This window comes from Mya arenaria, chromosome 6 (genome assembly GCF_026914265.1).
Source record: "Mya arenaria isolate MELC-2E11 chromosome 6, ASM2691426v1".
Lineage (NCBI taxonomy): Eukaryota > Metazoa > Mollusca > Bivalvia > Myida > Myidae > Mya > Mya arenaria.
In genome coordinates, this window is record NC_069127.1 from 80,854,975 (window position 1) to 80,982,035 (window position 127,061).

General features: G+C 36.8%; 4 protein-coding genes across 11 annotated transcripts; 1 reads left to right on the forward strand and 3 right to left on the reverse strand.

Annotated features, from left to right (window-relative positions):
* Window positions 1–1,730: 1,730 nt before the first annotated feature.
* On the reverse strand, window positions 1,731–21,104 carry LOC128238872 (DBH-like monooxygenase protein 2 homolog). Its single transcript, XM_052955167.1, has 12 exons — window positions 21,028–21,104; window positions 19,956–20,151; window positions 14,808–14,937; window positions 14,270–14,368; window positions 13,952–14,143; window positions 12,982–13,151; window positions 12,611–12,863; window positions 12,323–12,422; window positions 8,400–8,557; window positions 8,113–8,161; window positions 4,596–4,711; window positions 1,731–2,524 (listed from the first exon to the last, which is right to left on the reverse strand). Coding segments are annotated over exons 1-12 (1,689 nt in total). The 5' UTR covers window positions 21,030–21,104; the 3' UTR covers window positions 1,731–2,300.
* A 7,382-nt stretch (window positions 21,105–28,486) lies between these two features.
* On the reverse strand, window positions 28,487–46,202 carry LOC128238442 (uncharacterized). 2 transcript variants are annotated; one of them, XM_052954363.1, is made up of 17 exons: window positions 46,110–46,202; window positions 45,849–45,895; window positions 43,355–43,485; window positions 42,865–43,004; window positions 42,449–42,565; window positions 41,969–42,159; window positions 41,516–41,707; window positions 39,824–40,039; window positions 39,140–39,291; window positions 37,987–38,196; window positions 37,581–37,665; window positions 37,168–37,274; window positions 36,307–36,419; window positions 34,129–34,464; window positions 32,234–32,360; window positions 31,374–31,587; window positions 28,487–30,722 (listed from the first exon to the last, which is right to left on the reverse strand). In XM_052954363.1, exons 3-17 carry the CDS (start codon window positions 43,444–43,446, stop codon window positions 30,636–30,638), a joined length of 2,379 nt encoding a protein of 792 aa, XP_052810323.1. In that variant the 5' UTR covers window positions 43,447–43,485; window positions 45,849–45,895; window positions 46,110–46,202; the 3' UTR covers window positions 28,487–30,635. The 2 variants fall into 2 exon arrangements, with proteins under 2 accessions (XP_052810323.1, XP_052810324.1); XM_052954364.1 differs by having other exon boundaries at window positions 46,119–46,184.
* Window positions 46,203–49,371: 3,169 nt separating this feature from the next.
* LOC128238661 (calcyphosin-2-like) lies at window positions 49,372–72,318 on the forward strand. The gene is made up of 19 exons (XM_052954792.1): window positions 49,372–49,538; window positions 50,455–50,528; window positions 50,990–51,103; window positions 53,571–53,628; window positions 55,313–55,420; window positions 57,423–57,563; window positions 57,783–57,923; window positions 60,608–60,675; window positions 61,095–61,187; window positions 62,189–62,263; window positions 62,696–62,788; window positions 64,055–64,148; window positions 64,498–64,616; window positions 66,463–66,566; window positions 67,100–67,254; window positions 68,622–68,741; window positions 70,000–70,090; window positions 70,915–70,949; window positions 71,219–72,318. The coding sequence occupies exons 1-19, from the start codon at window positions 49,461–49,463 to the stop codon at window positions 71,360–71,362; spliced, it is 1,905 nt and encodes a 634-aa protein (XP_052810752.1). The 5' UTR covers window positions 49,372–49,460; the 3' UTR covers window positions 71,363–72,318.
* A 3,469-nt stretch (window positions 72,319–75,787) lies between these two features.
* LOC128238535 (trichohyalin-like) lies at window positions 75,788–113,704 on the reverse strand. Of its 7 annotated transcripts, XM_052954557.1 has the most exons (24): window positions 113,374–113,704; window positions 108,913–109,281; window positions 108,205–108,371; window positions 104,028–104,222; window positions 99,499–99,599; window positions 97,127–98,701; window positions 96,489–96,539; window positions 96,158–96,215; window positions 95,453–95,526; window positions 93,052–94,242; window positions 92,217–92,275; window positions 91,562–91,579; window positions 91,203–91,344; window positions 90,409–90,432; window positions 86,183–86,283; window positions 85,402–85,602; window positions 84,989–85,084; window positions 84,289–84,427; window positions 83,975–84,156; window positions 83,352–83,533; window positions 83,024–83,126; window positions 82,401–82,594; window positions 81,249–81,282; window positions 75,788–78,432 (listed from the first exon to the last, which is right to left on the reverse strand). In XM_052954557.1, exons 1-24 carry the CDS (start codon window positions 113,467–113,469, stop codon window positions 78,355–78,357), a joined length of 5,430 nt encoding a protein of 1,809 aa, XP_052810517.1. In that variant the 5' UTR covers window positions 113,470–113,704; the 3' UTR covers window positions 75,788–78,354. The 7 variants fall into 7 exon arrangements, with proteins under 7 accessions (XP_052810517.1, XP_052810522.1, XP_052810521.1 ...); XM_052954562.1 differs by lacking the exon at window positions 81,249–81,282 and having other exon boundaries at window positions 98,525–98,701; XM_052954561.1 differs by lacking the exon at window positions 81,249–81,282 and having other exon boundaries at window positions 98,480–98,701.
* Window positions 113,705–127,061: the final 13,357 nt, after the last annotated feature.

Sequence of the window (127,061 nt, forward strand, 5' to 3'; positions counted from 1 at the left end):
TATAACCTCAAACAATAAGCTGTTTAAAGGGTTGTTATAAAAGTATGCATTTACAAAAGTAAATGCCTATTTGACACAGTTTATGGTAACTTAATATGTACAACCTTTAAGAAATGGTTTAAGTTGTAAGTACGTACTTATAAAAAAATGGTTCGATGCGACGCAGTGCCCTACATAATATTGTGTCAACGCATTGTTGTTTATTTGAGTTTTTCAAGGTCTGCCAGCGCCCATTGGCTGCATTATGGCTTAACACCGCCGTTTCCGAATGGACGCCATCACGACTTAAATTGTGTTTAAATGCCATAGGTGACATGAGATAGAAGTGACAGCAATTCACAGTCAAATCCGGACATTGAAAGACTTAAAGAAACAGAGTGAGTTACAAGAGATCCGGGTGCTATACCCTAACTCTTTGCGAATAGACCTCTTGGTTCTTTAACGTGCTGATGTAAAGCACCAATACACGGGATACAACTTTCCTGGGTTGAACCAGTACTGAGTACACCACTTTTCCAAGCACTAACTTTTAAATGCCGAGCGCCAGGCTACTTGTACCAACTTTTAAAGTCTTTCGGTATGGCGCGGCACGGGATCGAACCCACGACCTCCCGCTCTGTAGGCGGACGCCATAACCACTAGACCACGGAGACGGTTATTGTGTAAACTTCCCACTAACACTGTTTATATTTACCGCTTCACATACCACAGTGACATTTTGTACCCAACAGAAGAAAACATTATCTATTTCGGCGCTTTTTAACTGCGGAAACTGTATCCCACGCACGTAACTATTAATTGAAAAAAGAAACATATATAAAGGCTAATATATTTCTATCCGTACACAAACCGTAAGCTTCTTTGTTATGATCGTAAAAGTTCAAATGAGTTTAAAGCTGCACTCTCACAGATTGACCGTTTTTACAACTTTTTTGTCTTGGAATGACCAAATTTTGAGTAAATATCTGCAAACCAGTGATAAAAGACTGGTGACAAAAGATCAGATCGCATACTTTCATATTTCCATTCGAAATTTAATGTTTTATGGGTTAAACCGTTTCTAACGGTTTAAGAAAAATGCATAAAACATCAATTTTGGAACGGAAATATGAAAATCTGCGATCTGATCTTTTGTCACCAGTCTTTAATCACTGGTTTGCAGATATTTACTAAAAAATTTGCTCGTTCCAAGACAAAACATTAATTATTTAATTAGACTAAACTTCTTTTATTTGGATGAAACTATGTATGTGCCTTTAAGGCCACTTGTAAAACCGTACTTGTTGGAGTAATTAAGGCAATTCTTATTGTATACTATTGTTTTAATTTGTTTTCTTGTCATAGATAGATTTATTATTAGTACATTTATCGTAGGAATAATTTTGTGACACAGGTCTGTGATAAAATATATCTATCTATCTTAATCTTTTGAAGTATTCAGCATCTTTAAAGCGGAAATTACACCTTAGGTTCCATTTAACCACCATTGACATGCTTGATGGTGAACAGTTCGGAAAGTGTGGGGTTGTTTTATAAATATAAAGCGTAGTCGGTGCCTTCTCGTGTTTCCTTTATTGCAATAGTCTGGGCTTTGATGGTTTCAAATCTCGGTGCAACTGATGGGCAATATCGTACTCGAGGTTCATACAGGTGAACCGTGTCGAAATAAAAGCTAGCTGAACACTGCCAGCTTGATGCTTGAAATAGGAAATCATGTTTTGTATCTTTTATTACTTATATAGTTCTATACAATACGAATTGTCACGCGATTTTTTTTATATATTACGAGTAAGTCTGGTACAGTATCCCTGTACATAATTGAAACGTTATGACAATTATATATATCCAATTACAACGTTTGTATGAGTATCTTAATTTGCATTCAGATGCATTAAAACACATAAACATTGACTTGGTCGAATACTAATTACTTGTAAAAATGCACGGCCGAATTCGAGGTTTACACCCTCTTCATTTTTTTCTTAATAATGTAAAATGTATTTAACTCTTTTCGACCTAAAGAAACCCCCCAGTTTTAAAACAGTATTGAAAGTAGTATGTGGATAGTATTTAAATATTTCTGCAGCCGATGGGTTTACTATAAAGATATGTGCATTAGGTAAAAATGATGTGTGTTCCTCTTTGGAGAGTATTCACACCTAACAGCTGTTGATAAATCATTGGTTATTAACAATTGTTCGACAAAACATGCCCCGTTCTAGTTCTATATTTTCAATAATGTGCCACAGAAACTAATTTAAAGGTTATTGTAATTTGTTAATTGGACAGTTGAAACAGTTTTAAATGTAGTGCGCAACAACGGCCGTCAGAAAAACCGCTGCAGACGTCACATAAGTAGACATTGCGACGTTGGCGTCAATCTGGCCCCCTCCAAAAGGGCATTTGTTCCTCTCGATCTCTGACCTACAGCTGTCCAACCGCATATAGAACTCCAGGATGGGAGATTTGGTGTTAGCATCTTTCATTGAAGATGCGTACTCTAGTGCGGTCTGCCTTCCAGAACCTGAAATGCAGTAAAGGGGAGATACACATCATAGTTAAACCACTAACATGTCTGTTACAGGTAAACCATGTAGTTAGTGTGTGCTTCACAAATTACTAACATGCCAGTTTTAGATAAACCATGCAGTTAGTGTTCGCTTCACCTATCACTAACATAGTATTTTTCAAATCTAAATCAGGCTGCAACTAATACAAAATGCGAATATCCTCTAAAATATTGTTAGAATGTCATAAAACCAAATAACACATGTTTGTGCTCTAACCGTTTGGAAAATCTAACTTTAAATGAACTGCTAAATGAAGTTCTTATTGCATTTTAGACATTTATTTTGATACCCATATAAGTTTCAAAAAAATGTCAAAAAGCTTACGGAAAAAAATATTTTCAGAAATATACATGACATTAAAGCATAGCAGTTCTTTTGCAGAAACGTTGGGGGGAGAAATTTCGACAAAATGCACATAAAATAAATTGTTTTGTATTTGTAACAAATAATGTTTATGAAAGTGTTCAATTATCAAAAACTTACAGTAAACTCATACCTTAGTCGAATACCACCGGGGAAAAACGTTTTGCGTGTATATTTATTTATTTATATATAAACGGGGGGAAAATCCCCCTCCTGACAGGGGGCAAATTCGCCACCGACGGTGATTTTACCCCCTCTGTAATGGCGTTTATATGGAACTTATTTGTTCCATTCGGTAAAATGGCGATACCGGGTAAATCTCGTCATAAAAATGTGACATAGAGCACCACTATAGTTCTATAACTGACTAGGGCATCCGTGCTTTGAATACGTTAAAAGCCTAGTTTAAGGAATGTTTGGCATGATAATCCCCTGCTGTGCATCTTCTGCTAATTGCACTGCTGTCACAGTAGGGGCCAATTTCCTGTATATTGGTTTAGGGCCATTTAGGGTCCAATATTATACTGAAACCTCCAAAACTGCACAGCAGGATACTCAGATTGGAGATCTGATAAGAAGGCACCAGCAATTAGATTAAGATCAATACACACAGGTTGTGTACTATACACCGATTTGGAGGGGGTCACTTATAGGAGGCTTAAACTAGGCCTTTAAAGACAATTCATATGTTGCTACAAGAGAAAAGATTGCCCTTATGATAAGCTGTATTTTTGCAATCACTGATTTTCATTTAAAAGCCCTATGAGTTGTTTTCCAGAATTCTTTAATTTGTCAATTAATTGGGGCCCCATGAATTGTGCCGTTATGATGATCATTGAACGTATGCATTTAATAGTGAAAACTATGTATACACTGTTTTCAATAGTTACAAAAGAACAACTAATCTCCCACATTGATATTTACAGCAACCATACCTGACAACCAATCTCCCACATTTGCGCAACCAATCTCCAACATTGGCACTACCAGTCTCTAACATTGGCACAACCAGTCTCCCACATTGGCATAACCAGTCTCCCACATTGGCACATACAGCAACCATACCTGACAACCGATCTCCCACATTGGCACAACCTGTCTCCCACATTAGCACAAACAGCAACCATACCTGACAACCGATCTCCCACATTGGCACAACCAGTCTCCCACATTAGCACAAACAGCAACCATACCTGACAAACAGTCTCACACATTCGCACAACCAGTCTCCCACAATGGCACAAACAGCAACCATACCTGACAAACAGTCTCACACATTCGCACAACCAGTCTTCCACACTGGCACAAACAGCAACCATACCTGACAAACAGTCTCCCACATTGGCACAACCAGTCTCCCACATTGGCACAAACAGCAACCATACCTGACAAACAGTCTCCCACATTGGCACAAACAGCAACCATACCTGACAAACAGTCTCCCACATTGGCACAAACAGTCTCCCACATTGGCACAACCAGTCTCACACATTAGCAATAACAGCAACCATACCTGACAAACAGTCTCCCGCATTCGCACAGCCAGTCTCCCACATTGGCACATACAGCAACCATACCTGATAAACAGTCTCACACATTGGCACATACAACAACCAAAACCTCACAACAAGTCTCCAACATTGGCACATACAGCAACCATACCTGAGAAACAGGGGCTTTTGTCCGCCTCCATGGCAACAGTCTTACAAGTCTCCTTGCATTCAGAAAGGCTGCAGGCGTTCCAGACACGCGCACCGAATGCCGTCGATTCCTGCTGGCTGTAAGTTAATGCGTAAATTTTATCAATTTATCACAAATTACTAATTTGAAATTAGTAATAAGCATTATAATTCGGCTGTGCTAACATCAGTAGACTTCTTCAGCCTGGTTAACCTTTTGGTTTGGTTGATTAAATTTTCTGTCTTTATCCAAAAAATGCTATTAACCAATCTAATCATTAAAACAAGCCTTAAGGGCCTTCCACGGTGCAAAAGTCGTTTGAAAGACACAAATTGTTTAAAAAAAGTTTTGAGGTTCAATATTTTGCAGGCAAAATACACATCTCCGTTGCGACATTTGTAGCGGTACTTGTTGATCAGCAACTTTTTCAAAGGAATATTTTATTAGATTACTAATCATTTGCATATTTCTGGAAATGTTTTTTATACCAAATGGATATGTTTGGTGTCAAAATAGTCAGTACTACCAAATGTATTGCAATTGGTAACAATGTATTGGGGATTTGTGGTGATTGCAGCTATTTTAAGAACGATATTTTCCGTTTTGAAACCAGTAAATGAATTGAATCCACTAGTTATTTTATTGAACAAAAATATATTTCTTGTTTGAAAAAAATATCATCAAAAACTCTCAAGACATTGCTAATTTAGTAGTCCAAGTAGGCATATTGATCATAGTAATATTGTTGACAGACTTTTCCGAAAAAAATGCTTATGCTTTTTGGTCTAAAATCTGATAAAATTGTCTTTTCCAATTATTGGTCAACTCCATATTACACCAAAACATGTCACAAAATATGTGTTTTTTACTCCATAAAAAGATTGCATGTTCCTCGGAACGTAATTAAACATAAACTTTTGAAATGTGTTTTTTTTTTGCCTTCCCCACCCGCTTGTGCACTGTGGAAGGCCCATAAACTGTTGATAACCAATTTTTTTTACATATGGATGCAGCTTAACTTCATACAAATACGTAACGAGTACACAAATGATACCTGGATAAGGGTCAGCGATAATGCCCGGAATGGGGGTCAGCGATAATACCCGGATGGGGGTCAGCGATAATGCCCGGAATGGGGGTCAGCGATAATGCCCGGATATGGGTCAGCGATAATACCCGGATGGGGGTCAGCGATAATGCCCGGATATGGGTCAGCGATAATGCCCGGAATGGGGGTCAGCGATAATACCCGGATGAGGGTCAGCGATAATGCCCGGATATGGGTCAGCGATAATACCCGGATGGGGTCAGCGATAATGCCCGGATATGGGTCAGCGATAATGCCCGGATATGGGTCAGCGATAATACCCGGATGGGGGTCAGCGATAATGCTCGGAATGGGGGTCAGCGATAATACCCGGATGGGGGTCAGCGATAATGCCCGGAATGGGGGTCAGCGATAATACCTGGATAGGGGTCAGCGATAATGCCCGGATATGGGTCAGCGATAATACCCGGATGAGGGTCAGCGGTAATGCCCGGATATGGGTCAGCGATAATACCTGTATAGGGGTCAGCGATAATGCCCTGATATGGGTCAGCGATAATGCCCGGATATGGGTCAGCGATAATACCCTGATGGGGGTCAGCGATAATGCTCGGAATGGGGGTTAGCGATAATACCCGGATGGGGGTCAGCGATAATGCCCGGAATGGGGGTCAGCGATAATACCTGGATAGGGGTCAGTGATAATGCCCGGATATGGGTCAGCGATAATACCCGGATGAGGGTCAGCGATAATGCCCTGAATGGGGGTCAGCGATAATACCTGTATAGGGGTCAGCAAAATGCCCTGATATGGGTCAGCGATAATGCCCGGATATGGGTCAGCGATAATACCCGGATAGGGGTCAGCGATAATGCCCGGATATGGGTCAGCGATAATACCCGGATGAGGGTCAGCGATAATGCCCTGAATGGGGGTCAGCGATAATACCTGTATAGGGGTCAGCAAAATGCCCTGATATGGGTCAGCGATAATGCCCGGATATGGGTCAGCGATAATACCCGGATAGGGGTCAGCGATAATGCCCGGATATGGGTCAGCGATAATACCCGGATGGGGGTCAGCGATAATGCCCGGATATGGGTCAGCGATAATGCCCGGATATGGGTCAGCGATAATACCCGGATGGGGGTCAGCGATAATGCTCGGAATGGGGGTCAGCGATAATACCCGGATGGGGGTCAGCGATAATGCCCGGAATGGGGGTCAGCGATAATACCTGGATAGGGGTAAGCGATAATGTCCGGATATGGGTCAGCGATAATACCCGGATGAGGGTCAGCGATAATGCCCGGATAGCGATAATACCTGTATAGGGGTCAGCGATAATGCCCGGATATGGGTCAGCGATAATGCCCGGATATGGGTCAGCGATAATACCCGGATGGGGGTCAGCGATAATGCTCGGAATGGGGGTCAGCGATAATACCCGGATGGGGGTCAGCGATAATGCCCGGAATGGGGGTCAGCGATAATACCTGGATAGGGGTCAGCGATAATGCCCGGATATGGGTCAGCGATAATACCTGTATAGGGGTCAGCGATAATGCCCTGATATGGGTCAGCGATAATGCCCGGATATTGGTCAGCGATAATACCCGGATGGGGGTCAGCGATAATGCTCGGAATGGGGGTCAGCGATAATACCCGGATGGGGGTCAGCGATAATGCCCGGAATGGGGGTCAGCGATAATACCTGGATAGGGGTCAGCGATAATGCCCGGATATGGGTCAGCGATAATACCCGGGTCAGGGTCAGCGATAATGCCCTGAATGGGGGTCAGCGATAATACCTGTATAGGGGTCAGCGATAATGCCCTGATATGGGTCAGCGATAATACCCGTATAGGGGTCAGCGATAATACATGGAAAGGGGTCAGCGATAATACCTGGATAGTGGTGACTTCAAAGGGGTTCTCACATGGGTCACCATTGTCACAACCAATGTAAGCAAGTAAGTGACATTAATCTCTAAATACCTTTTTTGACAGAAAAGATATGAAAATATGTATTCGCTTATAAAGGACTATGTTATTTTTCTGCTTCTAAACGTGTGTTATATTTTAGATTTGCTTTTATTTTAATGATGCAATCATTGGCCAAAATAGCGTTGCATCGTTCTACAAAATTCCCTCAAGTTGAAATTTTGGCCAAGGATTGCATGATTCAAATACAAGCGATCCGAAATAATGAAATTAGCAATATTTTTTATATCTTTCCTGTCAAAAAATATTTTGAAACTAACGTCACTGACTTGTTTGTTCACATCGGTTGTGACCCGTGTGCGGACCCCTTTTTAAGTTACGTGATTCATCACCCTGTTAATGACAGTTAACTCAATGAGTATTTAATATTACGAATACAAACATGCTGCTTATAGGAATAGTATTCTACATAGTTAAATCAAAGGTTTTGAAATAAAATGAAAATACCAGTCAATGGCTACACAGTTGTCATGTTTACCGGTCTGTATACACTGAGCTGCAATTACAAATTAAGGTTACTGGAATTATAAATCATAACATGTATACATGCAGTATGGTATAATCATAGTTCAAGACTGAATCATCCATTGATGTAATCGTAATAATAGAGAGGATGTTTTTGTAGAATCAAGTTGATGCAATAAAATGACGCACTTTTTAACAGCTATTTCGAGAAATTGGAGAACGTAATGACGTAACATGAGTTCATTTTTTACTCAAACAAGCTTATTTACTAGCGGTCAGTGCTTCCTTGGGATAGTACAGCAGGAAACTGTAACACATCTCGTCATTGGTTGATTCTCCGGAATACGTCATTTCCGTTTTAGACATAGTGTTATACGTGCATGTGACGTTTAGCTCGTGACCTCGACGTACCGTCACTGGATCAAATCTGAAACATATGTGTTGCGAAGCATAAACTAACCCTATCATATCTCATGAATTAGATGGCTTAATACTTTAATTAATATCTTTAGTTTGCAATCAAATTCATTAATTGGAATCCAAATTCTATTTGGAAACGTTTTGAAAGGATTTGCCAGATGCAAACCCCTCCTGGATCCGCAGTGGCCAGCAGCATGTGCCGGATGCGCACCCCTACTGATTTCGCCATTGACCAGCAGTATGTGACGGATGTACACCCGTACCGATTTCGCCAGTGGCCAACAGTATTTGCCAGTGGTCAAAAGCATGTGTAAGATGAGCACCCTTATTCGATCCGTTAGTGTTAAGCAGCATGTGCCGGATGCGCACCCCTACCGATTTCGCCAGGGGCCAGCAGTATTTGTCGGATGCGCACCCCTACCAATTTTGCCAGTACCCAGCAGTATTTGCCGGATGTGCACCCTTCCTGTTTTCCAGTGGTCAGAACTATGTGCCGTATGCACATCCCTAATAGTTTCGCCAGTGGTTTTCTGTCGTATGTGTATCCCTCTTGGATTCGCCAGTGGCCAGCAGTATTTGGCGGGTGTAAACCCCTCCTGGTGTCGCTAGTGGTCAGCAGCATGTGTAGGTTGGGCACCCTTCCTGAATTTGCCTGTAACCAGGACCATTTAACCGATGCGCACCCCTACTGGTTTCGCCATCGCTCAGTATCATATGCCGTATGCGCATCCCTACTAGTTTCGTCAGAGGTCATCTGTCTTATGTGCATCCCTCCTGGATTTGTCAGTGGCCAAGGCCATGTGCCGGACACATCCCCCCTCCTAGTTTCACCAGTAGTCAGCAGAAAGCGTTGTATCTCTCTCCTGGATTCGCCATGGGTCAGCAGTTTGTGCCGGATACGCACCCTCCTGGATCAGCGATTGGTCAGAAGCTTGTGATCCGTGAGTGATCAGAAGCATGATGTTCAGATGTGTAACCCTACTGGATCCGCAGTGGCCAACAGCTTGCATACTTGTACATGTTTATAGATTAGTTATTAACGCGGACGTTTACATGTGGAAAAAGAGAGTTTGTAAAATGCCAATGTTCGTGTACGCATGGACTACTTTTTGACCTGGATGCTTCGTTGGCATAGTAAGTGTACGATTTACTATTGTAATGTGCAAAATGTGCGTTCCACGTTACACAGAGTAAACTAGTGGACAGTGTTTATATTGTATCACATTTACCTACGGAAGTGCCGTTATATCGACACGTGTAAAAGGACAACGTTCTTTAACACAGAAGCAGAAGAACACAAGTACATGTACTTTAACCTGCACATAGAAGCAGAAGAATATAGGGTTAGGGTTAAAGAATACACGTTCTTTAACGTGTACACAGAAGCAGAAGAATACACGTTCTTTAACGTGTACACAGAAGCAGAAGAATACACGTTCTTTAACGTGTACACAGAAGCAGAAGAATACACGTTCTTTAACGTGTACACAGAAGCAGAAGAATACACGTTCTTTAACGTGTACACAGAAGCAGAATAATACACGTTCTTTAACGTGTACACAGAAGCAGAATAATACACGTTCTTTAACGTGTACACAGAAGCAGAATAATACACGTTCTTTAACGTGTACACAGAAGCAGAATAATACACGTTCTTTAACGTGTACACAGAAGCAGAATAATACACGTTCTTTAACGTGTACACAGAAGCAGAAGAATACACGTTCTTTAACGTGTACACAGAAGCAGAATAATACACGTTCTTTAACGTGTACACAGAAGCAGAATAATACACGTTCTTTAACTTGTACACAGAAGCAGAATAATACACGTTCTTTAACGTGTACACAGAAGCAGAATAATACACGTTCTTTAACGTGTACACAGAAGCAGAATAATACACGTTCTTTAACGTGTACACAGAAGCAGAAGAATACACGTTCTTTAACGTGTACACAGAAGCAGAAGAATACACGTTCTTTAACGTGTACACAGAAGCAGAATAATACACGTTCTTTAACGTGTACACAGAAGCAGAAGAATACACGTTCTTTAACTTGTACACAGATACAGAAGCAGAATAATACACGTTCTTTAACTTGTACACAGAAGCAGAATAATACACGTTCTTTAACGTGTACACAGAAGCAGAAAAATACACGTTCTTTAACTTGTACACAGAAGCAGAATAATACACGTTCTTTAACTTGTATATAGAAGCAGAAGAATACACGTTCTTTAACGTGTACACAGAAGCAGAAGAATACACGTTCTTTAACGTGTACACAGAAGCAGAAGAATACACGTTCTTTAACGTGTACACAGAAGCAGAAGAATACACGTTCTTTAACGTGTACACAGAAGCAGAAGAATACACGTTCTTTAACGTGTACACAGAAGCAGAAGAATACACGTTCTTTAACGTGTACACAGAAGCAGAATAATACACGTTCTTTAACGTGTACACAGAAGCAGAATAATACACGTTCTTTAACGTGTACACAGAAGCAGAATAATACACGTTCTTTAACGTGTACACAGAAGCAGAAGAATACACGTTCTTTAACGTGTACACAGAAGCAGAAGAATACACGTTCTTTAACGTGTACACAGAAGCAGAATAATACACGTTCTTTAACTTGTACACAGAAGCAGAATAATACACGTTCTTTAACGTGTACACAGAAGCAGAATAATACACGTTCTTTAACGTGTACACAGAAGCAGAATAATACACGTTCTTTAACGTGTACACAGAAGCAGAATAATACACGTTCTTTAACGTGTACACAGAAGCAGAAGAATACACGTTCTTTAACGTGTACACAGAAGCAGAATAATACACGTTCTTTAACGTGTACACAGAAGCAGAAGAATACACGTTCTTTAACGTGTACACAGAAGCAGAAGAATACACGTTCTTTAACTTGTACACAGATACAGAAGCAGAATAATACACGTTCTTTAACTTGTACACAGAAGCAGAATAATACACGTTCTTTAACGTGTACACAGAAGCAGAAAAATACACGTTCTTTAACTTGTACACAGAAGCAGAATAATACACGTTCTTTAACTTGTATATAGAAGCAGAATAATACACGTTCTTTAACGTGTACACAGAAGCAGAAGAATACACGTTCTTTAACGTGTACACAGAAGCAGAAGAATACACGTTCTTTAACTTGTACACAGAAGCAGAAGAATACACGTTCTTTAACTTGTACACAGAAGCAGAACAATACACGTTCTTTAACGTGTACACAGAAGCAGAAGAATACACGTTCTTTAACTTGTACACAGAAGCAGAAGAATACAAGTTCTTTAACTTGTATACAGAAGCAGAATAATACACGTTCTTTGACTTGTACATAGAAGCAGAATAATACACGTTCTTTAACTTGTACACAGAAGTAGAAGAATACACGTTCTTTAACTTGTACACAGAAGCAAAAGAATACAAGTTCTTTAACTTGTACACAGAAGCAGAAGAATACACGTTCTTTTCGCACCCTTTCTAGTGTATTCCATAAATAGAAAAACAAACCTTGCAGCAGTAGTTTTGGTAATTAATACATGAATGATGTCCATTCTTAGTCATTCATTTTAAATAATTATAGTTTGTGTCATTTTGATACAACGTAAAAGTTGAATCGCCAAAAGTATATGTTTTTGTTTAATTTGATCTCCCTTTGTAACAAAATTTTAACGTCATAAACACATTTGGAACGATACTAGAATTGAATAACTGAATCAAAATGTCGGTACGTACATGTAGAAGATCGGCGCGTTGAAGTCGTATGTTGGATCCCGGGCAAGGTCGGTTAGGGTACCGGTCGCCGGGTCATACACCTGCGACAAAATGGCCGCGCCTGCACCCGTAGAAACAATACATTAATGTTTTTGTCCGTACATCCAATGTCGTACTGGATTTGGGCTTCGGCTTGATAGCTCTAACTTGGATTTACTTTAAGTAGGGCATGGTTTGTATTCAAATAAAAAATAATCTCTGTATGACAATTATGTCTTCATTATTTACCAAGTGCTTAACATTTAGTACCTAAGAGATGCATATGGTTAAACGCCCCCGCAATCTTAAATTCATTGTAGTTCTCTTCATAGATCCGTTCTGCGCATGCACCGGAACAATGCCCTGTAGCTGTGTATGCGGGATTTCGGGGCGGAAGTTGGAGGACGTTCTGACCAATCGTGAAGATGCCCGCATTGTTCGGCCGTTTGTTAGGAGTCAGGGACAATATGAACCCGGAATTGTCTACGTAGCTGTCCAATAGCAGCTGGTTGTCCCAGTGAATCTGTAATAAAAAATGAACGTGGAAATATGTTACATGGTACATAGACAGCAAGGCGTTATTCCTGTGTTATGTGAACGATAGGGTACCGACGAAGTGATTTGAAACAGCCATAACTCACCTCAAACAGGACCTGTGTATACCCGCCAATGCCGACAGCGAATCCGATTTCGTCGGGCAGGCAGAGCCCAAGGGAGCCAACAGCCCAGATGGCTATAATGTCCTCACATCCGAGCTGGTCGCCCATGAAGCACTGGTAAGGGGCAGCCTTGTGTTTGTCCGTGGTTCGGGCTGGACATGTGAGATAAAATATTTAATTAAGTAAGAGAACATTCATGATACAGAACGTTTACGGTTACTAGAACTATGTTTTCTATGTAGCCGGTGCCTTCTTCTATCTTCGATCGTACTTAAAACTGATATCTCCTTTGGTATGATACTTCTCTATAGTATTAATAGTAGTCGTAGTCGTAGTAGCAGTAGCAATGACAGCAGCAGCAGTAGTCGTAGTAGAAGTAGTGATAGTAGCAGCAGTAGTCGCAGCAGCAGCAGCAGTCGCAGCATTAGTATTAGCAGCAGCAGTAGTAGTATCAGTAGTAGTAGTATCAGTAGTAGTAGTAGTAGTAGTAGTAGCAGTAGCAGTAGCAGTAGCAGTAGTAGCAGCAGCAGCAGCATCAGCAGTAGTATCAGTAGTAGTAGTAGTAGTAGTAGTAGTAGTAGTAGTAGTAGCGGCAGCGGCAGCGGCAGCGGCAGCGGCAGCGGCAGCGGCAGCGGCAGCGGCAGCAGCAGCAGCAGCAGCAGTAGCAGTAGTCTTAGCAGTAGCAGCAGCAGTGGCGGTGGTGGTGGTGGTGGTAGTAATGATGGTAGTGGTGGTGGTGGTAGTAGTACTAGTAGCAGCAGCAGTATTAGTATTAGTAGAAGTAATAATAGTTGTAACAAAAACAGAAGAAGTAGCAGTAGCAGCAGAAGCAGTTAAGCAGTTGCTGGAGCAGCAGCAAAATCAGAAGTAGAAGAAGGAAAAGCAGTAGCAGAAGCAAAAGCAGAAACAAAATCAGAAGTAGAAGTATAAAATCTTGTGCAATGATACGCACCATCCGGGCTACATCCCCTGATGATCATGTGATGGGCCACAGTCGGGTTGACGATGTTCGGGATGGCCGCTATGAGGTGATTGGCACCAGAGGTCGCCGATTCTGGTAAGTCAAACGCTTGGCACATGTAAGTCGTCTTCTGACCCGGAACATGGGTTCCCGGAGCGAACGCTATGCTAATGTTAAATACATCTGAAATGCAGGGAATATCAATTGTGAAGTTGGTGATTGGATGTACAGAAATAATGAGCAGGCATTCGTTTGCATGTTTCCATTCAAACGTTGTGAAATCCAATTATAGATCATTAAACAAAGCACCTTGTTGTCTGATGGCGTCACACTCGAATCCCTGATGATCACAGTCAAGGAACGCGTTCTTGTCCGCACAGATCGGGCTGTCAAGGGGCTCACAGATGCCTACAATGATCATAGGTTATATGTCAGATGTAATGCTGATAAACGTCATCGAATCAATGTTTTCGATACAAATATGTATATGTAATCTATTTAGTTTGCATATACATGTATATAACAGTCAAAGAAACCTTATTATCTCCAATGGTCAAAAGATTTATCAATGGCTTTACTTCAGAGTTGCCTTTATGTAATATTAATACATGCAACTACATTTGTAATAAGGAGGGCTTTATTTTACGTGTTCGTGAGTGTACTATTTGTTCTCTCTTTCGCCTTCTTGTTGAGGAAACAATCGCGCTCGTTTAACGAAACCGAGAACAGTCATTCATCTCACTTTACTACGTGCACGTTTTCTTGATGACCACGCAGGAAGGAGTGTCGGGCACAGTACAAATGATATAATCATAACCCATATCAACCAAGCGCGACCGGAACTAACCTGGATGCGAGGATGCAGCCTTGGAAGGTTCGGTGCCAATTGTCCACGTGCATTCCGGGTCCCCGAGCTCCTCTCCGTTCGTTCGTCCATCTCCATCCGAGTCCTTGTTGCAGATGGTCTCGTTCCAGACCTGGCAACCGGATGTTAAGTAAGTACAGTGTGTGTGTGTGTGTGCGTGCGTGCGTGCGTGCGTGCGTGCGTGCGTGCGTGCGTGTGTGTTTCGTAGGGGTGGGTAATCTTGACACACAGTACCAAGTCTTGCAGATTGGGTTTTTAAAGTCCCATACAAAATATTATGCACTAGTCAATTGTAACCACGCCCCCCCCCCCCCAGGTTCGGGGGTTTACCGGGGATAGCCGGGGAAATGGGTCGTATTTATACCTTCCAGGTGGCCCCGCAGTGCCGGGTAAATGCGGTGGTTTTGTCTTCGCGCCAAATATAGCGGGGAATGGTCCTTACCTATGGTCCCTGGGGTGCGGGGGGGGGGCAGTTGGCGGGGATTTAACCAGCAGTTCGTCCCCGCAGAGCGGGGTTTTTACCCGGGCTTGGCTGGACCGAAAGTCAAAGTCCCCGCTATTCCCCGGACCTGGGGGAGCCGTGGTTACAATTGACTGGTGCATTACTATGAAAACAACAGTGGCAAACTCAGTAGTCAAAACAGTTACAACTGACCTCGTCTTTAAGCACAAAGTTCAAGCATGGCCCGGATTTACCTCCACTGATACACACACAGAATAAAAAAAACAAACAACAATGACATTTTACATTTTAATTTATTACAAATCAAAATAGCATACAACCCATCGTGAACTGATCGACCCTGGCATATCGTGTGCGACTTTGCGTGATGTATGTCTTGTTCATACCTGCTCAACCCACACCACCAGTACCCTCGGTGCTAACAGTAAATGGAGGTGTGCGTCTTCTGACGATGGAGCGATACGTGAATTTGATATTGCTTGAGGTATGTGTTGTCAGTGTTTATTTCATACATTTTTTCAAGAATGGATACTGTATTGCCAAGATTCTTTGTTCAATGTAAGGTGGAAGTACGAGCTCGTTGTTAATTAAAGCTGCACTCTCACAGATATACCATTTTTACAACTTTTTTTATTTTTTTGTCTTAGAAAGAGCAATTTTTGCGTAAATATCTGCAAACCAATGATATATTATTGCTGACAAAATATTCAGATCGTAGATTTTCATATTTCCGTTCGAAAATTAATGTTTTATGGCTTAAACCGTTACTAACGGTTTAAGAAAAATGCATTAAACATCAATTTTTAACTTAAATATAAAAATCTGCGATCTAATATTTTGTCAGCAGTCTTATATAACTGGTTTCCATTGATTTTCGCAAAAATTGGCTCGTTCTAAGACAAAATAAAAGTTGTCAAAACGTTCAAATTGTGAGAGTGCAGCTTTAAAAGTGAAAGTAGACCGCATTTCATATTATTTCAAGTGAAAGTATACCGCATTTTCATGTTATTTCAAGTGAAAGTAGACCGCATTTCCATGTTATTTCAAGTGAAAGTAGACCGCATTTTCATGTTTTTTTCAAGTGAAAGTAGACCTCATTTTCATGTTATTTCAAGTGAAAGTAGACCTCATTTTCATGTTATTTCAAGTGAAAGTAGACCTCATTTTCAAGTTATTTCAAGTGAAAGTAGACCGCATTTTCATGTTATTTCAAGTGAAAGTAGACCTCATTTTCAAGTTATTTCAAGTGAAAGTAGACCTCATTTTCAAGTTATTTCAAGTGAAAGTAGACCGCATTTTCATGTTATTTCAAGTGAAAGTAGACCTCATTTTCATTTTATTTCAAATCGTCAATGCAAAATCAGTTAAAAATTCCCAAAACAAAGTATGAAGGATTCTACTGTCGTAAATTAACTTTATCTGAACTATCGTAAATTAAGGCTCTTTAAAATTACAAAATTTAATGTGGGTCGGGAAGGCCTTAAATCAAAACTGTGACCATTCATTTGTCCTTGAGTTTTGAGGTTAAATATTTTTCAATATCGTTAGCTATATGGAGTTTAACAATTTATATATATTTCTAATCTTTTATCAGACTTTTTGTTGAAATTCCGTTTGCCTCATTTATATCTATAACGTATTGAGTATAATATTCTGTTGTAATCGGTATAATATAGCGTCGTTCCGAAGACGGTCATCGTCGGATACCCCCGATACCCCGATACACACTACGCTATACATCGTCGGATACCCCCGATACACACTACGCTATACATCGTCGGATACCCCCGATACACACTACGCTTTACATCGTCGGATACCCCCGAAACACACTACGCTTTGCATCCCCGATGCACACTACGCTATACATCGTCGGATACTGCCGATGCACACTACGCTATACATCGTCGGATACCCCCGACGCACACTACGCTATACATCGTCGGATACCCCCGACGCACACTACGCTATACATCGCCGGTTACCCCCGACGCACACTACGCTATACATCGTCGGATATCCCCGACGCACACTACGCTATACATCGTCGGATACCCCCGACGCACACTACGCTATACATCGTCGGATACCCCCGACGCACACTACGCTATACATCGTCGGATACCCCCGACACACACTACGCTACACATCGCCGGATACCCCCGATGCACACTACGCTACACATCGCCGGTTACCCCAGATGCACACTACGCTCCACATCGTCGGATACCCCCGATGCACACTACGCTACACATCGTCGGATACCCCCGATGCACACTACGCTTCACATCGTCGGATACCCCCGATACACACTACGCTTTACATCGTCGGATACCCCCGATGCACACTACGCTATGCTTCGTTGTGTACCGTGGGCATTCGGCTAAGAAAATCTCGTAATCATGAATAATTAATGAGGCAGTTTCATTGGTTCCGCAAAGTACCAGATGCTTAACGGTTGAAAATCTTTCAGGCGATTGCCGGTGTTGAACCGGGTCCGCCTTCTCAGTACAATAATATATGGCAGTTGTCAAGACCACACTGCCACGGAGGCTACTTACACTGTGATGTAATTGAACAATATTTGAGTGTAACTTGCGAATTCATTGGAAGAAGAGTTTTCTCTCCTGCCTCATGCATATTCATTAAAACGAGATTTTGTCAGTCAATTGTCCAACGGTATGTGTATGAAGTGAAACGGATAAAGTACCGTGGTTGCCGAATTGTAACGGAAAAAAGTACCGTGGTTGCCGTGGTTGCCGAAGTGTAACGGGAAAAAGTACCGTGGTTGCCGAAGTGTAACGGGAAAAAGTAACGTGGTTGCCGAAGTGTAACGGGAAAAAGTACCGTGGTTGCCGACGATTGAAGACGGTTTGTATCCGAACAACTCCTTCAACATCATTGACCTGCAAGTGCTAAAACATTCGAGAATATCACAATGCATGAAACATGTATGCTTGTACAAGGTTGAACCACAAGCATACAATAACTTGACTTTTTGAAGATGTTGTGTTTTGGTTCTTCCATCCCACCTTTTGCCTTGTGGTGTTACATTAACGTTCCCATAACCCATTGGGCAACTTGAATACTATAGACTGTAATTGACAGTTTATTAAGGTTTGTACAGTTTTCACCGTCTCCTTGCCGACTTACTTAAAAGACAACTTAAAATTAAGCCTTAAATTTCAATTCGTCGTGGTATAAATCTCCAACGGAAAGTTTTTGATTCGGAGATTACAGCGCAAATCTTAACTTGTCCACCCATAATTTAGCACGAAATGCAGACATTTAAACATGTTTATTTCATTTTTCAACTTTTCATGGGACATTAAAGTGACTCGCTCATGTTTTAGGACCAAAAATTAGATTTCCCGGTAATGCATCTGAAACCACTTATTTTATTATTATTTTACTCTATGATATTGAAATTGCAGAAAAATACAGTTATAGCATAACAAAGTATTTTGGTTTAAGTGGGGTTCGAACCCACGCCGGTAAAGTCAAGAAAAAAAAAGAAAACTGCCGACTAGTCGACACGGCCACCGGGACTTTATGAAATGCGGAAGATATGTTGACCTCTTAACGATACATTGATAATAAGTGATAATGTCAACCAAACAATCACGCAAAACCACAGCCGTAATTAATTTTAAATCACGTTAAAAACGCGAATGAAAATTGTGGTCTTCAAAGACATATTTGAGTAAATATCAACATTTGTTGAAGGGTTCCAGCTTTTGGCTTTTTTGATACTCCTGATTTGCGACACTTTATTTCGTAATAAAAAAGTGCATTTTACAAACCATGAGCGAGTCACTTTAAACGGCGACAAATTGAAATTAAAAGCTCAATTTGAAGTTGTGGCGTTTATGTTATAACGACAAGTATAACAATTCAGCTAAAATTGATACCTGACGCCGAACAATTTATCGTGCAAAATGTCAACTTGTTGGACCTATAATCTGGCGCGAAAAGTTGCAAAAAACTAGTTTTAATTTCTACCTTTCGTGCTAAATCATGGGTCGACAAGTTGACGTTTACGCGAAAATTTATCGAATCAAAAAATCTCTTTAACTTTTGTGGGAAATTCAGATCGCGTGAAGTTGAATTTTAAAGCCCAGTTTGAATTGGTCGTCGATCAGTCGATTTTGACAAAGGGTTCAGTAAGACATAAATTTCCCGATAGCATGACAAGCTTATGCACCAGTCAATCGTAAAAACGCCCCCCCCCCCCCGGTCCGGGGAATAGCGGGGACTTTGACTTTCGGTCCAGCCAACCCCGGGTAAAATCCCCGCTATGCGGGGACGAACTAATGGTAAAATCCCCGCAAAATGTCCCCGCACCCCAGGTCCCCGCTATATTTTGCGCGAAGACAAAACCACCGCATTCACCCGGCACTGCGGGGACACGTGAAAGGTAAAAAGACGGCCCATTTCCCCGGCTATCCCCGGTATACCCCCGGACCTGGGGGGGGGGGGGGCGTGGTTACAATTGACTGGTTCATTATTTGTACAGACCAATGCCATGTGATTTCCACATAAATGTACATGTACTTGAATAGAGTTTTTAGGTTTTACTGACGTCCATTTATTTTGAGTGACAGAACGATGAATAATGCAATATTTTTACGAAAAACTTCTATAAATAAAGTCAAATAAATAATTACGTAGTTATTGCTTTTGAAGTCTAATCCAAATAGGTTCCTTGGTGTGCCTCCTTCCGACGTCTGGTGCCCGACCCCGTCCCAAGTCCTCCTCATGTCACAGGGGTTTGGTACTCCCTTGCCATTAGGGATCCGATCCCGGAAAACCTCATAACTCGTTACTGCACATGCGCAATACGCGAGGATAATACAGCGGAACCTTCATAAACAACAAATGATTTGCATACATCAGTCACAGTCTGAGGCTTCTCAAATGTTACAGGGATATTCCATCCTCAGTCGTTGTAAAACTCTATAATACCATCAAAGTCAATTTTGATTATATATCTTTTGAACCCGATTTTTAGAATTACAATGTTTGCAATAACACTTATATAAGTCGACAAGATAGCTCAGCTTGTAGTCTTTTTATAGCTCATAATCCAGGATCAATGGTTAGAGCCCCACACTCATTCGTAATGCACTAGCTAATTGTAACCACGCCCCCCCCCCCCAGGTCCGGAGGTTTACCGGGGATAGCCGGGGAAATGGGCCTTGTTTTTACCTTTCAGGTGGCCCCGCAGTGCCGGGTGAATGCGGTGGCTTTGTCTTCGCTTTAAATATAGCAGGGAATTGACCTTACCTAGGGTCCCTGGGGTGCGGGGGCATTTGGCGGGGATTTTACCATCTGTTCGTTCCCGCAGGGTGGGGATTTTAGCCGGGGTTGGCTGGACGGGAAGTCAAAGTCCCCGCTATTCCCCGGACCTGGGGGCCGTGGTTACAATTGACTGGTGCATAACAACACAGCACATCTTTATTGTATATGTTAAGATATTTCTTGCAATCATAATTTTTAAATGGAGATATCAAAAGATTTTTTTGAATTCGATTTGTATTGCCTGTGAACAGAATTGTAAACAAATCACCATTCACCATGCACATTCACCATACAGAAGATATGCAAGAGCAAATAAATATCCGTGTGGCACTCTAGGATTAAAAAGATGTAGTTATGCAACATTGTTGTATTGATTGAGTGTGCTTTTTTATATCATTTTCAAGTTATTGTATCTATGAGACAAAAGTATCTACTTACATGTTAATTAATATCCTACGGATGCGCAGTCCAAGATTTTAAGTTTGATCTAGATATAAATACGCCGCACTTCAAGCTCGCTGCGTGTTATATAGACTGTCTATAAGTATTGTCATATATACTGAACCCCGTGATTTAAGTCTTGTGATGCGATCAGTAAATAGCAATGTTAGAAACAGAAAAATTGGGTAAATATATTGCCCTTTAGTGCAATAAGGTGCCATGTAAACTTTTTATGATTCCGAGATAATTGCATTTAGACGTTTAATTACTTTAACTCAATCTAAAACTCAAGCAATGTTTTGCGCACTCTCAAATATTTACATTCGCTCTAGACTTTCCGAACGATAAAAATGCAATTCATAACACAAAAATTACTACGCGAGGTTTTGCATTTTTGTCCTTTAATTGTAACACACATGTTATCGGCTTGTTTTCATTTTCTCTTTGATGTTTTATTAAGATATTTTTTATAAATATGCATTTTGTTTTTGTTCAGAAAAGTGTATGTATGAAATAATAACGGAAAATAAATGTGCGAAGTGAAAATTAATGGCACCTCTATCAGCTGCAATTGACAGCCAAAACAAACCTGGCGTGCATCGCTACAAATTAAGGCGATTTTATTTAATGAATTTGGAATCGGATTCGTTGTTTAAGATTTAGGAAATGCTTTTTGTTGAGGAAAAAATTTCGTCAATATATTTAAACAAATGAAACCATATACTTGAAACATGCACCACCCAAAAGGCGATTCAAAGCAGTTGAAGAGAATAGAATACAGCAGATTACAGGTCAGTATCATATGCTTCATTTTAACAAAGCAAATGGCCATAAGTTTGCATATATCGTCTGGCAGCCTTTCTCTAATGGTGGTCTTTTGCCGCCAATCAAGTACAACAATGTGTACCATATTGTTCGTGCAACAGATGTTTAAATACGTGGAGGTACGGATAATATCCCCCCCCGGATGATTGCCCCCCCAGACATTAGCCCCTAGGACCATAGCCCTCCCGGAAGATAGCCCCCCTTCTTAGTGAAAAAACGGACGATATCCCCCCCAATATTAAAATGCATATTATAACCAGTTAATTTAAGCAAATTTGCAAAACAATGATTTTTATTATAAAATGAAACAACCCAAAGGCATAAATCAATGAAAAAAAATCATGAATAGTGAGAAATAAACGGAAAAAGCATGTGATTTTACAATGAAACATTTATTATTTTAAAAGTTAATTGTTTTCTCTGTTATTTGTTGACTAAGCACTTATTTAATAATCTTTAATCAGTAAGTTCTCACCTTTAATTATCATTTGCATTGACCTTTAATTATTTAATAGGGTGATAATCCTTAATGCGATAATGACATTATATGTTTTATTTCTTTTGAAGATGTTTTAGTGCAATCCAGTGTGCCTTATCAGGGTAGTGTTAGTAGTTTATACTCCGGGTCCCGGCGTGAGCACATTGAAGGGTCCCAGAGTGACAGTTCAACCACCGCACACCTATCCTGGGCGGTGAACCAGTACCAGGTGCCTTCACTACTGCAAGGAACTGCCAGCTTCTGTACATGCCAGGGGCAGTGGTACAGTGCGAATGGTCGTAGAAAGGATTTCATAACCAATCACAACAGAAGTGACCTGGTCCGCCCGGGAATCGAGCCCGGGTTGTCCGATTAACAGTCAAACGCTCTACCGACTGAGCTAACCGGGCGGACTGTATTATCAGGGTATGCACTGTTTGAACTGTAACTATAGGTTTTGTTCGCTGAACACTTGATTCACAAGTCTGTATAGAGAACCAGAAAAGGACCACTAAATGCCATTTTTTTATGTTTTATGAGTTTTATGAATATGCAAATTTAAAAGAGTGTATATATGTTAAGTCATTTATATATATGCAGGGGGGCTATTGTCTGGGGGGCTATTGTCTGGGATGGCTATCATCCGGGGGGGATATGGTCCTAGGGGCTAATGTCTGGGGGGGGGGGCAATCATCCGGGGGGGAATATCATCCTACACTCAAATACATGTTATGGTAACAAATAGAAACACATACTAAATCAAACTCACATCTTCAATTTATTTTAGTAGTTGATCATCATGCAATTATAAGGGATAAATTCCTAACCTTAACCAAGACCAACTATCAAAATAAATTGACGATATATATCCCAGGGCTTCTAAAAACCGGCAATTTGCCGGTCTGGACCGATTTTGACCAAGCCAGACCGATTTCAGTTTCAAAAAGTGTAAAAAAAATCGGTCCGAAATTTTCTAATTTTGTTTGTAATTTCGGTCCAAAACGACTAAGTCAGTAAGAGATGTAGAAATTGTAATACACAAACATTCATGGGTCATTCACACATTCAAAACTACGTCCAATAGGTCATAAAAGTGTCTTGGTTACCATGAGACCGATGCGACCAGCTGCTTTTTCCGCTACGCTGATCACTCTATAGCCTATCTGCAGACACTTGCAATCAGTCCAATCACGTGTTTTGGTATAAGCAGAAGACACTATGTGTAACTATGTGTTAATTATCTGCTTGCAGCTTTCCTGATTAAGTGTTAAAATCGGTCCATATTTTCACATGGCAATATGCTATATCGTCGTCTATCATTACATGATATCCGTTTGTTGATTACAAAACGGTTAAATTTAAATTGTTATAAAGAACCATTGCTGGTTAAGAACGGCTTTAAAGATAAATGCATGTCATTGTTAATCCGTGAAAGCATTAAAATACCGAATTAATTAACGTAATAATATTTAGGATATCAACAGCGATACGCTTGATTAACTACATAGTCTGACAGCTGAGTCCGCCGCTTACGTCATATTTATTCGCATTCGGAACTCCTCGGCCATTTTTTCAAAAACAACCTCGGATGTATATGGACGGTTTACATACTTAAAAAGTGGTACGTTTAAGTCCGCTGCAAATAGATCGCGTAGTAATCTTATTTAGTAGTTAAAATTTATGACTTAACTCTTGGGAATCGTAATTATGTTTGCAATAATACACTTCACTGGCAATCAATTTAAACTGAGAGCAATGAATACAACTCTTAAACACTACATTTAATTAATGCTTTTATTCAAAAAAATACGGACTACTTCAACAGATGTACCGGCATACATCCGAGGTTGTTTTTGAAAAAATGGCCGAGGAGCTCCGAATGATTTATTCGCAGTAATGAAAAAATCGTTGTCGGTATCACACTTTAAGCTTGTTGCCCCGATTATAAATCTAGATTTATACCATTATTCAAGATTATCAGTTGAATGTTGACCGACTAAAGAAGCATTAAGCAAATAAATCATAATACTGTTTCACTTTTTGTCATCTGACCGCCTCCCGACAGCCACAGTTAATTACGATCGCAGTCTTGTTAGATTCGCCGCTGAACTCGATGAGAATCTCATTTGAATTAAACTTGTATCAATGACTATCCGAATCGGCTATGCTGGCTCTAGAGCCCTCTTACGAATTGCCACATCGCAAAAAATATTGACAGAAAAGACGTCGCGAAAATGTATGACATATCTATAAAATCGGACTACAGGTCTTTCTTTTTTTGAGGTGGGGGGATTTTTTTTGGGGGGGGGGGGGGATCGTCGCCGGGTCCGGACCGATTGAGGTTCCAAAGTTTTAGAAGCCCATACTATACTGGGTTAGGGTTAGGTATATATATCGTATTAGCATAAGTAAACAATGCGTAGTTTTGCACAATTCCAAGCGCACTTTTTTTTCATATTATCGTGAAGTTGCAGTTGTAGTATTTGGTAGTCCCATTATGTCTTTATGTATAATCAAATAACTTCTTTTTGATATTTTTAACCCCAGAATGATAAAAAATGAAACCATCGCAGTCCCAAAATGCATCAAAGCCGTATACATAATCTTGTATTTATAAGCGCGCACAACATCATATAACGAAATGTGACTTTCTCTGACGTTTGTACTATGTTGCTATATAAACTAATGATTTCCATCGTTAACTAAGACGTTTTTGGTTTAAATCTTTTCTAAAACAAAATTATCTTATTTACACTGTTATTTTCAGAAAAATATTTCAATGCTTAAAAGCTTAAATATATACAAATGAAAAGGGAGGTAATAAGATAATTAGTATTGACACATTAAATCTATAAGTTTTAATTTTAAAATGCTTGCATCACATTTATTGTAGAACCAGGAGTTTTTTTATAGCTGAAAATGTTCAGTATCTATCTAGTTATTTCTTCACTCTAATCCGGCAACTGCTCAGGTACTGTTTGCAAAGCGCTATGCTCCGCCTACTTATATATATATATACCTTCTTAGCATATAGCGAGTCAGTGGAGGAGTTAGAGATTTTGCTGTTATTTCCCATACATTTCTTCTTTTTTTGTGTGGACCTCGGGGTGTTATCAGACATTATCTGAGACTCTATCATAGTTATATTCTCACTTTTTTTTCTCTAATTATTTAATCCTTAGTGGCACTGGGCCTTAAAACAGACTGACTTTAAAACTTTACATCGAATAAGATCTAAAAGATGCACTCTTACTCCCAAATAAGATTTACCACAATTAATAATATTATTTTAATATTCCAAAAAGGATGAATAAATGTCAAAAACAATTGGTCTAATGAAGGATACCGAGTTGAATTTGAAAGAAGTGAGCATAAAACACGGTATTTCTACCTTATTTAAGGATTCAAATTCGACATGTTGCATTTTATTGGGGTATGGTAAGCAATGAGGCTGTTCAAAATGGGTGGAGTCCGAAGGAAAATGAAATATTAACAATTACAAGAAAACAACAAAAATATTTACAAAGTTCTCATTACATCTCGCGATAATACCCGATAAGTAGCGTTTGTTAAGTCACGATTGGAGAGAAATTCTAGTCAATTTACTTGTTGAGCGTTATTTTGAGAAATCAGTTGGTGTATGAATCATGTTGGAATACGGTGTTGGACAAATCAGCAAGCGCATTGTCATTTCTTTGGAAGTAAACATTCAATTTGGATGAAACGGCTCTGTGGAAACGACAGTGGCGGTGGGTGGGGTAACGTGAACTTTCGCGGAAAGAAGCCAGAGGACGCGAGAAGACTTAGTGTTGAACTGAGCTCTTTCTTCTGGACGTTGCTGGGTGCACTACAATATGTTATTATTTCATTTCCTCGATTTCATGTTTTGTCAGATGCTTTATTTTTACCAAATGTCAATTCCAAATTCCGAAATAAGTCGTCATCATTGTCATTTAATATTTCATCAACTGTTCCATCCACCATGAAATCATCTACATTACAATCATTCAAATTATCGTTGCTTATTTTGTTTAAACTGCTTTACTGCAGATGACAGTTTTGCATGTTGCCAATAATTTTACTATTTTACGTTTTCATTGAAAAAAATAGTTCCGTAGTAAATATGCCCCGCCCCTTAGTATTATTGCGCCCAATGACAGGACAGAAGTATTGAACAAACGCACGCGATTTCGATTGGAAATGCAATTGTACTTTATACAGAAATAATGTGAAATTGATAAACAACAACCATCGTTAAGGAATGAAGTGTTAATGTAAATATAATACTATAGTAGAGAATGTGTGTATACCACGTGATAAATTACGTCATAAATGCTACGTCAGAAGGCAACATTTTACTAAAAATGAAGACTTAAATCAAAGATCACTTTTCTCTTACTACACCATTTTAATTAAAACAAAGGGTAGTCTATGCCGCCCAAAGAGCCCCGCCTTAGTTTTATTACCGAAGTTTGATAAGGTGATTAGTTTCATCCAACACTTCGACAAACCTGTTTCCAAAATAATGTTTTGACAGTGCTCCGTCAGACGGCCGTATTGTGAAAAGGTTAGTCAAAGTGTTTTAAGAAACTAAACTCTCAATCAAACTCTGGTAAAAATTACGAAGGCGGGGCTCCGTAAGTGGCGTAGATTGCGATCTGTCACATTAAAAATGGAGAAGAAATAGTGAAGTTATCCTTGTTAAAAGTCTTCATTCGAAGCAAAATATTGCCTTTTGATGTAGCATTTATGACGCAATTTATCACGTGGTATACACACACTAGTATTATTTAATATGTTTGTTTTTTTCTGCTATTAAATAAACGGTTACAATCTTGTTATCAGTAATTAATATTTTTCATAAATGTATTATTTATAAAGAAGCTAAAGGTTGATCAGTCAAAAATTATGTTTGTTATACATTTATGTATGTATTGATTTTGAATTAGAGTGCCACTTTAATGGTTGTCAACCATAAACTTTTCAATGATTTTTAAAAATGTTTGTGAATCGAAAATAGCTTATTATGGTCTGCTAAAAGAGAGTGCCCAAAAGCACAATGACTGTATTTATTTGAAAATTGTACTTAATTGTGATACACGTATTGCGTTGCTATATACATCTAAGCCGAATAAAGCTAAATTTAGTTATATTGGAAATCATTAAAAGAAGGCAGTTCTCGACAAAAACCCGCTAAACATCTGTATGGAAACTTTTACGCAATACTTTCGGGCAATAAACGACTCTAACGTTAGATTTTTTTCAGCCTGACAATCATGTTATAATACTGTGATATATTTTAATAATTATAATGATATGTTTAAAGAATTGGATATTCCATTTTCATCAGACGAATTGCTTTAGTCCTTGGTTGTCTAAACTAAATACTGGAAATAGTGCAGACTCAAATTTAAAGGACCTGTCACACACTTCCAATGTTGCTCGCCGGGACTAATATTTAGGCGAAAAACTACAGAATATAAACCGAAGCACACTACTAACGATGGCGAGAAAATTGGCGGAGCTCAGTCAAAAAAGCTCTTGAAAAATCAGTTGGCTGTAGCTGTTTTTCTTTTTTCTATACATAGGACTAGGCACACGTATGTAAATATTTAAGATGGTTTATAAGCTTTGTATAGTTTTAGGCAATGCACAGCGTTCTTCAAGTCTACAACCGTCGTCTAGTTTTAGTTTGTTTACAAGCTTTGTATAGTTTTTGGCAAAGCAAAGCCTACTTCAAATTTCGTTACAAGTTTTGTATAGTTTTAGGCAATGTACACCATTTTTAAAGTATGTGTGCTAAAATAGCTTTTATCAAGTTGACGGTACACACATTCTAACTATTCATCATTTCTGAATACAACATTTACATGAAACAAGCCTTTAAATACTGACAACAGTGGATAGCCTAGTGGTTTATGTGCCAGCCTCTCACCAGAGGTCATGGACTCGATCGCTACTAGGAGTTCCTACTCATGACCACTCTTAAAGGAAACCAGTACTGATTTCTTCTCAGTAAACAAACTTGAGATAGTGATTTATGTCAGCGTTTAGCGGTCTTCAATAGAGCTAAATAAAATTAGTAGGAACTAAATATTCAAGTTAATACAGCAAAGGATTACAGAAAAGAAGAGCTGAATTCAACCCCACACATACTTTTCCAAGTTTTATTAAGGTAAAAACTTTTATTTACAAAGTGAGTAGAAAAAAATGAAAAAATAAACCATATACATAACGAAACTGTTTTGTGAATACACAAATAACAAACAACCCGAATAACAACAGAACATTCAGTAGGAAGGTAACAAAATCCCAACATTCAAAACTCTACATCATAGGTCTTTGTGCCACTGCAATAGGATTTCACAAACACACAGGAACTCCATGGTTCTATTCAATCCAACCTTTGATATGTTTGAGCAAAACTGTCATTAAAGTGTAAAATAAATGGTATGAATTCATACATGGGATTATGGTCAAATCGTGTTATATATCTATGGGCAGCTGAGATTAAATACTTCAGACTTTTAATCCAGTGCTCAAATTTTTCATGGTAATTACTTTATTTAAATATATTTTTACAGCTGATATTTCTTTTCATCAGCAACAGGGACATTTTTCCTCAGCAAGTGATAGAATGATTTGAATTTGTTTGGTTGTTACACACGCTAATCTTCACAATGTTTCTTGACAAGGGAAGAAATCAGCAGCTCTGGTTAGAAATTTGGTTTTAACGACTAAAGACCCATGTCATCAATATTACAGTATTTATTTTGTGGACATATGATAAAATAAACTTTTGGACAATATAATTGCACTATTTACAAACATTTAAGAATGTTTATGGAGAAAAATATGAAATTTAAACAATATAAGGTGACCTAATATAATATACAAATACAGACTTCTGTAAAGGTCAATATCACTTGAGAGGTCAGAAAAACTACAAATGGACCGAAACAGAAGTCTGTAATTGGTATACTAGTATTACAAAATTTACTATTAACAATACACAAATTGAAATTAATGATCATAAATCATGAAGCAAATATGAAGCCCTTACATTCCTACACTCTTGGTTTAGTGTTCATTGATTGGCAGCAAAACAACAACATAAAATGGCATATGAGGAGACATGACCTCTTTTCGAGTCACATTTTTGTGTAACCCTTCTCAGCCAATCCAAATTATGTTTACATGTAAGGTATCAAATACATAAATTTAAAATTACACAAGAATTCAAAAGGTGCATATAACTAACAAAGTAATTAATAACTCTATACATAACAGTGATACGGTAACAGGATTATAAGAACATAAGATATCAAAATGATATGAATGGACAGTAAGGCTCAAACAATGGATTACTATGTAAAATATTTGATTATGGTGAAAAAAATAACAATGCAAATTATGTCACTTTTGAGAATTATGGTTATCATATACGGTAGACATTTAGCTTACATATCTATAAACAGGAATATTGTCTGAATCTGTAAAAAACCCTTATAAACATTCCCTGGAAATTTGCTTTCTTTTCAATTCTGACATCAGATCTGGTAAGATGATGTCATAATTTGTTATATGTTCATGATATATTGCCTGTGTAACACATCTTGTACCGGCTGTCTTTAAACATGTTTCTTTATGAAATCAAGAAGAAATATCATGTTAACTAAAAGATAGAAAATGAAATAAATGTTTTTTTTTATTGAAAACAACAACAACTAGAGCTGTCACAGGAGTGACGAATGACCCTGAATACTGGCTGGACACAGGAATGGCAAAGTATATCTTTGAAAAGAGGCCATAACTCTGAGGATATTGTACACTGCATTTGCATGAATCATGGTGCTTGATCCAAGTATGATGCATAATTTAATCTATTGTACACTGCATTTCCATCATGGACCATGAATCTGGTTTAACCATTGTATGATGTTTAACTAAATTCGATCCTGTTCTTTTCAAGTTATGCTCTGGACAAGGAAAATTGCAACCGACCTACCAACCACAGGTTGACTGCAATTTACCCCCATTCAAACATTGTTTGTCTGGGGTATAAATATAGACATATGACTTGTTGGAATGTTGCCAATTAAGCAATTATTTTTTTAATGATTAAATTGTTTACAGGCATTCAGATTGATACAATTTCTGACCATTCGAAATAGAGCAGTCATATTACACAAGTTTAACAAAAAGATGTTTTCACACCATTGTTTGATTTTTCTTCAACATAATTGCATTATATTAAGCTTTTTTTTTTAACTTTTAATGTTTCTTGACTTGTAAGCTATCTTTAGTCGCTGTCGGTAAAGAAACTTTTAGCACTCTTCCCCTTATAGATTATTGCTGCACCATGGTCTTCTGTCGTCTCAGACCGCTTCTGAAACATTACATGAACAGCATGTGTGGTAAAAGTTTATAAACATATAAATGATATGTACAGCAAATGTGTTAAAGCCACAAACATAGAAGATAACGGTTTTAGAGTAAGATAGCAATATATTTTTCCAAATGAGCACCAAAACTTGCATTTCATGAAAAGCTTTGCCAAAAGTGAAACATTTTATTTTCAAATTGGTGATTGAGCTGAGATATATTGCAATCTAACATTGAAACAAGCAATTTTTAAAGAGCATGGCAGAACTTACATCATTGCTCTTCTGTTGTTCTTCATAGACAATAGGGGGCATAACTGGACAGACACTAAGGCAAGAGTTGTGGGTCTTGCTACACACTTACACATAATCACTGGTAATAATTATGTATGTGTATAAAGAATCATGTGAATATCTTGAATGGTTATTGACTTATTCAAACTATCAAGGGCATAACTTGACAATGATTAAAGCCGAAGTTATGGGCCTTGCTATACATGTGCGTATTGGGTCGGGAAAACTGTAACAAGTTTCATTCAAATATATTGAATGTGATTCCAGTTATGGCCAGACATGAAGATTTATCTTAAGCAAATGCATGCCATTTATTGAATGTTTTATCCACTTAGTTTGGTCCATCCTTATCTAGCACAAACCTTCCTAAGCCTGGAGAAGAAAGACTTGGACTTTGCTTTTGGAGCTGCGTTCATCTCCATATCAGGTTCATCCTCTTCCTCGTCACTGTACGTGCGTCCATGTGTTGATCGCTCCGACCGCTGGCGACCCGCCAGGTAATTCTCCATTGATTTGATCTTTCCGAATGCTTTTTTGTACTTTGTATGGCTCTGGACCACTCTACCATCATCATCTCTGTATTAAACATTATGTTTGTACAAAGGTGAATGAGTGAGTAAATGGATGTATACATTTTTTATCCTGTCACTTGCATAGAAATTGACCTGATAACAGAGTGCTTCATAGACTTTGCCATATCAAGTCTGTTCATCATGTGACTTTAACTGTAGACATTATAAGTTTTATGAACTTCTGCAATGATATATGCAATAGTTTTATATATTAAACCAAACAACCTTTCCTTTTATTTTAAATTATGTTTATAGGCTGGTGACATACTTTAAATGACAGTTATAGACTGGATGTTAGCATAAATTAAGAAGTTCGAAGAAAAACAATATTTCAATGCCAAAGCTCATCATACAATGAAAAGTTTATCGTCATCTTCTATGTGTAGCACCAAAGTGTTTAAAGAATTATTATGAAATAAAGACCCTGTGCATTGTCATGACTCATTGGAAGCCGAAAATGGCAACATGAAAGGTGTGTCAGGAACAAGATTTCAAAATTTATATGGTGTGCCAGCTAAACTTTCCCCATCCATGCACTAACCTGTTATTTCCAATAAACAGTAAGTTATAAGTTAGAATGATAGTACTGCTTCAAATTTCAGATATGTAGCATTAAATGATAAATAATGTTTCTCAGCACATCGCCATACCTAGTGTGTCTCCAAGCAACACGCTGGTTCATGAGCGCACGTTCCCTTGACAACGTGTACTTCCCATCCTGTGCCATCTGGGCTGAGGTCTGTGCTGTGTGGGCTGCCAACACGTCCAGCTTCGCCACTGGAAACAAGGCATAAAAACATATTTTTGGTTTTTCAAGCACATTTATTGTTTCTACATAAGTGAAACGTGCTAGCTTTTCTTCAGATTTTGCAAGATTGTGCCTGAGCATTCAAAGTGTTATGAAAGCACAAAGAATAAAATAAATCCTTACATTTTTCTCTGTCTGCTTTAATTGTTTGGGAAAAACAACAGCTAATATTTCAAACGTTGTTTATCATTGTTCAAATGATGTGCTTATACAATCAAAAAGAGGCAATGAAATAAACAATTCCATGACATCAAAGTTTTCTCTGTACACCATGCAATATGAAGGTCAAGTTTTTACTCCATATTCCATGCAATATAAACTTCAAGTTTTACTCTATACTCCATGCAATATGAACGTCAAGCTTGAACTATAATTTTTATTATCCTAAGGTTTTACTATATTACAGTCGCATCATTTAGGTATAACATTTAACTTGCACCGTTGACCACATTTCATTTGCACCAATGACCTTGTACCTAATCACCATGAGTCTACCGGTGTTTCAACAGTGTCATTTCTCTGCTGGTGTCACACGAATAACATGTGAATTCATGCTACCAACAAAACTCGTGCACTTCATGTTGCTTTTGGCAGTTAAATCATAGTATAAAAGGCCTTTCTCAGGCGTTTAGGAACTGGATTTAAAAAGAGAGTTAAAAAGATTTTAAAAGGTTTATAACATCGAACTAGGGTAACATCGGACTATCAATTGTAAATTGGATATGTGGCAAATTGTTGGATTATAATATTTAGAAAGTGTTAACATCTGGAAATAAATTCATTACTTACTGTTCACTATTGGCTTGGAATTACAATGGAATAATATAGTTATAAAACTTTATAAAGAAAGAAAGAAACGGTGAAAAATTGTGTTTGTGGTCTTTTTTATAAAGATTATAAGTATCTTCTATGGCCAAGAGTGTAAGATAGGTTCATCCAGATCGGAGCGTACGGTGTTTTGTGGAAAAGAGAGTTTACTGAGTTTCCGCAAAACACCCTGCGCGAGGGTCGTGATGAACCTATCTTAAACGAGCTGCATATGGTAGATGCTTTTTCTCCCACCTCAGTTAAACAAAATTAAGTTAAAATGTATTGTTTTTGCTGAAACTCTTTTGTGCGTAGTAAAAATAAATGCGTATGGATATGTGATACTTCGTGGTTGTCATGGATATGCGCACAGTGATTCAGATCAGGAGAGTGAAGCATTATTTCTTGAAAGGTGCGTGAAAACCTTTTTGTTGTGACATTTAAAGCGAGAAATAATTAGTAAGCTTTCTAAATATTGCACCAAGACAAGGTTTCTATGATGCTACAGACAACAGTCTTCAACAAGGGAGGTAATTAAAATGTGATGACCATTAAAAAGGAGTTCCATACGGGCATTTTATCTTTGCCCGTGGGCAAGATAAGAATTTCTAGCATGGTTAAATTTTTGGATCTACCTATCTGAGGTGGGAGAAAAGATCTTATGTGACTAAAAATATCACCGCCACATGAATGTTAAGTTTTTACTCTATTGTCCATGCAATATGAATGTTAAGTTTATACTAGTTAAGTTTCTACTCTCTAGTCCATGCAACTTGAATGTTTTTGCTCTATAGAGAAGACTTGGCAAATGTAAATATTTAACATTGTTGCCAGGTTTATATATCTTACAATACTAAATAAAATAATTGTAAGTAATATTTACCCAATGTTTTAGGCTACATAACGTCAATGAATCTCAAATAGACTTACATCTCTCTGCCTTTTTCCTGTCCCTTGTCACAGGTTTTGTCTTGGTGATCACCCTTAAGGCCTTGGCCCCTTCTGTGTCTGTGTAAACGATCTGCAACTGGAAGGGCAGCTCTTTATTATCATCCACCTCCGGCGGCCCTTCAGCCCCTTTTGGTGCCTCAGATGTGGTGTTGTCTTCTTCCTTCATTGGCTCAGCTCCTTCTGTCTGCTCCTCAGCTCCTATGGGGGCCCCCTGAGCCTCAACTTCCATCTGTTCTGCTTGACTTGTTTCAGCCTGATTGGTTCCCTGTTCAGCAATGTTTGTTGATTGGTCAGGTTTTGATTCGCTAGACTTTTCTGTCAAATGGAAATAAAGATAAGCTTTAAAGTTACTTACAGATTTTATATTTGATTTTTTTTTAATTTTGCTGAAATTTAGTTTTTTTTCTTCCTTTTCTGAACAAACAGCAACAGGATGTTACCCTTTTGGACAGAAATTAAAGCCTTCATTAGTTAAATTTTCAATAACCTTACTAATGTTCTCTTGCACAATACAGCATTTTCTAGGATGAGTATCGCATTTTTAAATTATTATTAGCAATAGAGCACTATTTTTCTCAGTGTTCAGGTATAACCCTACAAAACGTAAACTGGTCTCTTTAAAGCCATGTAAAAAATTTAGGTTCACACAGAGAAAGATTCTGTCTATAAAGAGCTTTTATTGCCAAGGTCCACACAGAGGAAGATTCAGTATATATAGAGCTTTTTTAGCCAAAATCCACACAGAGGATGATTCAGTCTATATAGAGCTTTTATTGCCAAGGTCCACACAGAGGAAGATTCAGTCTATATAAAGCTTTTATAGGCAAGGTCCACACAGAGGAAGATTCAGTCTATATAGAGCTTTTATAGCCAAGGTCCACACAGAGGAAGATTCAGTCTATATAGAGCTTTTATAGCCAAGGTCCACACAGAGGATGATTCAGTCTATATAAAGTTTTTATTGCCAAGGTCCACACAGAGGAAGATTCAGTCTATATAAAGCTTTTATAGCCAAGGTCCACACAGAGGAAGATTCAGTCTATATAGAGCTTTTATAGCCAAGGTCCACACAGAGGAAGATTCAGTCTATATAGAGCTTTTATAGCCAAGGTCCACACAGAGGATGATTCAGTCTATATAGAGCTTTTATTGCCAAGGTTCACACAGAGGAAGATTCAGTCTATATAGAGCTTTTATTGCCAAGGTCCACACAGAGGATGATTCAGTCTATATAGAGCTTTTATTGCCAAGGTCCACACAGAGGAAGATTCAGTCTATATAAAGCTTTTATAGCCAAGGTCCACACAGAGGAAGATTCAGTCTATATAAAGCTTTTATAGCCAAGGTCCACACAGAGGAAGATTCAGTCTATATAAAGCTTTTATTGCCAAGGTCCACACAGAGGATGATTCAGTCTATATAGAGCTTTTATTGCCAAGGTCCACACAGAGGATGATTCAGTCTATATAGAGCTTTTATTGCCAAGGTCCACACAGAGGATGATTCAGTCTATATAGAGCTTTTATTGCCAAGGTCCACACAGAGGATGATTCAGTCTATATAGAGCTTTTATTGCCAAGGTCCACACAGAGGATGATTCAGTCTATATAGAGCTTTTATTGCCAAGGTTCACGCAGAGGAAGATTCAGTCTATATAAAGCTTTTATAGCCAAGGTCCACACAGAGGAAGATTCAGTCTATATAGAGCTTTTATAGCCAAGGTCCACACAGAGGAAGATTCAGTCTATATAAAGCTTTTATAGACAAGGTCCACGCAGAGGATGATTCAGTATATATAGAGTTTTTATAGCCAAGGTTCACGCAGAGAATGATTCAGTCTATATAGAGCTTTTATTGCCAAGGTTCACGCAGAGGATGATTCAGTATATATAGAGTTTTTATAGCCAAGGTTCACACAGAGGATGATTCAGTATATATAGAGTTTTTATAGCAAAGGTTCACACAGAGGATGATTCAGTATATATAGAGTTTTTATTGCCAAGCTCCGAACAGAGGAAGATTCAGTCTATGTAGAGCTTTTATTGCCAAGGTCCACACAGAGGAAATTTCAGTCTATATGGAGCTTTTACCATAATTCACCACATACATGTAGGTCCTTTTATGTTTAGATATACAGTATGTTCCCTATGCTCTTACCTTCCTGGGGCTTGGTACGCATGCCATACTCAAATGTGATTTCTGTGCTAGCTGTCACATTGCCAATGTTACGCACAACTTTACTTTCCTCAGTTTCATCATAGAAGAAAAACCTGAAATTGGAAAATATGTGCAAAACTTATAAAATAAACAAAATACGACAACTTTAAAACTTTAAGCAATAACTGATGAAATTGTTTGTGTAGAACTATTTTCTTTCCTAGAACTTAACAACAAATACAATCAACAGAACATGAAACAATAATGACCATAAAAGTACTTTCACTTAATAATATCTCAAAACCATTTTTCTTTTGCTCAGTATATACCAATATTGGCAATAGTTTATATTAAGAACATCACTTTGGACATTTCTAATGTTAACAATCTATTTTATGAACCAAGCTAGGCAGTTCTGTTGTAAAATGATGGGTGTTTTATGGGTTTTTATGCAGAAGGACCACTTGCCTGTTTATTTTTTAAAAACCCAGAGTGAAATAAACATGAACACCATCTGGGTGTTGTATGTTTTCAGTTGAACAAGCATGCATAACTATATGATTATGAAAGTCAGAGTTCTGGGCCTTGATATACATGTGCGTACTGTCTCTGGCAACATGTGTACCAGCTGTCATTTGAATATCTTGATAGGTTTTTGAGTTATAGCCAAGGTTTAAGGTTCAGAGGATCAACACCACTGCTTAAACCAATGCGCAGCCAATACCGCAACTTCTAACAATCATTACTGAATGAGTTCTGGTTCATTCAAAAAGATGATCAGTTTAGATTATGTATATTGAATAGAAAAAGAAGGTTTTGCCAGTTCAAACCAAAATCAAATTATTGTAGGTTTGTACTAACAATTCTTTATGTATAATCATGGTGGCTGTTACATTGGTGGCGATCACCTTGTTGGCCAGGATGGAGCTAAACTCCTGAGTCAACTTCAGTGGGTCAACAATGTTCACCTGAATATATAAAACACTATGTTGAGTTTTAGCTATCTTTTAACTACATGTACATAGTAACTGTGACTTCAATTTAAAGCTTTGATGAGGAAGACTACTGCTTTGAAATGTGTAGGCATCACAAGTTGAATTTTCGCTTGAAAAACACTATAAAGCCAAATTCAGAGCATATTTTTCTTCATCACCACTTCACAAACTTCCTTATATTCACTATAATATGTTTTACTACAAATAACAGACACACTTTTCAATATTTATAAGTCCTGATGTTATTCTTAGAATGTTAATAAAATACATGTACGTGACCTGTCCTCCAGTCTTGTCAGCCATTTTCCCGAGCTCTACAAGTCTGCAGTCCGTCCCCTTGATTGTGATCACAGATATCGAAACACTGGAAATAAATGAAACCAGGCAAGTATAAAACATCATATTAGGAATTCAATATATCACTTAGTCAGCTTTTTTTCCATTTTAAATGACTAACATATTCAAGTGTGATGTCTGGTAACCCCAATACAATATTGGTAAAGAATGACTGGTATGGTCTGTTGATTAAAACCCCCATGAAATCCGAATACCGGGTAACCCTGACCCATGATAAACCAACTTCGATGGTTAAATTCACATTCTAAACACTGGAATGAAAATGAAATCATACAGACTGGTATCCTTCATAATGGCTTCATCTAAATAAAGTACTTCAAGTCAGTACCCATTCTGCACAGCTGTGTCAGAGACATCATCATAGAACTGTGCAGCCTGCTCCACTTCTGCATCAGTATTGACATTATCAAGCTTGCCCATGCCAATGTTTGCGAGCCCGTCTGTACATAGGATCACCTTGGAGCCCCGCACACGCCCTGCCATCGTTGTGGCCACCAGCAATGCTGGGCCCAGAGCCGTAGGACCACCCTCCTCAAGCCTGCATGCAGTTAAGAAATCATTCCAAATTCTGCTTTAGTATATGGGGATAACAATTATTTAAAACAAAAAATAAGGTGCAAATAGAAAATGTACATACATTAAAAATTATAAATTGAGACTTAAAGCTGCACTCTAACAGATTGAATGTTTTGACATCTTTTTTACTTTTTGTCTTGAAACGAATCAATTTTTGCAAAAAAAATCCATGGAAACCCGTTATATAACACTGCTGACAAAAAAATTAGATCACAGAGTTTAATACTTAAGTTAAAAAATAGATGTTTTATGCATTATTCTTAAACAGTTAGTAACGGTTTAAGCCATAAAACATTCATTTTCGAACGGAAATATAAAAATCTGCGATCTGATCTTTTGTCAGCAACCTTTTATCATTGATTTGCAGATATTTACGCAAAAATTTGCTCTTTGTAAGACAAAAAATAAAAATGTTGTAAAAATGGTATATCTGTCAGAGTGCAGCTTTAACATTAAGCTCACTTTCAATAACCTTTTATCAGTCAGAATTGAGATGCATTCAGATACCATTTAAGTTTTAAGTGACATGCTTATTCAAAATCAATACATACACATGTATAACAAAAATTACTAAATAATGCATTTATGGAAAATTTTCGTTACTGATAACAAGATTGTAACCGTGTATTTAATAGCAGAAAGCTAAAAGATTTACTGTGGTCTACTATAGTCTCATAAGTTAGAAATACCATGTCTTATGCTCATTTATTTCAAATTAAACTAAGTATCCTTCATAAGAACCATTGTTTTCGACATTTATTCATCTTTTTTGGAATATTATAACAATATTTTCAATTGTGTTGAATCTTATTTTGGAGTAAGAGTGCATCTTTAAAGGAAACCCAAAAATTTATATCAGATGCCAAAATAATGTTGACCATCTTTATCAGAAAACCTGCACTCACTCAAAGAGTTTTTTACTGAGTTGTTGTCTTGAGTTTTTCACGTTGTCTGGAAAGGGAGTTTCCTGCGAAATCTCAGTGAGGGTTTCCCGTCGTGTCAACTTGTCACCGACAATGGATACAGGCTCACACTTCCCATCACCATACACTGTCACCTGGAGGTGGAACATTTATTTTTATATCAAACCTTTCAACTAGATAGTGAAGACATCCTTCAGCTTATGTTTATTATTTATGCTGACCATAATGGGTCTGAAAATTTAAAAAAGACTGCCGTACAGCAAATACCTAACCTTGTCTGGGTTTGTTTTTTTTGCATACAACCAATTAAGCATAACTTGAAGCTTAAATCAATGGGCATTGCTGTACATGTAAGTATTTTCTCTGGCAACATGTGTACCAAGTTTTAGTTAAACATCTTGAATGGCCCTTGACATAGCCAAGGTTTAAAAAATCTGCATAAAGATAACGCTTACAATGAAATGATACTTGCCCGTATCGATTAATCAAACAATGGGTGCCGTGTACTCTAAGGATTAATCAATAATAAAAATCCAGCTGATTGCCCATCAATTACATTTACATTACACAGTTAATACCTTAAACACTAAACACAGTTAATACCATAAACAGCTATCTGAACACTTTATCATAATTGTTAAGATTTTGTATAATTATTTTCCCCACCTCATTACTGAAGGTGACGAGTGCTACACGTCTGTTTGGAAAGTCACGGGCCATTTCGTTGAGCTGATGGTCGATGGCGGCCTGAACAGACTGGAGGCGGGACACGTATGTCACGTTCCGACTCTGCCTGGGCAGGTACTGGTCAGCGCGCTCACGGTTCATCAATCGAGCCTGACGCAGACTCTCGGCTCCGCGGAGCTCAATATGGCCAGGGACCTAAGGACAAGATTGAAAACAATATAATCTTTATTTGAAGTCAGCATGCTACAGACAGAACAATGTTGAGCTTTTCAACAAATTGTGTCCCAGGTAATTCAAATCCACCCATCCCATTAGATAGTAGATTGTAAAAGAGATTTACCTGCAGGATTTGCACTAATTCGTCCACTTTGTACTGTCAGTTCCTTACTAGTTTTTTCTACTTTTCTTAAACATCAATACAAAAATGTATAAAGTTTAAATTATGAATAAATACTAAATCAAACTCACATCTTCAATTTATTTTAGTAGTTGATCATCATGCAATTATAAGGGATAAATTCCTAACCTTAACCAAGACCAACTATCAAAATAAATTGACGATATATCCCAGGGCTTCTAAAAACCGGCAATTTGCCGGTCTGGACCGATTTTGACCAAGCCAGACCGATTTCAGTTTCAAAAAGTGTAAAAAAAATCGGTCCGAAATTTTCTATTATTTTTTTGTAATTTCGGTCCAAATCGACTAAGTCAGTAAAAGATGTAGAAATTGTAATACACAACCATTCATGGGTCAATCACACATTCAAAACTACATCCATTAGGTCATAAAAGTGTCTTGATTACCATGAGACCGATGCGACCAGCTGCTTTTTCTGCTACGCTGATCACTTTATAGCCTGTTAATTAGCAGACGCTTGCAATCAGTCCAATCACGTGTTTTGGTATAAGCAGAAGACACAATTAAACAAACTATGCGTTTATTATCTGCTTGCAGCTTTCCTGATTGTTAAAATCGGTCCATATTTTCACATGGCAATATATGCTATGTCGTCGTCGATCATTACATGATATCCGTTTTTTGTTTACAAAACGGTTAAATTTAAATTGTTATAAAGAACCATTGCTGGTTAAAAACGGTTTTAAAGATAAATGCATGTCATTGTTAATCCGTGAAAGCATTAAAATACCGAATTAATTAACGTTATAATATATAGGATATCAACAGCGATACGCTTGATTAACTACATAGTCTTGACAGCTGAGTCCGCCGCTTATGTCATGTTTATTCGCATAAATGAAAAAATCTTCTTGTCGATATCACCCTTTAAGCTTGTTGCCTCGATTATAAATCTAGATATATACTATTATTCACAATTATCAGTTGAATGTTGACCCATTAAAGAAGCATTAAGCAAATAAATCATAATACTGTTTCACTTTTTGTCGTCTGACTGCCTCCCGACAGCCACAGTTAATTACGATCGCAGTCTTTCTTGTTAGAAACGCCGCAGAACTCGATGAGAATCTCATTTGAATTAATCTTGTATCAATGACTATACGAATCGGCTATGCTGGCTCTAGAGCCCTCTTACGAATTGCCACATATATTATATACATACATATATTTCCAAGTCTGCTGGTAGTAGATCATAGTTAAGGTCAGTTAATCCCTTTTAGTTGTAAATATATAAACCCAAGTCTGCTACTAACCTCGGTAGTGACACACATGCTGCCTGAGACATCAACACAGAAGACAACAAATGCCTGGTCAAGGCCGGCTGGTCCACTAGCGGTCGTGGCAAGCCCAGGCTCCAACATGTACGTCACGTCCCCAGTCGTGGGCACTTCACCCTCCTCCACGTCCACTGGGTAATCACGCCCGCAAAACTCACACTCCCACACCTGAGAGGACATGACATAACATGATAATCATTTCATTAAGGTAATGTCCTGGGCAACTACATCTAGTCTGGCAAAATGTATTTTTCTTTACCCTTTTTTGGTTTCAAATTGCTGGAAATCTTGATAAATCATCTCTAATGAAGGTGAAATCAATGTGATTTCTAATCAGATCATTGTTTTTTGAGCGTAGAAACACAGCCCTCAAACAAGCTTACATGAACAGCCACACAAATTTAAATTCGATAACAATCACAACTGGACCTTTTCCTCTCCACGTGTCAGCAGTTTACTCATGTGCGACAGGATGGCTCCACAACCGTCACATGCCTGGGGGTCACCTGCGTGCATGTTGCTCGGGGTGATCAACTTGTCAAACTTGACGGACACGATGTTGGTGTCTGCCTGCCGTACACGACGTCCAGGCCTCGGCTGACTCCCGCTGGCGGTACTAGCTACAAGAAATGATGAATTTCATTTTGTCTACTGTTGTATGGATATCCTATATTCATTACCAACTTATGTTATAGCGGATTCATGTATGTTATGAAGATTGTATCTGCACAGCATTTTCATTTACAAAAGCTTAAAAAATAGTAATAAATCCATATATACCTCGTAAGCTAGCCCAAAACAGAAATGCTTACCCTATATTATATCTTAATTAAGTTCTTAGTTCTTTACAATGTATTGCTAAACATTTTCTATCTTTGTTAAGAGTTTGTAAACAACAGGTGTTCTAACCATTGGATTTAGTGTTTGTCCTCCAATGTCCTCGTCCAAACTTCATGGCCCTTTGAGGTACAACTGGGGGAGCAGGAGCAGGTGGCACCGACCTAAGACTGCTGGAAAAACCCACTGCTGGAAAGTTAAACAAATAAAGACTCTAATGAGACCGTCTAACAGCTTGTTCCACTCTTCAGGCATTTTCCTCACAAATTATGGCTGTGATTTTGATGAATTATTACTCACCTGGTTTATTTTTTTACTACTGTATTTACAGTACAATATTTTGCATTAACAGTAATCAGCCAGACTGCTTTGATAAATAACAATAGCAAATATACATCAGTCTTTAAAGACACACAGACTGCAATAATTTTTTATCATACCATAACTTGTGGTATAAAACAAAATAAACTTCATCTTTAGTTACTCACCAGCAGGTGGAGGTGGTGGGGGAGGGACCTGTGGGCCCATGCCAACCATTAGAGGGGGCAGTGGTGAACTTGTGAATGGAGCGGGGTCTCCAAGAACAGAAGGAACTGGGTCAGCCCCCTCATCATCTGAGTCTGAATCACTGAAATATTCAACAAGCCAGTTGGCAGTATGAAAAAAAATGCTGACAGTTGCTACTAGTCTGCGACTAACATGTAGAATTTAAAAGCCTATATTCAGTGTTTGTGATAGGCTTTAAAGTTGGCTTTAAAAGCTCTTTACAGCTTGTGTTCTATATGTTGTAAACCCGACTTTATAAATAAATATTACTTGACCTGACTTGCCTTGATAGGCTTATCACAATAACACAAATGTAGATCTAAGAATAACTTTGTATTAAAAACAAATGTCAACAAAGCCAGCAAAAGATAAACAAACAACATTTATAAAATTGTATAATTATAAAACTGTAGGTGACCAGTCTACACCTACCTGACATTCATTCCAGCCTCATACTCCTCGTCATAAATATACTCAAAGTCTGGCTCATCATAACAATACACATAATCAGATCCAAAATCCATTTTGTAGCTGAATGATCTTGCCCTCTGTTTACGTATTTCCTGGAATTCAAAATAACTAAACAGTTGAAAAGTATGTCACAATGATAACAAGCATAAATTATGTGTAATGATAGGTTGTATAAATATGTATCAAACATTTTTCTTGTACCTTCCAAATTTGGAAAATTTGGAAAAAATCCATACTGATGTCATACTTTTCAGGAAAATGTTGCCAAATAAATAATCTAATAGCAAAATAATAAGAAAATATATGTTTTAACTTTCTTCACATCTACAATGTTCTGTGTTAGAGCTAGTCTTTGCTTTTACAGTGTATGTATATTATTCGCATTTAGTTCACAGGAGATTGTCTCAAAAAAATAGTCTTTATAAATATATATCTAGGGTAAAAAAACACGAGAAACACCTGTGATCTAGGATAGCCCATGAACTATGGAAGTTTTTTTACTTCCAAGGAATCAATTTTGGAAGTTTTAACTCATTGCTAGGGAGTAATGCACTTCCAAATTTCCTTTAACGGAAGCCCTGGACTAACCAGACCTCTTGATTCTTTAACATGCCCTGTGTAAAGCAACTTTCTTGGGTTTAACCATTACTATAAGTTTTCCTTTACTTCCCTCCAAGCTTAGCACCAGGTGAGGAAGCAACTGGTATCTTTTTTATCATCATAATTTGTATGAAGGCATTTTGGACTGAATCTGATCCCATTCTCCATCCTCAGAAGCTGATGTCCTACCACTGAATGATGGGGGCGGTAATATACATAATGTACCACAATTGTAATTGCCCTCAACAAAACTTTGCATTGATATTCTCATTTTCAAATGTTTTCTCATGCAATAAATATAATTAAAACAACTACAACAATAAAGGTTGAAATAAATTGTCAGAAGATTAAAAAATCACAATCTTTATGCTTATAAATCAATTATAATGCTTAAATTTGCCTTTTCCTTATATTTATTTCCTTATATATATTCCAGCCACACCCAGTCTTTTGAAGCAACCTTTCTGTTAGTTTTTCATGAATAATCAAAATCTTTTGAAGAAAAAAGTCACAAAACTTCAACTTTCTCATTTTAAGCAAAATGGAACTAAATTTGGTTCTAAGAACAGTTTCTAAAATAAAAAGGTATTCTTTTCAACTTCATTGAAGCACTCTGTGGGTTATTCAACGTTACAAACAACTACTTATCTTCGATATATATTTTCAAATCATACATTTTTTCTTTATTTGTTATATACTTATACTTGTTAAAACTTAAAGAGCCGATTCCTGTGGGAAGCAGTACAGTACACTCAACGAGTTAGACCCACTTTCCGTTTCCCTCCGCGGATTTTTGCTATCGCGGCCAACACAATGATTTTATCGACTGTCCGCGTTCCTCGGAGTTTGAATTTAAGGCCCTCGAAGGGTGATCAGTCGACCAAAGAATAACGAACTCAGCGTTCCTTGGAGGGGTTAACTCCACGAAACTCGGCGGACACTAGATAAGAATCTACGCTAAAGTTATATTTATTTTATTAAAATTTTTAACCGATTACGACGGCTCCAGTAAATTGCTATAATTCTTTTTCCTCTGCCCGTTTTGCATGAAGTTAGCTTACCACATGAATGCAGTCGTATTTCACTAGTTGCACATGCATATTATAAACGCGTTTTTGCTAATGACTGATAAACACGTTTCTTCCGAGAAATTCTAGGTTACACATTTTCGGAAAATCAGGAGGTCAAACACGCGTTGAAAGTTCACAGCGCATGGTTTTGAAGGCCTTCTTGCCTCGTTTTCTGTGGAAAATTCCAAGAAACGTCATAGCTATTTTTAACCACAAATAATAAATAGTATATTCTACATTGTATTGATCACGCGCTTGGCGTCAGAGGTCATGGTTCAGAATCGTGTAAATAGTCTGCTGCTTTATGATGCAATAACTTAGTGGATATACTTTAATGATTCAATGTTTATAATTCAAGACAATATTCAATTGGCGTTTACGGACATAAATACAAATTAAACGTTGGTACATGTAAGAATCTTTTACGCTTAACAATGTGCATAAGCATAAAAATAAATAACTTCTAAACAAGAATGATTTCTTGCTTATCTGATTAGACTCGGAGTTCCGTCGCGGGGTCATAAAATTGGGACGATTCTCAACGCTATCGTTCATATTAAACTCGGCGGTAAGCCAGCCACTCGGAGGAACTCCGGGGGATTTTAGGGAGGGCAACAGTTTTGCCCTCGGAGGAAACCCGCGATCATCGACTTTATCCCTCGGAGTGAGCGAGGAAAGTGGGTCTAACTCGTTGAGTGTACTGTAGTCGACAATACTGTAGTTTTTTTTACCTTCCATACACTTCAGTACTGACATTTTTAATAAAGAGTTTAAAATAATCGTACCTCTTCCTTAACTAGCCGGTCTGTAAGTGGTGGTATTATTCAGGAAACTGCAAAAAGATATTCATATTTATATATAACACATTGCAAGTCTTCTAAAATTAGAAATGATCATTATTTATAAAGTTGAACGCAATTCAACTCTCAAAAATCATGATATATCACTGTCAGTTGTGTTTTACTTGCAGATGAACATTTTATTGTGGTTATACCAAATGCTATATCTTAAAATGACTGGTAAGAAATAAAATAAATATTAAATACCAAAATTACAACTGAAAGTAGAATTTCTTCTGGTTGTTTACTTCCGGCTTGTCATGCCATTTGATTGAAGTTAGCCGAGTATTTATGGCCGAGGAGCTCCGAATGAGTATTTCGGGCGTAGGGGATGTAAAGCCCGGTATCCGGTATCGATATTGAGAATTGTGTCGATACCGTCTTTCTGTGTCGCAATAAGATATCAGGTCGATAACGAATAGTGCATTGTCTTAAAAATTCCAGGTGTCGATGGGGTCGTTATCAGCGAAACAAAAAATACGTCATTTCGAAGTTTTAAGGTGTTGGCAAACGTCTGGTCTATGATGCGCTCCTGGTAAAGGCTGTATTTGCTTTGGTGCGTTGATCAGGCTTGCGTAGAAAATTGTCGGCGTATATGTTTACAATTTTGTTCTGCATCATGTACATCATCTTCAGTCTACCTTTCGAAGTTGCTCAAGAGACATAAAGTTATTGTATTTTTGCATTGATATTGGATAAACATCGTGGGTCCTTCAGGAATTGTCATTGCAAACAGAGCGGGTCAATCAGGGCTGTTTACGTGGTTGCCAGACATTTGAGGCGTTCTCAAGGATTGGTTGGACCATGAACTTGTAGGAAGCTTCATTGACTGGCGACATGCAATTTTAATGTTATTTTGTAGAAATCCAAGAGTAATTATACAAATAAATAATTACCTAACATGGGTATTGCAAAAATACTACATCATAAAGAATATATAAAGCGTGGAATGTATAATTTTAAGATAAAATATTATTTGTTATAATGGTAAAACATTTTAACTTAATAAGAAATCCTTTTATGATATTTGTTCAAGCGCGAATGTCATAGAAACACATATTTACACGAGTGGTGAAGCCAGGAATGAAAATATAGTTTTTCTATGATCACGAGTGAAATAAAATACGATCTTACCCTGAAATCGACAAATTTTCTTTTTTTGTATGTTTATTTTCGGAGTTTTATTAGTTTTTAAAAAAAATCTAAATACTCCCTTTTTGAAAAGAGTGTTTTCTTCAAAGCAATTGTTTTCGTCTGTAATTTGTTTGTATGAAAGCAAATGTTCGAAAATTCAGCTTCAAAGTTCAAGAAAACGTTTGAAAAACAGAATTATCATTTTTCTAATAAACGGTGGTAAGTTGTTTATTTCCAAATACATCTTTATTTACATATTCTATATGCATCTATATACTTATGCAACCTTTTTTAAATTTCAAATTATTTTTTTGGAAAAATTTTCTGGTTCAGAAGTGACGTGTTTAGTTTTGATCAAGGGGAAGTTACTACAATGGCTTTTAAAATAAGTTCCTAAAGTTGATATTTTCACTCCTTTTTTGCAGTGAAATATTAAAAATTGATATTTTCACTGTTGTTATTTCTCTGATAAAACTTCATATTTCATCGAAAATCATGAAATAAATAATTATTTTTAACTAACAATGACGAAAAAATATGTTTATAAAGGATATAACATAGCGGAGTGCACCTGTCATAAACAGAAAAAGAATATTGAATAAAATAATGAGATATTTTGAAGTTTTTTACCAATGAATTATTACTTACAGGGCGACGTTATCAATATAACGACTGCTTCACACACAAATGCATGTACAAATTTACGTAGTATAGATAATTCAGAAATCCACATCATGATTCAATTGCAGGTAATTAAGTACGTCGCCTGTCTATAATAAATACAACAAACTGTTTTGACTTGTAAACCGAGTATATAAGTGAAAATGGACTTTCTTATATTACTCAAAATACTTGATGTTAGTTTGAAGAATATCCGCAATATATTGTAGATAATGTTTTTGTATACAAGACCGGAAATCAGTTTATTTCGATATATTCATTGTTATCCGAGCTGCACTGAATGGTTATTCGGTGCATTACCTTAAACTAATTAATACTATTTAGAAAATTAATGTGTAACAGAATATCCGTTGACAAGTAAAACAACCGGTGTGCGAAAAAAGAAACAAAAACTTAAAATCCAAAATTATTATAAATCATTGCATTTGTGACCTTGCAGAGTGTTTTGATAATATGAACCAATGCGACGACTGCAACAGATGGTACCACAAATATTGTGTAAATTATGTGCCATTTGACGTTTCGCTAGCAAATGCCGGGTATATGCATGGTCTTTGTAAATCAATTTAACAGAAATGAGTTAAATAGACATGATTAATTATAAACTGATATACGTTATTTATTATTTCAATAATTATTTATACGATACATATAATCCCCGATAGATTTCTTCATCCCAAGTGTACCACGCCTTTCATATAATAAAGTTTACTTTGTGATGTATCATATTTTTCAATACATTCTATTTTCATATTCATTATTTCATCTTTTTATAAATATAATGTCAATTTGTAGCATTACCTTTATATATCTGCATTTTTTGCAAAAAAATTGTTTCGATATGTGACATATTAATATACCAGGTGAATTACTAGTTGTATAACACTTATCTGTTTCAATATTTGTGTCACTATACGCTTGTTTTATAATATAAAACTCTAAGTCCTCAGATCCACATAGCGTAACGTCGTGAAGTGTGTATTGGGGATCTGATTTTAATGAGATTGATAAATGTTATTACATGCTCGTTCTTTAATGTTCATACTAATTTCATTAAGTTATTACAAAGACAGCATTAACGCAAGTAAAAGAAGTATCTTCTTATTGATAGACAGATCTAGATCGTTTCAATTCTGCATTTCCATTAAGATTCTAAATAAAAGTGTTCTGTTATGAGTTACTTCATAATAGAATCCAAAGTTAGTTTGTTTAATGATTTTTGCAACTTCAAAACTACCTCCGTCATTTGTTTATATTTTTTCAATAAAAAGTGTACATTTCTCAAATATCTCTTTCATTATGTTGTTGTTTGTTTGTTTAATTAATGATACTTGAACCCCCGCAATAGAGCCATTAACACCTTTTCCCTATATGTCTATATTGGCTGCGCAACCGCTGCGTTTTCCCTATATGCTTATATTGGCTGCGTTAATCGCTGCGTTTTATACCGACCCGGGCCATTAAGCTATAATTGGCACGGTTTCACCTAACCCGTGATAGGAAAGCCCGGTGTATTGGAAAGTACCAGATAGCTGGCATTACCGGTTCCCGAACACCAGGTTTTAGCACTACATTGAATTGAAGGCGTTATAATACTATTAGTGGTATGAATTTTTCTTTGGGTTCAATCTTTTTCAGTCGTCCGACTGAGACAGATTGTTTACACAAACAACGGAATTTTTCACATTTCGCTTGCAAATAGTAATTCCATTTGAATAAACTAAATATACTAAATTTTTATCCATGAGCTTTTCCGTGACGGGACGGCCTCTGAGCGGTCGACCAGGGAGTCGGCAACTGACGTCTAGAAATCCAATAACAGTAAGTGGGATTTATTTTAGTTATATTTTACTTGAATGTTTTAATGTACGTTATTGTTATACCATTTTGGATAGAGTCCATTAAAGATAAAGTAAACTTAGGACATAAAGTAAAACAGGATTTGGCTCAAACCCAAAAATGCTAGAAAACTAGCGCAGCCGTTTAAGTTTAACCACCTGAGCTATTACCAGGCGGCTGGTTCTTATCCACACACACTACACTCCTCCGCCATCAACCATTAGCTCAACAAGCTATTCTAGGTAATTTGCCTTTAAATTCAGACACCAGTAAAGTAAACCTTGGAGGAAAAGTGCGTCCAGTGTGGGGCTAGAAACCCCAACCACCAAAACACTAGCACAGCACTCTAACGAACTAAGCTAACTTGGTCGCTGGTTCTCACCCACACACACTCCTTCCCCAATCAAACCATCTGGCTGATCCAGGCACTCTTGCCTTTTGCTTCTGACCCCAGTTAAATAACAACCTGGGAAAATGTGTGCACTGTATGGGGCTCAAACCCACGACTGCCATCTCACCATCATGGCACTCTCACCAACTGAGCTTGCCTGGCGGCTGGTTCTTACCCACATACACTACAATAATAATGAGATGGTTACATATGTGACAGGTTGCCATCGGTTTAACATAGGATTTTGAAATTTGCAGACTTGTGACAGCTCCATAATTTTTATCTCGACTATTCCAAGAATACGGAGAGCTATACTACTCAACCAAGCGTCGGCATTGGCGTCACACCTTGGTTAAGGTTTTGCATGTAAGCACCTTTTATATAGGTCATTATCTCCGCAAATGCATCATGTATTGCATTGAAAATTTAGATATGTATTCGCAACTATCCAACCTGCTTAATTAAGCAATGTTAAACTTCTGAAGTTACCGTGCTGTTGTATTCCAGGGTGAAGAAATTGTGCGGACGCCATCAAGAGCTGACAATGTTCCAGCTTCTAGACAGTCACAGAAACCAGAAGGGTAAGTGCCCTGGAACATATATTATATCATAAATAAGTGTTAGATATGGGGCCAGGGATTTTTTTTCACTGGGAAAAATGCGTCCTTTTGACTATAACTGGAATTCCAATTCTGCTGAAAAATGTACAAGAATGCTTAAAAAAATGACAGAAAAGATTAGAAAATGTGAAAACACGAACTTGTCCATACAGGATTCGTTTCTCTTTTTTTACAAAAACAGAATTTAGGAGATATCACATGTCCCCAGTATGAAATATGATTTATTTTGTAATCTGCTTTTAATTTGTTCATAGTCAATAAGCATACTTTTTTCACTTATAATGTTGAATGACATATTACAGAATAACAGTACTTTATTTATACTTTTAAAGTAATGCCATGTTGAAATTGTGTGAAATTACCCTATTTATTGAGTTTGTACTCCATTGTCACCTATAACCAATAATGTTACTGTTACCCAGGATCCCTGGTTTGGACCTCCAGTACCTGAAGGAGACTAGTAACTATGTGTACAAGCCGATACAGGTAGCTGACTACCCAATTCATGGTGGAGAATCAGCCCGCACAGATGTCAGGTAAACAATTGATCATACCAGAATTGGAAGGTGAGTGTTGTCTATTGGTATAAGGACTCATATCAGGTGAACATTTGATCATACCAGAATATGAAAGTAAGAGTGGTCTATTGGGTAAGGTCTCTGCCACTCTAGAGGTTGTTGGTTAAAGCTTCACATCTTGGGTTCGAGAAGCAACACAAGTGGTCTGGTTTCTACCCATGCTTGTTTCTTATTTGCTTACAGCCATCTTCACAAAGGAGCTTTTAGAATAAACATGTAAAAAACTTTCAAACTAATCTGTAAAGCAAGATACATGTATAATGTATAAATTAATGTTTACATTTTTACATTGTCACAATTTGTGCAATACATATCATGAAGCAACAATTGAAATATGTATCTGAAAGTTAGTTTGGAGGGTGGTTCACTGGTTGTATTGGATAGTTAGTTCGCAGGGTGGTTCACTGCTTGTATCAGATAGTTAGTTCGGAGGGTTGTTCACTGCTTGTATCAGATAGTTAGTCTGGAGGGTGGTTCATTGCTTGTATCGGATAGTTGGTTTGAAGGGGGGTTCACTGCTTGTATCAGATAGTTAGTCTGGAGGGTGGTTCATTGCTTGTATCGGATAGTTGGTTTGAAGGGGGGTTCACTGCTTGTATCAGATAGTTAGTCTGGAGGGTGGTTCATTGCTTGTATCGGATAGTTGGTTTGGAGGGTGGTTCATTGCTTGTATCAGATAGTTAGTTCGGAGGGTGGTTCACTGCTTGTATCAGATAGTTAGTCTGGAGGGTGGTTCATTGCTTGTATCGGATAGTTGGTTTGAAGGGGGGTTCACTGCTTGTATTGGACAGTTAGTTTGAGGGTGGTTCACTGCTTGTATTGGACAGTTAGTTTGAGGGTGGTTCACTGCTTGTATTGGATAGTTAGTTTGAGGGTGGTTCACTGCTTGTATTGGACAGTTAGTTTGAGGGGGGTTCACTGCTTGTATTGGACAGTTAGTTTGAGGGTGGTTCACTGCTTGTATTGGATAGTTAGTTTGAGGGTGGTTCACTGCTTGTATTGGACAGTTAGTTTGAGGGGGGTTCACTGCTTGTATTGGACAGTTAGTTTGAGGGTGGTTCACTGCTTGTATTGGACAGTTAGTTTGAGGGGGGTTCACTGCTTGTATTGGACAGTTAGTTTGAGGGTGGTTCACTGCTTGTATTGGACAGTTAGTTTGAGGGTGGTTCACTGCTTGTATTTAACAGTTAGTTTGAGGGTGGTTCACTGCTTGTATTGGATAGTTGGTTTGAAGGGGGGTTCACTGCCTGTATTGGACAGTTAGTTTGAGGGTGGTTCACTGCTTGTATTGGACAGTTAGTTTGAGGGTGGTTCACTGCTTGTATTGGATAGTTAGTTTGAGGGGGGTTCACTGCTTGTATTGGACAGTTAGTTTGAGGGTGGTTCACTGCTTGTATTGGACAGTTAGTTTGAGGGGGGTTCACTGCTTGTATCGGATAGTTAGTTCGGAGGGGGGTTCACTGCTTGTATTGGACAGTTAGTTTGAGGGTGGTTCACTGCTTGTATCGGATAGTTAGTTCGGAGGGGGGTTCACTGCTTGTACTGGATAGTTAGTTTTAGGGTGGTTCACTGCTTGTATAAGATAGTTAGTTCGGAGGTGGGTTCACTGCTTGTATTGGATAGTTAATTTGCAGGGTGGTTCACTGCTTGTATAGGATAGTTAGGAGGGTGGTTCACTGCTTGTATTGGATAGTTAGTTTGGAGGGGGGGGGGGGGTCACTGCTTGTATAAGGGGGGGGGGGTTCACTGCTTGTATAAGATAGTTAGTTTGGAGGCGGGTTCACTGCTTGTATTGGATAGTTAGTTTGGAGGATGCTTCACTGCTTGTATCAGATAGTTAGTTTGAAGGGTATTGGATAGTTAGTTTGAAGGGTATTGTATAGTTAGTTTGAAGGGTATTGGATAGTTAGTTTGAAGGGTATTGGATAGTTAGTTTGAAGGGTATTGGATAGTTAGTTTGAAGGGTATTGGATAGTTAGTTTGGAGGATGCTTCACTGCTTGTATCAGATAGTTAGTTTGAAGGGTATTGGATAGTTAGTTTGAAGGGTATTGTATAGTTTGTTTGAAGGGTATTGTATAGTTAGTTTGAAGGGTATTGTATAGTTTGGAGGGGGTTCATTGCTTGTATTGTATAGTTAATTCGGAGTGTGCTTCACTGTTTTTATCGTATAGTTCGTTCAGAGGGTGGTTCACTGCTTATATTGTATTGTTTGTTTGGAGCGTGGCTCAGTGCTTTTTGGATAGTTAGTTTGCAGAGGGGTACACTGCTTTTTTTCACTGGAAAAGTTGTTGCTTCAACAAATAGAATTATTTCCCTTTTCTTAAAAATGGAAAACCATGTATTTTTGTTATTTAAACTTCCTCTGATAAACTCCTGTAAATTCAACATTTGTAAGAAAAGATAATGTGTGTTGCCTGTTTCAGTTGGGGTAGTGATGTGACAGTTAGAAGCCATAGGCTCTCCGAGAGACAACCATCAGCTGTGAGTTACAACTAATAATGCTATTGTTAGATACTAGAAGATTGGAATTTAAAGCACTGAAGACCTAAGTAAAGTCAGTGGTCTTGGCATTATGATACATAGATGTTTATACTTAAAGTTTACTGGAACTAAGCGTGATTAAAGTCTTAATGATTGAGCTTCGAAAATATCATATAAATAACCAAAACAAAAGAGTTATTTTTGTCTTGAGAAATAGAACACAGGTGTAGTGAGGTTGGCGTAGTGGTAAAGCTGTCTCCCTATCACCCAAGAGGTCATTGGTTTGATCCCCACAAGGGTGAGAGTGGTTTAGTGGTGCAGGTTTTCGCATCTTGCCCAGGAGGTCATTGGTTTGAGCCCCACCGGGGTGAGAATGGTCTAGTGGTGCAGGTGTCTGCATCTCGTCGTAGAGGTCATTGGTTTAAGCCCCACCGGGGTGAGAGTGGTTTAGTGGTGCAGGTGTGTGCATCTCACCCAATAGGTCATTGGGTTAAGCCCCATCGGGGTGAGAGTGGTCTAGTGGTGCAGGTATCCGCATCTCGTCTAAGAGGTCATTGGTTTGAGTGCCACCAGTGTGAGAGTGTGCAGGTGTCCGCTCTCGTCGAAGAGGTCATTGGTTTGAGTGCCACCAGGGTGAGAGTGGTCTAGTGGTGCAGGTGTCCGCATCTCGTCGTAGAGGTCATTGGTTTGAGTGCCACCAGGGTGAGAGTGGTCTAGTGGTGCAGGTGTTCGCATCTCGTCGTAGAGGTCATTGGTTTGAGTGCCACCAGGGTGAGAGTGGTCTACTGGTGCAGGTGTCTGTATCTTGTCTAAGAGGTCATTGGTTTGAGTGCCACCAGGGTGAGAGTGGTCTAATGGTGCAGGTGTCCGCATCTTGTCCAAGAGGTAATTGGTTTGAGCGCCACCAGGGTGAGAGTGGTTTAGTGGTGCAGGTGTGTGCATCTGGCCCAAGAGGTCATTTGCTGATCCCCACCAGGGTGAGAGTGGTCTAGTGGTGGAGGTGTACGCATCTTATCCAAGAGGTCATTGGCTGATCCCCACCAGGGTGAAAGTGGTCTAGAGGTGCAGGTGTCCACATCTCATCCAAGAGGTCGTTGGTTTGAGCGCCACCAGGGTGAAAGTGGTCTAGAGGTGCAGGTGTCCACATCTCATCCAAGAGGTCGTTGGTTTGATCCCCACCAGGGTGAAAGTGGTCTAGAGGTGCAGGTGTCCACATCTCATCCAAGAGGTCGTTGGTTTGAGTGCCACCCGGGTGAGAGTGGTCTAGTGGTGCAGGTGTCCCCCTATCACCCAAGAGGTCATTGGTTTGAGACCCAGCAAGGGGAACAATCTCTTCAAAGGGAGACCAGTACTGGTTTCTTTTCAGGAAAAGGACTTGAATTATTCATAACAGTGTATGGTGTATTCACAATCAGGCTGAAATAAATCCATATAAATAAAATAAATTAGATATTGTACTATGTATTCTATCATTGTCATGATAATTAAGTTTAATTTGAAGTTCAATAAATCATAAAAATTTTTTTTTTAAAGAAATGATAAATGGTTTTGATGTGTGAAAGCAATTTTTTAATAGTTTTCATTTAGAATATAATAACATAGAAAAGAGGCATTAAAAGAAATCAGCTGTGACCGCAGCTAATCCATACAGAGCATAGTGTACATTTATGTATTTATGTTTCAGCATTCATACAGAAGCAGTCGTCCTACTGGCATGCCAGGGCTCGACCTGAGGGAAGGGGACAGACAACCCACAGTGACACAGAAACCTACCACACCCAGGCCCTCTAAGGTGCAGCAACAGCTAGAAAAATCTGAGATAAAATGAGAAAAAAATCCTGCTTAAAATCTTAAAGACTGGTTATTTACTGGTAATCACAAAAATATCTTTGTTCAAGGTTACATTTTTAGTTATAATTTGTTGAAATTCCGATAAAAAAAATCAGCTGAGAATTGGCATTCAGTTGTGATTACCGTGTTATACTGTGAATAGGACACACTTTTTTTACCCTGGAATTTAATTTAAAAAACGCTTGCATCCTACCTTTAGTATAAGACTTCTGAAAAAAAACATTTTTGAGTCCATTACTGACCGAATTTGCTTAAAATAGAGAAATAAATGAAAGATAAGGCGTTTGTTTACATTTTAAAGGTTTCAAAGGGACGTAAAAAGCATCACTTGATGGATTTAGTTGTATTGGTAGTTTAAAATTGAGTATGGTTAACCTTAGTGTTAGCTTGACTATTCGAAGAATAAGGAGAGCTATACTATTCACCCAAGCGTCGGCGCCGGCGTCGGCGTCACCCCTTGGTTATGGTTTGCGTGCAAGCACACATAGGTTGATATCTCAGCAACTACTTGAGGTATTGCATTGAGACTTGATACAATGGTACTCAACCATCCAACCTACTTAATTAACCAAGTTAGATAACTATAGTTTGCATTGAATGCATATAATAGGCCTTTATTATTTGACTTAGAAATTCTGGTTAAGGTTTTGCGTGCAAGCACACATAGGTTAATATCTCAGCAACTGCTTGAGGTATTGCATTGAGACTTGAAACAATGGTACTCAACCATCCAACCTACTTAATTAACCAAGTTAGATAACTCTAGTTTGCATTTAATACAAATAATTGCCCTTTATTATTCAACTTAGAAATTCTGGTTAAGGTTTTGCATGTAACCACATTTAAGTCAATATCTCAGCAAGTATATCATGTATTGCATTAAAACTTTAGATATGTATTCCCAACTATATAACCTACTAAATTAATGAAGTAAGATAACACTTTTTTTTAATAAAATGCAAATTATGGGCCTTTATTATTTGACTTAGAAATTCTGGTTAAGGTTTTGCATGTAAGCACACATAGGATAATATCTCAGCAACTACTATATGTATTGCATTGAGACTTTATAAAATGGTAATCAACCATCCATTCTACTTAAATAACCAAGTAAGATAACTCTAGTTTGCATTAAATTCAAATAATGGCCCCTTTTTTATTCACATAGAAATTCTGGTTAAGGTTTTGCATGTTACCACTTTTAAGTCAATAGCTCAGCGAATACATCATGTATTCCATTGAAACTTTACACACAGGCTCCCAAATATTTAACCTTCTTATTTAATCAAGTAAGATAACTCTATCTTTCATATTATATAATTTTTGCCCCTTTATCATGCGACTTAGAAATTCTGGTTAAGGTTTTGCATGTTAGCACACATTGGACAATATCACAGCAACTACTTGATATATTGCATTGAGACTTTACACAACGGTATTCAACCACCCAACCTAATTGAATAACCAAGTTAGATAACTGTATTTTGCAAAATAATGGCCCTTTATTATTACACTTAAAAATTCTGGTTAAAATTTTGCATGTAACCACATTTATGTTAATATCTCAGCACATCCTGTATTGCATTGAAATCTAATCTAACAGTGATCCATGCATGTTTCGCCAAAACTTTTCAATTCTTACACTGAAAAGCGGCGGAATAGTCGAGCGCGCTGTCTCTGTGACAGCTCTTGTTACAATTAAATTAAATTTGTCACATCAAATACGGTTGCTTCTGATTTTGCCTGCATCTTATCCATGCTACACAGTATAATAATCATTAGTTTTTCAGCCATTTTAAAATAAAGAAAGGATCAAGCTGTTTGCGAAGACCGAGTTCCTGATTACCTTGTACTAACTTTCTGTAAGCGTCCACCCTGCTTTATCACAATGAGGTACCTGAGGACCCTGTATTAATTCTCTAACCCTACTACGGTACTTCCAGCCGACGGCCTGGGATGCCCCACCTGTAGCAGATCCTGATGCTGTACCCCCACCGTCCCAGCGACACCGGGACATGTACCAACAGTACGAGAGAGAAATGAAGGACGGTTACAGGGCGGCAGCAAACAAAGAATTCACTGAGGTGTGCTGATGTCCTCATTTTAATCCTTTTGTGTCCTAGGCTGTTTTATAGCTGCTGTTTGGCAGTATTCCTTATGCAAAAATATACAATCCTTTAGAGAGTATTTCATATTTTTATATATATTTCAAAAAAGGAATTTGGGGGCAAATGGTAAAAATTGTCTGTTCTTATTGTTTTGTAAGTTTGTGATCTGATATGGGATCTAATGTGTGTTTTCAGGAGGAGATAAATGCTGTTGTGGCCGAGGTTCGACAACAACATGCCGGTGAGTCGGGGGATGGTGAGCAGGACGTGGTGGACCGTTCCTGGTCAAACCGACCACACACTGCCACCAACACATACATACGCAGGATGGATGCAGTAAGATCAATAGATTGTCAGTAACGATCAATTATAATGATAGCAGGAACTTTATACCAGTTTTCTTGATGTAATCGGTGCCCTTATTTGAAATAAATGGCATGCGACCTTCATTTACAATGGATATTACAATAGCACTTGGTTGAAAAAATAGCCTGCTTGTACAGTCTAACCCCGTACACTCAAACTCTCTTGGCTCAAACTAGATGTAGAGTACAGATTTCATTATGTCTCCCCCATTCATGTGAGTCCATCAGTCTGTCAGTCAGTCACTACAAACACTTCGTTTCCGCTCAATAACTATAGAACGCTTAGACCAAGGATCTTCATACTTGGTATGCTAGTTGTTCATGACTAGTAGATGACCCCTATTGATTTTGAGATCAAAAGGTCAAAGGTCACGGTTACCTTCAGGTAAAAAAACGATATGTTGGCAGTGACCTTTAGCTAATAATGGTTTCTTCTCAATAACTAACTAACTAACTAACTAAGCTAAAACGATACGTTGGCAGTGACCTTTAGCTAATAATGGTTTCTTCTCAATAACTAACTAACTAACTAACTAAGCTTGTACCCAGGAACTTCATACTTGGTATGCTAGTTGGTCATGACTAGTAGATGACTCCTTTTGATTTTGAGATCATTAAGTCAAAGGTCAAGGTCACCGTAACCTTGAGGTGAAGAAACGGTTTCCGCTCAATAACTAAAGAACGCTTGCACCCAGAAACTTTATACTTGGTATTCTAGTTGGTCATGACTAGAAGATGACCCTATTGATTTTGAGATCACTAGGTCAAAGGTCAAGGTCGCCGTGACCTTGAGGTGAAGAAACGGTTCCCGCTCAATAACTAAAGATCCTTTGGGTCCAGGAACTTCATACTTGACATGCTAGTTGTTCATGACTAGAAGATGACCCCTATTGATTTTGAGATCCAAAGGTCAAAGGTCAAGGTTACCTTCAGGTTAACATGATATGTTGGCAGTGACCTTAAGCTTAAAAATGGTTTCTGCTCAATAACTAAAGAATGCTTGTACCCAGGACCTTAATACTTGGTATGCTAGTTGGTCATGACTAGTAGATGACTCCTATTGATTTTGAGATCAGTAGTTCAAAGGTCAAGATCACCCTGACCTTGAGGTGAAGAAATGGTTTCCACTTAATAACTAAAGAACACTTGCACCCAGGAACTTCATACTTTGTATGCTAGTTGGTCATGACTAGTAGATGAACCATATTGATTTTGAGATCACTAGGTCAAAGAACAAGATTGCCGTGACCTTGAGGTGAAAGAACGGTCACCGCTCATCAAATTAAGGAACGCTTGCACCCAGGAACTTCATTCTTTGTATGCAAGTTGGTCTTGACTAGTAGATGACCCCTATTGATTTTTTTATCAGTCCGTTAGTCAGTCAGTCAGTCTTTCAGTCTATACGTCACACTTTGTTTCCGCTCAATAAATAAAGAACGCTTACAACGAGGAACTTCATACTTGGTAAGCTAGTCAGTCATGACTAGTAGATGACCCCTATTGATTTTCAAATCAGTAGGTCAAAGGTCAAGGTTGCCGTGTTCTTGAGGTGAAGAAACGGTTACCGCTCAGTAACTAAAGAACACTTGCACGCAAGAACTTAATACTTGGTATGCAAGTTGGTCATGTAGTTGATCCCTATTGATTTTGTGATCAGTAGGTCAAAGGTCAAGGTCACGATGAGCTAAAAAATGGTTTCCGATCAATAGTTGAATAACGCTTGCGCCCGGGAACTTCATACAATGCAAACTTTGTTTACATTTTCCAAGATTAATCAACAACACTTTTTATGCCCCCACAAAGTGGCGGCATATAGGGTTGCCCTTGTCCGTACGTACGTCTGTCTGTCTGTCTGTCTGTACGTACGTACGTCCCGAAGATTGTTTCCGATCTAATTCTTGAAAACCGTTTGTCCAATCCTCACCAAACTTTAAACACATGTTTGTGACCATAATATCTTGATCAAGTTCGATAGTCATGGAAATCGCTTTAGTCATTTAGGAGTTACGGCCCTTTTTTGCCAAAAATACTTCAAAAATATATGTTTCCAATCTAATTCTTGAAAAGTATGTGTCCAATCCTCACCAAACTTTACATACATGATTGTGACCATAATATCTTGATCAAGTTCGATAGCCATGGAAATCTCTTTTGTCATTTTTTCTCTTCACTATTTGATACGGGTGAATAAACCAAACTTCACTGTCTCCAGTCCAAAATTACAAATTTCATTTCCATCATTTATTTTTTCTTAGCTACGACCACACAATAGGGGAGACAAGCGCTTTTTCAAAAAAGCAATCTCTAGTTTAAACTGAATGTAAACATTCGGCAGTTCCTGTGGGATCGAGCCAACTAGGTTCGACTGTATAGAATTCTATCAAATAATTGATGTAAGCGATTGTATTGGTGTTGCTGTCAATAGTAATGTTGATCTTAATGATGCTGTGTGATGTTGCTGCCAATTATAATATTAATGTCCATTGTAATGTTTGTGTAAATGTTACTGTTCTTATTAATGTTGCTGTCCATGTAGTTGTTGTTGTCAATATAGATGTTGATGTTGTTGTCTCTGATGATGTTCATGTTGAGGTTATTGTGGCTGTCAATCACAATGTTGCTGTAATTGTAAATGTTGCCATTATGTGTCTGCAGGAGGAGCTGCTAGACCACAACAAGAAGCTGAAGTTACTGGAGACGGTTATGGTTGACCAACTCTCAAGGTGATCAAACATGAACCTCATACTCTTTGAATGAACATGTAGCTCTATTTTAACTAAAATAGATCAGGAGTAAGTTTCTACAAAGTTATGTTTACCATTATAATTCTTTAAAGGTTATAAGAATGTGCCTCGATGTTACCTAGGGTATATGGGCAGACATGTAGACTGCAAGACCACCCTGTCCAATTTAAGCACAGAATTGACAGTATGAAGGCTAATGCTACATTTAAAATGACTCCATCTTTTCTAGATAGGCTTTAGGCAACAAAATATATGTTGAAATTGACTTGATAAGTACAAGGTAAAGGATTGTTACACTATTTGAGACATGTACAAATTGGAAAACTGCCGTTAATTAATTAAAACTCCAAAACAAGCTAGATTTGCAAACATTTTATTTTTTCTATTTGTGCTTTTAGGGGAGTAATCAGTGACCCAGACCAGAACATTCGGGCGCAGATGACAGCAGGGCGGCGCCCGCGGGGAAGCAACAGGGCTTTACATGATTCTAAGTAAGCCTTGTTGCGGCTGGTTCTGAGCCCATATTTAAAACAGTGCCTTTATCCTTAGACTTTCCTCAGTGTTTCCATTCAGAGTAGGGGTGACTAGATAATCCAATGAAAATAGTTTTTCATTCCTTAGAATAGCGATATTTCGGATTAACCATTTTCAGAAAATGACAGCGTTCGAGAATTATAGATTGCGTGAAATATTGTCATGGAGATTGCAACGATGGTTACACGTTACTTACGATACATTGTTTAATAAATGACAAATAATTCGTTATTATACTTCTTTATTAAAACAACATAAAACATTAAAACAACAGAACAGCACATGTATGCATTCGGAACATAGCATGTATTGTTCGGTAGCGGGCCAAGTGAGCAATGCGGCAATCGAATCTGATGAGATAGACATTTTGAAATAATATTCAGGTTGTGTTAACCAGCAATTATATACACACTACAGCACCAAAATGAATCACTAATTTTCTGACATCGATGTTTGTAACATATGCGTGCTCAATGTCATTCTTTAACAAGTGCTAATTATGCTCTATTTTCACCTCAAGTGCCTGAGTGCATTCGAAGTATGGTGTGAAAAACTATGACATAATTGAGTTCGAAATAAAAATTTATAAATAGGTGTAAAATACCAAATCGGGACCCTAATTTTTACTTCGGAATAGCGATTATTTCGAACTAGCGATTTCAGATTAAAGATTCAAAATTTAGTTAAACAAAGAAGGAGTAAAATCGGGACCGAAAAATAATTTTGAAATGGCGATAATTTCGGATAAACGGTGTTCGGAATAGCGGTGTTTAACTGAATGTCAATTTTTACATGAGATTAGTTCTGAATGGTTTTAAATAACATGAATTTCAATTCTTGTGCATTTGTGAGATGTTACAATTAGCTCAAAATGACAGAAACAAGACATACTCAAACAGTACAATGAAAATCAATTTTTATCAAGTGGTTGATCTGTAATTGAAGTTTGCATTTGCAGGGTTACCACGGCCAGTACGGCAACAGAGAACCTACTGTCCAAGCGGGTGAGGTTTGGTGCCCGTGTTCTCACAAGGTAATCATTTACTACAGCGTCTGATATTTGCTGTTCTTCTGATAGGACATCATCAGTGTTTGGAAATTCACAACACGAGAAAAAGAATAAATACATACACACATATGAACATGCAAGTATGACGTTGGTCTTTTATGATGTGAATAAAAACACAGACATTACAGATAGCCGTAGACAGAATACTCTTATTATGATAAAATAAAGTTTGATGAAATTTGATGAAGTTTTGCTCCTAATCTAAGAAAAGTGATAAGCTGATCATGAATGTTAATGCTAGACTTTTCATGAACACATTGTCAATACTATGAGAGTGCTGAAATCTATTTTTTATCATTCAAGAGGAAACAGTTAAAATATCAAAGCCAGATTTAGGTACTTTTGAATGTTTGAGTTGTTATAAACACACTTGTTAACTTGTTCCCTTCTTTACAGAAACGGTCACGATGCCATTAGAGAACTGACAGGTTTCTTCTTCAGCATTGATAACTCCCTCACCATCTATGAGTTTCGCCAGTTTGGTAAAAGGTGATTTATACACCATTACTGTGAAATCATTAATGTTCGTGGGGCATTAATATTCGTGGTTTTTGTGGGTTGGATGATCCACGAATTCAAGATCCCACAAAATAAAGACCCTTTATTCGCGTTTTCACTTGCCATGTTATGTACATACTCTAGTTTATTCGTTACCGAGGTCGCAGTATACAGCGTCAATACCCGTCTCACTGTATATCTTACTTTAATTGTTTTGTTAATATATTATATCTGCCTTTAACAAATTATAAACCAGATCATTTAAATGTGTTTTTATGAACCAAATGACAGAAGCACGTGCCTAAATGTGTGTTGTTCATGAAAATCTCCAGGTTTACAAGATGTGAGTGATGATTGTCGGTTTTCGATTTTTTTCTTTAATGAAATGATTAATCGATTACATTTGAGGCTACTGAGCACCCAACGTGACAATGTACAAAACAACGTGTTCATAATACTTATTAAACAAAAACGTGTGAATATTTATTGAAATGATTTGTCATTGATATGAAATAAGATGATATTCAAAAGTGATTGAATTTGTAAACATCAGCTAACTTTGGGATTGCTTACTCAAATATACGGACCTTCTTGGTGTTTTCACAGTTTGCAAAATTCTTAATTGGCATTCAATGGCTTCGCCTATCCGTAAATATTGTCAGGGTACATCTTCTTTTATGACCTTAATTTCCAATTAAATCGATAATTGACATGTGTATATGCACTAAGTGGCATGTCGTATCACTTAAGTGAGTGTCATAAACCGAGTGACGTAGAGGACGGAAATCACGGGCCAGCGTGTGGAGATAATGCAGACGATCTAGGACGATCGCAGTTTCGATTTTTTAAAAAAAAATGAAAAACCACGAATTCAAGTACCCACGAAATTGTAAATTTTCGGCAAACCACGAAATTTCATGCCAATGAATATAAATGATTTCACAGTATCTAAAGCTACCTTGATAGCAATCATAAATCATTGCCAGTATAGCTTGCGTTTTGAATTACCCAATTCTTGATTTAAATGTTGCCCATGAGAAATGGTAAAAACCTAGTTCCAAAAAGTTGGCACACATGTTTCTTCCAATTATTACCTAGAAGTTACAGGTCACATCACAGTGACTTGAACATTTATGGTAATGATGATGAAAGCCTTGTTTTGCCATAATAAAAGAAATTTAAGCCGAGTTCTGAAATTATAAAAGTTTATATAACCCACATTGGATAGTGACATGCATTATGTATGATGTGTTTCAGTGCGAAAGCCTTGCCATTCATATCCCGAGGGAGGTTCTCCCACCTACACGGCCCACGGAAAGGTGACCCCTACACACTCGTGGACATCTGTGCTGTAAGTGGGAACATAAAGAGACTTTAACCACTTTAAACTGGATGATTAATGTTTGAAGAAAAAAAACGAGATAAAAAGTGTATTTTTTTTTAAACAGTTGTCATTGTTTGATTAAAAGAATGCTAAGGCAGCAGTATTTGAACAAGCTTCATGTTGGTAGAGGATCACTTGCCTTACTGTACTATTTACATTTTCTGCTTACATTTTTACCATTTCTATTTAATAAAAATACTGTATTATTTATAAATACCATTGAGGTTCATTTCAAGGCATTTATAGCATTTTTCTTGAAGAGCTCTATGATTTACATCTAAATGAAAGCACATGTTATCATGCCAGTCTGTTGCAGGGTTCTGACATTGCCATAGCAACTAAAGGTCAGAGTTCATTGCCAGAGACTCTGAAGAAAATCGCCGAGGTGACATTCCGGGTCACTGATGTGGAGGAAGAGGAAAAACGCAAAATACTGTGAGTTGACCTGTAAAACTGCAGCGAAAAACAATACCAGATCTGTCTTACTGAATTCATTTTATCATGAATGTGCATTAAATCAATGGGGCTTTGTAACATTGTTCTTGGTGTAGCATAAGAAAATGTTTGAGATCAATCCAGGATTCAGAGGCAGTGATAGCGAATAGTCTCAAGTCCTAGGATGGATTCAAACTCAGAAAATATATGTTATTAAATTACAAATAATAATCTTAAATCCATTTGTTTTACAAAAATATGTGTCAGATTCAAGTTTTCTCTATTTCAACAAATTTCATCATCAGTACTCAACTAGAAGGAGAGTTGCAATGAAATGAAGAAGTGCAGTTTTGCCACTTAAGTCTGAACTCAACTTGAGGCTGTTTGCAATCGTTGTCCCACTGCACTGGGTCCATGATTTTGATTAATAAGTCTCAGTCCAAATCTGGTATTGGACAAAAGAAAACTTGTATTAAATGACAAAACAGATCTTTATTCCATTTGTATTACAGAATATATGTACACAATTATTATAGTAAAACTTTAAAATAGTAATATAATGCAACAAATTAACAATCGATACTCTTTATAATAAAATAAAGAATATTTAGTCTTGTGTCTGAATTCAGACTTAAGGCTGTTTGTAAACATGTGCCCAGGGACACTTGCAATAGTGCAAGTCGGGTACTCTATGAACCAGCATTAATCACATACTCTCTGACCAGATCAAATCAGTATTATGACATAACCAACATTACTCACAGTCACATACTCTGACCAGATCAAAGCTGTACCTTGTAAAAGGCATATAACCAGCATTACTCACTAACTCTGACCAGATGAAAGCTTTACCATGACACAGTCATATAATCAGCATTACTCTCTAACTATGACCAGATGAAAGCTGTACCATGGCACAGTCATGTAACCAGCATTACTCACTAACTCTTAACAGATGAAAGCTGTACCATGACACAGTCATATAACCAGGATTACTCACATACTCGCTAACCAATCAAATCTATACCATGGCACAGTGATATAACCAGCATTACTCACATACTCGCTGACCATATCATAGCTATACCATGGCACAGTGATATAACCAGCATTACTCACATACTCTCTTAACATATCATAGCTGTGCCATGCACAGTGATATAGCCAGTATTACTCACATACTCTCTAACCATATCATAGATAGATATACCATGGCACAGTGATATAACCAGCATTACCTTCTAAACAGATCAAAGCAGTACCATGACACAGTGATATAACCAGCATTACTCACTAACTCTGACCAGATCAAAGCTGTGCCATGACACAGTCATATAACCAGCATTACTCACTAACTCTGACCAGATCAAAGCAGTACCATGACACAGTGATATAACCAGCATTACTCACTAACTCTGACCAGATCAAAGCTGTGCCATGACACAGTCATATAACCAGCATTACTCACATACTCTCTGACCAGATCATAGCTGTGTCATGGCGCAGTGATATAACCAGCATTACTCACATACTCTCTGACCACATCTTAGCTGTGCCATGACACAGTGATATAACCAGCATTACTCACATACTCTCTGACCAGATCATAGCTGTGCCATGGCACAATGACATAACCAGCATTACTCACATACTCTCTGACCATATCATAGCTATACCATGGCACAGTGATATAACCAGCATTGCTCACATACTCTCTGACCATATCATAGCTATACCATGGCACAGTGATCAAGATCAAAGCTGTGACATGGCACAGTCATTTTACCCTATAACCAGCATGTACTGGTGTGTTTATTCCTGCTATGTTTCTACATGTATGTTGCAGTCTTGATGGTGTACCATCCCACAAGTGTGATGATGTCTACACACGACTACACATTCCTAGCAAACAGGCGTTCACGGAGAAAATGGTCATCAAAACCATACAAAGTAAGTCTCCTGCCAGGGTATGTGTGATTGTATAGGACCACTTCTTGTATAGAAATAAGCTTGCTTCAGTTTTCTCAAAAATGCTTTAAGTAGTTATTAACTAACTAGCATGGTTCAAATTTTAATTTTGATCTCACTGTTAAAATAATGTTTTAGAGAAAAAATAAGTAATGACTAAAAACATTAAGTTGTACTCAATTATATTTTTGCATATTTTGATGACTTTATTTAGTTAGTATACATTAATGCTGGTTCTTAAAAGAAATCAAATTATGAAATAACCAGAATTTATTTTCATTTTGATTAAATTATGCACTGGATTTAAATGATGTATTCAGTTGAGTAAATATTTGAAAAGGATCTTGGGCTGGTGACCATATTGAAAGTTGTTAGTCAAGAGTGCTAATTCATTTTCCTATTTAAAAACTTAAGATAATGTTCCGCTGCTATTAATATGATATCCCAGGATACATTTTTTCAACTTTCCATTTAAACCTTTACATGGTGTTTGTCATGGATATGTTTTATCTCAGAGAACGTACAGAAAAAGATACAGAAGCGCGCCATCAAGACCATTACTGGACTGGGTCGCTATTATCGGCAGACAGCGGGCACGGGAAGTGGTGTGCTGTATCGGTTTGAGCTGGAGAAAGGGCTGTTTGACTTCCATATTGACCTACCGCCCGAGGTGAGGTATAGGGACATGAGCTATACTGTTATGATATTCCCATCTAGGATTGATCTCCAAATGAATGCAATAACTAATTATGCTTTATTTTCCAAATCATTTATATGAAGAAAAAAATAGTATTGGCACAAATACAGTATTTTTAACAAATCTGTTTTTCAAAGAAATATTTTAGGTATTGTCAAATCCTTGGTGAAGTTTTCATCATCAGTGAGAAGTGTGCAAAAACTTTTTTTACTTACTTAAATCTTTTTGAGATATTATCATGAAACATAAAACATCATTTAAAGGCACATAATAGAGGTTGATGCAGAAATTATTCTTTTAAATTGTATTGCATTAGCGTGTTTACCAGTGCTCATTTGACTTGAATTATCAGAACAAAAAAAGCATATGATTTATGTACAGATAAAAAAAATATTAACAAGGTTTTGGTGTTTTTTTAATTGGGGCATGTGTGGCCACTAAGCTGTTAATTAAAAACAACAACATTTATTAAGGATACTATTTTTTTATCAGTACCTAAATCATATGTTTTTCTTTGTTTGTATCAAAAGAGTATAACATGATAATTCATTAGAATTTTTAAAAAATGGCATCAACCTTAATTGTGCACCTTCAGCGGTGGCAATAATAATTATATTATCATGTTCATGTAAGCCCCTAAATTTTGGCTATATTATTTGTTAAGTTATACTTCTTCAACAATTGAGAAAAATAGGATTAAGTATCCACATTCAGTTGTGGTGCTCTTTTTATACTCTCTTGTTGATATAGATTTAATAATATCTGTTCAGACATTGTTACAGACCCTGGATGCTAATGTTTGAGACTCTTGTTATTATCTGTTCTGACATTGTTTCAGAACCTGGATGCTGTGTTTGAGATTCTTGTTATTATCTGTTCTGACATTGTTACAGACCCTGGGTGCTTTGTTTGAGATTCTCGTTATTATCTGTTCTGACATTGTTACAGACCCTGGGTGCTTTGTTTGAGATTCTCGTTATTATCTGTTCTGACATTGTTACAGACCCTGGGTGCTCTGTTTGAGATTCTCATTATTATCTGTTCTGACATTGTTACAGACCCTGGGTGCTTTGTTTGAGATTCTTGTTATTATCTGTTCTGACCTTGTGACAGACCCTGGATGCTGTGTTTGAGATTATCGTTATTATCCATTCCGACATTGTTTCAGACCCTGGATGCTGTGTTTGTGATTCTCATTATTATCTGTTCTGACATTGTTACCGACCCTGGATGCTAATGTTTGTGATTCTCGTTATTATCCATTCCGACATTGTTTCAGACCCTGGATGCTGTGTTTGTGGTTCTCATTATTATCAGATTCTGTTCTGACATTGTTTCAGACCCTGGATGCTCTGTTTGAGATTCTTGATGAAGCTGAGACCGGGGAGCTAGACTATAGCGTGTACATGTGGGCCGTTATAGGCAACATGGTGGAGGCCAGGAAATCCCTCATTAGAAAGGTACAGTTACCGTATTTTTTCGACTATAAGACGGGGAAATATGGTCCCGATTTTTAACCTTAAAGTAGGGGGCCCGTCTTATAAGCAAGGCTATAAGAAATTCAGAAAGAATAGAGTCAGAATCAGAAATATTCAACATAAGGTATTCGACTGACTGATTTATTGTCTGTTGATGACCCCCCAATATAGTGACACGATCACACCCATCGGATTAAGACGACCATCAGCTTTGTTTCGCTACGATGAACACTGGATATAACGCTTGTTATCGGCCCAAACACGTTGTTTATCACAGGAGACATATTTTGCTACCTTTAAAATATTTTGAACAAAAAATATTCAAAAAATTGAATTGTTATATTTTCTATTTCGTAAATAAAACTTACTTATTCCTTACGATTAGACTTTGCGTATATCATGCAGATACATGTAACGGGCAGAATTTAATACACATTTCATTAATCATTACATTAATTTATCCGCAATCATCAATGCCTATTTATTTCTCAAAATTTAAGTCCAATCAACTGCAATCAAAACAAACACTTGGGAAAATTTAACTTATTAACACATGTAATGGAATGTGTGGTGTTTGTCGGCTGCAGATCAAACAGTACAATTTATGACGTCACAGCACGAGCTGTGTAAAGATCAAAGGTGCACTGCAATGGTTTGAACTGTATGAACCCACATAACTCCAAGATTGCGTCTAGGCTGGATTAAACATACCATACTATCAGAAAATAAAAATCAATAATCCTAAGCAAAGACTTGAGGAATTTCAAGTGCTGGATTTGCTTTAGAAATTGACCCCGTCTTATACAAGAGTCGAGACAAAAACACCAGATTTCATGGGCAAAGTTAGGGGGTCGTCTTCTAAGCGGATCGCCTTATAGTCGGGGAAATACCATAAATACACTTTATCGCATTTGAATGCTGCATGATGATAGAAACAAATTTAATGCCTGTGGTGGCACGGAACTTGGTAAACAATCTAAATACACAGAATTGTGAACTAAATCCAAAATATATTACATATAACTTGCTCATCATAAACTTACCGGTACATTAAGGTTTTGAACACTGGGCCTTTTTCAAAAATCCACTCACTTGTTGCACAAATTTGAGGACATATCTTACTGGCTGCTGAGCCATAGATAATTAAAACAAAAATGTTTTCAGCAATCAAAGCCATTGATTACTCACAAAATCATGTTACTGCTTGAATTTTGATTAGTAAGGTTATTAACTTTTTCAGGCCTTCAGGAAGATAGACGCTGGGAAAAAAGGTTACATTACAATAAGTGATATTCAGAAATTCTTCAACACAACATTCCGGACAAACAAAGGTAAGTCCTTTCATTTTTAATCAGGTTTTCACATTGTGAAACCTGGTTATTCGAAAGACGTACGTTGTTTTTCGGTCGTCCTACGCCGTCAAACTCACCTATGAAAGTGAACAACTTTTGTTAGGGTTGACATATCTTGACCAAACTTTGTATAAAGGAAGTTATTAAAAATACCTTTCATGGGGTTGTTTTGAGTCCCTAGGGTCAAGGTCACTGTTATTAAAAATAGAAAAAAATACAGTTGAAACTGAATAACTTTAGTTAGGGTTGACATATCTTGACCAAACTTCATACATAGGAAGGGTTATAGATATAGTTTTTCATCAAAACTGCATACAATACTCTGCCTCTAAAACATTTTCCTGAAGCTTAAGTGCAGAATGACACAATAGTGGTTTCATTAGCCATTGAATGGCTTTTTCAAGGCATTTTGGGGGAAAGTATTTGTGCTGATATTTTGTGAAAAAATTATCTATAAAACTCTTCATTTTGTAATGCAAAATCTAGGGGCAACTTGCCAAATTTGGAAATTATATGCATGATTCTTTTGGAATGGGTCAGAATATCTAACATGTTCAAAACAGTTTAATTATAATTCTCACAACAAAGGCTGAAGTTCTTCTGTCAATCATTGAAAACCTGGTTTCGTCGCATTGCAGCATTTCTTGTCCTTTATTATGCAATATATGCCTTTCATGTCACAATAAAAAGTTACAATATTTGTTATGTGTTTTGTTAAAAATTAAGACAACCCTTTAGCCAGCAGCTGTGTAAATGTGTTGGAAAGATACAGACTCGTTCAATGTATGAATTAATTATTTCAGGTGGTCGTGACGCAGGGGACAGAGGGCCACTGCAGGTAACCTCAACATTTCTAGCTCATATTCAATGTTCCCCAAGTAATGAATATGTATTTGTCACTATGTTAATGCTGTGGGCAGCCTACCATCTGTCATCCTGTTTATCATTCTCTAAATGAAAAGTATCTCATGTTCTATTGTGTGGCGATGATTTTTGGCCCTTAAATATTTGACTCATAACAAGAAGACCTTATGTTAAACTTGTATTATTTCTCTAAACATGAGTTCGTTATTTTTGATTCTCTCACATCTGTATGTCCGTCTGCAGGCGTTTGTTGATGCTGTGCTGCCAAATCCCAAGCAGGAGGAAGTGTCATACGCAGAGTTTGAGGAATATTACGAGGGACTCAGCCTTGCAGTAACCAGTGATGATGATTTCTTCGCCATCCTGAAAAACACATGGACCATCTAAGCAGTGATCTCATTTTATCTTGCCAAAGCTTCTGAATTGACTTTTGTCCCAGTATAATAAATATTACAGTTATTTATAATGAATATAACAGAGCAGACATTTTATTCAGAGACTACCTGACCCAAGTATCACAAAAATGCTCAAGACAAATCTCAATCTCAATCTTTACCACATAAGAGCATAGTATTATTCAAAATCTTCTTAGTTTTTATACTTTTTTAAAATGTATTTTCTCATAGAATATGTTATTGAAAGATGTTGACAATATTTCCAAGAAAACTAATTCTAGAGCAAAAAATATACTTGGGTAATTGTTAAAAGGCAATGAATTGTACTTAAGTACATTTTTGGCTGTACAATATTTTTCCCTTGGAATCTAGACAAAAGATTTTAATCAACATATTCAATGATCATATATTTGTTTCTATAAATTTTGATGTTTTATGGTAAAATGAGTTGAGATTGAAACTTGAGTATTTTCGTGATACTGAGGCCAGGTATTTACATATCAACCCAAAATGTGCTTTGTTAAGCTTCTTAAGGAAAGTAAAACTGGTATCAGTTGTTTTAATTTGCCATTTGAGGTCTAATACAGATATCAAAGCCTCGGTTAACATTCCTTGATTTAGCTGCCATGTCACTATACCATCATCAAGTGTTTTTGATGTTTTATTTACATGCCCAATAAGTCTATAGAAATCCACAAAACCCACATTCCAGATTTAATACCATACGTTTAATTTGTTTTTAAATGCTAGAAAGATATGTTGTACCAGTATATTGATTATGTTGATATTTTAATTACCATGCTTTATGTACATGTGGGGTATTTATCCCGTAGAGCTTTATGTACTTGTGGGGTATTTATCCCATAGAGCTTTATGTACATGTGGGGTATTTATCCCATAGAGCTTTATGTACATGTGGGGTATTTATCCCATAGAGCTTTATGTACATGTGGGGTATTTATCCCATAGAGCTTTATGTACATGTGGGGTATTTATCCCATAGAGCTTTATGTACATGTGGGGTATTTATCCCATAGAGCTTTATGTACATGTGGGGTATTTATCCCGTAGAGCTTTATGTACATGTGGGGTATTTATCCCATAGAGCTTTATGTACATGTGGGGTATTTATCCCATAGAGCTTTATGTACATGTGGGGTATTTATCCCATAGAGCTTTATGTACATGTGGGGTATTTATCCCATAGAGCTTTATGTACATGTGGGGTATTTATCCCATAGAGCTTTATGTACATGTGGGGTATTTATCCCATAGAGCTTTATGTACATGTGGGGTATTTATCCCGTAGAGCTTTATGTACATGTGGGGTATTTATCCCATAGAGCTTTATGTACATGTGGGGTATTTATCCCATAGAGCTTTATGTACATGTGGGGTATTTATCCCATAGAGCTTTATGTACATGTGGGGTATTTATCCCATAGAGCTTTATGTACATGTGGGGTATTTATCCCGTAGAGCTTTATGTACATGTGGGGTATTTATCCCATAGAGCTTTATGTACATGTGGGGTATTTATCCCATAGAGCTTTATGTACATGTGGGGTATTTATCCCGTAGAGCTTTATGTACATGTGGGGTATTTATCCAGTAGAGCTTTATGTACATGTTTTGTTTTTATAACCATAGAGCTTTATATACATGTAAATGTCGAGAGTCTGTTTATTGCCACAGATTGTTCACATTAGTTCTATGCTTTCATTTGATTGGTCTAGATAATGTTGTTAAACATGTCTGTATTATGTTGTATAATAAATAGTTTGTTAATGCTCAACAGTTTATAGTATTTTATCTATTTTTTGTGTCGAAAAATACCTAGCAAAAAAAATGCAAACTTTGTTTTAATAGAAGATTTTAAAATATATTTTGAATAGTTGACTGTTTTATTTTTAGAAAACATGTAGTTTTAGTTTAAATATATCTTATTCAACATACATTTTCAAGGAGATTGCAGCATTATATGTTTTACTATGAAATACATGATACACGCAGAGCTTATAATGTTTTTCCTAAAATATTTATCTCCCTATATTGGAGTGAATTCTATCATTAATTGTTCCTTTTCCGACAGAATATACATTCAAAGAAAACATTAACATCCTTTATTGTGAAATGTACTCTTATTGATTTTATGATTTTATACATTTACAGACATAATAGAATTTTATGGCATTGAAAACATTTTAAATCTTTCTTTAGAAACCAATATAGTTCCCCCAGTTTCCCAACGACACGCTTAGCCCATACCAAATTATTTTTATGTTTATCGTCAATACCATGTATGAAAACCTATCCATCTTTCCTGAAAACAAACAAACAGGCCTCTGAAAAACAAAACAAATACTAAATGAGTGAATTCCTATGTAAAATATAGACACCAGAGCCTCCTTGGTCCATTCTGAACCATTCTCAATTGTTAGATAGATTTCCACTGAGTCCAAATCAAACTTGTATTTAAGTTTATTGATCATGGGAATCACACAGACTGCAACATTTTCTGATGCAAATGCCAAGAATAATAGCACAAAGTATGAAGCATGTTGTTTACACTTGTGTTTTGTAGTTGGAATTATAGTAAAAGGAAATTATAAATAGTTAGCAAGATTGTTGAACGTACAAAATGTTTGTTTTTTTTCGATCAGGAAGACAAAAACCTATCCGTCTGCAGACGATTAATATAGAAACAGTTTGGTATGGCCAGACTCATATTTGAATCTTTTCCATAGGCAATCCAAAACCCATTTTTTAAGTTTAACTTTCTCCTTAAAAGTATATGCCTCTGATATTATATAGGAATTAACTGAGAATAATTCAAAATGTGTCTGTTTGTTTAACTTAAATAAGACATGTATTTGTTGTGTACAGAAAAGTTGGGGGATTACAATGAATTATATATGTTTATCACAAATTTACATTCCTGTTTTGGGCTAGCTATGTGGTTGTTTTTCTGCTGTATTTCTGTTATAGTGGTATCAATTAAGCAGCTTTTTATGTACATGTAAGGTGTAGTCAACTATTGTGATATTCTATGTTCTCTTACTTTACATTGCTCATGTAGTTTGAAAGTTTTGTTGTACTTTAAAAAAAAATCTGTTTATAAATATTGAAGACATTCAGTTTTGTTTTAAGCAAGTCTGTTTTTCTAAGAAAAAAGTGGAGAAATCGTCATATCAAAGTTGTTTGAATTGAAGCTGTCGTAATTTTAAAATTCTGTCAATTACTAACTTGAATCAAACTGTTCATTAACTAAAGATATTATTTTGAAACTTGGTGAAACTTCCTAAATTTAGTGCAAATAATTGTATAGCAAGTTCATCTAGTTTGGCTGAACATTTTCTTAGTTTATGCCTCTTTATCAACGGTTAAACACATGGGTATTTACATCCACTTGTGATGGTCTTGGTCAAGTTTGAAATCGCAAGCAGGTGTTATTCATGATAATAATTCACATGACACCAATTTTGCCAAACCACTCTGATATTCAGAACTGTTAAAGCCAATGGAGAGATTTACTTTTCGAGAGTCACATGGTAACCTTGGCCAACAAGTGTAGGTGGACTTGGATTCAATATATAGTTTTGTTAAACAAAGTAGGCAATTATTGAGGGCGATCATAATATAGCATTAACAACATGAGGACATGTCAGAGTTGTTAGACTTTAATCGAAACAGATGGTGAGATCACCACCGATATCCCCTACCTAAAGAATCTTTCCTTACAGAATTCAGCCAGAGGTTGATATAAACAAGCTAGGACAATAACGGTGCTTTAAGTACACAATATGACGGAAAATCAAAGGGCCATAACTCTGCAAATTAATCCAACCAGGACATGCCGATATGCCCAACTTCTTTTTCTAGTGAAGCTTTGTGTATCCGTAAGTTTTTTTTTCAAGCCGACAGATGCCGAGTAAAGGCCAGGACAAGAAGAGGACCAAAATGATGAATAAACTGGAAAACGCTTCAAGGAACTCTTTCACGATGTATAGGTTAGACTTGGAAAACAATGAATTTAAATGAAATGTGAAAGTAATATTGAATTATAGCTCTAGTGTTAATATTTTTTTTAAATCATGACAAAATGCTTTACTTTGACAAAAAGTGTTTGTAAAAAAATTAAGAATTTTATTGTTTCAGACTTAGATTTACAAATTTCTTTTCAAGTAAGTATCTGCTAGTTGCTATTAGATGTAAGCAAAAAAAGCAACAACTCAATTTGAACAAACAAGAAAAAAACCAATATAAATTCTGCAAGAGAGTCCTTATAAGAGGTGTCAACATGTTACCCAAGACTTTTGAGGGTGAGCATAATTATAACAGCCAGTTTTGTCATAATTATGTACTTTTTTCGCACTATAGCAAAATAAGTCAGCATTTTTTTATTAAGTATATTTATTGATATAAAGTAAGGATCGGAGGTATAAGGCACAGACACTTTACAAACAAGGCACAACTATATATATATATCAAGGCATAGACAAATTACAAACAGGGCACAACTATATATATATATCAAGGCATAGACAAATTACAAACAGGGCACAACTATATATAAATAACAAGGCATAGACAAATTACAAACAAGGCACAACTATATATAAATAAAACACGCAACGGTATCGGTAAAAAGCGTTAGTGTCGCATTCATTTCATTCAATTCACATGATCAAATAATCCAAGTAGTCACAACATACATGTTAGGCTGTTTGAATGTGTCATTCTTTATTTATGTACATGATCATGCCAATGACATATGCAACACAAGAAATATATTCTTGAAATTAAACATTAACTTAATAGTTTCATTAACATTAAAATAAATATTTTGCAGCATTCTTGAAATACTTCAGACATGCACATTTTTAAAAAAAACAAAATTGCACATATATAAAACAAATTCCAAATAAAGTCAATAAACATCACAGTAATGAACATCACAGTAATGAACATCACAGTAATGAACATCAGACTTCTGAACATCAGACTTCTGAACATCAGACTAATGAACAAAACAGTAATGAACATCAGACTAATGAACAAAACAGTAATGAACATCAGACTAATGAACAAAACAGTAATGAACATCAGACTAATGAACAAAACAGTAATGAACATCAGACTAATGAACATAACAGTAATGAACATCAAAGTAATGGACATAACAGTAATGAACATCAGACTAATGAACAAAACAGTAATGAACATCAGACTAATGAACATAACAGTAATGAACATCAAAGTAATGGACATAACAGTAATGAACATCAAAGTAATGAACATAACAGTAATGAACATAACAGTAATGAACATCAGACTAATGAACATCAAAGTAATGAACATCAAACTAATGAACAAAACAGTAATGAACATCAGACTAATGAACATAACAGTAATGAACATCAAAGTAATGAACAAAACAGTAATGAACATCAGACTAATGAACATAACAGTAATGAACATCAAAGTAATGGACATAACAGTAATGAACATCAAAGTAATGAACATAACAGTAATGAACATCAGAGTAATGAACATAACAGTAATAAACATCACAGTTACAGATTCAAGTGTTTTAAACAAAGTAATAACAAAGAGAAATAAAGAAAAAATATATCAAAAAGATGATGCATGCCTAGATATCACATTCCTTCCCTTTATTTTCACCTAACTGGCACACTGCATATATTGTTATATTATGATGCATGGTGCATTTGTTAAATCTTAATACCAAATAACAGCTGCTGTTGCAGATTTCAGTTTTGATTGCTTCATGACTGGCAGGGTGTGGCCCTTAATTATACATATGTTGGTGTATATTGCACAATGACAATGTATAAAAATAATCAAAGACACTAGATGGTTTTAAATCTCATTACAAATGTTTTAAAACACAACCAGTTATACACTCAAGTTTCACAAGTAATGTGCAAATTTTACCCCTTTGCCCAATACAGTTAGCCATTGCTTTCATTAGCCGTGTCAAAATGACTCTTTTAAACTCAAACTCTGCAAGGATTGCAATGGTCAATAATCTGAAAAGCCCTGTGTTTAAAATGTTTTTTTGAAACCTGGCCATGTTTAAGAAACCGTCAAATGCCTTTTTTTTTCAATTTCAAGTGTCAAATTTCATCTGAAAGTAAAAAAAAAGAGAAAATTTTCTCCACCTGGAATTTCCTCTTAGATAAAAAGTCCTTTCCAGGCCAAAAAAATAAATCGGTAGGTCTATAATGCTCAATGAGTGAAAGATAAGCCCTTGGCTGTTGTTCATTAAACATCTCAAGTTAAGTTTCCTAATATAAAAGGTTCTAATTTGTCATAATTATGATATAATTTTTTGGTAACTTCAAAAACACTTTAATGTCATGGACTCATCAAAATTCATACTCGTATATGTTGTAAACAAAGGATTAATTTGAGAATTTGTTATGAAACTACTTAAGCTACATTTTATGAATAATCCGTAAGGGTTAGTTCTTGGACCAGCGATTATTCTTTTGTCTTTGATCAATTCGTAAGCATATTATTTATGGTAGCTCAAATGACTATCATTTTGTAATAAAAGTTCATCAAATAAATAAATTTAATAAGATAGACCAAATTTTTATAGCAAAAATGTTGATAATGAATCCAACTATATCGGAGTCATAAACACAAGAAAGTCCCAGCAAGGCCAGTAACATGTAAAAAATGTATAATGTGAATGCAGTTTTCAAAATCCTGATTTGTAATAATTTTCGCAGAATGGTTTAATTTTACTGGTCCAAACTCTAATTTTGATGGCTGTGGTGTTAATAGCAAAACCAACAACTGTATAACATGTAATTCTTTGACCATTTTTCTTGTTTTTAGAGTCAATTAAGAGCTAATGGAATTAAACAGTAATTGACTGGTTTGGACCGTCCCACAATGGGTGAGTGTATCATCTATGTAGGGTTGGGAGGAGCCAATGCTGCCTGCTCCTCCTCAGTGGATGGGTCCACCTTCTTTGGCATTGGGTTCTTTATTTTCACGACTTTTCGGGGATCTGGATCGCCGATTGGCCTAAAGAAAAGATAAGATGTTATTTATACAGGTTTATTTATCAAATTAATAGAGGTAACTTGAAAGGATAAAATTCATACCTTCCATGTGAAGATGTGTTACTATTTACAATTCAATACACAAAACACTTTGATCAACTTTCAGTAAAAGTCATTGTGTAAACAAAACAAGTACAGCATATATTATTACATCTAATAAGAATATGAAAAAGCATACTGAAATATATGTCAAGTAATAAGTATTGTCTTGTGTTTTTGGTCAGTTAAATAGTTTATTATGTAAAGCATCATTAAATGTGATTTAGATTACATTTTTACATGCAAAAATATTTCAAGCATTGAACAAACAGGGCAGTGGTGAATGATTATTGAAAACATAACATGCACTACAGGCTGCCTTATGCCAGTACTGCAAATTTCCTGTGTGTAAGGAATAATTAAGTGTCTTAACACTGATAGAAGGGACATGCACTTGGACATACAGACTCACGCATAGAGGGAGGGTAAAAAACTGAACATGGACATACAAACTCATGTCAGCCTGGCTGGGAGGGAGAGGTCAAAACTGAACATGGACATACAGACTCATGTCAGCCTGGCTGGGAGGGAGAGGTCAAAACTGAACATGTACATACAGACTCATGGCGGCTTGGCTGGGAGGGAGAGGTCAAAACTGAACATAGACATACAAACTCATGGCAACCTGGCTGGGAGGGAGGGGTCAAAACTGAACACGGACATACAAACTCATGACAGCCTGGCCGGGAGGGAGGGGGCAAAACTGAACATGGACATACCAACTCATGGCAGCCTGGCTGGGAGGGAGGGGTCAAAATTGAACATGGACATACAAACTCATGACAGCCTGGCTGGGAGGGAGGGGGCAAAACTGAACATGGACATACAGACTCATGACAACCTGGTGGGAGGGAGGGGTCAAAACTGAACATGGACATATTGACTCATGACAAGCTGGTGGGAGGGAGGGGGGGGGGGCAAAACTGAACATGGACATACAGACTCATGGCAACCTGGTGAAAGGGAGGGGGCAAAACTGAACATGGACATACAGACTCATGACAACCTGGCAGGGAGGGAGGGGGCAAAACTGAACATGGACATACAGACTCAGGGCAACCTGATGGGAGCGAGGGGTCAAATCAGAACATGTACATACAGACTCATGGCAACCTGGTGGGAGGGAGAGAGTAAAACTGAACATGTACATACAGACTCATGACAACCTTGTCAAAACTGAACATGTACATACAGACTCATGACAACCTGGTGGGAGGGAGGGGGTAAAACTGACAAGGTGATACAGACTCATGGCAACCTGGTGGAAGGGAGGTGGCAAAACTGAACATGGACATACAGCCTCATGGCAACCTGGCTGGGAAGGTGGGGTCAAAACTAAACATAATCATAAAGACTCATGGCAGCCTGGCTGGGAGGAAGGGTTAAAACTGAACATGGACATACAGGCACAGGTCATCCTGGCTGGGAGGGAAGGGTAAAAACAGAACAAGAACATAAAGACTTATGGCAACCTGGTGAGAGAGATGGGGCAAAACTGAACATGGACATACAAACTCATGACAACCTGGTGGGAGGGATGGGGCAAAACTGAACATTGACATACAGGCACAGGGCATCCTGGCTGGGAGGGAAGGGTAAAAACTGAACATGAACATACAGACTCATGGCAACCTGGTGGGAGGGATGGGGCAAAACTGAACAAGGACATACAGACTCATGGCAACCTGGCTGGGAGGGAGGGGTCAAAACTGAACATGTACATACAGACTCATGTCAGCCTGGCTGGGAGGGAGGGAGAGGTCAAAACTGTTGCTAAGTAACAAAATCTTATTGACAAAGCTTTTTGTAGTATCATATGCACGGGCAGTTTTTCTCTAAATCATAAACTAGAGATGTTTGTCATACTACCCCTGACCAGTTTGTCAGAAGCATGTAAAAGATTGAATAAAGGTGTCTTAAGTAGAAATGCATTCATCATTAATGGTTCAGGCCTTCCAGCAGCCATTAACAAAAAAGTAGGAAAAAAGTAGGAGTTTTTTTTAAAAAAAAGTAGGAAAAGTAGGAATATTTTTGGTTAAATAGTTTAATAGCTATTAACTTACCGAGAGGAGATGTTTTTAATGCAAATTCATACCATTCTATATGCCACATTGAATATTTTAGTGAATGATGCTTGGTCGGTTTCTGTTGCTGAACTGTGTGGGTGAAAAGATGATGCACGTCAAAGTGGAACATGTTGCCACACCTTTCAACAACAGAAACCAGCCAGTTTGACATCTTTTGTTCATTTTATGCAAATTAAACTAGCACAAAGATCAAACTTATATATTTTTGCGGACTTTATTTTCAAAAAAGTAGGAATAGTAGGAGTTTTTTAGAAAAAATAGGAAAAAGTAGGAAGCTGTTAAAAAAGTAGGAAAAAGTAGGAAAAGTAGGAAAAAGTAGGAACGCTGGAAGGCCTGATGGTAACAAAAAGTTTTCAGAAAAGTGAAGACAAACATCTCAACATTATAACTATTAGACAGACACACAGGCAGACAGACAGACGGACACACAGACAGACAGACATACTGATTGTCCAGCTTACCGCCATTTGCAAACCCATATCATATGCCCCTTTTTTTCAATGTACCCATTTATGTGTGATTACACACAAAATTGTACCACTTTTAATAAGCCAGCGTGGTCCCTTAATTTGTATGTTTTGATCTCTCCCAAGGATATAGGCAAAAAGCGGGGTATATTAAAAAATTGCTTTGGGTTAAAACACTTCCTTACCATTTTTTTCCTGTCTAGTTTCGGTCTTACAGAACTAAACAACAAAACATAGAAAGTTGAAGCTACAGAAATAAAACAAATTATCAAAGAAAACAAAACTTGGTTGAACAAAAGTACAATTAAATTATTAATATGTCTGCAATTAATGGATTGTCATCTTGTCAAGAATTGATTGTAAATCTTGATCATAATTATTGCAATTGAAAAAAACCCAATAATATTTGTAATCATCAGATATATTCAGTAAAACTTAATAAATGAGCAATTTTGGACCTTCGAATATAATTATTTTTAAATTATTAAAATGAAATAATAATTCAGAATTAATGCCAAAAATACTTATTTGAGATTAGTGTCGGGAGCAAAATAAAATACATAGCTATGTAGCTGGAACATTGAAACATAAATTATGTGTCATTTCAATATTGTACCTTCGTTATGACATTGTGTGCGTCATAAAATTACTATTCAAACTGAACAATGCATGGTCATGCTTCTTTTCATGCCATTTAATTGAAATACCCAGTAAAACAATAAAACCAAAAGAATATCTAGAGGTCCAAAATGGCATGACTTGTGGCTCATATTATAATATTTATTTTATGAAATAAATAATACAAACTACCTCCAATATTCAATGCAAAATCAAGGTCATATTTTTACTACAGATAATAATATAAAATTCAGATATTTGAAAAAAGAAAAGAAATCTATTGTGAAATCAAGCCTGCATGTGAAAACCACTCTCATTTCTAAATTACTTTATTTAGATTGCAAGTTTGTTTTTTCATAAATGAATAGAAAATAAATTGAGAATAAAGATAAAACACCACTACCAGTGTGTAACTAACACAACTGCAAACCCACGTAAGGGCACTTTTTGTCAGGTTCTGGTACATTTCCTCCCTCTTTTAATTACTTGACAAAATTGCTCAACCCTTAGTAAAATCAACTTTGAATCTCTATTTTTAAACCAATTGAAATTCAGCCCAGTTACTATCTTATTTTATTCTAATCTTTGCCATTTTCCCAATTATAAAAATCAGAAATCAGAAATAGTGAGATTTTTTTTTAGGAGACACCTTGTACAAAATGCCCTCAACAGTGGTTCCCTCAACAGTGGTTCCCCCCCTCACACACATACAAACTAACCTCTCATATGTCTCCCTTGGCCAGTGCACAAAATATGAGAAAGTCCATGCACGTGTGAGACCCTGGTTGTGTTTAAGGCGGTCAACATGTGAGCGGTTCTCCAGATTAAAGTCTCTTCGGGTGAAAGCATCAGTCCGGCGCCGCTCAATCTCCTCCTGCATCTGTAAACGGGCCTCCTCCTCCAGATTACGCAGCTGAAACATAGAGGTTAGTTCTTTGTCATAGGTTCCCAAGCTCACTTAAAAGAAGTTATAATATGCGGGCGCTCAATCATATATAGTTATCTCCACCTTCCAACAAAATCAAACTTCAGACTTACTTCAAAATTAACCTCTAAAAATTTCATCCACTCCCCCTCATGTTTAGCCAGCTATGCCTCCTTTTTCTTCCTCACCCCATGCCCCCTCCAAATCACATTTCCATGTTTACCTATACAAGTGTCTCCCACTCCGCCTCTTGCTTAGCTAGTTCCACCCCTATCCAATCTACCCAATGGCCCCTCCAGATCACACTTCAATGTTAACTTCCATAATTCTCTGCCAGTTGGCCTCACATTTAGCTAGCTCTGTCTCCATTAACCTCCCTATCTCATGCCCCCCTTCAGATCACATTTCCATGTTTACCTCCATAAGTCTCTGTCGCTCTGTGTCACGTTTAGCTTGCTCTGCGTCCTCAAGTCGCCTCCTCTCGGCCTCAAGTTTATACTGCTCCTCAGCCAATGCTTCCCTGCATCATAATAATTACACAAAATCAATTGATGTTCTTAAATGGAATAATACAATTCTTACGAGACCAAATAATTATTAAAATCACTTGTTAACTTCTCCCCTACCTAACCCTCTACCTAAAGACCATGCACCACAGCTTGGCAAAACAATTACAGTATGTAGATTACCAATACTGTAATTACAATAATTCTAATTGATTGGATATCATTTGAAACCCTCATACATTTTTAGGCGCTCATGTTCCTGTAGAGCCTCTTCTTGTTCTCTGAGCCGCCTCCTCTCCCTCTCAGCCGCCTCCCTCTCCTCCACAAGGCGCATCATTGCCTCTTCCTCTGCCTGCCTCTCAAGCTCCTTCATACGATCCTCTTGCTCCTCCTCCAACCTTGCATTCTCTGCAAGCTCAGCCTGAAAGATCATAGGCATATGGGGTTTGTTGATACACTGTATATGGTTCAAATATGAGAATAAACCATGATGTCTGAGCCTAATAAGAAAGCTCTCTATCATCACTCATGAGCTACCATCATATCTTCCCAAACTACCATGTTCCTCCCCTAATTACCTCATATCCAGACTTTCCTTTTACTTTGCTCCAATTACCTTATACCTCCTAAAATTTCCTCATTCCTCCCCCAAGTTACCTGATATTTCCCTAAATTAGCTTGTTTCTCCATAGTTACCTTAAATCTCCCAAGCTACCATGTTTATTCTAAAAATAACTTTGACGTAATCTCATTCATAAAAACATTTTCAATATTTGCAAAATGGTTCCTAAATTCCATACCAATTTTCTCATCCCAGTAACCTCATATCTTCTATAGCTACCTTATTTCACCCAGCGGTTACCTCATATCTCTCCTGTGCAAGACGCTCCTCCTCCGCAGCCCTTCGCTCCTCTTCCTCCCTTTTCAGTTTTCTCATCTCGACATCTTGCATCTTCTCAATCATCTCTCTCTCCCGACTGGCCTTCTCCTCCGCCTCGCGTTTCTCACGCTCCCGCCGATCCTGAGCCTCCTGGCGCTTACGCTCTGGGAACAAAATGGCATGTTAGATACAGGTTAAACAGTAGACATGTTGAAAGGGGTAATTTTAAATTTAAATTCAAACCATCACACTGTGGTGAGGATAGTCTGTCCCCTGTCACACACCAAAACACGTACCAAGGTCAGCCTTCCTGCGTGCATCTCGTTCCTCACGTTGTTTTCGGCGCACCTCGGCCAATATGGTCCGAGCTTCATCCTCTGCTCTCATCAGGTCTTCCGCCTGACGCTCCAACTCTGCCATCTTCTCCTGCAGCTCCTGATACACACATTCAAGATTAGGTTATGACCATAATTTAGAAATGGTTTGTTTGCCATTTCCTGTCTGACACAAAAAAATGCTTGCGACCCGAAAAATTATGAGCCTCTCTGATAGTCAAAATAAAATATTTAATTTCTCATTGGTGAAATAAGGTCCGGAAGTAAAAAATCCCTACCTATCCACACCTTAAAAGTGGTTAGGAAAATGCCTGACAAATGATTTATTAATTGTGGCTTAGAAGTCGGAATTTGTAACAACAAGCCAGACTGAGCTTCTGAAGCTCACTAGAGGTAAACCATTTAAGGTTAAATTTAACAAAACAGGGCTAGTTAAGATAATTTTGGCCATTTAGCAGTGTTTATATAGAATTAAGGCTTGTTAAGCAAAAGTTTTGCTGACTGAATGATGTGTACAGTTACATAGTTTGTTCAATGTAATTCAATAAAATGGATATTTTACTGTATTTGACTTAACAATTGTCTAAAATGATGTTTATGTCTTGCAACCAACTGCTCATCCCTTGTTATCCCTTATTCCGACAGGAAGGCATTGCCTCACCTTAGATTTCTCAGCTGTCAGGTTGCTCTGGGTCTCCAGCATGTGCCGTTTCTCAGCAATCTGCCGTTGGAGATTTGCCGCCTCCTCATCTCGAAGCTGAACAAACAATAATCATAGAATAATTTAAGATGACACAACTACACACTCAAATAAAATTTTGTTGTTGTTATGTAATGGGCCTTTGACCTAAAGCCATGTATAAGCTATGTGATCTAAATAAACACCGCCTGCACCTCAGCAATTTAATGTAAAAGTCTTGATAATATTGGTAAAAAAATGAGTTGAAGTGATATTTGTCAGGCTTGTTATAGTGGTTACAATGACAAATGGCATCGTAAAGAATTGTGCTTCTCATTCCTCATTATGATTATTGTTAATTAGCAAAATTAAGTTATGAGATAAAGTTCCTGTACTTCTTTTTCCTCAGCATGTTTAGCCCGGATTGCCTCCCTTTCAAGCTCTTCTGAACTTTTCTCCTCCAGGTCTGCCCCGCCCTTCTTTTTCCCTCCCTTCTTCCCGCCTTTTCCAGAGGGAGCTTTCTTCTTTACCACAGCTTTTCCCGTCTTCTCTTTACTTTCTCCTGATATCATGCCCTTTGCTTCGTCTAGTTTTTGCTGTTCAAGAAGTATTTGAGCGTGGGTTGTTAAGTGAACACATGCTATATGACAGCATTTTTAACGAAGGTTTGTCCTGTTTATCTATTTTATGAAATATACTTAGTAATAAAATCAGCAAGATAATTAGACATCAATTTGGGCACATATGACTTCATCAGATTCAATAGTGTTTTCATCATAATAATCAATCAATTAATCATTTAATTTTTTAAATTATGCTTTCATAAATTATATTAGTGATTCCTCACATATGGCCACACATAGAGGATAAATTTGAATTTCATTTTTATAAACTATATGTGAAAATATCATGCTCTCCCCCCTCAATCTTGTGTCCAAGTTAGCTTATTTGTGATGTCAACATTAGAGATCTTTTTAAATAAAATACACCATAATGTACAACTACAGACTTAAAAAACAGACAAAGTTTCATTGGGAAGGACCCCCCAACTCAGCATCACCCAAAAATCAAACCATATATATTTTTGATCTGAGGGAGTGGGCACATGTCAAATGATGCACCCCCTAAGTGGTGACCCCTCTAACACGAAATCCTGGAACTGCCCCTGGTTTGTACCTGCAGGATGAGTTTGGCCATCTCCAGTTCCTCTTCTGTCAGTCCCTCTCCCACGGCCTCTAACGTTGGTCCAGACAATGTCTCACCTACAAGTGATGTCACTGAAACATCCCAAGAACATTTATGTTACACGCTTACATGATATACAGGTAGTCTCCACCATGGGCCAAGATAACGCCTCACCCACAAGCAATGTTACTGAAACAACCCACACGTGTAAGCAGTAGCACAATATTCAGTGGCCTCCAGAGTAGACCCCAACAACACAATGCCTTTAAGTTTCTTATATGTACAGAAGCACACATTGGGCAAGTTCAGACTTTATTCATTACACACTATAAACAAGCAAAATGTAATTGATGATATTTGATGGTATATGCAGACATTAATGTATCAAAACTGACTGTGACATGATCAATGGACTATAATAATACATCTCAATCCAATAACTGAAAATATCTTTTAAATAAAATAGATCGATTAGCATTTTAGGATTCAAGTTCAGATCATTTAATATGTTACCATTCTTTAATTCTGACCTGACATTATTTTTTCAAGCAAAATCAGACTTTGCAGTATCATAATATACAGAAGCAAACGGAAATCTAAGTGAACAAAATATAAATCAATAGATATTTATAACATACATGTACTCTAAGAAAATGATTGGAAATTATCAGAGAACAAAGTTCTAAAATTAGTTTCTAATGCCACCTTTGAAGTTCTACTCCTGACTACCTAAAAGGTCAAGGTCCTTATCTAACTCTAGCCTATTGATGTGTGAGAGTGGTTTAGTAGTGTTGACGTCTGCCTCTCATCCAAGAGGTTGTGGGTTCATTCCCCACCAGGGGTACTTTCTCAGAGCCTTTCAAAAAGAACATAGTACTGGTTTCTGCCAATGAAATGGGCTCGAGAGTGATTTTATAAGCTATTAGCTTTAAATAAATAAGTATAAACTAATACTATTTCATGCTTTTATGAAAAAATTAAGAGAAAATTTATTAAAAAAGTGTGTAAGCTCAGAAAGCCGTTAAGTTTGAAGAGAAGAAATACAAAACCTACATGGACCAATTATACTAATTACTAACTATATTTTACTTAGCATAATAGTCATAAAACAGGACCTGGGCCCCGTTTTAATTAGATATCTAAGTTGTAGACCTTACGCTGATTAAGAGTGCTCGGGTTAAACCCTAAAGTTATGGGCAGAATCTAGGCGATTAATGTCCTAACGATATTGTTATTGAAATGCAGATTAGGCCAGAAACAAAGTTATGCCTAGAAAGTTACGATAATAAGCCTTAGAATCTTTATTGAAACAGGACCTGGTATATATGCATATAGGTATCAAACAGGGCCTGGTATATATGCATATAGATATCAAACAGGGCCTGGTATATATGCATATAGATATCAAACAGGGCCTGGTATATATGCATATAGATATCAAACAGGGCCTGGTATATATGCATATAGATATCAAACAGGGCCTGGTATATATGCATATAGATATCAAACAGGGCCTGGTATATATGCATATAGATATCAAACAGGACCTGGTATATATGCATATAGATATCAAACAGGACCTGGTATATATGCATATAGATATCAAACTGGACCTGGTATATATGCATATAGAAATTAAACAGGACCTGGTATATAAATGCATATAGAAATTAAACAGGACCTGGTATATAAATGCATATAGAAATTAATAATGCATATAGATATCAAACAGGACCTGGTATATATGCATATAGATATCAAACAGGACCTGGTATATATGCATATAGATATCAAACAGGACCTGGTATATATGCATATAGAAATCAAACAGGACCTGGTATATATGCATATAGAAATCAAACAGGACCTGGTATATATGCATATAGAAATGAAACAGGACCTGGTATATATGCATATAGAAATCAAACAGGACCTGGTATTTATGCATATAGAAATGAAACAGGACCTGGTATATATGCATATAGAAATGAAACAGGACCTGGTATATATGCATATAGAAATGAAACAGGACCTGGTATATATGCATATAGAAATGAAACAGGACCTGGTATATATGCATATAGAAATAAAACAGGACCTGGTATATATGCATATAGAAATTAAACAGAACCTGGTATATATGCATATAGAAATAAAACAGGACCTGGTATATATGCATATAGAAATTAAACAAGACCTGGTATACAGCATATAGAAATGAAACAGGACCTGGTATATATGCATATAGAAATGAAACGGACATGGTATTTATGCATATAGAAATGAAACAGGACCTGGTATATATGCATATAGAAATAAAACAGGACCTGGTATATATGCATATAGAAATGAAACGGACATGGTATTTATGCATATAGAAATGAAACAGGACCTGGTATATATGCATATAGAAATAAAACAGGACCTGGTATATATGCATATAGAAATTAAACAGAACCTGGTATATATGCATATAGAAATAAAACAGGACCTGGTATATATGCATATAGAAATGAAACGGACATGGTATTTATGCATATAGAAATGAAACAGGACCTGGTATATATGCATATAGAAATGAAACGGACATGGTATATATGCATATAGAAATGAAACAGGACCTGGTATATATGCATATAGAAATAAAACAGGACCTGGTATATATGCATATAGAAATTAAACAGAACCTGGTATATATGCATATAGAAATAAAACAGGACCTGGTATATATGCATATAGAAATTAAACAAGACCTGGTATACAGCATATAGAAATAAAACAGGACCTGGTATATATGCATATAGAAATGAAACGGACATGGTATTTATGCTTATATAAATCAAACAGGACCTGATATTATAAGTTACGGGTTTAGTAGGTGTAAGTAGGTGAAGGAAACCATATTCAAGTTTCGAGCTTCGCTCTCACCCGATATGGTTTCCTATGCCCCGTATATCCCATATCGGGTCACCTACTAACACTGTAACATATATATATATATATCACATTGACAACCTATTTACATGTTTCATTTATTCATCGGAATATTCATCGGAATCAGAAAATAGACGCCATTTTGGTACGATATAAATTTGATGACCAAATATGAAAAAATATGGAGTCACCGCATGATCACACCTGAACCAATGGTGTTGGGTCTTTATGTTGGAGGCATGATATATATATGCACATATAAATCATATACATGTATCAAACAAATTACCACCCCTTCAAACTTACCAGAAATACCTGTAATTGACATTTTAAATACATTGCACCAAATTGCTATTCCTAGAATACCCTGCTATTAATCAACTATTACAATGGAATGGTATTAACACACATTTAAATGGTATGTAAAATAAATTGAATAAAAAATGGAAGAGCGAGTTATGGGTATAACATCCTGGTGCTCTCGAAAACATTTCACTATTAAAAACTTCATCTCATTCATATTCCACCCCTCACATATGTGAAACATTTTTGAAAGAAAAAGTCTTAGACAAAGTTATGAATTTTTCATGCCTACCACATTCACAAGCATTGACACGTATTTAAAAGTCACAGCATATAAATTCCAGTAATTCACTAAGGCACTCACAAAAATATGTGCTCATTCAAATTTCAAGCAAATAAAAACAACACATCACAACACTTAATACAAGCATTCACCATGCTATGTGACATTCATCGAGGACATCAAACATGATGATTTCATTAAATCTATTTCTTTTTATTCAGAAGGAAATGTTTAATTTTGTTAATGTAAGTTTTTATCAAAAAGAATAACTATCAATGGAAGAATTCTTACAAACAATCACATGACTATTTTGAGATTACGGTAATAAGCAATGTCAAGAAGCGAATGTTATGCAAAAATATTTTTATATAAAAAAGAATATCAGACTGTTTAAACATTTCTAAGAATGAAATATTTAAATGTGATCTAATTTGAAAAATATTCTGTAATTACATCTTTAAGAAAGGAGCCTGATTGAGCTAAATTAATCTCATAATAAATCATAACAAGACATTTTTAAATGTCCTTTATATTTTTGGCAAATAATAAAAAAATAACCTAAGAATCAAAATGTAACATATAATGTTAACTTGACATTGTTATGTGTACTAAACTGTGAACACTGCGTTAACACCAACGAGAACCACCACATTATCCAATCACCAACACTAGACAAAATGACCTGATGCAATTTTACCTTTTCCGTCTCTTAAGAAACCCTCTGCAAAATGACATTTATGTTTGTTATATGAGAAAATTGAGAGGCATAAAACTATGATGACGAGCTGATGAGACAAAGACAAACCATGCAGATGTTCTACACATTATTTGAAGACATAATAACACTTTTTTCTATATGCCTATATTGATTTCATACTCCATATATAGTCTTATGTAAAAATATTGCTAACTGGCTGGAAAGATGTGTAATAACAGAGTGTAAAAAGACTCACTCCGTATCTTGTTTCATATAAGCAGCATGTTGAGTGGGAACTTCTTTTTTTACACTTAAGTTTTAATTTTAACTTTTAGCCAGTTCAACTGGAAGAACAGAAGAGCTTCTATGAAGGTTTTATAAAATTGTGATTTTGAAATGTCTGCCATCTCTTAGAAATATGGAGAAGACTAAGTAATTATATATAAATTGGAATGAGATGAGAATGCAATATCATTTGACTAAATAATAGTTGATAAATTAAGTCAATAAGGGGCCAATACCGTTTAAAAATAAACATTTTAGACAAAAAAAAGTCATTAGATAAAAACACCAACTTTCAAGTAGAATAAAAAAACACACATTAATTAGTACATAAAATTATTATCCTACTTTGACTTAACATTTGATTAGTTTGTACAAAAAAAAGCTGAACATATCATTTCATTTATCAAAAGTAATGTAGAAAGTTGTACAAGGTAGTAGATTTTTAAAGTCTCTCAGTGTACATGTTAAAAATGATACATGGTAAAATTGTACAGTTAACCATGACCTACTTTTCTCGAGGTCCTCCTCCAGTTTAGAGTACGAGGTTCCTGGTCGTCGACTCAGTGCATCCGCAAGGTGGTCTGGAATCTTTGCTTTCTCTTGCGGGGCTTTTGGCCGTCGACCCGTAGCTAGTGGGAAGGTATATCCTTCCTAGTAGAGGCAGAAAATAACATGTTCTTTAAATATAGGTTCAATTTGATCAGCTGTTGACCATTTTAGTACATCTGTTTATTTCACTGAATTATCAACATTATTTATACACATAACATAAACTGTATCTCATGATCTCATTAAATATTAGAACAACTTTTGATCAACAGCCCAAACTGAAAGAATGGATCACATTGTCCATGTATTAAATACTGACCTTCTTTCCCTTCTTTGGCTGAAATATGGAAAATTTGAAAAATTAAAATTATATGGCAATCATGTTACTTAAATCTATCTTTTTTACAAATTTCCTTCTGAAAAGGATTGAATTCTAATTAATTAAATATTTTATCTTTCCTATATATCTTTTTCTTACAAGATAAAATGTCACAATAGTTACATGTGTTAAACTCCCAGTAAAATTATTTTACTGAACGTTCAAAGGCAGTACCTAACTATCCTTGATAAACACACCTAGTTTTTATATAGTATATTTGCACTGTGTTGTTTGTGGAGTTTTGTGCTGTTGCTCCATGTTTCTTGTTTTTGTGTGCTATGTCTTTGGTGTTTACCCAGTGCCATTAAACGGGGTTTATGTTTAAACTTTTGGCTACTGAGCTTGTTTCTCTAGCTTTTTATATAAATATTTGGATATGGATTACACATTTTGCACGTATATAATGTACACATATCTGGATGAGGCAGCACCTGAAAGTATTTCACATGAACACATGCACGTACAAGTAGTATTCTGCAACTTCAGTATTATTTCTAGTTTAAAGACAAAGTTCCCTTGCTTTTTCTATCATAATTTTTTTCTTTGAAGACGAAAAATCTTATACAAACAGTGTGAGACTAAAGTCTTTTCCCACCTTTTCAGCTGTTTTTCTCAGCCCCAAGGTGTCCAGTTCAGCGGCAATATTGTGGGCATCTGTGTGCAGACAGACAAAAAGAACAGTCAATAGTTGACAACACATTTAGTACATCCAACAACTGGTTAGATATTTCAAACCTACCTTCAATGGCTATGTTTTAAGTACATCTCAAAGCTTGCCATTTACAGGACTGTTAATGCATTTAAGCTATATTATCATTTAAATAGACTATTATACATGTATATTGCATTTAAATACATGTATTAATCAATCAATAAAAATATTAATGAGACTATAAGGTAGCTTATACTATTGAAGCAATTTTTATTACCGAAAGCCTATGCTTCTAAATAGCTAGGAATTACGTTTGAAAAACATCCTTAAACAATATCAAGTCATAATAGAAAACCTCAATCAATGGAATTAACCAATGAAAATCATGCAAAACAACATTAAACCCATGAAGTGTTAAACATGCCAAATAACATTCAATCAGGTATCAGGGAAACAGTCCATGCAACTCATAATCAGCAATTTTGTGAATATAAATGATATTACACCATACCGGTAATTAAAATTGTACTTTCAGTAATACTGAGTCATTATACAATTTAGTGTATTAATGCATATATTTCAGTCATATAATCTACACTTAACTTTTGACTTCACAAAAAGAGTCTTTATTGTTGCAATGAGTGTCTTATAAATCAGAATCACAATCACAGTTTCTACACAATATCATGCCCTGCTTAAGCTAAAAAAAGATATTTTTGAAAAAAAGTACTTAAGAAAATTTGACTGAATTACAAGTTCAAGTAAGTGTAAAGAGTACCTTCCAATTGGTCATCTAAAAGCTTGCTATCATGTTCCCAGTCACCTAGAGAAGCCTCCACCGTATCTACTTCACCCTGCGCCCCTTTGGGCCCCTCCCCCAAGCCCTTTTTGGAAACACCTTCCTTTCCAAGGTTCGATTTTCCATGGACAGTTACTTCCTCAGATTCTCCATGAAGAGTTGTCTCCCTTAGCTCTGACTTTCCACTGATGGCCACTGGTTTAGCACCATGGTTTCCAACACTTTCTTTCCTTCCTTTCTGTGAAGGCATACCCTTTACAACTTTTGATTGCTGAACAGTCTTGTTCTTATGTGCAAGTGCTGGTTTATGTTGTGCAACATTATTTGGTTTTTGAACCAATGGTCGTCTAACTGCTGCTGTTGTTAGTTGTTTAGCTGCTGGTGAGACTGTTTGCATTTCACTTGGTGTTGTTGTAGCACCTTGTTTTTTTTCAATGTTAGAAATAAGCACCTTCGAATCTGGAACATCAGCTATCTTTTTTGATGTTTGAATATTGTTAACAGTTTGTTCACTAGAATCTTCTAATACAGTTGCGCTTTCATCCCTACCCATGTGTGTGTTAGATTGTTCTGCTTCCTCATTTGTTTCATCAACATCTATTTTGTTATTAGTTTCTTGAACACAGTCTATATCTAAATGCTCATCCTTTTCTTTATGTTCCATACCAGAATGACTGTCAGTTTCCTGTATCATTCTAACTTCAATATTGTCCACACTCTGATCAACAACATCAGCATCATTAGCTATATATTCATTTATGTCATCAACAGAACCATTTGAATCATGTCTAGAGATAATGGAAGTCATGGGAATTGGAGAAGACAGTTTAGCTGATTCAGGTCTAGATGACACCTGTGATGCCTTTCTGGATGATGCAGCTGTGGCTGGTCTTGAAAGAAACATGGGTGTAACATCAGCCGAGAGTGGTTGCAAGGTAGACTGGTACTGATTCTCCTGATCCATCGATGTGTTAGCCGATACTGGTCTAGAAGCAAATGGTGAACGACCAACTGAAGATGGCCCTGATACTCCAGCAGAAGTGTGCCTTGAAGAGTGAGCTGAGAGAGAGTTGAGGTTGGACGCCAGAAGGTCGGAGTATGAGCCAGACGTGCCACTAAAACCTGCCTGGGTCTCAAGCATGGTTCGATCTAAGTCATCACTACTATCATCTAGAGGGGAGAGAGACAAGGCATGTCTGCAGAGATGGGCCTTTACCAATAGAGCATCAGAATATATTACACTTCTAATGTTTTGCCAAAACAAAGCCTTCTCATCCAACATCTAACTAAGACTATCTGTAGCTCATAGTGCTGGATGTATGCTGATGTTATGTGCATAGTACATAAGCAAACCTGTAGTACTAAAAGCTTATAATAAAATATTGCTTTTAAAAAATGTTTACACAACACCTACAAATGACCACATGCAATCTTGCAAATGTCCAATATACCAGCCATAGTACGTACCAATCAGTCATTTTCATAGAACTTTGCATTTTGCCTTCTGTTGTTTATATTGGATTAGAAATATTACAGACTCAGGGCTTGCTCTCACAATTTACTGAATAAATCAGAGAATTATACCTTAAATGTTCTATCTTTCATAACAGTTCTTTTTTTAATCACAATAAACTAGATAAACACATTATGATTCCATAGGATTTTTAACATGCATGGTATCAACTGTAAATATGGTAAAACTGTCCCAGTTACCAGGGCAGGGTAACACTCAGTATCATGCAATAGGTGGGTTTCATCACATTTTATAGATGTCCTAATTGTAAACTGTTTATGCCCTAATTTTTATATTACATTTTTGTACATGATCAATTTAGATACACTGAATTGGATAAATAGTAAGATTTGTATAAACATTATAAAGAATCAGTTTAGATTGATGCGCAGCTATACAATAAACGGACATGAGATGCAGGCAATGTGAAATACCATTGAACTATTAAAGGGAATAAAAGTTTATAATATTAAACCTGAACCCAAGAAATCTTGAGTTACCAGAACTAACCACAGACTCTGCTGCCACATAACATTAAGGTCACAAGTGCAAGTCAATAAGCCCCTTAAAACCCTTTTGATAGAAGTTTAAAATAAAATATTCCTAAAGAACAAAATGTACTGTCGTCTTTTCTATATTCTTCAATAAAAATAAAGAAATAGTCCTGATTATACACAATCAAGGAGAACAGGCACCCAGCAATCTTGAATCACAATAGGACACAACAGATGCTTGTTAGCATCAAATGCATGTGAAGGACAACACCATGTGACAGACATGACTGTGACAGCAGAGTGTTTGTGGCATTCCCAAACCAAACCCATAACCAAGAATGAGAAGGGTGACAAAAGTCTACAAGACATGTACCTTTCTGTTCGGCCAGAAGGTCAGAGCCCAGTGTCGGCAGTTTGTACACAAGACTGCCAGAAGAATTGCGGCTCCTGAAACAGTCATGTAAATTTCAGGAGCAATTAGACAAGAAAAACATTCCAATTAAACAGATTTAAAGAGAAAATAGGGCCTATCAAAGATAAAAATAAATAAATACCGACACTGACTGTTCAAAAATCTATCTTTGTGTATGTATGACAATTTGGTTAGACATATCTGACACCGGACCATGGTAATTATTAACTGTGTTTGAAATTAGGAATATTAGATCATATTGCACACTAAAATTGAACACAAAATTCTTTTTCACCATTAAATACACAAAATTAATGATCATAATTGTTTTTGTAATATTTCGGTATTATTTATGTCTACAAGTAATTTGATCAGCTGATGTAAATAAATCTAATATGATGCAATACTAGAATGTGGAATTGCAATTTTCATTTCCAGCTTGCACATCTCTAACAGACTACAGAATACCTCAACAATTTCAGCCAGAGTTCACAGCATTAACTCATGCGCTTTTTGTCAAGGTGAAAATGAGTATCAAGGTGAAATGTTTATACCCTATCTTCAACAGTTATTTGCCCGAACATCAATGTTCTTGCATGAAAATAATAACAAGATCAACAAGGCTACAAATAAATTAAATAATTTAACTTTTTCATTTCAACCTACTCTTCATCTATGTAATCCTCTGATTCTTCAACACCTGACACAGACTTCCATGACCGACCTGTAATACAACATGCACAATAATTAAAACTTTTGACAATTCAAGGCCCATAACTCTTAAGTGAATAGTACAATCTGGCTGCTAATGAAGCTCGGTCAAGACATTATACAAATTAACATTGTATTCAACTTTGGTAAAGAATTAAAGAGAAATGCTTAAGTAAGAGAACACTCCGACATGACACGGTAATAACCCGGACAATCAGGCAGATTACAACAGTAATGGACAAAAGGCTTTGAAATTGACATAAGCCGTCTAACCAAAGAACATCACCTTTTTTGCTTGATTTGTATGAGCGAATCTCAGACAGCCTCTCCTCATCAACTGAAGACATGATCATATTAAATAAACAACAGCGATAAAAATGGGAAAACAGCAAGACCTAATGAACAAGTTCCAATCGAAAAGATTCATTAAACCCTTTTTCTCAATTAAAATTTCAAGGAATACACAATTATACAGGTAGACTACAATTTAAAAGGAGAAAAAAAGGAGAACAGTAAAGATCATGGTTGCTAGAAGTCATGTAAAGAAAAAAAGTAATAAAATAAGTTTAAAAACTGGAAGAAAACCTGTTCCAGAATATTCTAAAATGAAAAAAAATAACCCAAGACTAAATAAACATGAAAAAATAAAACTTAAAAGTTGTATCACACAGTCTGTGGACAACATGCAGTGTTTGTGCGTATCAGACAAAAATACAACAAGAAAACCATGCTTACAACAGGAGGGATCAACAAGGGAAAATGTGGAAAAAACTCAGATGCTTGCTTTGAGAATTTATATAATAATCTTTCATTATTATTCGCTCTTAAAAATGTACAAAAACAAGTAACACACAAATATGATGTATCAAGAACCCATGTTGATCCCCCTGTGTGTGTGTAGAAAGACAAGAGACATGTACAAACCTTCCTCCTCACCTTCACCTTCACTGAGACCTTGACTTTGCCCTTCATACTCCTGCTCCAATCCCATCTGCTTATTATCAACATCTTCCATACCAACAACATCATCTCCAACACCACCACCAACACCAAGACCATCACCAACATCAGCACCAACATCAATACCACTACCACATACATTGATGTTATCAGTTGACTCCTCCACAAACTCTTCCTTCACTCCTTTCTCTGTTTTACTTCTCACCTCTGAATTAATGATAAGTACTTCCTGTACTGTTTCTTCATCCATTGATGATTCAGAATCTGAATGCTCATACACAGGAGCTTCATCTACAGCAACTTCTTCTTTTGCTTTATCTGCCAATGCTTCAATCTTCTGGATTTCCTTGTTACATTCATGAATGTCATTAATAATATCCTCTTCAGCAATAAGTTCATCATCCATTTCCTCTATTCCCGACTCTCTGGACTCTGATCGAGCTACAGATATCTTTTCTTCATCTCTTTCTAGTGACATGCCATTCTCAACACCATCTGTAATGTAAGGGGTTTCATCTGTAACTCTTAAATCCATGTCCATGTCTACTGTTTCTCCCATTTCTTCTACAGTTGGAACATTTTCAAGTGTCTTCAGAACTTCCATCTGTTGACTCTGTATGGCATGCTCTGGGGAAGATCTTCTCCGTTCATTAAGACTCTTCCTCCTTTCTTTGCCAAGGTCATAACTAATGGAACCTCTTTTGATTGCCATGTTAGACCGAGACTCCTCTTGGGGCTTTTCCACTGGCTTGAACCTCTGTAGTGAGATGACACTGACTCGACGTGATCCTGATTGGTTAACCCAAGAACTGCTTGAGGAACTTGATGACTTTTCACTGTTTGGTCTTGCCTCCCCACTCCTTGGGCGTAATCTTCCACTCACTGGTCGAATTCTTGCACTACTTGGTCGTGACTTACAGCTAGATGGCCTTGAAGAAAGTTTAACAGATCCTCTTCTATTATTGCTGACTGGTTTTTCATCAATTTCAACATCAATGACCCTAGTCTCTTCATCAGGCACAGTAATTGTTGATGTAACAAAGGACTGTGCAGTTCCTGCTCTATTCTGTGCAGGGGAAACCTTGTCTGCCCAGCTGTTTGTATCAAACATTTCAGTTTCCACATCAGGACTTTCATCTTGTACCAATGATTCTTCCTCCCCTGTGTTGTTTCTCACACTGTCAATATTCTGCTCCTCCTCAATCTGATACATCTGTGATGACCTATGACCTTGACTCCTTGTATCACTTTCACCCTTGCCAGTGACCTTGACCTCAAGTCCACTCCCCTGACCTTCACCTTTACGTGCAAGTCTACCTGGATATAAGCCCGAGTTAAAAGAAATCTCCCTAGGACCCATACGTTTTTTCCCATCACTGTCACTATCACCCTCCTCTAGTCCACAGAAGAAGCTGTGTCTGGCGTCTAGCAGCTGATTGTCTGTGGAGTCAGTTGGCGTCCATTCACGGTGACTGACTGAGGCTGATGAGACATGCTGGGGAGAATCCCCAGTGTTAATCTCATCATCGTTTGCTGAAACTGATCCAAAACTCGCATGCAAATGCTCATGATGGTGTTTTTAAAACAAACTTGGTGACAATTGGCTGAAGTTCTGTGTTTAGGGAAAACTTGAACAACAAAATGAAATATCATTCGTAAAAAAAATGTCATAGATGCAAAACCATGCTGATATTTATGATGTTTAAAAATAACAACATAAAGATTATTAATTAAAGATTATTATTACAACAAACAAAAGAGGTGGAACAACATTCAAGAAAACTTGTCCTTGATATTCAAATTCGGACTGATTGAAATGAATCTTGTAAGGCAAACAAATAATAATGGTCGTTTCCGATATCACTCCCCCAAAATTAAAGATTCGATTGGTTGTGATTTTTTATATATATTTTATGATTGTAGTTTAGGTAATGTTGAGTCTGAGTATCATTATCATATTTCAAAACAACGCCATTTGGCATGGAACAATGTTAACTATACAGCCCTCAACAAAAACAATACATTTAAGGGTCCTTCTGAATCAAGAAACTACCAAAAAGATATACCCAAAAGGAAAAACTCAGATAGGGTTGGGAAACCGGAAACAAACAGTGTAACAGTGGTAAAAGCAAACAGTTTTAAGTCCCTTTAAACTTTCATAGAATTATCAAATTCCCAAACTTGGTATGCATGGTGCATCATAATAAAAAAATATGTTAGTCATATTTCTTCTTGATCTTCTGTTTCAATAAGTCAAATAGTAGTCAAAATATAAAGTGGATAAGGACTTTTGACTATTCAAAAATGTAGGTGATTGTAACAGACATGTGACTTACAAGATGATCCTGGTCGCCCGAGGTAGCCGCCCGACTTGATAGAGGACACAAGTTTCTTTGCCGACAAGACTTGGTATGACGAACGAGGGGTGGAGGGGGGACTGAAACCCACAAATGAAAATGTCATCCCTTAAAGGAGGGGAGGGGGAGACGGCTTATAATGCTTGTCAAATGTTTCTAACTGGAGATTTGTGTGTAGGAACCTAGACATTAGCAGCCAATTGAATAAAGGTGGTTAAGTTTTATGTTTGGTATATATATATATATATATATATATATATATATATAACCAAAAGGAAAACCTTTGGTAAACAAATCAGTTTTATACAGTTGGCTGCAGATTTCTCCTTTCAAACTTAATTCTATATAACTTTGTCAATCAGAGATATCATTTTTATCACATATTTTTTAGTGTGATGTGTTTTTTGAATTTTTTGCAGGGTTTTCTTAATGAGTTTTTAGATAAATATATGGGGTAAATCTGATCAAAACATCAGCTTGCAGGTGTATCTTTAATAGGCCAAATGTTATTTTTACAGCTTAAAAAATTTAATGTTCAAACTAATATTAGTTAAAATCATTTGTGTTACAAAACCAACTTTTATTCTGCTACAAAGAAGAAAAAAAATCAAAATTGATTTGCATTATAACGTAAGCACACAGAAATAAAGTGAAAACTGTCAAACATGTATATTGGCCATTATATAACTTCATGACAGAGTGATAATTCATTGAACTGGCTTAAACCTTTTTTCACCAAGTGTCAACTCAGAAATAAGTTCTGTGATATATTCAAGCAATCAATTATACACTTTCCAATATTATGATCAAACCGTCAATTTTGCAATTATCCAATTTCCCCTATTGGAAATCCATTAGTGATCATTGTTTACCCCAGTTTGAAAGAACATGAGCGAAAAATTCAATACAGTTATCAAAAATGCCAATAATGGATATTTCACTTTCTATCGAGAGCAATTTGTCTGCCAATTCTAATGTTTTGAAAGAAAACAAATCTTCAGTTCTGCCGGAGTTTGTAATGTAAGATTTTCTAAAAGGTTGCTCCATTCCTATGTCAGTTTAGGCCATAAAGGTCCTATGTAAGTTTAATACACTTATGGGTGACCTATGTAAAATAAGACCTTAAAGGTGACCTATGTAGGTTTTGCCATATAGGTGTTATGTAAGTTTGAAAGCCCTTAAAGATTCTATGTAAGTTTAGCCCTTAAAGATTCTATGTAAGTTTAGCCCTTAAAGATTCTATGTAAATTTAGCCCTTAAAGATTCTATTTAAGTTTAATACCGTCCTATGTAAGTTGAGTCCTTTAATGTTCTATGTAAGTTTAATAGCCCTCATAGGTCCGATGTTAGTTTAGCCATTAAAGGTGTTATGAAAGTTTAGCCATGAAAGGTCCTATGACAGTTAAGCCCTTTAAGGTATTGTGTAAGTTAAATAGCGCTTAAAGGTCCGATGTAAGCTAAACCATTAAAGGTTTGACATAAGTTTAGCCATTTAAGGTCTGATGTAAGCCTTTATTAAGTTCCGATGTAATTAAGTTTAATAGCCCTTAAAGGTTGGATTTTAGTTTAGCCAATAAAGATCCTATGAAAGTTTAAGGTCTTACATAAGTTAAATAGCCCTTAAAGGTCGGATGTTATTTCAGTCATTAAAGGTTTGATGTAAGTTTAGCCCTTTAAGGTCTTATATAAGTTAAATAGCACTTAAAGGTCGGTGTTATGTAAGCCATTAAAGGTTTGGTGTAAGTTTAGCCCTTTAAGGTCTGATATACGTTAAATAGCCCTTAATGGTGCAATGTTATTTTAGCCATTAAAGGTCTGATAAGTTTAGCTCTTAAGGAGAACACAAATTTATAGTTCAACACAATATCTAGGCGGAGAAGACAAGTTTGAGCAGATTTTGTTTGTTTCAGCAATCATACAATGCTTGACCCTACAATAGGCTAAAATGGAGGTCAAGGTCATATTTACATTTCATGGCAACATACAAATGATATTATACTATAATTCTTGATCAAACATAATTGAAAAGGTCGAGCACAGTTTCAAGAAACAGTTGAATCAATTTATTAATTCATCAATTTATTTATGAAACACTTACACAGTAACCTTGGCCCTGTGACCTTGAACTCCCTTAATCTCATCAAAACTGTAGGGTGGACAATTATGCAAGCTCTCGACATCAAAGTCAGAGTCGAATGATGAACTACAGAAGCTATTTAAACTAGCCTGCCTGAGAAAATGACGCTTAAAGCTATTGTTTCGTTTCAACACCTGAACCACATCTTTTCTCAGCAATTTGCTGAACAAATTTGCCTGGTACCCAAGATCTGAACTTTGAGACACAAAATTGTCTGCAACTTTTCTTTCTTCTTTAAATGCCTGAAAGTTGCTACCACTAAGAACCAGGTCTGTTTCTTCAGATAGAGCATGTATGCCTCGCACATAACACGGCATTTTTAAATCTATTTCTCCAGTTTTGTCACTTTAACATACAATTAGAATGTTTCAAGACTCTTGTTGAACACTTATGTAATCCTGCTATCTTCTTGTATCCTACAGTCATGAAACTTTTTACCAAAAAATTGCCGCAATATCTTGAGTCTTAAACATGCAAAGATATGACATTAAAATGATAAAAGTAGTCACATCTTTAGAATAAAAATTGACTATTTAAATTACAGAACACTCATTGTTTATTTCCAGAAATCACTCATTTTTGCCCTTCTTTCCTTATTTTATAACAAAACAGGGTTTCTCATGAACATGAACTTTTGATGTGAACAAACATTGATATTGGTAAGTTTAATACAGGATCTATCAATATCTTTCAATAACTGACAAATATCCAAATATTGTTTTCAACAAGTTATAAAATGTTGTGACAACCAATCTATTTGGATATTGATATAAGTTTTACAAATGTTTTATTTATCATTTTGTAATGAGATGTGTAACAAATAAAACAGTTTGACTAGACTTTTGATGCATAAGAAATTCAACTTCAAAGGTCATTCTTAGCCAAAATGCTTTTAACGTTTACTCCCATTATTGTCTCCGCCAATGTGATTGTTGGACAAATTCTGATTAAATAGTTTAGAAAGCTTGTTCTAAAAAAAAACGCCAAAATTCCATTAAGTCATTTATTGGTTTTATTAAATGTTTATTCAGCAGTTTGTGCATGCACACTGGTTAATTGGAGACACTTGCGCTAACACTAAGATTGCCAGACTGCCGATTTAATTGTCCAGTTAAGCAAAAATAAACAATACATATCACTTATTTCAGCATCAGACAACATAACATGATACATTTGTTTCTCATTTGCTGGATTAGTTCAGTGTAGAGGAATATGAAAAACAAGAAATGTTTGTAAAACCTGACTATGACACCTAATGGCAACAAGTTACTCATTTTGCACTATGATAAAATTTCTGTGTTGTAATTCCAAGGTTATTGACCATTTCCAGTTTAGAATTGAAATGAATTGAAGTTATACAGTTATCTGCTTAAAGGTCAATTGAAGTCATGTTGATCTTCAAAATAAATAGGGTTATTAAACTGGGATCTCCTGTCCAAGACCAACCTCCTGACCAAGGTTGAGGACTGTAGGTCCAACGTTTTCTTTATATTGATTGGACAACGTTTTAGTGTTCACTGTGACCTTGGCCTATGACCTGCTGACCTCAAAATCAACAGGGGTCATCTACAGGTCATGACCAACATCCCTACCAAATTTGAGGCATAAGCATATATCCTCTAGTTATTAATCCTACAATGCTTGGTCTACCAACAGACAGTCTGGTCTACCAACAGACAGTCTAACTGACCAATTGTTCAAGTTCTTGCACATGACTAACTTTTTAGATCGCTTATGATTACTAATGAAACAGGACATATATATTAAAGGCTTTGAATTTTTTTGGTTTTGACCTTAAAACACCCAGGTTTTTTTATAAAAGCAGGATTTAGATTTAAGGATAAGCACATTTCTTTACAGACAAGTTAAAAGTTATTAAACTTTTGAATTATGATTAATATCAAGATTTTTCACATGGTAAAGTACTATGACCTTAAAAATACATTCATTGTTATCAATCAATGGTATAAATTAGTATTAAAAAGGTGAAAGTAAGTTTACCTCATTTATTTGATATAATTATATAATTAGATTGTAAAATGTTAACATGATGTTATGCTCTATGCAAGGTAAAGCGGTCACCTGATTATATTTAAAATTTCCTAAAATTAATTAACAACATAGATAGAATCAGAATAAAATGTAGTGACATATTGACGTAGGGAGCATTTAATACTTTTGCCACAACAATACATGGGATTCTAATGTACATATGGGGAACAAATCACATGTGTGTCTGCAATGATCAGGGACTTGAAGAATTCTCTTTCCAAGCTTTTAAGGGCAAGTTTTATCACAACTATAGGCTTAAATACTGATGCTCCCAAAATTGGTCAATTATGAGACACCAGTTTCACAGACTTGTACTCACCCCGGAGAAGTTCCCCCACGAGAGGAAACACGGGAGACCGGCCTGGTGAACTGTCCCCCGTGTCCCCCTATGGAGCCATCTTGTCCGTACGTATGGGGCCATCCGGATGTGTCCAGTCCCCGCAGTAACGCCTGCAGCTCAGCAGATTCCCGGCTCTTTGGCAGGTACGTGCTTCCATCACTTGGGTGACGCGAACTAGAAAACAAGATTTCTTTGTTAACTTTAACACACATGAATAACTTATTTCAGAATAAATGTGTCAATGGTGTGTATGAATATTACTTATCTAAGCCATCCTTAGACATACATGATTAAGACAAGAAGATGGGTAAAGGGTTTAAAATGCAGAATGAAGACACCTAGGAAAAGGTGTGTCCTTTATTTGCTTATTTAAAGTCAGAATAGGACAGCTAGACAGAGTACATCATTTATGTTAATAACTTAATAACGACTTCTGTTGTATACAAGAGTGACTGTATTTGTCCTATGAGTTTTTACTATGTGTGTCAAAAGATATTCAAGTCATGAGACCATCATAAAATATCTTATATAAACCTACCGGTAAGCTGACCTCATGAGGCTGAGGAACCTGATTTTTAACAAGTTTGGAGAGAAACTCAAAATCTAGATGAGAAAACTTCAGCTCAAGGTCGGGAAACTTCAGCGCAAGGTCGGGAAACTTAAGCTCAAGGTCGGGAAACTTAAGCTCAAAGTAGAGAATCTCAAACTCATGGTAAAACAACTTAAGCTCAAGGTAAAAAAACTTAAGCTCAAGGTAAAAAAACTTAAGCTCAAGGTTGAGAACTCAAGCATTTATTTTACATCTGTTTCAGGCAAAAAAATATAACGTAGTAAAAGAATGGTCTCATGACTGTTAACTACTTGGTAAGGATTGAAAGGTCCGACTTAAAGCCTATGTTTAACTAAGCAATAATAATTCGAAAAACAAATGTTTACACTAAACAGAAGCTATAAAAGTAGATGGCTGAAAACATTTGCATTCCAATATCAAGCTTAAAGATTCATATACATAAAACCAGCCTAAGTTTCTTGGATGTTTTGAAAGATACATGAATGGCACAGTATATTAATCATTTGGCTTTGTTTTTGGTTACTATAATATTATTGCATTAACATAACAAGAACTGTTCATGAACTGTAAGTGTTCATTTCTCAGGGATCTGACAACAAGTGGGTGTTCTGCACGCATCCCAGTTTTCCCCACAACATGAGGACCACATTCTAATGCAACCAGCAACAAGCCAACAAGTGGGAAAAGCAAAAGTCAGCACAATAATTGTAAAAAAAATTGTTTATATAGTTTACGAACAAATGTACATTTTAAATGACTGTATATATGCAACCCTTTATTATATATTGCCTTAAATGCAGTGAATTAAGGTCTTGTTAAACTGATAATCTATGTATGAATCATTAGATTGATGTTGGCAACAAAGACAAATGTGGATGTTTGGAAAGTTTCGACAGTTGCTAGGTAGTGATTCGTTTTATTAATCTCCCATCTCATCATAACGAGCTAATGAACCATCAAAGACGTGGATCAATTATTCAGTGATATGTTTTGTATAGGACAGATTTCCATTAGGGCAATAATATCGGAGGCACTTAATTACTTTTCAATATAAAGACTTCCATTCAAGCCAATCTGAAGTGTGCAAGTCTTAACAACCCGATATTTATTCAGAAGCAAAATTCATTTTGGCATGAATAGTATATGTACTTTATTACATAAGAGTGGAATGGTTTGTCTATAGACATATATATGATCTGTAAATTACGATATTAATAATGCAAACAAAATCTATAACAATTCATTAGAAATTCAATCCTTTACCATTCATAGCCCAAAATGTAATCCCAAACCATTTTGAAAGGAACAATGTGCATTGTTGTTAAACGGCATTTAATACTGAAAAATGGAAATATAAATTACCCAAAGATGTTAAAAAAAGAGTAAAAAAAGTCATTTTATTAAATCATAACTGTTAAAAGACCATGTTGAACTGATCTTATTGTTAACTGTCAAAATAAAATGATTCTAAAAAGTAATAATCATAATAGTATATTCAACAAACCCTCTATAATATTACTTCCATCAACAACCAATTAACATGACTATTTCTTAGCTAGGCCTAAAAAATACATTAGGTTCGGGCAACCCGCCATACCTACGAAATAAGCCGACCCTACCATTTTTATAGTCTGTTGGTAATTTTTTTTTAAAACAATTGGTGGGGTCAGGGTGCAGTTGGTGATATATTGGGGACTTAATTTATTCCCAACCAGGGATGCCAGTGGGGTTGGGGTATATAGGGGACTTTATACCCTACCAGGAGTGCGGCTGGGGTCAGGGGTATACCTTGACCACTAAATACCCCACCAGGGGTTGGTAGAGGTTGGGGTTTCAAGGAGTCAGGAGTGCCAGTGCGGTCAAGGGTATATAGGAGTAGGGGGTATGAAGGTGATAGGGGGTATGTAGGGGTCAGGGGTATGTAGGGGTCGGGGGAATGTAAGGGTCGGGGTGTGTAGGGGTCGGGGGAATGTAAGGGTCGGGGGTATGTAGGGGTCGGGGGAATGTAAGGGTCGGGGTATGTAGGGGTCGGGGGAATGTAAGGGTCGGGGGTATGTAGGGGTCGGGGGAATGTAAGGGTCGGGGGTGTGTAGGGGTCGGGCGTATGTTGGGGTCAGGGGTATGTAAGGGTCAGGGGTATGTAAGGGTCGGGGGTATGTAAGTGTTGGAGGTATGAAGGAGTCAGGAGTGCCAGTGTGGTCGGGGGTATGTAAGGGTCGGAGGTATGTAAGAGTTGGGGGAATGTAGGGGTCGGGGGTCAGTAAGGGTCTGGGGGTATGTAGAGGTCGGGGGTATGTAGGGGGGTAAGAAAAGGTTGGTGGTATGTAGGGGTTGGGTGTATGTAGGGGTCAGGGGTATGTAGGGGTCGGGGGTATGTAAGGGTCAGGGGTATAAAGGAGTCAGGAGTGCCAGTGTGGTCGGGGGTATATAGGGGTCGGGGTATGTAGGGGTCAGGGTATGTAAAGATTGGGGGTATATAGGGGTAGGGGCTATATAGATGACTTTAAACAGTGGATGTTTCCTGGCTGTTATAAACTGAACCAGATTATTGATACTTGAAAAACATCTGCCCCTAGGGATGATGACATTTAAGTTTGCAGTTTTTCTAAATCCTCTGGGTGCCCGAGCTAACCCAATCAATGTCAATGACGTAAATCATGTAATAAATTTCATACAGCTTAAAGGTACAAGAGGATCATCATTAAATAAGATATGTCCTCGCTTAACCCGTCCTTAGGCTTATCATCAATTCTTCCCCGGATCTTCACAAAATTTATCTCAATAAGTGGCTAAGTCATGATAGAATAACGGGAATAGTCGATACTAGATAGGAAAGTCAATCTCAAATTTTATTATTAAATCTAAAACAAACACTCTGGTAATCTTGTTATGTGTAATGTAATTTGTCTCATTTCCACAAAATTCAATATATGACTTTATCTAAAAGCTTTAAGAGGTTTTGAAGTTGTAATGGATGGAACAAGTTTTTAAAATCACTGCAAACAGAAATCATTGATTGATTTCTTGCTTTTAATTACATCTGAAATTTATCACCTACAAACCGTGTTTGATGGCGTTAAATCTACAATGTGCTAAGTGAATCCTTACAACTGTCGCATGAATAAGTATCCTCGTTCAATTTTAAATCTTAAGTAAGAGTCCTCAATCATATACAATAAATTTCAAATTTACTTTCAAATATACATTCTGCTATAATAAAAGAATACAATTATGTATGTTTTTTCTGAATAAAGGGATGTAAAGTACCCTTTTGTAATATATTTCTTTTCATTTTATAAACTCAATAGCCAAAATAATTGGATGGTCAGCTGTTTTCATTAGGAACATTATACATGTATATATACTTTGAATCATTTCTCTCAAAAATGTGCCAAAATATGACAATAATATAAATAACTGGCTTTTGTGTTTCACATACTTAACTATTCTAAAATAACATTTACAATTGCTTATGCAGTTAAATACTAAAACTTTTTACACAGCCTGACAGATATGGGTCATCACCCCAAAATGGCCAGAAAAATCCCCTTGGTGCATTTAATAGTAACTTTAAAGATGATTTACCTAGCGCTTGACTGTAGGTCACGCAGGTAGGCATTTAGGTCGCCGCCTGGTCGCAAATGAGCATCCACGCTAGACTTTTTGGGCATCTCACCGTCAATGCTGCGTAGAAATTTGAGAAATGACTTGTTCTTTGCATCGGAAACACTTGTGTGTTCATGGTCGTACTCCTAAAATAAAATAAATACAACAAAATCATAAATCACTTCTACATTATTATGATGAAGGTCTGGATAGCTCAGTGTAGAGTCGTCCACTTCTGGGGGTTCAATCTCCCACTGCGTCATACCAAATATAATTACATGTAAAATGGTACCAGCGTGGCTCCATGGGGACCTTAGTACTGGGAAGGTTAGAGTACTCGGTCCTGGGAAAGTTGGAGTACTCGGTGCTATGACACTTTGAGTACTCGGTACCGGAAGATATACAGAACTTGGACACTTGAAGTTCTCAGTGCTCGGACACTTGGAGTTCTCAGTGGAAAAAAGTACAATGTACTTGCATGGGCTATCCCAGGGATTGGAATAATTAATATAATACATGCATGCTGGCATGAAAACAAAACTGTTAGAATTTTAATATTTTGAGTGAAATAGTTTGACTTGCATAGTCAGCAGTGCTTAGCACAAGTCAAATTTAAGTCATGTGTGTTAAAGATCATGTGACTGCCAGATAAGGAATAGAACCACTTCCTCTTTATTACAATCTCACCTGATCCCCAAACTGCAGGACCGAGAGTGCGAGACGTTCCATTGTGCCCAGTTTGAGACTGAGGTCAATGAGCTCCTTCCCATGTGGGTGGCGGACCTGCACATACTTGGGCCTCAGTTCAAGACCATCCCCATCCCCCGCCAGTCCCACCCCCTCAATATCTTCAAGGTCATCCGGGGCCACATAGATCTGCAGTGCCCCCTTGCGGGTCGTCAAGGTTCGTGGAAGCGGAATCCCATCACTGGTAGGTTCTCGGCTCCGGCGGGTTGGGGCGTAGGACATGGCGGTTGAGCGGCCCGAGCGTGACCCAACAGTGATGCCATGCACGTGAGACTGATGGTCGATGTCCGGTAAAAGGGTCTCATGTTCCTGAAACAACCGATCATTACATCTTAAACATGTAATAGGAAAATGGTGTCCATCAAGGGGAGACAGTGGACCATTGTTCTTTTTAATACTTTTGATCATATTAAAATTCTCAGGCATGACTTGAAGCATAATTTAATATCTGCCACATAACAAAACAAACTAAATTGCTTAAATTTAACTTATAAATAAATGTCAAAGGTGGGCAATTTTAGGCCAGTTTTTTATGAAAGAATAATGTGTGATTCAAATGCATCCATTTTCTGCTACGTAACTCTAAATAAGCTGATCGTTTGGTTCTTTATCTTAAATGCTGGTAGGTCATCCGAGCACACAGTTTGAAAATCTCAGTCTATTATCATGAAAAATGTTATAAACTCAATGGATTGAAAACAGACAAAACATAATTTCTACATGTAATATACCGGTATTTGTAAATCAGGATTGAAAAGATCAAATTGTTCACAGCCGGTAGTTGAAAAATATAAATCTAATATAGTAAAAGTACATGACATGACTTGTACAATTTTATCAATAAAATATAATTTTTTTAAACAAGCATAATACACACAATTCCGATAGATGTCCTGGAATTTATCGCAAAACTGTGAGTCTCAATATTGCATTTATTCATTGCAGAGCCAAAACTATTTTTTGTAATGGCCGTACACTAGTTTTTGAAAATCGGACTCCATTTGCTATCGATAATCGAATCTAATCGGACCAAGTATTTCGATTTACTATCGGACAATAATCAAAAGTTCATAATATCAGTAAGGAATACTTTCTTTATACATAGTATCATAACATTCATTTATATGGTTTAACAATCAGTATGTGTGATGCTATAGTCATGCGTTTTACAACAGTAAGTAAAAAAGTTGACATTTATGCTACATTTATCGCATAACAAAACATGCGTTGTTATCGGAAGTAACATTAGTGACATCGATATTGGCCAACCTCTATCGATTGTCGCCGTCATAGCATTTTCAGCGACGATTAATCGGTTGTACTCGATAATCGTTTCATCACTACTGTACACACTAAAGCGAACTGCGGAAGCGGACTACCCATCATGCATCCTCTGCCAGCTTTGCTGTGCATATCTTTTAACCTAGGCCTTCAATCAAATAAATTACAACCTAACCAACTAAAAAACTCACATACTTTTTTCTCTATCTAAATTGGAATGCAGAAAAGCCTTCACTTATGACATTTTCAGTTTTCCAAATGGCATTGCACTATATAGCTGGCATCTTGTTCATTTTGATGAATTTCTTATCATATTCATAATATAAATGTATAATTTTTATTATCATATATTGAGTGCATTTCTTTTAAGGATAAATATCCATGATAAAGAACTGCACGAAAAATGCACATATCAACAAACTCACCAGTTTGGGCTATATATAGCTAGGCCACTATGCGTTCTAGGTAAATGAGTGATTTTGTAAAGCGAATATTCTCATAAATACACTTTCAAAGTTTAGAAACTATATTATTAAAAGTTAAATGCAGTATAAATCAGGTTAGAGTCTGAAATAATTTTAATTAGAAAAATTTACAACTAACTGGCTTAATGCGAATAGCATGTTATGAACTGTTACAAGTTTAGATATTACGCCTATAATAATGTTCATGATCATGAAAAAAATCAAAATTTAACTGAATGGTTATGTCAAACAAATAAACATTATAAAAAGTTTTTAATCAATATCCCATAATTTCAAAAGTCACTATGTTTTTAGTGACCTGTATGACCTCTTTTTTTTACCAACAGCTGGGCCCTAACATTTTTAAGCCTTTTAAAAAAAATTCATTTTTAAATGCCATGTTCAACCAAGTCAGTTTTGACTATAATAATATTTCAAGCACATTCAAGCAAAACACACTTACTGAATTAAGGGTATTTCATAATAGTTTTATAATTGTTTTTTTTTGTTTTGCTTAAGACTATTCCACTCGGAATGAAAATTAATATTTATCTAACCAGCTTATTTTATATTAAGTGTTTTGAATATAAAAAGAGAAGACATGTAACTGACAGACTTCTGCAAACACATTAAGACTACTTAAGATAAAAAAATAAATAAGGAATTTATGGCATTATAGCCATTTCACTATATACAAATGTTACTGTATTATACACAGGTTAGCAGAATGTTATCAAAATGCAAAAGATACATAGAAGATATTTGACAGAAGCCACAACTGCATTCAATAGATGATACATATACATGATTATATAGCAATGAAGCAGAAAGATTATAAACTAATCATGCTGGACGTTGTCACCGTGGAACCATAGTTATGATCTTAATAAGCATTTTATGTACATCACTGCAAATTCTAACACTGCTGACAATGTGATTTATCCCCGTTTGGGGAATGTGGCCAGGGCCATTAAATCTATTTGGGAAAAATGCTCTTTTTATAGATAAAATTATGAATTCGTTTTCGCCTAGAAATCAACAAGAATGCTTTAAAAAAAATAGACACAAAAGGTAAAAGGATGAGATAAAGTTTGTGTCTTTAAGAACAGGGCTTCTGTTAAAGGAAGTTTGGAAGTATATTACTCCCTAGAAATAGGTTTAAACTTCCAAACTTAATTCCTTGGAAGTACAAAAACTTAAAACATAATTTTGAAGAAAACTTCCAAAGTCAAAAGCTTGGAAGTTCAAAATATCAAAACCTGGTTTCGATATTACTTTTATGCTCACAATTTCAATCAGTCTTAAAGAAAAATGAATTATTATAATATAAATCTGTGAACTCGGCAAGATAATTTTTTATAGCTTCAAATTATTTGATTTTTAACATCTGACATCCTCTTTTACAAATACTGGGAAAAGTGTATTGGGGAGACTTAAACTTCCATATTTCAGTGAAAAACTTCCAATATTGATGGACAGGAAGTTCATACTTCTAGTTTCAAATTCTTAATGGAAGCCATGTTAAGAATACACTTAAACTCTTGCATATAAAAAAAGGTTTTGGTAATTTTTTTGTATCAAAATAGAATAAAATTAATGAAATAATTATATTTGTTATAATTTGTTTTCAAACATAAAATTTTTGTAATTTTATTTTCACATTTATCACACCTAAAAATTTTTTTATGGCATTAGGTTCACCAAACATTTCATTATGATTTTCTAAATGAAAATATTTCTTTATTGAAATCATTGTCACAATTAAGGACAAGCTGTTCAAGGTTCAAATAATTTCAATTTCAGGTTTCAACACAGGCACCATTGTTATACAAGAAATTGAATTTTCAAACAATGCATGTCTCACTTCAATGCCTGTTGTCTAGCGAGATAAATAAAACGAAATTGTCAATACCGGTACATGTACTTGAAAGACTTTCATTTATTTAAAAACACTTTGCTAATAACATAGAATCAATAAAATGCTATGATACCTTTTAAAAAAAATGCTTAATCCTTCAGCGTAATTTATAAGATATAAACATTTCAATGACTTTTGAATATCAGTAATGAAAACAAGATTTAAAATTGGGTATTAATCTTACTAAAGAACCTATTAATATAAGTAAGGATAATATTCAGACTTTGAATTAATATTAATTCTATAATCTTCTTTTGTGTTCAATTGCGTTCTCCTAGATTATTTAAATGTTTAGGTAATACATTTTTATGCATTGATGGCATCCAATAAAATACCGTTGAAAAAATGAATTAGAATCATTATGAACAATTTTTAGGTAGATCAAAGAAAAATATTTCAATGTGAAATATCCAATCATTACCACTTATTATATTGAAAAAAAAATATCTCATAAGCCTTGTTAAAGAACTGTTATATGAAATCTGTTATGAAAATAACTAATTAATAATGACTTATGAAAATATCTTAATCACACTGTTTTCAGTTATTTATATATATATATATATATATATATATATATATATATATATATATATATATATATATATTTATTTTAATGGAATATAAAGATATTTTTCAATAAATAAAATAAGTAATTCTATCAATGGAATAAACTTTTATCTCAAATAATTTAAATATTTTCTTAAAATGACATTTCAAATAAATCCCAGCACATACATGTTCATGTTGTTTATCTCCAAAGTAAGGGTCCACATATCCTGCCGTCCAAGACCCATAGCCCCTACTTAGGGGGCTCAATGTGTTGGCTGACATCTTACTCTTAAGACACTTGTCACTTTTCACTAATTGACTATTCTAAAACATGTCCTTTGAAATATATTTTAATAACTATTTTCAATATTCCCCAATTTATGGTAAATTTAATATTTTGACCTATTGCTATTAAGATTGTTTACACCACAATACATTTTCTTTCCTCTGATACCACTCTAATCCGTTTTGACTGACGATTTCACTAATCCATTGACACGTGCTGTACTTTACAACTTTCATTGAACTTTGCCGCCTATCTAATGACAACAAACACCTTATAGTCTATTATATCTATAGGTACGGCTGCCGTCTTGTTACATAAATTTAAAACATGACCAACTTTATTCGCATGAATATTTCACCAAAAAAAAATCATTTATGATCTACATACTATCAACTGTTATAATGACATTAACCAAATATTATAAATTACGTGGTGATATACAAGTCAAATATTTTGTATTACCCAGACTAATAATGAAATCTTCCACTTTCACTTTTCATTACGCATGCGCATTCATTTCACCGGTTCATTTCCGACGCAAGCAAAAATGGTGAGTTGATCGTTTGAGGCGTTTTTCTTTTGTATATCACACATACAGAAATGTTGGTTTTATTGCATCAGTTTTAAAACTTAAGCAACGTTATCATTTAATGGTAGAGAGCACAATGTCTCTTGTATTTATGTGACAAATTACGAAAAGTTACCGGCAGTGTTGTCCACGTAGTGAGATTGGCTGACTTCCGGTTAAACAATTTTTCTGTTTCAACGGTTAGTGTAAGAGAAGACTGCAACTTTGCACTTGCAGAACATGCAAACAAAATGTTATTAAAGGATGAAACACTTCAACATGTGCTTTTTTGCACTGATATGTTTAAGTGAAGGCGATGTCGCGAAAATATATGACAAAATGTGACAGATCATGTGTGTGTGTGTTGCTTAAGAAGTTAGCTCTCAAGCAAAGAACGACATACAATTTTGACTTGTCACATGATCAATTAGACATCAGTTAGACAACAAGCAATAACTTAACAATTGCTCGTGTAATCTTCCTCGCTGAAACTTCAAAGTCAGAGTCAATATCTGAATCACATTTAGTGTCTTTTTATCCTCCATTGGTGTGTGCTTTTGCTTATAGTCTGCTTCACAAATGTGCTCTATCTCCACTTGACCAGTATTAGATAACTCAGCGCTGTCACCAGTAGCATTTTAACACATTCTAATTACCTTCACCTGATATCTATGAAAGTGCCATAATTTAAAATTAATTTTGCCCAACTTTGTAACGTTTATGAGGCAAATTACATGGAACCCCTCATCTTTTCAGGAAATACTGGGAAGCCACATTTTAGTATGATATTTGTGCGCATCAAACATCAAGTACAAATAAATTGTCAAAAGGCTAAAATACGTAATAGATATTTCAATTTTGGATATCAGTTTGACACTGAGATAAACATCAGGACAATTATGATCCATGTTTTTGAAGATACAACAGACAGTAAAAATCCACTGACAATCTACCGACATGTTTTCGCGTACACTGGCAACGGATATTTCAACTTTGGATATCGTTTTTACCCTGACAAAACTTTTGTTAATTTTGACCCCCTTTCTTTGAAGATTGGAAGGACGGTTTGAAAATCTACCAGCAGATATGTTTTAACTTTTTGCGTACACTACCTGACCCTAAGAATACAGGGCTCTAGTTAATCCAGACAAAATGGGGAGACGGTTTCAAGTGTGAAAACTATATTCAGACTCATCTTATCTTAAAACAAAAAGATCTACTGACTCTATATATTTAGGACAGTGAGATCTGAAATTATTATTCTTGCCTATTTTGCCTGAACAAAATTGTTTACAAAGCAAATCTCTTATTGAAATGTTGCATAATTAAAGGTCAGAGCTTTTCATGTTTTTATTTCTGTCAGATTAACAAATAAAACTGTATACCCATAATTAGTTATTACGGTAATTGGTCAATACTCATTTTGAAGTATGTGTTTCAGGGTTTGACCGTAGAAGAGATGGCGCGCTATGTTAGCCCAATCAACCCAGCTGTGTTTCCACATCTGACTGTTGTCCTTTTGTCCATCGGCATCTTCTTCATGGCATGGTTCTTTGTGTATCCTTTATTTCTTACATGTATTCTTGCAGGTCATTGGTATGGCTGTTGCCCTTTATTTGGGGTAGAAATAGCACTTAAACTTTGGGGAATGAAATTTATTGTATTATCCACAGGTAATTTCAAATGTGGAAAAATTGAATCACTAGTCATTTGCATTCATGCTTTCCTTGACGTAAGATACAGATACGAGGTGACGTCAAACAAGTTTACGCGTGACGTGTTCAAGGAGCTGCTTGTCTCGCTTGTTGCATCCGTCTTCATGGGATTTGGAGTCTTGTTTCTCCTGCTCTGGGTTGGCATATATGTCTAGCACGAAATCCATTGGGTAGGTATACAGTTATATATATTATATATACAAGTCATGCTAAGTCTTTAAATATATACCAATCATGATCTTTATTAGTTATGTAGTTAGTATTTAAAAAGAAATAAAATGGCAGTGACCCCAATATTAGTTGATAAAGATATTTTGATGCGTGTCTGTCTGTGTTGTATGCACATTGTGTGTCTCCTTGAGTGTCTGGCTTAGCCTTATGCCTTTAAACAGCAGCTTAGTTAAAATCAAGTCAAGTTTATTTAGTAATTTATGGCCACCGGTCCCTAATACAAAAAGATGTATACATCAAAGACATACAATAATAGCATCAGCATTGCATAACTATCTTAACATTATTATGCAGAAACCTATCAATGATTATAAGTGTGCATAATTGCATGGATGAATTGGCATGTCTTAAACAATTTGTTATAATATTGGCATGAATGTTAGCTATAAAATACTTCCACTGTCAAATTTGCAGTTGTAATTTCAAAACATCATATTTCTTGCATTCAAAGAAAACATGGTACTCATCTTCAACTACATCTACATGTATATCTTTATCGATACAAAAAGCACAAAGTCTACCCAATTCAATTTATGTTCATTGTTTGGCAACTAAGTTTGTCCCTGTAATGTCCATTGTACCAGTGTTTTATTAGTAGCTTACAGCGCTGATGCAACGTGTTGCCAACCTTTTTGTTCCAACTAATTTTTTCCCTTTGCCATAAATTTGTTGTATCATGTTGTTGCCGACTTGGCTAAAAACATTTTGTTGCTACATGTAACTTGGCCTTAACATTTTTGTTACTAACTTGGCTTGGATAATTAAAATTGTCAACACCACTTACATTAGAAATAACCATGAAACTCATTGTTCTAGTTTAGAAATAACCATGAAAATCATTGTTCTAGTTTAGAAATAACCATGAAACTCATTGTTCTAGTTTAGAAATAACCATGAAAATCATTGTTCTAGTTTAGAAATAACCATGAAAATCATTGTTCTAGTTTAGAAATAACCATGAAACTCATTGTTCTAGTTTAGAAATAACCATGAAAATCATTGTTCTAGTTTAGAAATAACCATGAAAATCATTGTTCTAGTTTTGAAAACATTTTGAACAACAGGAAGTGTAGTCAGAGTGATAGCAGGTTTTAAAGTATTTTAATATAAGTATTGTTTACATTATATGTTAAATGTTTATTTTAATTTTTTTCAGGGGTAGATGGGGAACTCTGTGTGTAGTGTATGACTGTGTTCAGTGAATGACTAGGAGAGTGTATGAATGTGACTGTTGTGTACATGCCGGCTGGCCCGTCTGGACTCATCAATAAGCTTTATATGCATGGGCGGGCTTATTTTCGTGCTGACAGACCCAACTGGACCCATCAAGGCTTCATCTCATTCATCTTCAGCCTGGGCAGGGGCATTATTTGTGTAAAATGGTGTTGTAAACGGTTGTTATATGAAAATAGGATATTTTAATTATTAATTGAATAAATTATTATGATACACGGTTTGTCTCTTAGTTTGAGTATAATGCATTTCCTAATGACAGAGATCATGTGTTAGTCACAGGTGAAGGTCGGAATTGACGGTTAATTATGACAGAATCCTTATTGTATAATATGCTTTGATTAAGGTTTTAGATGGGTTTTAAAGATGGGAGGGTGCTGCAGAAAGGGACAGAGTTCTCCGAGAGATAAGGGCACGTTGTGTCAGACTGGAATGAACTTTCAACTGCCAAATATATCCAGTTTGCTTGTATTTATAGACGTAAGCTACATACATTTAGGCCATTGGGCTAACTTTGAAATGCACTTTTATCATTTAGAAGCCAGAAAGATGAAAGGTCTGTGCTTTGGAAGTCTAAAAATGGCAAAATAGCCAATGTCACTTTGTCATATTTTTAAGCCAATCTATGGCACTTTTAAATGCATTAAGTTTATATTTCGTCATGGTATACTGAAACTTGGTTACTTGTAAAGAGGGATTTAAAAAATGCCCATTATGTGACATATTTTCACTGAATTCTTCACACTTGGCCTTTAGCTTTAAGGTCAGTGTCACGTATGTAAGTCAAACATGACAGAATCAGAATATATTTGCTGTAATCTCTAGAACAGTGTAGTCTTGTGAGGAGGTTTGAAATTAGTTTTCCCTAAGCTGCCACACTGCCAGTATAGATAACCCGCATCCTCTTTTTGGGTCCTAAGTGTAAAAGTCGGTGCTCAAGAGTTGTGGAATACAATAAAACTGCGATCGCTCGAGGACGCCGGGGACCGAGACAAAACCTCAAGAGAACCGATGTTTCGAACGACCCAAATTTCAATTTTCCAGTCTGTTATGAAATATCTTTCAGTGTATTTTAAGTTTGAAGTTGTCAAACAGACTAAGACACCGAATATGTGTTTCGTTGTGGAAATCACTCATGTTCAAAGGCTGTCGTAAACTAAGTGTATACTAAATGTAAAATGCAAAAGAAATAACAATAAATAAAAAAATAAAAATGTTTATTTAAACAAAAAGCACATTTTCTGCCAAGCAACAATTATATATGACAGTACACATTATGGCATTAGTCAGGTTTAAGTTTCGCCAAATCAAGGATTGTTGATTGGTGCATCTGGTTGGTTTCGCGAAATTGTTCAATCGATATGGTAGTGTTTTATTTATATTTTCATTACTCATTACATTTCTCACAATAAGCTTCTCATAATTATCCTCTCAAATGCCCTTATCCACTACAATCGGTCATGCGTAAACAGTGAAAAACAGGTTTTCACACCTTGTCAAAATGCCTTTAAACTGTCATTGCAAGTTTTACAACTTGCGAAAATGTTAACACCTAGCAATTGTTGTTGTTTTTTGGAAAACAGGTTCACGAAAAAATGTGAAATTATGACCTAGAGGGAGCCATAAGATTTTGTGCATGATTTGTGTACTTTGGACCTACTACGAGTATAATGCTTGACTCCTCGACATAATAAGGTTTCGATGCAGCGTAGGTATATTTTATATGAAAATAGAAGGAAAAATGTTCCGGACCAAGCTCCATCCTTGAGGGAATGCTGGTTCAGTTTAACTGTACTTTCATTGTCACAAAACCATATGTTTAACCAGGTTTTCACATAGTGAAACCTGGTTATAAGAATGGCAAACATCGTTGTTCGGGCGGGCGGCGTCAAACTCACCTATGAAACTGAATAACTTTAGTAAGGGTTGACATATCTTGACCCAACTTGGTCTATAGAAAGAGTTTATGGATACCTTTCATGGGACTGCGTTTGGGGTCCCTAGGGTCAAGGTCAAGTTCACTGTTACTAAAAATAGAAAAACAGTTGAAACTGAATTACTTTAGTTAGGGATGACATACCTTGACTAAATTTGGTCTATAGGAAGAGTTTATGGAGCCCTTTCATGGGATTGCGTTTGGGGTCCCTTGGGTTAAGGTCAAGGTCACTGTTACTAAAAATAGAAAAAACGGTTGAAACTGAATAACTTTAGTTAGGGATGACATATCTTGACTAAATTTGGTCTATAGGAAGAGTTTATGGAGACCTTTAATGGGATTGCGTTTGGGGTCCCTAGGGTCAAGGTCACTGTTACTAAAAATAGAAAAACAGTTGAAACTGAATAACTTTAGTTAGGGTTGACATATCTTGACCAAACTTGGTCAATAGGAAAAGTTTATGGATACCTTTCATGGGATTGTGTTTGGGGTGCCTAGGGTCAAGGTCACTGTTACTAAAAATGAAAAAAACGGTTGGAACTGAATACTTTAAGTTAGGGATGACAGATTTTGACTAAGCTTGGTCTATATGAAGAGTTTATGGAGACCTTTCATGGGATTGCACTTGGGGTCCCTAGGTTCAAGGTCAAGGTCAATGTTACTTAAAATAGAAAAACAGTTGAAACTGAATAACTTTAATAAGGGTTGACATATCTTGACCAAACTTGGTCTATAAAAAAAGTTTATGGAGACCTTTCATGGGATTGTGATTGGGGTCCCTATGTTCAAGGTCAAGGTCACTGTTACTTAAAAAAGAAAAATGGTTGAAACTAAATAACTTCAGTTAGGGATGACATTCTTGACTAAACCTGGTGTACAGGAAGAGTTTAAAGATACCTTTCAGTGGATTGCGTTTGGGGTCCCTAGGGTCAAGGTCAAGGTCACTGTTACTAAAAATAGAAAAACAGTTGAAACTGAATAACTTTAGTTAGGGTTGACATATCTTGACCAAACTTGGTCTATAGGAAGAGTTTATGGGTACCTTTCATGGGATTGCATTTGGGGTCCCTAGGGTCAAGGTCACTGTTACTAAAAATAGAAAAATGGTTCAAACTGAATATCTTTAGTTATGGTTGACATATCTTGACCGAACTTGGTCTATAGTAAGAGTTTATGGATACTTTTATGGGATTGCGTTTTGGGTTCCCTAGATTCAACGTCAAGGTCACTGTTACTAAAAATAGAAAAACAGTTGAAACTGAATAATTTTAGACAGGGTCTACATATCTTGACCAAACCAGGTATAAAGGAAGAGTTTATGGATACCTTTCATGGGATTGCATTTGGGTTCACTAGATTCAAGGTCAAGGTCACTGTTACTAAAAATAGAAAAATGGTTGAAACTGAATAACTTTAGTTAGGGTTGACATATCCTGACCCAACTTGGTATAAAGGAAGAGTTTATGGATACCTTTAAATGGATTGCATTTGGGGTCCCTAGGGTCAAGGTCACTGTTACTAAAAATAGAAAAACAGACACAGGCTGAAGTTCTTCTGTCAATCATTAAAAACCTGGTTTCGTTGCATTGCTGCGTTTCTTGTTAATATTCTGAAATTGCAACCAAAGATTATTAGTTATTGTAGTTAACATATGCACTTTTATTATGTTCACATGCATAGGACTGCAAACCATTGGTTGGTTTTATAATTGATACTGTTGTAACTATTACAATCATTCTACCAATTGCTTCCAAACATGTTCTCATTTTGGCCACATAGATGTGATTAGAATTTTGCAGAAAATGCCTCATGCAAGGTGCGCTCATTGCTGTCAAACCTGTTACCATATGTAATAGGTATACCAATTATTAATGTTAAAGGGCAAAACTGTGGTGTATATTCAGAACTTGATATGAATATTATCTGCAACTTAAAAATAAGCCTACTATATTTAATGTAAGAGGGGCATAACTCTAGTGTTACTTAGGTTTTTCATATTGCAATCAAAGTTGACCACAACAGCCACATACACCAAGCTTCATCATGATTTTATATGTCAGTATTGTATGGAAATTCTTGCAATTCCTGTTATCAATCAAGCACCATTTATCACACTAAAGCACTTAGTTCCAACTTCCAACATTGAGTGACCAAAACTAATTGACTAAAGAGTGGTCATCATAACTATCAAATCAGATACTAGAGTATCATTGTACATGTATGGGTCCATAACTAGAACCCTACAGGTGTAAAAAGCTGTCATAATAGGTTGTATTTTTGAAGTTTGTCATTTATTGATTAAGTGAAGAAATGCATGTGTCAAAAGGCCCATAAGGCATAACTCTTTGTTTGATAATTATCAAGTTATGCCCTTAGTTTTAAACGCATTATTTTTTTACTTAGACATAGATTATTACCTGTTTAAGATATTCACATGGGATTATGTGAGAAAGGAATTATGCAGCATGCAGGGCCTTGATGAACTGTGGACTTCTGACAATTGTGCAGCATTCAAGCCATCAACGAACAGTGGCCTTCAGACAATTATGCAGCATGCAGGGCATTGATGAACTGTGGCCTTCAGACAATTGTGCAGCATGCAGGGCATTGATGAACTGTGGCCTTCAGACAATTATGCAGCATTCAGGGCATTGACGAACAGTGACCTTCAGACAATTATGCAGCATGCAGGGCATTGATGAACTGTGGCCTTCAGACAATTGTGCAGCATGCAGGGTCTCGGTGAACTGTGACCTTCAGACAATAATGCAGTATGCAGGTCATCAATGAACAGAGACCTTCAGACAATAATGCAGTATGCAGGTCAGCAATGAACAGTGACCTTCAGACAATAATGCAGTATGCAGGTCATCAATGAACAGTGCCCTTCAGACAATAATGCAGCATTCAGGCCATCAACCAACAGCGGCATTCAGACAATAATGCAGCATGCATGGCCTTGATGAACTGTGGCCTTCAGACAATTGTGCAGCTACAAGGTCTCGGTGACCTGTGGCCTTCAGACAATAATGCAGTATGCAGGTCATCAATGAACAGTGACCTTCAGACAATAATGCAGTATGCAGGTCATCAATGAACAGTGACCTTCAGACAATAATGCAGTATGCAGGTCATCAATGAACAGTGACCTTCAGACAATAATGCAGTATGCAGGTCATCAATGAACAGTGACCTTCAGACAATAATGCAGTATCTTGGTAAACTGTGGCCTTCAGACAATTATGCAGCATGTAGGGTCTCCTTGAACTGTGGCCTTCAGACAATTATGCAGCATGGGAATCCTAAACAAACAGTGGCCTTTAGACCATAATGCAGTATGCCCGCCCTTAACAATGACCTTTAGACAATAATGCAGCAAGCAGGCCATCAACGAACAGCGGCCTTATGACAATAATAAAGCAAGAAGGGCCTTGATGAACTGGGAACTTCAGGCACTAATGCAGCATGCAGACCTTTTATAAAATGTGGCCTTCAGACAATAATGCAGCATGGACGCCCTTAACAAACAGTGGCCTTTAGACAATAATGCAGCATGCACGCCATTAACGAAAAATGGCCTTTAGACAATAATGCAGTATGCCCGCCCTTAACGGACAGTGGCCTTCAGACAATAATGCAGCATGGACACCCTAAACAAACAGTGGCCTTTAGACAATAATGCAGCATGCACGCCATTAACGAAAAATGGCCTTCAGACAATAATGCAGTATGCCCGCCCTTAACAGACAGTGGCCTTCAGACAATAATGCAGCATGCAGGCCCTTAACGGACAGTGGCCTTCAGACAATAATGCAGCATGCAGGCCCTAAACGGACAGTGGCCTTCAGACAATAATGCAGCATGCAGGCCCTTAACGGACAGTGGCCTTCAGACAATAATGCAGCATGCAGGCCCTTAACGGACAGTGGCCTTTAGACAATAATGCAGCATGCAGGCCCTTAACGGACAGTGGCCTTCAGACAATAATGCAGCATGCAGGCCCTTAATGGACAGTGGCCTTCAGACAATAATGCAGCATGCAGGCCATCAACGAACAGTGGCCTTTAGACAATAATGCAGCATGCAGGCCCTTAACGGACAGTGGCCTTTAGACAATAATGCAGCATGCAGGCCCTAAACGGACAGTGGCCTTTAGACAATAATGCAGCATGCAGGCCCTTAACGGACAGTGGCCTTTAGCCAATAATGCAGCATGCAGGCCATTAACGGACAGTGGCCTTCAGACAATAATGCAGTATGCAGGCCATCAACGAACAGTGGCCTTAAGACAATAATAAAGCAAGAAGGGTCTTGATGAACTGGGAACTTCAGACACTAATGCAGCATGCAGACCTTTTAAAAACTGTGGCCTTTAGAGAATAATGCATTATGCAGGCCGTAGAACGAACAATGGCCTTTTGAAATAATGCAGTATGCAGGCAATTTAAGAGCAGTGGCCTTTAGGCAATAATGCAGTATGCAGGCAATTAAAGAGCAGTGGCCTACCCGCATAATGCAGTATGCGGGCAATTAAAGAGCAGTAGCCTTCAGGCAATAATGCAGTGAGCAGGCCCTAGAAGAGTGGCATTCAGACAATAATGCAGTTTGCAGATAATAAAAGAGCAGTGGCCTTTAGACAATAATGCAGTGTGCAGGCCGTAGAAGAGTGGCCTTTAGACAATAATGCGGTATGCAGGCCGTAGAAGAGTGGCCTTTAGACAATAATGCAGTGTGCAGGCCGTAGAAGAGTGGCCTTTAGACAATAATGCAGTGTGCAGGCCGTAGAAGAGTGGCCTTTAGACAATAATGCGGTATGCAGGCCTCTAACGAACTGTTAATTGTAGACAAAAAATGCAGTGAGCATGACCCTTTATAAAGAATTCCCTTATGATAATTATACAGTTTACAGGTCTTTATCAAACAGTGGCCTTAAGACATTAATGAAAATTGTAGGCCTTCAACGAACGATGGCCTTTTATCAATAATGCATTATGTAGGTCATAGAACAGTGTTTAACACAATAATAAAGTGTACATGTCTATTATGAACATTGGCCCTTAGACAATAATGCAGTGTGCAGGCCTTTTATGATTATTGGCCTTAAGACAGTAATGAATGGTGCATGCCCTTTATAATAAGTGGCCTTTAGAGAATAATGCAATGGCAGGTCCTTAACGAACAGTGCCATTTATACAATAATACAATGGCGGGTCCTTAACGAACAGTGGCATTTATACAATAATACAATGGCGGGTCCTTAACGAACAGTGCCATTTATACAATAATACAATGGCGGGTCCTTAACAAACAGTGGCATTTAGACAAGACTGCAATGGCAGGTCCTTAACGAACAGTGCCATTTAGACAATACTGCAATGGCAGGTCCTGAACAAACAGTGCCATTAAGACAATACTGCAATGGCATGTCCTTAACAAACAGTGCCATTTAGACAATAATGCAATGCCAGGTCCTTAACGAACAGTGGTTTTTAGACAATACTGCAATGGCAGATCTTAACGAACAGTGGCATTTAGACAATATTGCAATGGCTGGTCCTTAACGAACAGTGGCATTTAGACAAAAACGCAATGGCAGGTCCTTAATGAACAGTGACATTTAGACGAAAATGCAGTGCACAGGTCCTTAGTAAACAATTATAACATTTAGAAAATAAACAGTGTGCATGTCCTTAATGAACAATGGCATTTAGACAATAATGCTGTGTGTAGGTCCTAAATGAACAGTGGCCTTTAGACAATGCAGTCTGTTGGCCCTGGTACAGTGGCTTTTAAATGATAGCGCAGTGTGCAGACCTTTAACGAACAGTGGCCTTTAGGCAAAAGTTGGCATGCAGGCCTTAGAACAATGGCTTTTAGACCATGTAGTGTGCAGGCTCTTGATGGCCTTATAAAATAATGCATGGTGCAGGTCCTATGAAAAGTGGCCTTAAGACAATATTGCAGTGTGCAGGTCCTATATGAAATGTGGCCTTAAGACAATCTTGCAGTGTGCAGGTCCTATATGAAATGTGGCCTTAAGACAATATTGCAGTGTGCAGGTTCTATATGAAAAGTGGCCTTAAGACAATATTGCAGTGTGCAGGTTCTATATGAAATGTGGCCTTAAGACAATATTGCAGTGTGCAGGTTCTATATGAAATGTGGCCTTAGGACAATATTGTAGTGTGCAGGTTCTATATGAAATGTGGCCTTAAGACAATATTGTAGTGTGCAGGTCCTATATGAAATGTGGCCTTAAGATTATATTGTAGTGTGCAGGTTCTATATGAAATGTGGCCTTAAGATAATATTGCAGTGTGCAGGTCCTATATGAAATGTGGCCTTAAGACAATATTGCAGTGTGCAGGTCCTATATGAAATGTGGCCTTAAGTCAATATTGCAGTGTGCAGGTCCTATATAATATGAAATCTATATGAAATGTGGCCTTAAGACAATATTGTAGTGTGCAGGTCCTATATGAAATGTGGCCTTAAGACAATATTGCAGTGTGCAGGTCCTAAATGAAATGTGGCCTTAAGACAATGTTGCAGTGTGCAGGTCCTATATGAAATGTGGCCTTAAGACAATGTTGCAGTGTGCAGGTCCTATATGAAATGTGGCCTTAAGACAATATTGCAGTGTGCAGGTCCTATATGAAATGTGGCCTTAAGACAATATTGCAGTGTGCAGGTCCTATATAATATGAAATCTATATGAAATGTGGCCTTAAGACAATGTTGCAGTGTGCAGGTCCTATATGAAATGTGGCCTTAAGACAATATTGCAGTGTGCAGGTCCTATATGAAATGTGGCCTTAAGACAATATTGCAGTGTGCAGGTCCTATATAATATGAAATCTATATGAAATGTGGCCTTAAGACAATGTTGCAGTGTGCAGGTCCTATATGAAATGTGGCCTTAAGACAATGTTGCAGTGTGCAGGTCCTATATGAAATGTGGCCTTAAGACAATGTTGCAGTGTGCAGGTCCTATATGAAATGTGGCCTTAAGACAATGTTGCAGTGTGCAGGTCCTATATGAAATGTGGCCTTAAGACAATCTTGCAGTGTGCAGGTCCTATATGAAATGTGGCCTTAAGACAATCTTGCAGTGTGCAGGTCCTATATGAAATGTGGCCTTAAGACAATGTTGCAGTGTGCAGGTCCTATATGAAATGTGGCCTTAAGATAATATTGTGTGTGCAGGTTTTATATGAAATGTGGCCTTAAGACAATGTTGCAGTGTGCAGGTCCTATATGAAGTGTGGCCTTAAGACAAGATTGCAGTGTGCAGGTCCTATATGAAATGTGGCCTTAAGACAAGATTGCAGTGTGCAGGTCCTATATGAAATGTGGCCTTAAGACAAAATTGCAGTGTGCAGGTCCTATATGAAATGTGGCATTAAGACAATATTGCAGTGTGCAGGTTCTATATGAAATGTGGCCTTAAGACAATAGTGCAGTGTGCAGGTCCTATATGAAATGTGGCCTTAAGACAATATTGCAGTGTGCAGGTCCTTTATGAAATGTGGCCTTAAGACAATATTGCAGTGTGCAGGTCCTATATGAAATGTGGCCTTAAGATAATATTGCAGTGTGCAGGTCCTATATGAAATCTGGCCTTAAGACAATATTGCAGTGTGCAGGTCCTATATGAAATGTGGCCTTAAGATAATATTGTAGTGTGCAGGTCCTATATGAAATGTGGCCTTAAGATTATATTGCAGTGTGCAGGTCCTATATGAAATCTGGCCTTAAGACAATATTGCAGTGTGCAGGTCCTATATGAAATGTGGCCTTAAGACAATATTGCAGTGTGCAGGTCCTATATGAAATGTGGCCTTAAGATAATATTGTAGTGTGCAGGTCCTATATGAAATGTGGCCTTAAGACAATATTGCAGTG

Excerpts from the sequence above, each read along its gene's own strand:
- LOC128238872 (XM_052955167.1), bottom strand. Across the intron at positions 12,864-12,981 it reads ATACACAGGTCCTGTTTGAG|ATTCACTGGGACAACCAGCT; the intron begins GTGAGTTATGGC and ends TTTTTATTACAG. Across the intron at positions 8,162-8,399 it reads CAAGGAAGCACTGACCGCTA|CTCAGTGTATACAGACCGGT; the intron begins GTAAATAAGCTT and ends TTGTAATTGCAG.
- LOC128238442 (XM_052954363.1), bottom strand. The coding sequence starts at position 43,446 with ATGGATTTTGGATCTGATTATGTGTATTGTTATGATGAGCCAGACTTT. Across the intron at positions 42,566-42,864 it reads CCCACCACCTCCACCTGCTG|CAGTGGGTTTTTCCAGCAGT; the intron begins GTGAGTAACTAA and ends TTAACTTTCCAG. Across the intron at positions 37,666-37,986 it reads GACACAGCTGTGCAGAATGG|TGTTTCGATATCTGTGATCA; the intron begins GTACTGACTTGA and ends ATTTATTTCCAG.
- LOC128238661 (XM_052954792.1), top strand. The coding sequence starts at position 49,461 with ATGAGCTTTTCCGTGACGGGACGGCCTCTGAGCGGTCGACCAGGGAGT. Across the intron at positions 49,539-50,454 it reads CGTCTAGAAATCCAATAACA|GGTGAAGAAATTGTGCGGAC; the intron begins GTAAGTGGGATT and ends GTTGTATTCCAG. Across the intron at positions 62,789-64,054 it reads TTTCGCCAGTTTGGTAAAAG|TGCGAAAGCCTTGCCATTCA; the intron begins GTGATTTATACA and ends GATGTGTTTCAG.
- LOC128238535 (XM_052954556.1), bottom strand. The coding sequence starts at position 113,469 with ATGTCAGCCAACACATTGAGCCCCCTAAGTAGGGGCTATGGGTCTTGG. Across the intron at positions 109,282-113,373 it reads GAGATAAACAACATGAACAT|GAACATGAGACCCTTTTACC; the intron begins GTATGTGCTGGG and ends CGGTTGTTTCAG. Across the intron at positions 83,127-83,351 it reads GAACATGAGCGCCTAAAAAT|GGAAGCATTGGCTGAGGAGC; the intron begins GTATGAGGGTTT and ends ATTATGATGCAG.